Below are 102249 nucleotides of genomic sequence, written 5' to 3'. Positions count from 1 at the left end.
GCTGTCCTCAGTCCAAGAACACCAGAGTTATGTACAGCTCATACATGCAAGTGAGTGTTTGGAAGACTGGTGCGATGAATTTGCCAGCTGCTTCTGGGTTTGCAGGCGATGTTCTTGACACTAACTGGAATTTTGCCACAATGAAATCAGGAAAAATATATCTAGTTAACATACTGAAGTCCATTTTGCATATCCTACCTCGAAATACACTGCCTGGGCTAGCAGTAGTGTCCTTTAAAATTTCAGAGCATGTAACTGTCTACTGTAAACCCCTATTAAAATATTAACCCGTCGGGTTTGGGACAGATTTCTTAATATCAGGTTATTGCTCTGAATGATAAAATGAGATTTAAAATGCTTCTCCAGATTAGTTCTATGGGACAACAATCCTCTGCATCTACTGACTGCCACGTGGGAACCCTGTTTTGGCCACATTTCAGACTTGCAAACTGCTCAAATTACAAATAATTCTCAGGACCAGAACCCTGCCCTAACTCAGGGAAGACATCTAGAGGAGAATGAGTGTATTTATATTTTAATCAATTCATTCAAGTGGATAGAATTTTCTTCAAATAGCATTTTTAATTCTGCTAAACAGCATTAATAAAACGTTAGACCTTTGCAACATTATTATAAATTTCCCTGGTGTGGGTAAAATAAAGGAATATTATATTATTATATTATTCTTTATTTGCCTGCAAGATTCTGAATAAACCATCAATAATTCTCCATTTTTGAAGGATTGACAAGTCAACAAATGAAATGACCTAAAACATTAACTGTGCAGCTCCCTCCACAGATGCTGCCTGACCCCGCTGTTTCTCCAGCTGTCCTTTTTTTGCTGCAGATTCCTGCACCTGCAGTCTCTTGTGCCTCACATCCACATGTGGCCTTAATCTCAGTTGTACGGCAGTTATTAACAGAGTATTTGGTTAAAATGATCTGGTCAGAGGGAAGCAACCCCGATTTAAAAGATAACAACCATTCCAGAAGGTAACAGCTGTTCATTAGGGAGTCCAAAAAGGTATTCAAGCAAGGTTTCACACAAGACTCAACAAATAATACATCAAATGTGAGGTATTCTACCTAGTTGGATGAGAAATTAATTAGAAGCAATGTAAGGGAGAGATAATGGATACATGCTCACATTGGAAAATATGATTAATGACACCTTGCAGGGATTTGTAGCCAATCCTCAATTTCTCAGTATGCTTAATCCTTGGATGAAGGAAATAAAATAATGAGGCATATATCAAAGGATACTAATCACACAATTTAGATGCCCCAGTAAATAGTGCAGATAAGAGCACCACAGGTACTGGAGGAACTCTGCAGTTCAAGCAACACCAATGGGGGAAGTGAATGAATATACATTGTCGAGATCGTGGCTTGAGTCGAACTGGGAGGGTTAGAAAATGAGTGGGACAGGATGGCCTTCAAGTAGGACCTTCCCATTTCAGTGTCAATATCCCTTTGGTGCAGAGGCTGATGGAGGACATCTGCTTCCACTGATACACAGCCAGAGGTGGCAAAGATTTTATACCTTATTATTGAAACAGGTGTTCACTCCAGCAAGTGAACTGCTTGCTGCTATCCAGGAGCAGGCTGCAGCCACCTGCCAACAGAAGTTGCATCCAGAAGCAAAAGGAGGTTACCGGGGCAGAAACAGTTGCCATCGAGGTCCCTCGTTGATGCAGTTCTAGAAGCAAAGGTAAAATTGTTATCTGACTTACATCAAGTTACATGGCCAGATACAGCTGCTGTGACAGTGTCAATATCATGGAGTGATAGTCAATGTCATCTGCTGGCACAATTATTGGGAATAATTTTCCTTCGGCATGGTAACGGCCACATTGAAATGCTACGTGGTCGTATTAGACATAGCAAGCCAATTTGGACAACAAAGTTCAGGTCAAAACGGGTTCTGTTTTAACAACTTCCCCATTTTGATTTAGTCCACAGCTCAAACCCCCCCCCCCCCCCCCCCACTATATATGGTAGCCATACTTCCACAGCATTGTGAAGAATGGCATCAAAAGCACACACAAGATGGGGAAGGAACAATTATTAAAAATGGAGGGGGGAAATTAGTTCTGCAGTTCGTAGGATTCAGTACACTGAATTTAATATTGTGGAAACTCATTCATCTGTAGGGGTGCCCATCAGCCAATGATAGTTTCCAGGGTTGTTGCTATTGATTCCCTTTCACATTAGTAGTCCAGATTTTACATTTATTAAAATGTTTATTGCTAATGGACTGTTCTGTCTTCATAAGTGATACATTTAGCTGGTGTGAAGGTGCTGAAAGGACAGAATGCTTGGAAACCTCTAAAATCAAATCTATGTACCCACTTCACTTGATGGGTCCTGCTCAAAGGAAACAAAATAATTGGATCCTCAATTATCTCCTCTCAAAATTATATTGCATTGATCGTCACCATAACACAAATCCCAGATGCAAATCATTTAATAAATCATTATGCATCCTAAATGCTAGCAAGACACTCGCACGTTTCATGAAAGCTACAGAAAACTGCATTTCAAAATGCAAATGAATTATCAAGTTTTATCTTTGTGGCACGTAATTAATGTGAATTAATTTGTCGGCCTGAAGTATATGTGATCCTTCTCCCAAGTCTATACACCCTGCTCTCTAATGATTAAATTCAAATTAAAACTGAAGGAAATATCCTCAACAATCATAATTTTTGGCACTTTAAATATTTCCCCGAAGTTTATGCACAAGCAGACTGCTTTGGCCCTAGTTCGAGACACAAACAATGCACATCTGAATGCAAGGAGATTTCCTTTTCGCTTAATCACCAAATAAACTGGTTCCTTGTCAAAGACTAAATCAAACATCCATTTTTATGTTAATTTTAAAATACAACATATTGATCATGAATAAACCAAAGATGGAATTTTGATTTAGGGTGAGTTTCTCAATGCCCTCCAGAGTAGGGTTTTTTGAGAAAATGGTAACATTGTTAATTCATTTCAATCTTGTTGATCGACAGATTCAGCATCCTCGACAAGCCAGTGTTCCTTTACCATTGCACTGAAGTGTCAGAGTATCCATGGTAAACATTCTCCCCAAAACAAAGCAAACGTGAGCACATGAAATCTAGAGACCCAGGGTGGGAATTCCAATTCGAGGGCACAACTTTGAGGCAAGAGGGACAAAGTTTAAAGATGTGCGCCAGTGAAGTTTATTTTCACACAATGCCTGGAGTGAACTGTGGTGGTGGTGGATGCAGACAAGATAGGAGTATTTAAGAGGCTTTTAGATAGGAACATGGATCTGCTGGGTATGGATCATGGATTATGCAGGTGCAGTTAATTAATTTTGGCATTATGTTCAACACAGACATTGTTGGTGAAAGGGCCTGTTTCCACGATGTACTTTTCTATGTTCTATTTGACGTCAAAGTGTACAAGAGGAAGGTAAAGGGATGCTTTGAGACAGAGATAAATACAAATGTCTAAGAATAAAGAATGTGCTTGCCAATTTAAAATAGCTTAGGGAAACAATCAGTAAGGAGAAAGATACTGCCAAAGACAAGACTCTTAAATGACTTTCTTCACAAAAAAGACAGATGTGCTGATACTGTAGTTTAGAACAGTGTGAAATACTGGATGGGATAACCATAGCAATAGAGGAAATAGAGTTTAGCATCTTTTAATGCATATAAATCACCAAACTTGGATCAGAATTCAGAATCAGAATTACCTTTCTGAAAATATACCAGGCTGTTAAAAGCTGCAAGGGAGAAAACTTAAGAAACCCACCAATTTTTTCAGTTTTCCTTGGCCGCAGAAAAAATGTCAGAGCATTAACAGAATGTTATTCTGTATCATTGTCATAAACGTGGTGGAAACAAAATTACAGGTCAGTATAGGGCCTGTCCCACTTAGGCGATTTTTTAGGCGACTGTCAAAGTCGTAGCAGATCGCCAAAATTTTCTTTTACCCGACGACAATGCCGAGTCAAGTCGAGATTACACCGTCTTCGGAAACATCGCGAAATTCTCATGCTGTCAACGCTTCTGCGGCGTCCTAATTTTCACTGATATCACTGACAAATCGGTAAGTACTTGAGTTTTGAAATATAACATCTTGCCCGGGTTACTTGAAAACCAAGCTTGACGGCAACAAGGCATAAACTGGATTGATTTCCAGTTTGCTAATAGCAGTATTAAGAAATTTAATTTAAAAAGTGGTTAAATGGATTTTTGTGACGAGTGTGATTCTTTGAAAATATACGGGAGATGCATATCTGGTTTCTGGGTTGCATATCTAGGTTGGGAGCCTACTTTAAATATAATGGCTGATGGAAATAAACATCGCGAAAATTCCCACGCTTACCTGACCGTCAAATGTCCTGATGGTAAATAAATTGGTTAAACACAAGTATTTTATGGTATCTTCAAATGACTTTACTTAATTTAATATTACATGCTTCTAAATGCATTTAAGACAACCTAGCAAACCTGGGGACAGCATGCGGCAGCGCCCACAATATGCAACGATACCTGGTGACAAGCCAGCTGTCGGCGAGAAATTTTACTCCGGTTGATTTCTCAGCGACGCGCTGAGATCCACGACGATTCTTGGAAGACTCCTCATGATCATGCCCACGACACCCCGGCGAACTGTTGGCGACAGCCTAGTCGCCTTAAAATTGCCTAAGTGGGACAGGCCCTTTAGTTTAAACTTTGGCAGAGATCAGCTTTTTGGAATTCATTCCAGGGTACAATATAAATCTTCAATGAGGAATAAAAAATATTCAAGCATGGATTACTGAAGGGAATGTCATGTCTATGTAACTGAATAGCTTTTTAGACAAAGAGGGTCTTATGTTAAATAGCTTGTAGAATTCTCACACCTTTGATAAGCCCAAAATTGCAAACTGGCAAAGAGTCCCTGGGATCAAAGATAGAGTATCAAATTGAATCTGAAAATTGCCTCAGGAACAGGAAGAGCAAGATTGCTACCATTTAGATCAATGTGACTATGCTTAACCCCCCCCACCCCGTTTTTCCTCATATTTATACTTTAGAAGGACGTAGGGAAGAATGTATATTTCACAGATCACAGAAATGGCAATGTGGTGAATAATGAAGAAAAAAAGCAGGAAGATAGAGATAGTCTGTTCAGATGGGCAAAATATGCAGCAAATTGAATTCAATATAGAAATGCAAGGTCAAGACTATTAAGACTTGAGGAAAGCAGAAGGCGGCAAGGTGACTATGAATAAGAGAGCTAAAAAGAATGTGAAAGCACAAGTACTTACAACGTAGAACAGACAAATCAGGTGGTTCAAATAACAAAAAGAATGCTTTCTTTTATAGCCATGTCCTAGAATTAAAATGAGGTTACCTTGTAGCTGTATACTATTCACATTGAATCATCCATCGTATAGATTGAAATTCTAGTCACCCAAAATAAGAGATGCAATTGCACTTTGAGGCATTGAAGATTTATATTGACATTGTTGAGTCTGTAAAATTACAGCTCGGAGGCATGATGGAGTTTTTGGCAGTTAAAAAAAAAGTTTATGCTAGACTGGAGGTGTCAAAGATTATGGGGCTGTGACAGTAAATAGGAAGAACCCAATTACCACAGTATGGTGAGCAGATCCAGAGGGCTTACCATAGGGCCTACCAGAGGTAGGAAACAAGGTTATTTTTACCCCTCCCTGCGGATTCTGAAACACTGCCTGTAAGTGTGGCAGAGGCTAAAACCATATTTTTTTTAAAAGCACTTGATGTGGTACATGAAGAACAGTCGGCTGTACAGATGCATATCAAATGTTGGAAGGAGAGGGCTGGGTTATTTATCCCTGGCACACACATGGGTCAAATGGCCTCCATGCATATTGTTTTTTTCATTTAAGAATTGAACTGTGGCTGAAGGTTTACAGCAACACCAAAAGCGTGATTATTCTTGTGCACTAGTTCCATTCATCGATCTGGAGATCTGGCCATCTGTTTGCAAAGATCACTAAAATATACTTACATGGCCTCCAAATGAGAAAATCTATGAAAAAATATCACCAGCTGTTATTTCAGACATAAGAAAACATCAGTTTTCATTAAACAAATTGCTGCTCAAGAACAATCTACAATGTTTGAGGGTGCAAACAAGATAACTACTCATTTCAGTGCTAAAATTTATATATTGGATACTGATTTCTTAAAAATCCGCCACGGCCTAAAATAGGAAATCAGCTTTCATTAACACAGCAAAATGAATGAACATTGCAGAGACCTGCAAAAGGGGGAAAAAAAGTCCCATGTTTATACTGGAAGGGTATGGCACAATTTAAAGTTTTCTGAAAGAATGGATGCAAAATTAGAGGATTTGTAGAGCTGACAGATAAGCCAAAGTAGAAACAGAAAGTGTTGCAAAATGCAGCAGGCAAGGCAGAATTAGTGGAGTGAGAAATGTTAATTTTTCATTAGAATGGCAAAAAAGGTAGAGATGAATAACTTTGTAGAATACCCAAGGATGAAGGGCAAGAGAGAACAGATGAATAGGACTGCCAGACGGTGGAAATCAGGAGAGATTAGATGGCAAGGCTCAAAATGATAAGAGGACAGTAATGAGACAAGAGGGCAGAAGCACACAGCAGTCCAAAGACAAACAAGGGCAAAAAGGGACAACAGAATGGGCAGGTGGAGATCATTGTTGAATTTGTAATAGGAAATTCAATTTATCATGTGGGATCAGATGAGGCAAAGAGATTGGAGATAAAATAAATTATATTCATATTGTACCTTTGGCAATGATGCACCAATACATGACAATATTGTATTAGCAAAAAGAAACCCACAATAAGTCACCCACGGCACCATGACCAAAGTAAGATCAGGTAAGATTATTGCACTGGTACTAATCACATTGAGTAGAACAGTTCTGTCGATCAAAAGCCTGATTGAAGATATCCAAATAGTATTTCTGAGAAAAAAGAGGAATAAGTTTAGACGGCTATAACAGAATTAAAATGATAGGGAAGCTGAAGATGAGGCAGTGGTTTTCAAGGGAGAATGTTAATAATGGCAGATGTGATGCACCGAACAATACTTGATTGAGGAAGCTTAAGCAATCAGTGAAATTTAGGAACAGGGAGCAAAGTGGGAACAAGGTTTGTGAGCAGATTGATGGCACAGTGGTTGATGGTGATGGTTAACACCATCAGTGAATCCTGACTTTGGGCGTTTGCTGTATTCGGATAATTTTCCAGTAACCATGTGGATTGTTGCCTCTTGCTCCAACTTCCTCCCACATCCCAGAAACTTGTTGTTATGTTGTTTGGTTACCATAACTCTGCTAACTGACAATAACGAATCAAAAGGAAGCTGACAGGCACGTGTGAATTATGTTCGGTTACAGGAAAATGCGGCGGTAAATGAAACAAATGCTTCAGCATGCGAGTCAGCAAGGATTCAATGGACTGATTGGCCTCCCATTTCAAAGTAAGTGCGGCTTTGAAAAGCCAAATTGCAGAGAATTTGCAATATTGAAAGGAGAGCAGTATGAGAGTTAAAGGCTCAGACTGGAATAACCTTGGGTATCTGACTTGAAGGGATGGGGATAGACAAGAATGGGTAAATGACAGGGAAGTGGTCTTAGCAGATGAGACTTTGTGGCCTAGCTACTGTACAGATGAAGACCGCAACCATTATGTGCTGCATATTTTGAAGGGTGCCACCCCAGGATTCTTGGGATGGAAAAAGTAAAAGATCAAATGATTGTGTGGGACAGAATCAAGCCAGTAATGATTTGGCCAAAACTGTGCTCTGTAAGGTTTCAAGAAAACACCAGAGGCAGTGGTAATAATCTTGAAAAGGCAAATATTAGGCATGTGTCCAGATTCAGCTCAAGAGTTAGTTCTGGAACTAGGAATCATTCTAATATCTACAAATTCATATCACTGAAAGGTAAAAACTGAGGAACAATGGTAACTCTGCTCACACTCATTTATAGGCAAATGTATTTGTACAATAGATCAAATACAATTGTTTCAGTAAGTTTATTAAAAATAATCAAAGAATAGAAAACTATACATAAAAAATATGTTGAATTTTCACTTGCCGTAACAAGTTGCCCCAGTAGAGTCCTAAACACGATTCTTTTTTGTACGCAAGAACGTACAGCCCCACAGTGGTAATCAGGCCAATTCATTGTTCACCATGACAGAACTTGAACATGATACAGATGGTTATCTAGCACCACAAAATACACAGCACTTTCAGATATTAATTGCATAAACCAAATATCTACAAAGTAATGTGTTTCTGCCATTGCTGAAGCTTATAAAGCTAGATGTTATGACCAATAGAAAATCATTTCAGCACAATTTCACCCTTTATCATTTGAGCTTTGGTTTGAGCTGTACTGTTTGGTGGGATCACCAGTATGATTAAACTGATACCTTGTACAGTAATTTCATAAAAATAATTTCTCAACTTTTTGTAATTGGCAGAGTTTAATTACTACAAAAGCTAATGATGACAAATTTAGCCCTCTGCTTAGGACCTGTGGAATTACAAAACCATTGTAGAAAACTTAAAATGTTCTGACTACAATGATGAACCGTTGATGAAACAATTAAAAATAAACAGTCTGAAAATAAATTGGCAACTTAGAACTTAGTGTTATATGAGATGCTCTAAGGTCAGCAAAAATATCACTCGTCAAGAAACACAATTCAGCTAAGTTTAAGAATTTAAGAGTCGCAATATACTGGATCAAATGTTGTTACTATTTTTTATGAAAGTTTCATTTACTAGGGTTGAAGTGTCAGGAAATGGAATAATCTATGGGCAATGCACAATATGTAAGGAAATATCAGAACTCAAATTATAGCTTTAAGATTTTGTGGGTGCTTTTTGTGAATTCAAAGTATCATTTGGTTCCGATACCCTAACAATGCTTGTTATGTTTTTGTGCAAGATGCATCACCCTGACAGTATTACATTGCATTTTAAACTGGAAAGCTTTGCAAGTATTATTTACCTTGTGTAGAAATAAGTCACAATTACACTGATGTCAGGTTGGGAGCGATGGATAAGAATCCAGTTTCTGAAAGCCATCTTGAGAATCCAAACTATTCCCATTATAAAGTTAAGTTGATGTTAACCGTAAGGACAAAATGCCAAATGCTCATATCCAAATGATCAGTGTGGAATGATATACAGCACCTAGAATACATTACACCCAGGTACAGATATTGCCCCAGAATCTGATTGTATTGCAATATCTAGCAATGCAACTTCTATTTTGACTTTACATTAAAACCCTATAAATTTACAGAGCAAGCATGAACAGAAATTGATACACAACCTATGATTGAAAAAATCTGGCACTGCAGTGTTACAATGCCTGTGCACTAGTTATGAATTTGTAACTCTTTAGGTTCATTATTATGCTAATTATACTGCAAGAGGCATGAAAATCTGTATTTGAAGATTTCTACTGAATTGAAATGTTCACTTTCATGACGGCAGTTTGGCCAATTTTAAAGCAAAATGCTGCAAACACCCACAGGTCAGGCAACATCTCAGGAAAGAGGAACAGTATTAACATTTCATGTTGAATATCCTTGTAGAATGGTTTTAATTTCCACAGATGCTGCTCGAGTTGCTGAGCACTTCCACCATTGTTTTTATTTCAGATCCCCAGCATTTTTTCTTTTTGAATTTCAATCAGCAAACTTAAATGTAACAGCAATAAAATTCCTACAAATTCGACTCTTCTGCAAAACATTTTAGATTATTTTCATGAAATTACAGTACAAAGACAAAGTGTGGACTTTACTGGAATGTTCTAGAAAATAAAGCACACCAGCTAAACAAGTCAACAGCATGCAACAGAAAAATCATGGCAGTGAGCTCTCAATATCACACAATGATATAGAGGTAACATTATGAAATGTTCTTGTATACTGTTGCTGAGAAACGACTAAACTTGAAAAATTTCCGAGTGTTTTCCTACAAATTCCTGAATGTCATGGCAACGTTATCTCCAAACAAAACCACTCCCACAAATGGATTTGATCCACCTATTAGTGTTTAGTTGAGTCGGCACCTCTTCGTGAGATTTTGTCACGTTTAAATTTCAACCTAATTCAGGCAATACAGAAGGCATGTCAAATCCCTCAGGGCAACTGTGGTACATTCTTTAAAATATAGGGCTAGACAGGCTGTAGTTTTTCTCTCTTCCAAAAAGGTAACAAAACAGTGGTTGTCATGAAAAAAATCTTGCATAGTCTAACTGTATGCATGAGTAATATTCATTGAGTGCCAGCATTACAGAAGAGTTAAAAATTTTGTTGTCCATTGCAATACTGCATCAAAACACTTCCTACAAATGCATACAGTAGAAGTACTTTTTTTGTTGCTCCTAATAGAACATATGCGTACTGGTATAGATTCTTCAATAGAATCAACATAATTCCTTCCACCACATTCTGTCAGCTGGGAACATTCATTAATGCCATTTGGACCCCACATTAACAGGTTATGTTTTTATGACAAGCATGAACATAAACACTGAACAAAGTTCTCCTAGTTCAGACAAAATTTGAGTATGCTTCTTCTGTGTTGTTAAGACTTGCGTTTCTGGCTCTTAATCAAATCAGAAGTTATCGATTCGAAGTGACAATAAACAGACCCTGAGAAAACGCAGCCTAAAACACAAATAATGACAATGCAGAAGAAAAAATGATTCCAGTTGCTTAACTTCCCTTAAAACTTCTGGTTAGTGCTGAGCATTATATAATGAATTAAGGAGCCAGAACTACTCAACAAAATCCCTTACAGTGTTAGAACACTCAGCTTAAATATCAAACCTGCCAAACTAAGAATCCTTTACAAACTTAGATAATGCAACCTGGGAAAGGATTTGTAAACTTCAAAAATGTTTCCCTCCTCCACTTAAATATAACTTAAACATGTGATAACATCATATGAAAATTAAATAAAAACTTCTGAAAACAGTTATTGCACGAATGATACAATTTGTTCAATATGTACAGAGTAAAAAGTTCTGATATATGTATGAAACCATGACTAAGAAGCGGCAAAACTAAATTGCCATGAAAATGTCCATCTAGATCAACTACGAGAATGACCCTCGGGTTACAGTATTCCTTAAGTTTGCCTCTGCCGTGAAGAATTGCAGGAAGTGCTCATCAACTGCAGAGTTTTGTGGTGAAAGCTTCAAGCTCTTGCATGTCTATCACCGGAGCCGTTCCAGCAGCGACTTGACAACTATGGAAAGCAAAATCTCCATATCCAATAAGGCTTCACAAATACTTAGCACAAGATGATATGTTCTGTAAGATGGAGTTCACCCATCATAATCGGACACATGCAAACAGCCAGTTGCAGATATTAACCAATACCCACTAACTGCAAGTAAATGCTGGTCTTTAATTCCAGTCTGATGTCGAAATCAGTTTTAATGTGAAGACGGAGGATGAGTTCCAATGTCACATCCCTATCGACTTAAACTAACAGTTATGGTATCCCTCGTCTGTCTTCTCCTTTTTGAGATGTTGCGATTATATTGGTTATGCCCTCTGTGAATGACTGGCTGCTTCATGCTACCCATTGAATTATGATTGGAGCCTTGATTGTGGAGTCCCTTCACCGAATACTTTGGCCCATTGTGCGGCTGTTCAGACAGTTACAAAAGACAAAAGAGGGAAATAATAAGTCAGGCAACAAGAACCCCGATGTCCAAGAAACTAATTAAAACCATTAAAATCTCAGTAAACCGGAACATTAGTTTTAAATACTATATACACATCTTCATGCAATGTAAAATGTTATTGCAAACCATAGTTCTTCAGACTTCACCCATGTGCGCTGTGACCATTCAATGAAAAAATAATTACTACCCTTCTGTAATTAGAGAAACCCGAATAATAGGTAGCGTGCGTTCATCAATGTAATTTTAAAATTCGTGAGAAATTACCAAATAACAGAATATCCTGAAGTTACTAACCTCTGTCATAAGAGGTGTGCAGCACTGAAATGCTCTATGGCAAACTGAGCTACACCATGAAGCCCAACTATGCTTATCACATTTAGCTGTATCAGGCCCATAACATTTTTTTCTCCTTTCTTACCAGACCAAACGTTCTTCGAATGTTGTTCTGTAATTCCCACTGGCAGTATACCCTCTGTTGGGGCGGGGGGGGGGGGGGGGGGGAGGGGGGAAATAGTCCTCAGGTCTCTTTAATTTCTCCCATCACACCTTAAACATATACCCATTAGTTTTAGATTCCTGCATCCTGGGGGAAAAACTGACCATCTACCCTACCCATGTCTCTCAATTTTATCAACCGTCAAGATCACCCACAGCCTCCAGTAAGAATAAACACAGCCTATCCCATCTCTCCTGAGAAGTAAATCCTTCCATTCCAGACATTATCCTGGTGAATCTCCTCCGCACTCCGAATGCTGCCACGTTCTTTGTGTAGTGTGGCAATAAGAACTGCACACAAAACTTCAAGTTCATCTGACCAATGTTTGTACATCTGAAACACGACATCTGAACATTTATGCTCAATCCCTCAATCTATGTTCACTACCATTTCCAAAGAGTTATCAATGCACCCCAAACTCCCTAAGAACATCAACTCTCCTGAGGAGTTTTTACTGCATGAGGCAATACTAATTGATGTTCGAAGATGTACTCCCTTCATACTTAGTGCCCTCCATAATGTAAAATATCATTTATTTATTTGCCTCTGTACTCCAAATTTGAGATTTGTAATAGAAAAAACACGTGGTTAAATTGCACATTCTCAGATTTTATTAAAAGGTTATTTTTAAACATTTGTTTCACCATGTAGAAATTACAGCTGTGTTTATACATAGTCCCTCTGATTTCAGGGCACCATCATGTTTGGGACACATGGCTTCACAGGTGTTTGTAATTGCTCAGGTGTGTTTAAATGCTTCCTTAATGCAGGTATAAGAGAGCTCTCAGCACCTAGTAATTCCTCTAGTCCTTCAATCACCTTTGGAAACTTTTATTGCTGTTTATCAACATGAGGACCAAAGTTGTGTCAATGAAAGTCAAAGAAGCCATTATGAGACTGAGAAACAAGAATAATACTGTTTCTTGACATCAGCCAAACCTTAGGCTTACCAAAATCAATTGTTTGGAACATCACCAAGAAGAAAGAGAACACTGGTGAGCTTACTAATCGCAAAGATCTCCACAGCTGATGACAGAATTTTCTCTACAATAAAGAAAAATCCCCAAACACCTGTCCGACAGATCAGAAACACTCTTCAGGAGTCAGATGTGGATTTGTCAATGACCACTACCCGCAGAAGACTTCATGAACAGAAATACAGAGGCTACACTGCAAGATGCAAACCACTGGTTAGCTGCAAAAATAGGATGGCCAGGTTACAGTTTGCTAAGAAGTACTAAGAGAAGCCACAGTTCCGGAAAAAGGTCTTGTGGACAGACGAGATGAAGATTAACTTTTATCAGCGTGATGGCAAGAGCAAAGTATGGAGGAGAGAAGGAACTGCCCAAGATCCAAAGCATACCACCTCATCTGTGAAACACGGTGGTAGGGATGTTATGGCCTGGGCACGTATAGCTGCTGAAGGTACTGGCTCACTTATCTTCATTGATAATACAACTGCTGATGGTAGTAGCATAATGAATTCGGAAGTATATAGACACATCCTATCTGCTGAGGTTCAAACAAATGCCTCAAAACTCATTGGCCGGCGGTTCATTCTACGGCAAGACAATGATCCCAAACATACTGCTAAAGCAACAAAGGAGTTTGTGAAAGCTAAAAAATGGTCAATTCTTGAGTGGTCATGTCAATCACCCGATCTGAACCCAAATGAGCATACCTTTTATATGCTGAAGAGAAAACTGAAGGGGACTAGCCCCCAAAACAAGCATAAGCTAAAGATGGCTCAATGCAGGCCTGGCAGAGCATCACCAGAGAAGACACCCAGCAACTGGTGATGACCATGAATCGCAGACTTCAAGCAGTCATTGCATACAAAGGATATGCACCTATATACTAAACATGGCTACTTTCATTTACATGACATTGCTGTGTCCCAAACATTATGGTGCCCTAAAATGGGGAGACTATGTATAAACACTGCTGTAATTTCTACATGGTGAAACCAAAATGTATATAAATGGACTTCAATAAAATCTGACAATGTGCACTTCAACCACATGTGATTTTTTCTATTACAAATCTCAAATTGTGGAGTTCAGAGGCAAATAAATAAATGATGGGTCTTTGTCCCAAACATTATGATGGGCACTGTATCTGGATAAATTCATTTGCCACCACTCCATTTGACTTGTTCAAAAAATCAATATTGCATTGCTAATAGACGGTACTTGAAAATTAATGGACTCTGAAATATTTAATATGGTCCAACAAGGTAATATACAAATATACAGCCCAAAAGTAAACAAGAGTCCCCTCCTGCCCATCTGCCTCACCCTCTTTTGATGGTGTACCAATTACTTTTGCTTTTGGGTATCCCTGTTTATGGAATCATTTTTCAGCAATGGGGAAATTAAATATTATGTTCAGTGATTTTCCATTGGAGGTACAATGCAATGACAATTGTTGAATGACTCAGTAATGCTTTTATGTTTTAAAGAAAATTATCTAATTACACTGCAAAATAAATTACTACCCTGCACCAAAATTATCCTGCGTGTATCATTATTTAGGAGATTTGCGAATTGTGCATTCTAAAAAATACAATTAGTTCAGTTTGGCACTAGTACTGTCGGCTCTATTTTTATTTTATTTTACTGGTTCCTACCTTGTGATGTATATATAGACTTGACAGAAGACTAGGGGATGCAGTAGGAGGGATAGGGAATACAGCAGTGACAGGATTCAATGGTGCTCCTTCAATACAAACCTGCCTGGAAGGAAGTGCAGGGTGTGTGGAAACACAAATACTGGCTGGTGAGACACCAATCCTAGCCTGTATAAGGTAGAAAAATACACTGGATAAGTAACTTTTCTTTTCAAACTGTAGTACTATTCTGAGAGTTAGATGAAGAAGGATGGTGTGAAAGTAAAATGGAATGTAAATGCTGGTATTGACTGGTCAAGCCAAATGGGGTTTTTTCTATGTCGAATATTCCATTTAAGGTAGTTGTACAAAGCCAAGCAAAAATACTACTTGAGCAAACTACAAAGGTTCCTTGAAATGACAATTAAATGAATTAGCAAAAAAAATGGTGGAAAAGAGTGAAGCTGGTTCTGTAAACTGTTACTTTTCGAATCACAATAGGAAGTTTTTGTTGCACATTTCTCAAAACATGAAATTGCACATTAACACGACAAACTTTGGCCTGTATTTTGCACAACTTTGGCAACAGTGCACTGATATCCAAGTGACGAGAATTGTTTGTGATAATTGGGATTATTTAACTTTCCAACTACAGATGTTAAACTCACCGGCCTATAGTTCCTTACATCTTCTCTGCAGTCCTTCTTGAATTAAGGAACAACATTTGCCACCCTCCAGTCTTCCAGCACCTCTCTTGTATTCAAGGACGATTCGTAAATTTCAACCAGGGCTCCCGCAATTTCCTTTCTAGTTTCCCCACAATGTCCCCAGATATATCTGATCAGGCCCTGGAGATTTATCTACCTTCATAGTCCTTCGACGGTAACACTGACTTACTCTCAAGACACTTCCTTTGACTGCCCCAAGTTCCTCCGTCCTCCTGTCTTTCTCCTCGGTAACTACAGAGGAGAAATACCTTGCCCATCTCCTGTGGCTCCACAGAGGTGACTGCTTCGATTCCTGATAGGTCCCACTCTCTCTCTAGTTACCCTTCTCCCCTTATGTATTTATAAAATCTTTTGGGATCGGCCTTAATGCTACGCACCAGAGCTACCTCCTGGCCCCTTTTTGCCTTTCTGATTTCCTTTTTCAGTTTACTCCTTAGTTCCCGAAACTCCTCCAGGGATGCACGATCCCAGCTGCCCATACCTGTCCCATGCATCCGTCTTGTTTTTGAGCAATGCCTCATTTTCCCTCATCAGCCAAGCTTCCTTACGTCTGACTGGTTTGCCCTTCACTCTAACAGGGACGTACATATCCTGAGCTTTTGTCAGCACACTTTGAAAAACATCCCACTTGGCTGATGTTCCTTTCCCCTCAAATAACCTGCTCCAGTCAACTTGAGTGAGACCTTCTTTCATACCCTCAAAGATGGCCTTGCCCCAGCTGAGCATATTAGCATGTCCCTATCCATAAATATTTAAAACCTAATCAAACTGTGGGTCACTGGTCCCAAAAGACTCCTCCACACGCACTTCATTAACTTGCACGTCCCAATACTAGATCCAGTGTTGCCCTCTCACATGTGGGGGTCTCCACATACTGCTTGAGAAAACTCTCCCGAACACTTTTGAGGAATTGCACCCCATTTAAACCCTTCAACACTATGGTTTTCCCAGTCAATATTGGGAAAGTTAAAATCTCCTACTGCACTATTTTGACCTGCAGCTGTCTGTAATCTCCTGACATATTTGTTCTTCTAATTACCATTGAATATTCGGGGGTCTGTAGTACAGCCCCAACAAGGTGATCATCCCTTTCTTAATCCTCAGCTCCACCCATATAGCCTCATTAGATGAACTGTCCTTAATGTCACCCCTGACCAGTGCCATGACATCCTCCTTAAGCAACAATGCAAACACCCCCCCCTCCTCTTTTTCCCTCACCCCTGCCACTCCTGAAGCTCCTGTACCCCAGAACATTGAGCTACCAGTCTTGCCCCTCTCTTAACCAGGTTTCTGTAATGGCTACAACGTCCCAGTTGCTCGTACCTATCCATGCCTTACCTGTCAACCCCCTTGCATTAAAATACATGCAGTTCAAACAAACCCTCCTTCCTACCTCACCTTTCACTTGCTTATTCTGTCCACTAACCTTTCTCTCAACACCCTCCATACTCACATCAAGAGAGGCATACAACGAGTGAATGGAACTGATTGTGCACTGGACAACTGGAGCACGGTTAAGCAAACAAACAATGTAGAAAGTCTGGATGTGAAAGAATCAAAATCTGAGGGCTTAGAAATATTTACTGAGGAAAAGAATGGATGGTTCTTTCCAAAACTGTTTTGTTTTTGGTTTTAAGTCTTGATAATAGAGGTGGGGAAATTCAAACTCAAATCATTATTCAATCCTTGAAGTATAGCACTCTGTAGTGTAGAATCCAAGTCATTAACTAACTTCCTTTGTTAAATTTCCGTTAAGTTGGCAAGGAGCCCTTTCGTGGAATTGGGAAATAATTAACAAAATTCATGAAACAGGTTGTGATCAGAATGGATTTTCTTGGAATAAAGAGATATGTGGTATCAAGAGTGGAGCATATAACTGCTTTATAAGCTATTGGCAAATCTTAATGTGCAAGGGGCAAAACCTTATTTTGCTGGCTTCCACACTGAAAGATTGGCTTACATGTTTGCGTATGTCATAGCAAGATCATCTGACTTTGAAAGTTGAAAAAGGAGATTCAATTATTCAAAGGACACCAGCTTTCTCACCTGAGTTTTTGAAGTCACTATCAATGCACCTGTTATATTTGGCTGTGGGTTCCCACTTGGGATGGGCAGTGTAGGTGCTAAAGTTGCCATCAAAGGAGCTAATACAGGGATGCCAAAGTGGTGAAGGTTTGGAGTTGTGCATGGTGTAGAATCAGAATCCTGTCAAAAGCACCATTAAAACACTTTCACAGTGCTATTATAACCGATTTTACCAATATATTAGAATTTACTGTAAACTCTTCACTAGATCTAATTCAAAATTACGAGAAATTAATGACCCGTTATTCCAAATAATCAATAGAGTGAACAATCTATATTTTCAATTTCAATTTGCAATTTCAACTACATTGATGGGCACAAACTACTAATGCTATTTAGTTTTTTTTAATGACCATACTTACTATATCACTTCCAGACAGTGAAGCAGCTGATGAAGAGGAGGCTGATGAGAGCTGAAGTGGGCTGGACAAAGACATAGGTGATGCTTCACTGTAGGGAGATTCAGAATCTCTGCCTTGTTGGTGATCTCTGTTGACATTACCAGTCGTTTTATCCACTGGTTCAATCTTAACACCATTATCTGATTTGGGAAGAACAAAAAAGGTGACATGTAAAAATACAGAGAATCAACAGTTTAAAAATTGTTTTAAGCATATGTTTTTACATTAATCACATTTTTTTCACATGGGTACAAAACATCGGCTTTGCCCCACTGGGCTTCTTTCTCACCAATCTGGTTCTGTTGCTGGTTTCCAGCATCAACAATGTTAGGGTCTCAACATTGTTGCAATTTTTAGTTCTTAAACCTATACATGAAGTATTGCAGCAACCTACAATACAGGTTTACACAAAAAAGACCAGGTTAGGTGCTGAGTGTAAAACTGTACGAACAAGGAAGTATATCGTTATTATCCTTCCACTGTGCAATTTGTTTATTTATCTGCCTCTGCTGTGGAGAACTGGACATTTCTGGCAGAATATTAAATAATGAAAATTGACATAAGGTATAGCACTGTCAGCTGCAGAGTAAATGCTTCTGTAATGAAGTTATTGTTCGGGAAAGACATATCCATAACATCCAATTCTATAGCTAAACAATGAAGCACAAACAACCCATGGCACTGAGAGTCAGATTCACAGCATGGAAGCAAGCCATTTGACCTAACGTGCCCATGCTAACCAATTTGGCATCCTTAGCCAATCAAATTTGCCGGCATGGGGCCCATATCCCTCCAAATCTTTCCTATCCATGTATCTATCCAAATGTCTTTTGAATTTCACTGAAACGTTATCCCAAAAAATTCAGCGTGTCACTAGGGACAGCCAATTACAAAAAGTTTTGGTCGATGGGGCAGATCTCAAGGAGTATTTTAAAAAGAAAAATGTTGGAGTGGTGCAGATTAGCAGTGGTGAGAAGACTCAATGGTCTAAAGTACAGAGGCTTTTCTGTGGCCTTGAGCAAGACTTCAGTATGGTGTGTTGCTTCCTAGGTGTTGAGGTCAAGAATGTCTTAAGAGTGGGTACAGAGCATTCTGGAAGGGGAGAATGAGGAGCCACAAGTAGTAGTCCAGATTTGTAATAATGACCCAAGAAAGGAGAGAAACATGGTTCTGCAGAGAATTCCAGGAGTAAGGGAGAAAACTGAAAAGGACTACCAGGGTTGTAATCTCAGGCATACTCCATGCCACATGCTAATGAGCACCGAAACAGGAAGATAGCATTGATGAAATGAGGGGCTAAAGAGCAGGAAGGCACACTTCAAATTTTTGGGACATTTGGATCTCTTCTGTGATAGGGATGGGTTGAGCCAGAACTGGTGGAGAACCAATATTCTTGAAAGAAATTTGCCAGCACTACGTAGGAGGACTTAAACTTGTGAGGCCAGGGTTTGAGACACCAAATGAGAGCGCAACAGGTGGGAAGTTTGACTCGCATGTAGAAAATAGAATAAAGTCCAGAGGTAAGACAGATAGAGATAGGGATGAATGGGGGGGGGGGCAGGTAGGAGCACACAGGTAATTTGGTGAGCCGAGAGTGTGGATAAGCACGAGAAATTATGATGTTGTTGCAATCAAAGAAAGATGGTCAAGGGAAAGGTAGGACTGGCAGCTTAATGTTCTAGAGGGGCATGTAAAGAAGGGTTTTGCACTGTTGATCAGGGAGAGCATTACAGCAGAACTCGGGAAGATATCCTGGAGGGATGAGACAATGAGGCTGTATGGCTAAAATTAAGTTTGTTGGGGTTATACTAGAGACTGAATACTGAAGCATAAAAAAGTAGGCATAATGTAGAAAGGTGTAAGAGCAGTAGGTTGTAGTAGTGTGGCATTATTATTTTCTCAATATTGACAGGGATTGCCTTAGTGCCAGAGCTATGATGGGGTGGAATTCATAAAATATATCCAAGGTGCTTTTTTTTTTAAAGCAAAATGTAGAGTCCTGCCAAGGAGGGGAAGTGAGTGGGGATGGAAAGGTTACAGAAGTGTCTGTGAACAAACTAGGAACTGGATCCATAGTTTAGTAAGCTTTAAATTAATCATGGAAAAAATAAGGTTGGTCTTTGAGTTTGGGCCTTAAACTGGTAGGAAAACAGTATTGCCATAGTCCCAAGTAGATTGGGTATGTAACAAGGAACTGCAGATGTTGGTTTAAACCGAAGATAGACACAAAAAGCTGGAGTAACTCAGCGGGACAAGCAGCATATCTGGAGAGAAGGAATGGGTGACGTTTCGGGGTTGAGACCCTTCTTCAGACTGGGAGCAGGGACTGGGACGTAGATTGGGAGCAGCTGCAAGAAGAGAAAACAATGCGAAATAAATGGAAGTTCAAAAAATGGAAGATAAAAAGCTGGATGTTAAAAGCTCAGAATTTACATGTCCCTTTAAAAAACAAGAAGCTTTTGAGCATAGGGAACCTTGGTTAACAAAGCATATTGAACATTTGATCAGGGGAAAGGAGGAATTGTATGTCAGTTGTAGGGAATTGGTACAAAATTCATAATTTGAGGTTAATAGGGGATATGGGAGGAGTCAAATTGGGAGAGGAAAATGGAGCCAAGAAAAATATGATTCGAGAGAATCCTATAAATATATTAGAAGCAAGAAGGTATTTGTGGAAAAAGGTCTCCTCAGGGTGTAAAGGGCAAGTTGTGTGTAGAGCTAGGGCTTTTCAGAGTTTCTGAAGGAATACTTCAGTCAGGAGTACGTGGTTTGAGAATTAATTGCCGGTATGCCAATATTCTGGAGCACATCTATACCATAATGTAGGAAGTGATGGAAATATTGCTGCACTTAGGCGAGTAAATCCATAGGTCCTGATGAGATGTATCCAACAATGCTAAAGGAAGTGAGAGGGAAACTGCTGGGGTTCTGATAGATTTCTGCATCTTAGTTAGCCATGCATGAAGTACCAGAAAACTAGGTACCAGCTTCTCCTCCAAATGTACCATAAAAAGCATCTTATACGTTGCATCGCATCCTGAATATAGGCAACTGCTCTATCCATGACCACAAAAAATTGCAGATTGTGTACACAGTTCAGAGCACATAAACCAGACTTTCCAACCAAACCCCATCAATTCCATCTAAACTTTGTGCCACCTTGAAAAAACCATTAATCAACATTAACACCCTGGTTATTCTCTCTTCTTTCCTCTCCTGTCAGGCAGAAGACACAAAAGCTTGAAAGCCTGTACAAGATTCAAGAATAGTTATTTCTTTGTTATCAGACAATAAGATCTTTGACACGGTAGCGCAGCGGTAGAGTTGCTGCTTTACAGCGAATGCAGCGCCGGAGACTCAGGTTCGATCCTGACTACGGGTGCTGCACTGTAAGGAGTTTGTACGTTCTCCCCGTGACCTGCGTGGGTTTTCTCCGAGATCTTCGGTTTCCTCCCACACTCCAAAGACGTACAGGTGTGTAGGTTAATTGGCTGGGTAAATGTAAAAATTGTCCCTAGTGGGTGTAGGATAGTGTTAATGTACGGGGATCGCTGGGCGGCACGGACTTGGAGGGCCGAAAAGGCCTGTTTCCGGCTGTATATATATGATATGATATGATATGATATGATGACTCGACTCTTGACTCTGGAAAGAGCTGGTTCTTACCCTTAACAACTTCTTCTTTGACTCCTCCCACTTCCTCCAAACCAGAGGCGCAGCTATGGGCACTCGCATGGGCCCTAGCTATGCCTGCCTCTTTGTCGGGTGTGTCGAACAATCCCTGTTCCAGACATACACTGGCCCCATCCCCGAACTCTACCTCCACTACATCGACGACTGCATTGGTGCTACCTCTTGTACCCATGCAGAACTCACTGACTTCATACACTTCACTTCCAATTTCCATCCTGCCCTTAAATATACTTGGACTATCTCCGACATCTCCCTCCTGTTTCTGGACCTCACCATCTCCATCACAGGAGACAGACTAGTGACTGACATCTACTATAAACCCACTGACTCGCACAGCTATCTGGACTACACTTCTTCCCACCCTGTCTCCAGCAAAAAGTCTATCCCCTACTCCCAATTCCTCCGTCTACGCCGCATCTGCACCCGGGATGAGGTGTTTCACACTAGGGCATCAGAGATGTCCTCATTCTTCAGGAAACGGGGCTCCACCTCTTCCATTATAGATGAGGCTCTCACTAGGGTCTCTTCTACATCCCGCAGCTCCGCTCTTGCTCCCCCTCCCCCCATTCGTAACAAGGACAGAATCCCCCTCGTTCTTACCTTCCACCCCACCAGCCAGCGAATCCAACAAATCATCCGCCAACATTTCCGTCACCTACAACGGGACCCCACCACTGGCCACATCTTCCCATCCTCTCCCCTTTCTGCATTCCGCAGAGACCATTCCCTCCGCAACTCCCTGGTCCACTCATCCCTTCCTACCCAAACCACCCCATCCCATCCCCGGGCACTATCGCCTGCAACCGCAGGAGATGCAACACCTGTCCCTTTACCTCCCCCCTCAACTCCATCCAAGGACCCAGTCTTTCCAGGTGAGACAGAGGTTCACCTGCACCTTCTCCAACCTCATTTATTGCATCCGCTGCTCTAGATGTCAACTTCTTTACATCGGCTAAACCAAACGCAGGATCGGCGATCGTTTCGCTCAACACCTTCGCTCAGTCCGCCTTAACCAACCTGATCTCCCGGTGGCTGAGCACTTCAACTCCCCCTCCCACTCTGACCTTTCTGTCATGGGCCTCCAGTGCCATAGTGAGGCCCACCGGAAATTGGAGGAACAGCACCTCATATTTCGCTTGCGCAGCTTGCAGCCCAGCAGTATGAACATTGACTTCTCCAACTTTAGATAGGTCCTCTGTCCCCCCTCTTCCCCTCCCCAGTTCTCCCTCTATCTTCCTGTCTCCACCTATATCCTTCCTTTGTCCCGTCCCCCTGACATCAGTCTGAAGAAGGGTCTCGACCCGAAACGTCACCCATTCCTTCTCTCCTGAGATGCTGCCTGACCTGCTGAGTTACTCCAGCATTTTGTGAATACCTTTGATGCCACTGATGAATTGCAAATCTTCCAATCTACCTAGTTGTGGCCCTTTCCTTTTAAAAATCTGCATCCTCTCGGCACTGTTTATTTCCTTCTTTGCATTACCTGATGTATTCATGCATGGAATGATTTGTTTACTTAGTGCACAAAGTTTTCCACTGTATTTCAGTATGTATAACAATAAACCAATTCAAATAGCTGCATCCTTGTAGTTATTGATCTCAAAATCAGGGTATTCCGTTGCATTCCTCTCTTGTGTCTTGTTAATGATGGAAGGTACTTGGGGAAGTCAGTAGACAAGTCATCTACTTCAGAATATCTAGCTTTTGTCTTCCCACAAAGCTTCAGCATTTACTTGACTAGTTTCGAAATGTTTCTGAATAATTTAGTCTCAAAAACCAAGTATAAATAGAATTATTGAATGTTGAGGGTAGAGCTTATCCTCCATGGTGACCATCACCTGATACTTATGTGGCAAACTTTGTTTTTTTACTTGTCAGAATGAATGAATGCTGCAAACAGGAACTGAACATTATGAATTTCTTAGAATTTTGTGTTGAAGATAGATGGCCTGAGAGTACTTCCCCACAGAACACCTACTTCCTGGACACAAACAGATTGAGGGCAATGAACCATGATTGATGATAGAGTGTAGAACTATGGGTAGTAATGAACCAAAACTGATTTATTTGCTTTCTGTGACCTGGAAATCACAAATCCCTTCTTTCTTCCTATTCCTCCCAGTGCACAATGATATCTTGCACACTGTAATGGCTGTTACGGGGAGAACAGAAGCTGATTCATTCCATCGTTTAGCAATGCCACATTGCCATTTATCAATATCACCACATGATGTTTCACCATTTTAATAAGATCCTTGACAGAAAGTCACAAAAAAATCCTCACGATTGATCTTTTATGGGGAATACAAATACAATACACCTTCTCTCGGAAATTGCAGTAGTAGACCACAAATTAGAGTGCGATTCCATTAATCTTGCCAAAGATCAAAATAGCCAAGTTCTTCAGAAGGAAAGCCTCAACAATTAAAATTAATTTGGCTGATTAAGTCTATTGTAGACAAATGCAAATGTTTAACTTCAACTAGAGGCATCTTTGGCTCTATCTTAAATGAGCAATCACTTATTCTGAAACCATGTTCTCCGAAACCACGTTTTCCATACATCGAAACTAGGTGCAGGAGGAGGCCATTTGGCCCTTTGAGCCAGCACTGCCATTCATTGTGATCATGGCTGATCATCCACAATCAGTAACCTGTGCCTGCCTTCTCCCCATATCCCTTGATTTCACTAGCCGCTAGAGCTCTATCTAACTCTCTTTTAAATTCATCCAGTGAATTGGCCTTATCTGCCTTCTGTGGCAGAGAATTCCACAAATTCAAATTCTTTGGGTGAAAAAGTTTCTTCTCACCTCAGTTTTAAATGGCCTTCCCTTTATTCTTAGATCGTGGCCCCTGGTTCTGGACTTCCCCAACATTGGGAACATTTTTCCTGCATGGAGCTTGTCCAGTCCTTTTATAATTTTATACGTCTCTATAAGATCCCCTCTCATCCTTCTAAACTCCAGTGAATACAAGCCCTCATCTTTCCTCACATGACAGTTCCTCCATCCCTGGGATTAACCTCGTGAACCTACGCTACACTATACCTCAATAGCAAGGACGTCCTTCCTCAAAATAGGAGACCAAAACAGCACACAATACTCCAGATGTGGTCTCACCTGGGCCCTATACAACTGCAGAAAGACCTCTTTGCTCCTATCCTCTCGTTATGAAGGCTAACATGCCATTAGCTTTCTTCACTGCCTGCTGTACCTGTACCCTTAGGGGAAACATATAATCTACGCAGGCAAACATGGCCAGAATCTTATTGCGATTGTTCATCCCTGTTGCAATAAAGTGCAATATTGCATTTGCACAATTATTTCCTACACCCAATTGCTAACTGTTTCACCCCAGAAGTCATCCAAATCTCTCTGCATGGAAATAATTCAGAGATTGTCTCCTTTTAAACTATACTGTTTTTCCATTCTTCTTACCAAATAGGATCACAGTACATTTGTCCATCTGACAAATTTTAGTCCACTCACTTTTCCTTTACATGTATTATGATACTCTCAATCGGCTTCTTTATCCCCAGATTTTCAGAAAACGTGGTACTTACAGAAAAAGTACCACGTTTTCTGAAAATCTGGATACGCTTTCATTACTACAGATTCAACTTGCAGATTAACTTCTTGGGAATCCTGCACCAGCACTCCCAAGTCCCTTTGCACCTCCAATTTCTGGATTCTCTCCCCATTTAGAAAATAATCTATGCCTTTATACCTACTACCAAATGCATAACTCCACACTTTGCTACACTATATTCCATCTGCCACTTCTTTGCCCACTCTCCCAACCTATCCAAGTCCTTCTGCAGAGTCCCTGCTTTCTCTACACTACCTGCCCCTCTCCTATTTTCATGTTATCTGCAAACTTGGCCACAAAGCCTTCAATCCCCTCATCCAAATCATTAATACACAAGGTGAGGAGCAGCGGCCCCAGCACCAAGCCCAGTGGAACTCTGCTAGTCACTGGCAGCCAACCAGAAAAAAAAAACCTTTATTGCCCCTCTTTGCCTTCTGCCATCCAGCCAACTTGATATCCATGCTGATTTCTGCCCTTTGATACTATGGGCTCTCACCTTCCTTAGAAGCCTCCCGTGTGGCACCTTATCAAAAGCTTTCTGAAAATCTAGGTAAACAACATCTACTGACTCTCCTTTGTCCGTCCTGCTATTTACTTCTTCAAAGAATTCCAGCAAATTTGTCGAGCAAGACCTCCCTGTCACAAAACCATGCTGACTTTGGCCTATTTTATCGTGAACTTCGAAGTACTCTGTGACCTCATCCATTATATAATCTATATACTAAAACTCTTGTTTGTTTGTTCCTGAGCTACAGCCAAATCGGTACATGATAGCGCAACAATTTTAGGCCCACCATATTCACTATTGTTCCTTTGGTGCTAATGGAAGTTTCATTGAAATCGGTGTTATATTTTTTAAGTTATTCAAATGTTATAGTTTAAATCTATCTCCTAGGGGGAGGGGGGGGGGAAGAGAGAAGGTGCTGTAGGAGAGGTTTGGGCCCAACGGGTCCACTTGGTCTAGTGGACTCTAAAATCTTACCAACCACCAAAGTCAGACTAACCAGCTTATAGTTCCCACTATAGACACAAAATGTTGGAATAACTCGACCATCAGTCTGAAAAAAGGGTCTCGACCCAAAACGTCACCCATTCCTTCTCTCCAGAGATAATGCCTGTCCCGCCGAGATACTCCAGCATTGTGTGTCTATCTTCAGTTTAAATGAGCATCTGCAGTTTCTTCGGGCACTATCGTTCCCACTATTCTGCTTTGGTCCCTTTTTGTGCAGCGAGGTAATATTGGCAATTTTCCAATCATCTGGAACCACTCCGGACTCTAGTGATTCTTGAAATATCACTATCAATGCCTCCACAATCTCTAAAGACACCTCTTTCAGAACCCTAAGGTGCAGTCCATCAGGTCCATGTGTCTTATCCAACTTCAGCCCTTTCAGCTTCCCAAGCACCTTCTCCCTAGTAATAGTTCTAACAGATAATTCTCAAAATAACAGAAAAAACAAAGCTATAATATTAAGAGCCAGGCTTGCATATGGAATATATTAGGTGGATCGATTCTTTAAAATAAAAATTACCCCAATTAAATATAGTAAAAAGCAATTCATTTTCCACTGAAGGAAATTAAAGAGCTTTGGCAAACTACATCTAACTGAGGAGAAAGTGGTCAGAAGCGTCTTGTCAGAAAGAACCCAAATTGGTTTACCTCACGAGGTTAGCAAATATTAAAATGTACACTTTAATCTGCTTCAATTCAATAGAAAAGCATTACTAACCAGAATCAGATGAGCCAGGGATCTTCACCGCACCCCATTTCTTCTTGATCCACTCCCTGTAATCTATTACCTCTTGAGTCACTTTAATAATTCTTCCAAGAGTGCTGAAAAAAAAATATATATATATAAGGCTGTAGTGGGTCTAGACGCAGCAGGAATCAGGCAAGACGCCAGGTAAGGATTAACAGTAATTTTTAATGTAGCACTCTCTTCAGTTACCCGCACGAGTTCACTAGCCCCTTCAGGCAAACCCCGTAGCTCCAGACCCCTCCCCAGCCCTGTCCACTCCGTGCAGAGGGGGATGACCCAGGGAGTGGCCTAATCCCCGGGCACCGCCACAAGGCAATGAAAATCCTTCATTATCAAATTCATTGTTGCAATGTCCTACCTTTCAGAATCTCTGTTTGGATAAGATCTTGCCAACGGTGATACAGCATGACTTAGGACAATGTATGCATAATCAAAGACCTGCTTGACTTGCATGGCTCCATATGAACTCCTCCCGACATCATTTCCTACCAGAAAGGAGAATTCAACATTCTTTGTCAGTTCTTAACATGAAGTACAAAATATAAACAAGGAAAATTGACAACAGCACAGTTGCATTCATCCATGTTCTCACATCTGAAAAACTTATTGCAGCATTCACTGGTCATTGTTTTGCAAACACTGATATTTGCCCTACAACTATCCGTTACGAGGACAGCCACAGGATATTGTCAGGACTCAAGGGCAGGTAAGGACTTTATTCCTTGAAGCCAGAGAATGAGGTGTGATCTTAGAGGTGTACATGAGGGGGAAAGATAGGATAAATGCACTAATCTTTTAACCAGAGGGGAATGAAGAACTAGGGGACATAGGTTTAAAGTGAAAGGGGAAAGATTTAAAAGAAACCCGAGGGGTAACTTTTTCCACAGAGGATGGTGGGAACATGGAATGAGGTGTCAGAGGAGGTAGTAGAGGTGAGTACTATAACTATTTAAAAGACATTTGGACACGGATAGGAAAAGTTTAGAGGGATAATGGGCTAAAAGCAGGCCTATGGGACTCGTGTAGATGGGAGATCTTAGTTGGCATGGGCAAGTTGGGCCAAAGGGCTGTACGAGTAAGACTATGACTGTCCAAATTCATTTTAAAATCTTTGCCGGTTGTGAAATCATTGCTGAATATTGTATAACATAGTCAGTTTATTGTTTCACTACAAATTAACCCAATTGGTTGAAAAGAAAGCAAACTCTCAAAATATGTAAAGCAAAGGACTGAGTGAATGTTAACTGACCCAATGTTAAAATTTCATTAGTAATGCTAAAGAGTATTTTCAACAAAATGCAGTTTTCATAGCTTTTGGGGGGGGGGGGGGGGGGGATCTTACAAACAAGATCACTCAATGGGAACAAAATCCAAAAATGGCTTGATTTTTAAAAATGTCCGGAGATGTTTAATTTAGTATATTTAAATGCTTCATTCTGAACCATTCCATTTTTTCAATAGGCAAGGCAATGCCAAGACTCGAAAAGGAAAAATAAGAAATTGGAATGGTGAATAAACTGATAAGATACACCCAATTAGCTACTTTACTGTAGAACATTATGTTCAAATTAATTGGGCAGTGTTTACAGCTAACTAGCGTCTGTCACCAGTTTTAGTGCCACAATCTGAAAATAAACTGTACAGTACATGTAAAAGTCCTACCGATTGCTTCCAAAGAAAACTGGCTAACCAGCTGATTTGATTTGAAAAGGAAAGACTCCAATGGCTTCATCATTCCTTAATTATTAACATTAACAAAGGGAATCTGTGCTTACTTCTGGCCCTCAGATAGATATTTCTATGAAACTTTGAGGACCAAGCTCAGAGTTGAAAATTCTGTAAACACTCCACAGGTCAACCAGCATTTGGCCCACTTAAAGGGAGACCTTTCAATATGATTATATCGCAAATCACTAATCTTTACAGACCTCAGAGGTCTCTTCCCACATGTAGATAATGAAATGCTAAGTTCATAGTGGTTGTATGTCTGACACCCAAATCCCAAAGCACAAACTTCATTCACAGCCTTGTCACAGGAAAAGACGAGACCCAATAGGTAGAGGAAACGTTTGAAAGTCCTTTGGAAAATTTCTAAAAAATTCAGTCTCAAGAATATCTGACTTAAGATTACTGAGTAGGGAGAAAGAGCATTCAGGATATGGATAATCTCGCCCATGCATCAACAGCATACAGAAACTGTTATTGGCAAGAGAAGTACACCAACTCACAATCAACCTACCCCCTCCTGCGCAATCAGGCACCTCATGCACACTGTGGAACCATCTCCATTTCCACGGCCTCTGAACCCACAAATAAAGATAACACATTTACACCATCCTGAAGGACAGTATAATGATTTAATAAAAACAGAAAATGTTGGAAATGCTCGGGTTGGGAAACATCTGTGGCAAGAGAAACAAACAACATTTCATGTTGAAGACCCTTTGTCAGTATGAAGGATCTCTGACTTGTAACAAGGGTTACTTATCTTACCACAGATGCTACCTGATGATCTGAACACTTCCAGAATTATCTGTTTTTACTTCAGATTTTATTTTATTTTAAGTATGATGATAAAACTATCTTGTAGCATGGACAAGTACATGGATAGGACAGGTTTGGAGGGTTATGGACGAAGCGCAGGCAAGTGGGATTAGAGTAGCTGGAACATTGGTGGCCAGTGTGTGCGAGTTGGGCCGAAGGGCCTGTTTCCACACTGTATCACTATGACTAAGAATAAGGGGTAGGCCATTTAGAACGGAGGTGAGGAAAAACCTTTTTCAGTCAGAGTTGTAAATCTGTGGGATTCTCTGCCTCAGAAGGCAGTGGAGGCCAATTCTCTGGATGCTTTCAAGAGAGCTAGATGGAGCTCTTAAAGATAGCGGAGTTAGGGGATATGGGGAGAAGGCTGGCACGGGGTACTGATTGTGAATGATCAGCCATGAATGGCTGTGCTGGCTCGAAGGGCCAAATGGCCTACTCCCGCACCTATGGCCTATTGACTCGATGACTATGTTGCTTCAAGCCCTTCTCCTGGTTATGAAATACAAGACAATAAGACAAAATGCATTTTTAATTTGTTTGAATTACCTGGAACCAGAGGATCTTCAATACATAACATAGATGGTCTATACCCATTGGTCATGTTCTTCATAATTTCATCTTTGGCAATGTACGCACCTCCACTTCTTATTCTAATACCAGTTTTCAAGTAATTAAAATGTCTCCCATACAGTTCGAAGAATTCCACCAGAAGAACTCCAAGATTTACACTAGGCCTTCTGGCATCAATTCGTGGATGCAACTGCAACAATCAAGAGTGTCAAAATGTTTAGCTAAAAAATATCTAGATTATCTGTAGTTTTCATAATCTGAGTATTTTTTTACATATTTTGGACATTACAGCAGAAGCAAATCTTGCAATCCCAGAATGACTATCTGGACATACCCATGCCTGCATCAACCTTGTTGGCCCAAATCTTCCTAATGCTAATGACCAGTTTAGATGGAAGCATGGCCTCCTGCAGTGGGGCAAGACGACCTTTTCCCCTTGAAACGGACTTGATATACCCTTTAAACCTTTCAGCCTTTTGAGATCCTGTTCTTAATTTTCTGACTGACAAAAATGCAAATTAACAGCTTTCAAATGCAAAAGAAAAAAGTGATTTAAACACTTAAATTAAAAAGGTTGATTTAAAACATAAGCAAATGATTACAAATTAAGGCATAGTAAGTTTCCCTCTTAATTATAATAAAATCCTTTATGTACTAAATATGTCGCCCTGCATCAGGATTAACCTAAAAGTGCGTTTGAGAATCGATTCCTTAATCCCATCAGTATATTCAGAACTTGCAAATTTGACAGCACGAGTCTCAAATATACTGCCATTTAAATATTTAAACCTTTATGGTTTCATAACGACTGACATTATCCAACAAAGTAATGCCCCCACCTGAAAGTAAATTCAACTTTTTACCTGTAAGAAACTAATAGCCATCAAAATAAGGCTGTAAGAACTAATTCCTCCAGTAAAGACTTCATTCAAATCCCTCTGAAGAAGAAATTGTTTTAAGACCAGTATTAAGTAAGGTAACACTGGGTAACCCTGTAAAGAAAAAAACATGTGCGTTAACACTCAAGACAAAAATAGCCACGGATTAAAAGCCAAAACACAAAAGGATTTGGAAGCAGAAAATTGGCAATTTATGGAGCCATAAGTCTTTTCAATATAATGACATTTGACATGGTATGCAAAATTTAAACTGCTAACACTCAGTAATAGAACATTTGTTACCTGTGATGGCAGGGTCCAATTCGGTAGGTCAAATATTCAAATAGGGAACAGACAAGTCAACAAACAGCTACATGAAATAATTAGATTTTCAATGTCTTAATAATCAACTGATTTTCTGCATCGTTGAGATGAACAAAGATTATGTCACAGTATTTTAGCAAAAAAATAATATTGGGCGGAAAGCAGCTTAAAATCACAATTTAAAAGAAAAAACCCAAATTACTTAATACTTTAAAACATGTTTTATTTTCAGAGGAGCAGTTACAGGTCCACCACCGATTTTCCTGCAACTGGTGGACAGGCACCTCCTTTAATCAGGACAAAATGACGAGAGGGCACTTGAAATTGGGATACAGACCAGGATATTTTCATGATCAGATTCTCTTTTGCCATACGTAACCAAGGATTGGTCATAAAGAACAAATGACTTCAGCACAAGGTAGACAGGGAACCTTTGACAATTTATATTTGCCTAGGCCCTTCGTTGCCAGAGTGAGGCATTACACAAACTGGAGGAACAACACCTCATATTGTCATCTTTTCATCTCTGGCCTTTGTCCACCATCTAACAATCAATCTTCCCTCACCTGCATCCACCTAACACTTACTTTGTCCTGCTCCCATCTCTGTTCCAGCTTTCTCACTCCCAAGTATAATCAGACTGAAGAAAGGGTCTTGACACAAAATGTCACCTATCCCTGTCCTGCAGAGATGTTGCCTGATCAAGGAGTCCCATTACTCCAACATTTTCTTTTTTGTTGACGACTGCAGTATGTTTATTTCCATGTTCAGATTTGCTAATGGGGCACACGATTTTAACTAATTCCATAGGGGAGGCGCCAGATGCCAGCAAGCTCATTCTCAACAGCAAGGTTCACTGAGAAAATAGCATTCATCTTGCAGTTTCCCAGCTCGACCGGTGGCACTAACATCCGTGGTTGGTTGGTTGGTTATGGCGCATATCAACACCTATCTCAACAAGAACTTCAATCCATTACAATTTGCCTACCGTCACGACAGGGCAACTGAGGATGCAATCTCACTGGCTCTCCACTCTGCACTGGACCACTTGGACAATAAAAACACATACATCAGGCTGCTGTTTATAGACTACAGCTCGGCGTTCAATACCATCATCCCCTCCAAGCTAGTTACCAAGCTCACGGAACAGGGTCTCTGTGCATCCCTCCGCAACTGGTCCTCAACTTACTCATCAACAGTCCACAGTCTGTTCAAATTGGCAAAAACACTTCTTCCTCAAAACCATCAGAACAGAAGCACCTCAAGGCTGTGTGTTCTTTTCACTCTTTCCTCACGACGGTATAGCCAGACACAGTGTGAACTCCATCTTCAACTTTGCCGATGACACCACCGTTGTTGGACAAATTACATATGATGATGAGTCAGAGCATAGAAGATCGACTAACGAAATGGTGCCAGCACAACAAACTGGCTCTCAATGCCAGGAAGACCAAGGAACTGATTGGTGACTGTAAGAGGAAGGATGAGGACCCACAAACGTGACTATGTCGACAGGAGTGAGACAAAGGTTCAAATTCCTGGGCATGCATATTTCTGAAGATATTTCCTGGACCCAGCACACTGATGCAATTATAATGAAATCCCATTAACGCCTCTACTTCCCGAGAAGATTGCGGAGATTCGGTATGTCAGAGAGGATTCTCTTGAACTTCTACAGGTGTACAGTGGAGAGCATATTGACTGGCTGCATCACAGCCCAGTTCAACAACTTGAATGCCCAGGAACGAAGACGACTGCAAAAAGTTGTGAACACTGCCCAGTCCATCACAGGTTCTGACCTCACCACCATCAAAGAGATTTATAGGAGTCACTTCCTCAAAAAGGCAGCCAGCATCAGAGACTCACACCACCCTGGCCACACACAACCTGGCCACACACTCATTTCACCTCTGCCATTGGGAAGGAGCCTGAAAACTGTAATGTCCAGATTCAGGAACAACTGCTTTCCTACAGCCATCAGGCTATTAAACAGCACAACCTCCTTTAAGCTGTGAACTACAAAGACTATTATTGTTATGATTGCACTATTATTGCTGTTTGTTCTTTATGTGTATGTGTATGCGTGTGTATATATATGTCTGCCTGTCTACATACGTGTGTGTGTGTGTATATATATATATGTCTGCCTGTCTACATGTGTTTGTGTGTGGGTATATACACACAAACACAATACTTTTCTTCTCGTTTATTATATTGTTTACAGTGTACTATGTTTGCAGATGCTGTTGTGCTGCTGCGAGTAAGAATTTCATTGTTCTGTCTGAAAATCTTGGATTGACAATGATGGACCAAAACAATGAAAAACAAAACTGATGTTGCACGGATATCAATCTTCATACATAAGATACCGTCCAGCAGGTACAAACTTGTTCTTGTGCGTGTCATTATTTGCAATGATGTGGACACACATAAACATTACATGCAACAATTGTCATATTTACCTTAATAAAGTCTTTGATAAATTGAGCTGCCTTCACACCAGTTTCTACATTGAAACTGATATCAACTTTGACTTCTGTCTCCTGGTCAGTCAGTTTTATAATTGGCACCTGTAAAGTTGAGAATATGTTTCTTTCAAATCATGAAACACGGAGTAAATAATTTAAAAAATAAATGAAACAGAAATTTTCCTAAGTAACCTACTGTAGCTTTGTCAAGTACTTTAATAGAATATGGTTCAGCAATATTCCGTCTTCGTAATGCTTGTTCCAATAGTTGGAGAGGTGGGTTCTTCCATTTCCCAAAAACTACCAGGTCTATATCACTGTAAAGTAAAATACATTTTGAACAATTTAGTCATAGTAAATTGTAGTTATGAATTAACCTGTCACGGCAAGCCAACTATCATCCATGAGATGAGATCACTCACTTTCTCATTATTTATGTTTAAAAGTCAACTGAATCACCCATGCCTTCCAAATCCAATTATCATTTTTATTTAAAATTAGTTTTATTTAAAACTATCAGAAAATGGATAAATATGCATGCCTTTGCCTTGTTGATCCCTCCCAAGATCAAATGGGTCTTTTGCAACTGTCAGATTGAAGTGAGAGCGGCAAGTGACAGCTTTAAAGAATAGTTTTAGGAATGAACTGATGTTTGCCATCCAGAGCAGGAATCCCATTTGATTTGAGAATTCTTTTTAGTATTTCCACTCTATTTTAAAAACATTTTTACTTTAATTGATCATAATTCCAATAAGCACCATTACAGCTACCATTTCTCCTTAGATTGAAAACTCACTTCCCTTCAGAATGTTTTCCTCTCCAACTCAAACTTGTGGGGGAATAAGAGGATCTGTGTCCTTAAATGAACATGCACATTTCTCTGCCTTGACGGCTGTACTAACAATCAGTCCACATTGCTTCCCGAGGCTTTACAGCATGGATACAATCTGCACACAAATGCAGCTCTGCCTGAGAAAATGATTGCAAAATACAAACTTACAAATTAGGAGTCAAACTTGCTTCACTATTCAGTAAGATTACAGCTGACCTGATCGCAATCTCAAATCCACATTCCGCTGATTTCTTTCCTCCCCTTGCTTGTCAAGATGTATCTATGTCTGCCGTAAAAATATTCACGTCTAGACTTCCACCTGCCTTTTCAGCAAGAGTACCAAAAACATGACCTTCAGAAGATAAACCTCATTTGTGCCTTAAATGGGTAATCCCCAGTTCCATACTCTCTCACAAGAGTTAAAATTCTCTCACCATCCAATCTGTCAAGATCTCTCCATCCATTTTCAGTGTTCCAAACTCCATTAGATACAATCATGCCTAACCTTCCTCAGAAGCCAACCCACCCAATTCAGGCAGCAGTTCTGCAAATCTTCTCCGAACTACTTCCAAAGCATTTACATTGTTCCTTAAAAGACACAAATGTTTCACACAACCCTCCAGATGTGATATCACCGACACTCTTTATGGTTGATTCTAACCTCCCTATTTTGTATTCAGATGATTTCGCACAAAATAACAGTAGGCTTTACTAATTACTTGCAGTACCTAAAAGTACTTTTATGAATCATATATATTATCCGCATTAAAGTAATCATCAGCTTTTTGAACAAATATCAATTTCATAGCCAATTGAACAGGTGATTAGCATATGATCTAATATTGGGCCTATTTGCATGCCTTTTATAAGCAGCCACAGGCCTAAACTGAGGCTTCAACCTAATTCTACGAGTCGTACTGGAAAACAAACTCAAATGAAGCAGGTTTTGATACTGAATAAGTGATTTTAATTAATTTATTTCATCTTATCTTTCTTGCTGAAAGCCAACAAATCCTAATCAAAGTTTCAACTTATCAATAATCAGATGCATCGTTGCATCATAACTGCACGGAAAAAGGAAACACACTTCTTTAGTATAGGCTAATTGTGCAAGTATAAAGACCAAGAAACAACTTTAATGGCTTTAATGCCATATTAAACTATGTCCATGCAATTATTTAAATTTGTACCTTGCATGCATAATAGACAATTGTATGTTTACAATTAAATTTTTAAATAAGCACTTACAGCAGAGTAAAAATTCCAGCATAAAGTACATCTAATCATATGTCACTGTCTATAATATCTACGTTCATGCTTGTATGTACAACCCCGTTAGTTGCCAATTGTGGTTCAGCAAGAAGCTGCAAATTCTTTGTATTTTACATAGTAATACTCCATGTTGGCTGAAAGTTAAATGGTACTTTGCACTGTCAGAGATGTTGATCTTCAGATAACTTAAAGTGACACTCTTCACACTACCATCCTGTATAGTGAAAAGGACAAGGGAAGCAGCAGGATTTCTTGTCTTTACCCATGTCAATAAACGAGTTCGGTATCTTGACTGAGCATGCGCTGGTCATAGGTCGCAGGGGCTAAATATTCTCGCCGGGGCTAAATATTCTCGCCGGCTGATCTGCTGCGTGTATACAGACCTGCGTTTCAACCGTATTTTCTAGTTTTGCATCGTAGAGGTAAGAAAATACTGCTTTAAAAAGTATTAATTCAGTGTATTTATGGTTAATTTGTACTCTGGTAGGCACAAAATGCTGGAGTAACTTACCAGGACAGGCAGCATCTCTGGAGAGAAGGAATGGCTGACGTTTCAGGTCGAGACCCTAGAGGAAGGGACATTTCAGGTTGAGGCCCGACAGGTATATGCCGCCTCCCAGAGTAGATACGGCTCAATCCACACAGCCAGTGCTGCCATGAGAGTGGTCCCCGGGGCAGACGGACATATACCTGTCGGGTGCCGTTCCGTCAGGTTACAGGTGTTGCAATCGGAAATGCGCGGCGGGGGTGTGATCGAGGGAGCAAGACCCACACAACCAGCTACAGGGAACCAGCACTGGCGAACACTGCCTCTGCTGGCACCACCATCCCCGGGAGCGGCGTAGGGGAGGAGGAGCGAGGTTTGTGTGGAATGAGGGCGGGTTTGTGCATCGCCCCTGTCTACTCTGGGAGGTGACACAAATGTCATTGCCTGGGGTGGGAAGAAGCGCTGTAACCCACAATGAAGCACCAAGCGTGGGGATTTTTTAACGTGCAAGAAGGAGCTGTAGACTAGTTTACACCGAAGACACAAAGTGCTGGAGAAACTCAGCGGGACAGGTAGCATCTCTGGAGAGACGTAATGGCTGACGTTTCAGGTCGAGACCCTTCCTGTAGGGTCTCGAGCAGAAACATCAGCCATTCCTTCTCTCCAGAAATGCTGCCTGGCCCGGTAAGTTACTCCAGCATTTTGTGTCTACCGGAGTACAAATTAACCATAAATGCACCTAATTAATATTTCTTAAAGCTGTATTTTCTTACCAATCTCCGAAGCAAAACTGGAAAATACAGATGAAACGCAGGTCTGTATACACGCAGCAGATCAGCCGGCGAGAATGCTTAGGCCCTGCTCAGTCAAGATACCGAACTCGCTTATAAAAAGCTGCATGGCCTTGCCTGGGTCAGATTTTCTACATTATAACAGACAGCATGTTTTCAAATAACATAACTGTCAGTTTTAAAGGCACTTTGGGATATCTTGAGATTGTCATGGTTACAAATGGTTTACAACTACAAAGTCCTATTTATCCCTTTAAAAATCGTTTAATAAATGAGACATTAAAAAATTCTATTCAAAATAACTTCCAAAAACAAATTCTTTAATTGGTATGATGGGAGATAATTTTGACCTACCTGGTTGGGAGATAGAGACCCGTGCTGAAACTTCCAAAAATCTGAACCTGTAGATAAAACATATATTCATTAGTTTAAAAGATCACTTTTCATCCCCTGTACGGCAGAAAGACAAGGTTTAGCTTATCATTTTGTCTCGTATCATTTTATTGCACATGAAAGGCTAATTTGTTTGAATTTTTTGCTGAGATGCAAGTTTTTTTTAAGGGGAAGAATCAATCACCTCTCTCCAAATTAGTTAAAGGTAGCAAACAAATAAATAGGTTCAATTTGGGATACGTTGTTATACTGAAAAGAAACAACTATATTTAGCTTCCAATTAATTTCTTAAAGCATCATTACTCTCCAAATCTAACTTGCAGTAAGGCATCTAATCCTGCAGAGGGAAGGGACCGTCACTGATAAAGCAAGGGCTAATTGTGTCGATGGAACAATAAGGTTTGAATTCTTGTCAAGAATGTTTTATTGTAATATGTCCCAGATATAACAATAAAATTCTTACTTGCTGCAGCACAACAGAATATGTCAATACAATCTGCTGAGAATACTACTAACAATTAAGGATCCATGATATAACATTATGTCCACCATCTATCTATCTATATATATATATATATATATATATATATATTATATAACTAAAATTCTCATCTTGTTTATTACCCACTTCCTGTATGTTTGTTCCCTGTTTGTTTGTGCCGTATGTTTCCTCGTGCGGTTTTCATCCGGAAAAAAACGGTACATGACAGCGTAACAATTTCAGTCCCACCTTACTCGCCATTCCCCCGCGGTCTGAATAAATCTCCACTCCACCCCCCCCTCAACCTCTCCTCCCCCCCCACCCACCATTCCTCCTCAACCCCCTTTATATGCCCCCCCCCACCCTCCCTCAGCCGCGCCTGCAGGACCACGCTCAGCAGAGATTTGCACCCAACGGGTACACACCCGTCTAGTGGAGTATAAAAAGGATTAAGACACTTCAGGAAGGAGTTAGAAATTGGAAGTCAACTTCATCGTTGACTTCAGAAAGGAGAAGTTAGCGGCTGTTTTCTTTGGTAGGTTGTTGGTGGAGAGTGTTCGCTTCAAATTCCTGAGCATTAACTTCTTGGATGACCTGAACAAGCACATGGATCTAATTACAAAGCTGGCAGGCCAACCTCTCTATTTTCTTCGAAGTTTAGAGAGATTCGGCATGTCACCAAATAGTGTCACAAAGCTCTGCAGACGCAATGTAAAAAAAATATTGATTTGTTACATTGTGGCCTGATACACTCATTCCAATGACCAGAAACGCAACAGCCTGCAAAGAATGATGGACTCAGCCCAATCCATCATAGGTACTGGTCTCCTCACAATCAAAGGCATCTATACAAGACACGGTGTCAAGAAAACAGCATTTATCAAGGATCTTCACCATCCAGGCCATGTCTTCTTCTCGCTGCTCCCACTGGGCAAGAGGCATGGGAGCCTAAAGTCCCACACCATCATGTACAGGAGCAGTTACATTCCCTCAGAAATCAGATTCTTAAACCAACCATGCAACAGTAATCTGACCTCGACAAAGGAACACTATAAACCACCTCTTACACTATCAATGTTCAAATTGTGTATAATCCACTGCTCATGTTGTTTGGGTTGTGCCTGCGAAGTGGCTGCAGACGAGATTTCCATTGTGCCTGCACCTCAATGTCCTTATGCATTTGACAGTAAATAATTAATTTCAAAATTAAGAAAACCTGGCAACAAAACAATTGTGAACTCACTGCAATTTTAATAGAGTAATTAATTCGCATGTTTTTGAAATTATTACAAGATGGTTTCATTATCCACAGATTTTCCAATAAATTCGCGCAAGTTGGGTGGTTCTGCCACCCTATCCCTGACAATGTAATGCTGAGGCATTGAAAAGAAAGCAAGTGTGGGCAGCAATGATTCAGTGTGAGCAGTCTGCTTGCCATCAGCCCAAAAATCTGGACTAAAATCTGTTTTGCTAACATGTGCAATGCATGCATTTTTCAAAAATTGTTATTATTTTGGTGTTAACCAAAGACATCTGCTATAACTGAGTGCCGAAAAATGACAACCTAAGCCTTGACACGTTAATTTACTAACAAAAAGTTTTCCAATTTCACATTACTATATTTTTAAAAGCCTGGAAAATAATCTTGTTTAAATAAATAATCTTCTTTGAAAATTTCACCAAGTGTATTCATCGCATCAGTTTATTTGGTTAATGCTGGATAATTACATTTAGCTTAAATAAATCCAAACATTTCTTCCAATGTAATATTTGCAGTAATCTTTCATTACAATAATATGGAATCCCTATTTATTTCCTAAATGTACACTTAATTCCACATTTTTAGTTAGTTTAGAGATACAGCGTGGAAGCAGGCCCTTCAGTCCACAGAGTCCATGCCGACCAACGATCCCCTCACACTCACACTATCCTACACACATTCTAGGGACAATTTACAGAAACCAATTAACCTCCAAACCTGTACTTCTGGAGTGTGGGAGGAAACTGACGATCCCGGAGAAAACCCACGCTTTAACGGGGAGAACGTACAAACTCCGTAAGGACAAGCACCCAGTCAGGATCGAACCAAGGCAGCAACTCTACTGCTGAGCCATCATGACGTCTCTGAATATTTATGCGTATATGCATATAGAAATATATACATGTGCATAGAGAAATGCACAGAAAATGCCTTGCAATTCTGTAATTATGATCTGATATGATTTTTTTTTCTATTCAAGTCCAAATTTCTGTTTGGCAACGGGGCCAATTTAAAGAATTAAATCCCATTTACAAATTCTGTACTCCTCTCAGTGTAACAAATTAAAAAAGGAAATGAATTAGGTGGATATGTAGTTCTATATTGTAATACTCACATCAGCTGTGGGCCAAAGCTCCTTGATAACAGATTCTATTCGCTTTACTACCTCTTTACGCATTGTTTCCTCTTCGGGACGTGGTGACATGAAATTGTAGAAGTCCAAGACTTCTTCATGAAGTCTAAAAATGTAGTAAATTTAAATTAGCATTCTGCAATGAAATTACACTCACAACCTTTTATTTAAACTTTTATAAAAGTTTCTGAAATTTGAACAAAATAGTGGAAAACATTTAATAACTGCTATCATCACTTTATTACTTTATATATGCATGCATGTTTGGTAATCGCATATATTCCTTAAAATAGCTCAGTGTCATGTATGTAGAGCTAAGACACAACTACGAAAACCATGCCAAATAGCTATCTAGATTTTGTGAAGATCCCTGCAGAGGTTTGCCCACTACATCTAAAAAAGCCACTGTGCCTCTCGTGTCTCTATTTTAATTGGCACAGAGCCAGTTGGATACATTTCAGGGTCACAACGAGTTGACAACACCACAGTTAATTCTAGAGTATACATTCAGCACAACATCAACGATTAACAATCTGCTGAAGGAACTTAACAGGTCAAGCATCATCTGCAGACAGAAATAAATGGTTGACATTTTGGGTTGAAACATTGCATCTAGACTGAGAGGAGAAAACCAATATAAAGAGGGCAGACAGTGAGATGGAAGTGAGAGGTGATTGGTAGAACAAGGAACTGAAGGACATTGGGCAAATAGTAGGGAAGGAGGAGGAATGTATTTGTGATGTAGTGGTAGGTGGGTGGATGGAGGCAGACATAAAAAAGCAAAAAGGAAAAAAGGTGGCAGATGGAGGCAGGAGACGGGAGGGTGAAGGTCGAAAAACTGCTGGCTGCTTTGACGTGGAGGGTAAAATAAGGAGAAGTCTTTTCTTTTTTCAAGATCTTGTGATAGCACAGTGCAAAAGGCAGTTAGGGTATTGGCATGCTCCTCCTGCAGGATATAGGAATTCGGGGAGACCAGTCCATACATCTGTGGGACATGCCAAATCTGTGATGACCACCAAAAAAGGAAGTAGGCGGAGAGTGGAGGAATCCCATGACAATTTCTCTCCAAAACAGGTAGATTCTTTTGGAGGGTATGAAAACGAGACATCAAAGGGGACGCAGCTCAAAGAAAATGTAGAATAGATCATTGTTTGCTTGGGGAAGATGACAACGAAGCACACAGAGATAAAAATTTAATCAGGAGGACAGTCAAACTGGTCGGAGAACTAGGACGGGGAGGGATGGAGAGGGAGTGAAAGCAAGGGTTATTTGAAGTTAGTCAATATTCATACCGCAGGAGTGCAAGGTGCCCAAGAAAAATATGAGATGCTGCTCCTCCATTATGCGCTGGACCCCACTCTGATAGTGGAGAAGGCCCAGGACAGAAAGGTCAGTATGAGAATGGGAAGGTGTGTTAAAGGTTTTAGCAACTGAGAGATCATGTAGGTTTAGGAGGTGTTCAGCGAAGCAATCTCTGAACCTGCACGGAGCGAGACCATACTGGCCTTTCTATCCTTCCTTGACCCGTATCCCCTTTGATGTCTTGTTTTCACATCCATACCTCTGTATCTCCCTCTCCCCTGACTCAGTCTGAAGTAGGGTCTCGACCCAAACTGTCACCATTCCTTCTCTCCAGAGATGCTGCCTGTCCCGCCGAGTTACTCCTGCATTTCGCCTATCTTCAGTGTAAACCAATATCTGCAGTTCCTTCCTAAACGCACTCTTCTGAATACTGTTGGAGGGGCTAGGGGGAGATCATTCAGCGATGAGCCACAGCAATAGTCCTGTCAGTGGCATGACTCTGAGGTGCAGCAGGGAAGGGTGGGCAGACAGAGCAATTATGATAGGAAACACGTTCGTTAGGGGGACAGACAGGAGTTTCTATGGCTGCAAATAGGACTCCAGTATGGCATATTGTCTCTCTGGTGTCAGATGTCTCAGAGCAGATGCAAAACATTTTCAAAGTGGACGAAGAGGAGCCAGAACACGTTGGCACAAATGACATGGGTAGGAAGAGAGAAGAGGTTATGTAGAGCAAGAATAGGGAGTTAGCCAAAAGTTTAAAAAGCGGGTATTAAGCATCAGATTACTCTCAGTGCCACATGATGAGGAGGAGAGGAAGGGGAGGACAGGGCATATGAATGTGTGAATGAGGAGTTGGTGCAGAGGTGATTTTTGAACCACTGGGATCTCTTCAGGGGCAGAGGTGACCTGTACAAGAGGGTTGGGTTGCACCTGAACCTCAGGGGATCAAAACCTTGCAAGGAAGTTTGCTGGAGCAACTCAGGATGGGTTAAACTAGAGTGGCAGGGGGTGGGAAACAGAGCAGTTGGTCATCAAATGAATGAAAAAGTAAAGGATATGACCAGTAGATCTCAAAGGAAGGCTAGGCAGGGACAGGATAAGGAATATTGTAAAAATGATTGGCTGAAGTGTGTTCATTTCAATAAATGCAGGGAGCATTGCGAATAAAACAGATGACCTTAAAGCCTGGATCAGATTGACGTTGTGGCCAATATGGAGAACTTGGTTGCCAAAGGTCAGAACAGACAGCTCAATGTTCAAGATTTAATGTTTCAGTGAGGGAGATAAGTTGAGAAGTTAATTTACTAATCAGGGAGGACGTCTGAGGCACTCAGCTCGGGGCACATACTGGAGCGTACGTTCACTGAGGCAATTTGGGTAGAGCTCAAAAATAGAGTTGCAATCATTCGAATGGGATTATACAATTAACCTCCCAATAACCAGCAGGAGGGGGGAAATACATGTCGACAGATTATTATATATTTGCAAAAGCAACAGGGTTTCCGTGGTGGGCGACTTCAACTTCTCTAATTTTGACTGGGACTTACTCTGTGCAAAAGGCTTAGGCATGACAGAATTTGTTATGTGTGTTCAAGAGTGTTTCCTGAAACAGCGTGTGGATAACCCAATTCAAGGAAGGACCATACTGGACCTCAGAGGGAAATTACTTCAACGTTCATGCCATTGGGTTGTAGACTACACAGGTGGAATACACGGTGTTGTTCCTCGAATTTGCATTTCGACTCACCCTGGCAGTGAGAAGAACCCGAGGATGGACACATCTGTGCGGGAATGGGAAGGAGGATTGAAATGGTATGTAACTAGGAGCCTGGGATTGCCATTGCAGACAGAGAGCAGGTGCCTTACAAATCAGTTGCCTAGTCTGAACTTGGTGTCGCCAATCAAGAGAAGGCCACATGAGGGCACCAAATGCAGTAGGAGATATGTGAATTTTTGCCTCTGCTGAGATACATGGGGAGTAGTGAGGAAGGTGGTGCAAGAATAAGAGTCTGAAGTAGGGTTCCATTCCTTTTCTCCAGAAATGCCATCTGACCCACTCAGTTACTCCAGCTTTTTGTGTCTATCTTAGGGTCCAGACATGATCCAAGTGAATTTGAGAGCCAGGAGAAAGTTAGTAATGAAGTTGCTTAAATTGATGAATTCCATGGGAAGCAGGAACCAGTATAAATGCAGTCAATGTAACACAGAGAGAGCAGGGAGTATTGGAGAAGGGTTGGAACACTTTGTTTCATGTAGCCAATGTAAAGAAATGCGTAGTTGGGGTCCATGTGGGTGGCCATGGCTACACATTTGATTTGTAGGAAATTAAAGGATGGGAAAAGAGAAGTTAGAGTAGGCAGGAAGCAGAGGGGTGATCTAATGAAGAGGATGAGGAGTAATGAAGGTTGAGTACAGTCTTTTGCATGTGTACGGGAATCAAACACAAGAGTACACATGTTCAGGATGAGAGGGGAAACATTCAATACAAATATGAGAGATAACTGTTTTCATTCAGGTGGTGGTGGGCATATGGAACCAGCTATCTGGAGGTGGTAGTTGAGTCAGATAGTTTAACGGGTTTTAAAATGATACTTGGACAGGTACATGGATAGGAAAGGTTTAGAGGGATTTAGATGAGGCATCTTTGTCAGCATTGACAAATTGGGCCATGGGAGCTGTTTCTGTGCTATAAAACTCTAACCAAGTTTAGCCACGTGGATGAAATTGTTGGTCTAGGGAAATTATTTTCTCTTCTTTTAAGGTAGTAGGGGTATTGTAAATTATATAGAAATTTTAATAGAAATTTTAACACAGATGTTGCTGTGATTGGCAATGCACTGGATTAAAAGGAAAAAGCAATTTAAGAGCAACTTTCAACTGTGACCAAACCAAAGACATGGAGTGGGGAAAAAAATACCAGACTAAATTTGAGCACTCCAATCAATTATTCCTTACTCTCGGATTATGTAAAACACTGGCACTTCATTTGAAGAGATTGGCTGAGATCAACATGCATGATAAAATACAAAAACCGTTAAAAATTGACCACGGTAACATGGCATAATTGAAAACCCTTGATTGTTTGGATAACTCTCTTGAGAAGGAATGAGAGCAACATTTCAGTCACTGCAGCTGCATTTCTAACTATGGGGGGTCAGTGTGTGGGGTCATCTATACTGTATACGAAAACACAAAATTCTATTGTAGCACTAATATATGATTTCCACAATTTCAAAGCATGCAGTCCCTGATGAATTAAATATCCAAGTATAACTGAAATGCTAACATATTGTGAAAATTAGCATTTCTACTTACTACCAAATAGCTAGAAAGATCCTAAGACTTGTGAACATCTTACAGGTCAAATCTGGTCTACAAGTGCACAGGTCTACCACAGATTTTCTGGCAATTGGTGGTCCGGCACCTCCTTCAATCCGTGAAGGTTATGCCAGTTTGATTTCCCAAAATGCAACATCTCTCATTTAAATTAAACATCATTAGACATTACTCAGCCCCCCCCCGCTCAGCTGATGAAGATATAATTGTTCTGAAGAACAATCCATCAGTCTGAAGAAGGGTCTCAACCCGAAACGTCGCCCATTCCTTCTCTCCCAAGATGCTCCCTGACCTGCTGAGTTACTCCAGCATTTTGTGAAGATATAATTGTTGATAACTGCCATCACTGTGTACAAACCACCTAATTTATTGTCATCTGCAAACTTTCTAATCGTGCCTTTACATTCTCTTAAGTAGTTGATAAAGATGACAAACAGAAATGGGCTCAACACCAATTGTCACAGGTCTCTGATCCAAAAATAAAATCAATCTTCCACTACGACCCTCTGCTTCCTAATGTGAAGCCAAATCTGTATTCATTTACCAAGTTCCCCCTGGATATCATGCAATCTAACCTTCTGGAGCAACCTGCCATGTGAAACCTTAAAGGCCACACTGAAGTCCATATAGATTATGTCAACAGCCTTGCCTACATTATCGTCTTGCATTGTGTAAAACCTGTTCAATCACTGTGTGAGAAATACTGCCTCACACGTTTCTAAATTTTCCCCCTCTCTTTAAACCTATGCCCTCCAGTATTTGACCTTTCCACTCAAAGTAAAAGACAGATTATTTACCCTATCTATGCCTCAATTTTATATGCATTAGATCATCCCCTCAGCCTCCCATGATTCACTCCAACACTTTTGAAATGAGTCTCTTCAGAGAGATCCACTTTAAATAAAAGCTAGTTGCAATCAAAAAGCCCACATTTTCCAGCTGTACAATTGAAAGGCGAGAGCTTCAAGCTCCTCGGTATATATATTATCAACAGTCTGTCTTGGGCCAACCCCATTGGCCCACTGAAACTACGGCCATAAAAATCACACCAACGTCTTTATTTCAAGAGACTAAGGAGGTTTGGCACGTCTCCAACAAATCTTACCAACTTTTACAAATGCACCAGAGAAACCATACTATCAGATTGTAGTTGTAAGAAGGAACTGCAGACACTGGTTTAAACCAAAGATAGACACAAAATGCTGGAGTAACTCAGTGGGGACAGGCGTCTGGAGAGAATGGTAGACGTTTCGGGATGAGACCCTTCATCACAGCTTGGTTTGGAACAGATCTGACCAAGGCTGTTAAGATGTTGCAGAGAATTGTGGATGTAGTCCAGTCCATCACACAGACCCGACTCCCCACCATTGATTCCATCTACACTTCACGCTGCTTCAGAATGCAGCCAACATTATCAGCAACATTTCTCACCCCAATCATTCCCTCTTCTCTCTATTTCCGTTGGGCAGAAAAAACAAAAGCTTGAAAGTACTTATCAAACTCAGGAACAGCATCTTCCTTTGTTATCAGACTTCAGAACAATTCTCCCATAACTTAGGGTGTAGTCCTGATCTTCCCGTCTCATTACAGTTCCAGAGGAAAACAGTCAAATTTCCGTAAAGCTATAATGCTTTAGCATTATATTCTGCACGATGGTATTTTTCTCTTTGCTCTACCTGTTGTACGTGTAGAGCTTGATTGTACTTATGTGTAGCCTTATGTCAATTGGTTGGCATGCAAACGAATGCACTTCACTGTATCTCAGTACACATAATAAACCTCAATACTGCACTTCCATTTACTCTTGTAACCTTTCACTCCTTGCTTATAAAATATTAAACTTTACATTAAAATTTATCAAATGTTCTCTTTCCACTGCCCTTCGAGGAAGAGCTCCAGACTCACGACTCTCCAAAATAAAAAAATACTTATCTCAAATGGACAGCCCCTTATTTTTATAGGATTACCTTAGATTAAGATTCCTCTACAGTAACAACTTTTCCATATTAATACTATCTCAGGATATTACACACACCAATTAAGTACTTCGTCACTCTAAACTACAACAGGTAGCCTGCCCAACCTTTTCTGCCATTCGAGCAATCAGTGCAGTAAACTTCTGAACGACTTCCAATTTCTATAAATCCTGTTGAGACTAGAATTGAACACACTATTTTAGATGTTAATATTCCAATGCCCTGTAGTCGCCAAAATAAAGTCTACGCAAACCTTCTATTTTCCTTGCAACAAACAATATCATTCTGTTGCTTTCCTAGCTTTACTGTTCTTTAAACTGTACTGTGGGGTCCTTCATTGTCCCCCAGCTCTGCAAGGTTCAACGAAATACATCACACAGGCTTTTCAACATTCAAGCTGATCTCAGCCCTGCAAAGTCAAACTGGCATCTGAGAATGGCATTTGGTGGGGTACGCTGTCCAAAGGATTTCAAGGAACAGTTAAACTCAAACATATTAGTGACCACCGAAGATACCTCAATCACATCTGCACTTCCTCAAGTAGATTTCCCATGAGAATGTACTCAAACACAGACATTCAGTATCCTTAATTGCTCTGTTTTTTCTATACTAGTCAAGTATAAATGGGGGTGGCTGACTCGATTTTCATGATGTATTGAGAAAACCGAAGTAACTTCATTGACTACTTCCGAAACAGTTGAAAAATCACAAACACTCCTGAAACTATGGGTTTGCCTACTAAATAATCCTCAAGAAATGCTGCTTTCTCCAGACATGATATTATTTATTCTCCGAGTTTAACATATTATCTGGAACAAATCAAACACAGATCCTGAATTTTGGTGAACCAACAGATTCCTCATGCATTCATACTGATTCCCCACCAGATGTTACAAAATACTGGTAGTATTTTACGTAGATAATCCCCACAAACCCACTTAAGTCCAGTTGTTCCAATGCCAATAATATCCATGAGACACAAAAGTGCAGCAAACCCCAAGAGCAAAATGCAAACCTCAGTTAAGAAATGAGGAATTTGCTGAATGAAACATTGTTATCACAAATCACCTACTTACTGATGAATTAGGAAAAGCCACTTTACTTCTGATCTATCAATCTTATTTTTTAAATTGATCTATTTTATCCTAGAAATTCCTTTCCTTTTCAACTACTGCTATAACAATGTTGCAGATCACCATAATTTTTATTTAAAAGCCCTATGATTACAATCTTCCAACTAGAGTGTTTTGAAATGGTATTTGAAAGACATTTTCATGTGTGATTCTGTGCAAGTTTGAGCAAGCTTTTTTGCTGATATGTTAGATCAGCAGCTGCAGATACTTGGGCCTGTAGCTATTATTTCAGAAGCCAGTCCTTAATGAGAAACAAGCACAAATTAGAGAAATAATATAAGGAGCACCCTTCTACCCATACAAGAATGTTCATGCTCAATAAATTATGCTCTAATGATGAGAGAGGAGGTGGAATGATTGGATCTGAGCAGGCCGAAGAAAACATTATCCACAGGAGAAATATTCTCTAGCTAGAGAAACTATTTTGACCTTCTAGGGCAATAGATAAACTTTTCTCCACACAGATTAATCCTACACAAGAGCAATCTGTGACTGAGCACTCAAAGATCCTTACAACGTGTAAAAATTAGCACGCTTGCCATATGTTCCTGAAGGCTTAAAAAAAAAAGACAAAAAATTCTCCCAATCATAAACTTAGATAACTTCCCAAGCACCACAAATTTAAATCAGCTCATCTCTGAACTTCTGAACCTTGGCCTTGGAGCCTTCATCTGCAACTGGACGTTGGACTTCCTGGCTGTGCTGGTTGTAATTGGTCACAACCTTCACCCAACATTCCTACACCCTGCCCCTCCTCCCTGGTGATCCTCAGGGTTGTGCACTCTGCCCTTTGCTCTGTTCCATGTATGGTCGTGACCAGTGGTGGGTCGATTGGGTCAATTGGCAGTGTGCATCAAGTTTCCTGATAATACCACTGTTGTTAGCTGGATCAACAATGAGACAAAGATATGCTATAAAGCAAATTTCCATAACATGAAATGGGCATAATGCGAGTGATGAATTATTCATAGCTGCACACAGCATGGAAACGGATCATTGGGCCCGCCTTGTCCACACCAACTGAGTTGGTATACTGGGCTACATCCACTTGGCTGCATATGACCCATTGCCCTCTAAGCCCTATCTATCCATATCTCTCTATCCAAAAGTCTTTTAAGAGTAATTCTATAACTACCGTTGGCAGCTCATTCCAATTGCAGACCACCCTTTGAGTGAAAAGGTTGTCCCGGAGGTCCCTCTTAAATCTCTCCCTTATCATCATCTTAAGCTATGCTCTTTAGTTTTAGAATTCTCCAATCTGGGAAAAATATTGAGCGTTCACTTTATCCCTGGCCCTCGATATCTTATACACTTCAAGATTCCCCCTCGCCCCTCAGCCTCTTATAAAAGTTCCAGCCTATTCAACCTCAAACCCACAAGCCGAGTGACATCCTAATAAGGCTCTTCTGCACCCTTTCCACATAATGACTTTTTTTTCTAAGGTTGGGTGACCAGTACTGCACACAGTATTTCAGATGTGATCTCATCAAAGACTTAAGCAGCTGCATTATGATGTCCCAACTACTGTAAAGACCATTCCCAAAGAAGGCAAGTGGGCCAATTGCCTTCTTTACCACGTTGTCCACCTGACACTTCAGTTTTGGGGAACTGTCAATCTGTACTCTTTCCTGCAGCATTCTCCAGGGCTCTGCCATTTACTATGTCCTGCTCTGATTTGACATACCAAAGTGCAACACACCTCACTTATCAGTTAAATTATATTCGCCATTCCTTGGCCTATCTTTCCAACTGACTTAGATCTTGTTGAAAACTTAGATAACCTTCCTCACCGACTACTATACCACCAATGTTGGTGTCATATGCAAATTCACTAACATTCTTAACTACGTTGTCGTCCAAACTGTTAATTTATATGGACCCAACAAAAAAACCCTGCATGTACATCATTGGTCAGAAGACTCCAATCAGAAAAAAAACAGCCCTTCACAACTACCTTTCAACTCCTTCCTCAAAGCCAATTTTGAATTCAATTGACTCGTTCACTTTAGATTCTGTGCAATCAAATCTTCCAGATCAGCCTATCATGCGGGAGCCTGTCAAAGGCCTTTGCGAAAATCCATAGAAACTATCCTCGGTGACCTTTTCACAAAACTCCATCAGATTTGACAGACATGATTTTCCATGCACAAAGCCATGCCAACTAATCAGTGTGTGCCAATTTATATCCTGTCTTTAAGAAACCCCTCCAACAACTTTCTCACAACTGACATCAGGCTTATCAGCCTGTAGATCCCTGGCTTGTACTTGTTGCCTTCTTAAATAACAATATAACATTAGCCAGGAAATTCATCCGCAGCAAAAGAAATATTCCTCAGTAAAAAATGGTCCAAAAGTATTCATTTCATATTACCCCATCCTTTGTGACGCTACATAAATATGGCCATGCTGGTCTTTAAGCGGACTTATTCTTTCCGTAGCCACGCTTTAACTCTTAGGATTTTTCTTTAACTTGCCTGCCATCTCCATTTCACAAGGAATGCTATTTGTATTACAGAGACCAAATAACACAATTTTAATTGGAAATAGAGAGCCACTTACAAATTAATTTGGAAATTGACAAGCAGAAAACAATTTTTGGATTTCAACAATAGAGGGAAAACCCCGTTTCCTCAGTAATAAGACACCACCGTCTCTTAAGAACATATCTACTACTTTCACCACTGGAGGCCAGTGAAATTAACAAGCATTCACTTCTATTGACACTTGTGCAACAATGCTATTAAACAATGTAACTTATAGCCTTTAATATGATAGTAACAACAATAAACTAATGTCTACTGAAAAGACAATTACATTTGGGAGGAAGAACAACAGTGCCTGTCAGAGTTGCCCTACTGTATTTCCTCTGCCCTATCCATCCTTCCCATCAAATTCGCAAAAAAGCAAACCTTTTTTTCTCTTTTATAGTTCTAATGGTGTCCTACCTAAAATATTAACCGTTTCCATTTTTCACAGATGGAAGACAGCGCCAATCCCTTGATTTCAGATTCAGCATTCTCAGGTTTAGGTTTAGGAGAATTTAAAAAACTTTTGCAGGTTATTCTAACAGATCAGATATATTATTCATAAATACAATGAAGTCAAACTCAAATACAAAAGATAAAGCAAAAGGGAAGATACAGAATGCAGAACAGTTCTCAGCATGTGTAGGAAGGAACTGCAGATGCTGATTTAAACCGAAGATAGACCCAAAAAGCTGGAGTAACTCAGCGGGTCACACAGTTTCTCCAGAGATGCTGTCGGACCCGCTGAGTTACTTCAGCTTTTTGTGTCTATCGATAATTCTCAGCATTATAGATCAATTCCATAGACAAAGTCCAAAGTCCACAATGAGGTAGAAGTAAATTGGACAGGACCGTTGATTATGGAAGGACTGCTCAGAAGCTTGTTACCTGTTGCTGAATCTGGTGGTTTCTGTACCTCCTACTGGAAAGGAACAGGGAGGAGGAACAAGTCTTTGATTAAGACGGCTGCTGAAAAAACACAAAAAGTAGATGGGGCCAATGGTAACAAGTCTGGTCTACGTGATGGACTGGGCTACATCTAGAACTCTCTGCAACTTGCATTCTTAGGCAGAGATGGTCCCAAACCAAGCTGTGATTCTACCCGACAGTATGCTTTCTATGGCGCATCTGTAGAGGTTTTGTAAAGGTCACCGGAGACAAGCCGAATCTCCGCAGTCTCCTCGGGAATTAGATGCTGATGTACCTTCTTGGCTGTCGCACCAATGAGACTGCTCCATGGCTAATCATTGGTAATATTAATGCCAAGGAACTTGAAACTTCCAGCCATTGCCACCACTGCTATTAATGTTGATCAGGGGTGCTTCCTGAAGTTGATAACTAGCTCCTTTGCCTTGCTGATGTTTGGACACCATGTTATCTATCTCCTTCCTATACTCTAACCTGCATTTCAGTTTTACATCTGTTGTTTTCTCTCGAGCTGGCCTCAAATCTATTAATCAGACCATCCTATAAATATAACAATCATCTTAGCAATCTGGCCTCTCACTGTCAGAGAGATTTGCTGTATTGTCCCGTTCCTCCCCCTCTTCTCTTCAAGTTTGAACTAATTTCTTGTCTCTTTCCCAACTCTACCATTTCAACCCAAAACATAAGCTCAGATTTTCTTTCCGCTGATATTATCTAACATTTTACTTTTTAAAAAGTCCTTTTTACTAAGTGACAAAACTAAGAGAATTGGCTCAGACAGCAAATCGTATGGATTACACAATAGACAATAGGTGCAGGAGTAGGCCATTCAGCCCTTCGAGCCAGCACCGCCATTCAATGCGATCATGGCTGATCACTCTCAATCAGTACCCCGTTCCTGCCTTTTCCCCATACCCCCTCACTCCGCTATCCTTAAGAGCTCTATCCAGCTCTCTCTTGAAAGCATCCAACGAACTGGCCTCCACTGCCTTCTGAGGCAGAGAATTCCACACCTTCACTACTCTCTGACTGGTATGCACTGAGTAACCCACTAAGTACCGGTTTGATTAAAACTCAACTGGATGGTGGGAAAGAGTAAAGACAGCAAAAGAAGGCAATCCAAAATTTAAGAGATTAAATCTTATTGCCCAATGGCCAATTTGATGATTACTTGCTTAAGAGTCAGAAGACAGATTACAGATTTTGATTCCTGGATGAAATTGGGAGCAAAATATTGCAAAAGGTTTACATTCCTATTATATTGGATCCTTTCATACAACATCCCAAAGAACATTGTTCACTTATCAAAATGCAAAAAGCTACAAGATAATTGAATTACCGGATTTGGTCAGAGCAGACTGAGGGAATAACAGCAGAGAACATTTGGGAAAATGCGTTTCTGAGCATCACATAAAGAATCTAATGTGCCTAATCAGGCTGTTGATGCAGAAGAGAACATCTGACATTCCTCTTGCTGATGAAAATCAGCCTCTCGGATTTCATGCCTGGAAGGCCCAGTATTAACTCAGACCCTAATTGTTTACAAGGAGATTCCCAAATTACAGATGAGGAAGTTACGTTCTTCCCTTTGTTTTTTTAAAATCTCTTATTGCTTTAATAAATTAATTGTCATTGCATCGTTGAAGCATCAAAATAGTTCTGATTTAAAACAACTTAAAAAAGAGTGAATATAAAAGATGCAAAAAGCATCCCACCATTAAGTCAGAAAAGAACTACTTCGGAATTGCGCACTGTCAAAGGCAGTAAGGACGTTCCAGGTATGAAGCCTCAGCAGTACACAAGTTTCCTAGCTGTTGCAGGTTTGCTGTACCTGACTGCACAATTCCCAAGTGCAATGTTTTGATCTGGTTAACCTCATGCAAGTATGGATGAGTTAAATCCAGCCTAATTTGGCCCAGTCCCCTTCTGATTGTCAAAGTCATAGCTTAAACATTTCATCTGATAACACCTTCCTGTCCAAGTTGCTTCGGAATACATTTACAATTAAATTGTGGAGTTCTTTACTGACCCAGGACAGAATGCCATGAGTTGAGCCAAGTACTCCAAAGACATACTGGTATGTAGGTTAATTGGCTGGGTAAATGTAAAAATTGTCCCTAGTGGGTGTAGGATAGTGTACGGGGATCACTGGGCGGCACGGACTTGGAGGGCCGAAAAGGCCTGTTTCCGGCTGTATATATATGATATGATGATATAATGATAATCAAAATATATCACATTCCTGTGGTAAACTCAAAAATCCAAAGGAACATTGTGGAAAATTTGGGTGCTGCTGCTCATCCAATAATTATGGACATTACTGATACAGGGGCTCTCCTCAAACTCTTGGCTAACATTCCAACATGACGAACCTGAATAACAAGCCGGTTAGTGATCACTCAGTACCACAATATGTTGAACTATTTACAAAAATGAATAGCCTCTTACCAATATATTTATAAACGTTCCTGGGCTTGGACAATGCATTTATGCACACAATCATATCAAGGCAATAATCTATTTCAAGCAGAATTTTCTGCAATGTAGCACATTCTTAGCATCAGAAATCCCGTAAATCTAAATATACAAAATATAATTGATTCTTGATTTTAAAATTGTCCATTTATGATTCAACATTTACCAATGATGATCGTCTTTGTCAGTATGGATCCACTCAATTATGAATTTAGACCATAGACCTGATTACTTTGGTTTTCAAAGTTTCCCTTTCACTGGGTGTTGATTTGTACATGGCTTGGCTGTCTATTATCACTGCAAGGATAGTAGAACACAAAGATGGGCCATGGAATTTCTTGTTTGGAAAAATTTGTGATCAGACAAATTATGGAGTGTAAGAAAATAACTGCAGATTCCGTCATGGGCCTCCTCCAGTGCCATAGTGAGTGCCACAGTGCCACTCCAAAATTTGTGATCAGACAAATTATGGAGTGTAAGAAAATAACTGCAGATTCCGTCATGGGCCTCCTCCAGTGCCATAGTGAGGCCCACCGGAAATTGGAGGAACAGCACCTCATATTTCGCCTGGGCAGCTTGCAACCCAGTGGTATGAACATTGACTTCTCCAACTTTAGATAGTTCCTCTGTCCCTCTCTTCTCCTCCCCCTTCCCAGATCTCCCACTGCCTTTCTGTCTCCACCTACATCCTTCCTTTGTCCCCCCCCCCTGACATCAGTCTGAAGAAGGGTCTCGACCCGAAACGTCACCCATTCCTTCTCTCCTGAGATGCTGCCTGACCTGCTGAGTTACTCCAGCATTTTGTGGACAAATTATGGAAATCATTTTATACCCAAGTATTGAGAGATGAGTATTTTGTTAAATACTGTTGTGAGAACATTTTGAGAATCAGAAATTAAATATGCAAACATATGCACAAAGAAAAGGACCATTTAGAGGAGGTGGACCATTTTAGATGCTTTCAACAATTAGGCTATTTTTTTACATTGTAACAATGGTAATTTTTTTGCCATTGTCAACCCATAAAATTAACATCAATATTGAGGTGACTCCGCACACAGACCAACATGGAAAGCTGGGCACTGTCACTTTGTACGAATGCTGGATTCCAGCGTTCAGCAATGTAGCAGGGATGTAAATAAACAAAAAACTGCAGATGCTGATTTCCAAAGTGTTGGAATAACTTAGCAGGTCAGGTAGCATCTCTGGAGAACATGGATAGATTACTTTTTGCGTCAAGGCCCTTCTTCAGACTTGTCAGTCAAGATTTAGCCTATGTGTTCCAATGGAGTAGGGATGCTGGCGAATTATCCAATACTTACGATATAAAACCAACAAAAAATCCTATGGCAGTTATTCTCATTGCTATTAATGGCATGGATCCAATTCTACCATTTTTTATTTTATAGGTAGGTCCATTTTGGAACCTATATGACACCCTTCTTTTACACTGAAATGACCATTCCATGCAAAGCTTCAGATAAACTTCACAGCATTTCTACACTTCCACCAAAGTTCGACTCTTTCCCTTTACCTGTCAATGTTAACACTATCAGTGCCACATGGATTCTGAGACAAACACATGCAATAAAGACACCAGTTGTCCCACCATCCACCATCACCTCCTCTACTCTGGACTTGGTACCAAGCTAAAACCACAGCACCATGTCAATTGCAAACTCAAAAGTGATTTGGCTACTCATTTTATTTGCTGCAGTGGACTGGAATTCTTGGCAAGAGAGGTGAAGAGAGCATCGTTGAGAAAGATACGTTATTACACAAAGTCATACTGTGATCAGAAGTACAAAATTGAGTTTTGTTAGATTCTTGACACAAGCAGGTCAGTGGTGCATTCACTAAACATTAATGCACACTACTTTTATTTACTCCGAAGCTCACGCCGTAAAATATTAAAAAGGCAAATATCTGTACAAGACGTTGATGAGGCTGCACTTGGAGCATGTGCATAGTTTTGGTCATCCAGCTAAAGGAAATATGCCATTAAGCCGCAAAGAATGCAGAGACAATTTACAAGGTCTGAGCTATGGTGTAAAATTATTCATTGGAATGGATGAAGCAGAGAGGTGATCTTGTACAAAACCATGAAGGGAATAGATACAGTGAATGCATAGTCTTTTTCGCTTGGGTAGGGATTCAAGAACTAGCAGGCATAGGTTTAAGGTGAGAGGGAGAGATTTAATAGGAACCCGAGCAGCGATGTTTTCCAGTGTGTTGGGTATATAGAATGAGCTGCCCGAGGAAGTAGTTGAGGCAGGTACAATAACAACATTTAATAGACAGGTACATGGATAGGAAAAGTTGAGAGATTAGGGCCAAACACAGGCAAATGGGACTAGCTTAGATGGAGCATCTTGGTTGGCATGGACAAGTTGGGTCCAAGGAGCCGATTTCATGCTGTGTAACTCTAAATACGATCGAGACCTGAAATAGCACAGATTTAAAATAAAATATTTCTGCACGATGTTAAATTGACATGTATCGATTCACTCCTACTTACTGAAAACCTGGTACCTATTGACATTAACAACTCTATGGAATAACCAATTCATCCAAAACACAGTTACCTGCATCTATGGCAGAGCAAGTATGCAGCTCAAGTATGGGACTATGCACAGATCAAGCACACCACAACCTCATTAAGCAAAGGAACAAAATGCTGGAGTAACTCAGCAGGTCAGCAAGCATCTCTGGAGAAGATGAATTGATGTTAGAGATTGAAGGTATTTATTCACGAAATGCTGGAGTAACTCAGCAGGTCAGGCAGCATCTCAGAACAGAAGGATGGGTGACGTTTCGGGTCGAGACCCTTCTTCAGGCTGAAGAAGGGTCTCGACCCGAAACGTCACCCATTCCTTCTCTCCTGAGTTCAGTCTGAAGAAGGGTCTTGACCCAAAACGTCACCCATTCCTTCTCTCCTGGGATGCTGCCTGACCTGTTGAGTTACTGCAGCATTTTGTGAATAAATACCTTCGATTTGTACCAGCATCTGCAGTTATTTTCTTACACTGATGTTACAGATTGGCACCCTTCTTCAGACTGATTGTTGGTAGTGGGAATTACGAGAGTTTCCCCCCACCCTTCTATCTGTCTGAAGAAGGGCCCTGAAGCATCACCTATCCATGTGGAGGAAAAAAACTGTAGTTGCTGGTTTAAATCGAAGGTAGACACAAAATGTTGGAGTAACTGCGGGACAGACAGCATCTCTGGAGAGAAGGAATGGGTGACGTTTCGGGTCGAGACCATTCTCCAACTGATGCATGTCCCGCTGAGTTAGTCCAGCATTTTGCATCACTTAGCCATGGTCTCCAGAGATGCTGCTGAACCGCTGCATTACTCCAACACTTTATCTCCCTGTTTCTGAACCTCATTAACCAGGCCAGCAACCTACTTTGCTACTGGGCAACAAAAACCAAACCAACTTACAAGTCAGCTGTACACACCTGCACAATTCTGACGCAAATTAAATGCTAAAGATATACACAAGCGAAGCAGTGCTCATCTTATTAATATATAAATTCACATGATCTTAGTGGAAGCTTAGATCTTGCATTCCTTTATAAGAGTGACACAGACAATGAGAAGATAGTAGCCAAAGCAACAACTGAAAGGTAGCAAATTCAAAGTGTGGACACATCAATGCACAATTCAAGCACCACACTCAGCCTACGTTATTCATGTGTTGAGAATGCTCATCTTGAATGGGAATACTCTGTGCCGAAAAGAAAAGCAAAGAAATCGCGTTGAATGGCTGCTGCAGAGATTTTAATATTTGCTGCCTTTAGGCAGCCTATAACAGTTTGCACATCCTTACTCGAATAACATCCTAAAACATCCAATACTGTGCCGAATGAGAAATAAATAAAATAGCAAAGTTGCTGAATACACTCAACATGGTCATACCACCTTAGAAAATCGTCTAAAATCACAGAAGTGTCATCATACCACAGGTTTCAACACTGCTATTGCAACCATCCTCAAATTGCAACTTGCAAACCTTGACAGTGAGGTTTGCATGGGTACTCAAATGACTCTGCTGCCTCCTGTAGAAACAGTTCACCTGAAATAACTAATTGCCTGTTCTCAAGTTATCTAATCAAAAACCAATATGGTGAAATGGCAATGGGCTACAAAAACTGAAGGCTATTATTCGAGTGACAGCAGACCAGAGTACCATTTATTTAATCTACTGCTTGAAGGCAGTGCATGAATGATTCAAGATCATGCAATGCTAAGTCAAACTTTAGATGGTAAATATCAATGGAAATGTATAACTTCGGTGAACAGATACAATCAGATGATAATTGTGGGTATGGCAACAGAAGAGTGCCTTTGTTACTGGTTAAGCATCCAGAGGGCTGACCATCGGGGCCCAGGACAATAATTTGAATCATGCCTGGCAGTATGTGAACCTAAATATAAATAAAACTTAAAATTAAATAACAACATAAGTAACAATGACCATGAAACTACCAGATTGTTAGGAAGTAACATTTGGTCCCAATTAAAGGCAGTTTGGGAAGCAAAGAGATCCCAGACTCTTAATACATAACTTCAACTGAACCAATAAAACTAAAGATTAAGCCAGTAGCCTTCAACCTCTGCCACATCACTTCACTGCCCCACCAACCACACCCATCCTAAATTACTTTAGGGGATCACACCAGCCACCCTGAATGGTGCCCAGAATTTATCATTAAATCTAAATATGGCTTGAGTGCAATTTTGTACAATGATCCTTTGGTGGCGAGTTTTACAATAGAGTACTGGAGATATACATAACAGCATTATTTCTCCACCACTGCCTTTGAAATAGCTTCTCTATTGAGCTGTGCACTTTCGGGGCCTTATGCAGGATATTTTTTAACTTGACAACTCTGCAAAATCAAAACCGCACACAGAAAGGCCTAATCCTTATATGCTACATTTGCCAATGTCAAACAACATTTCCAAGAAACATACCCATCGTCTCTCATCCAGATTCAATGGCATATTTATTGCTTTCAAGGGTTTTGACACGGGCATAAATTAATTAAGATGTGTGGTACGCACAGTATCTTCAAATTATTTAAAGACTGAAGAAGGGTCTCGACCCGAAACGTCACCCATTCCTTCTCTCCCGAGTTACTCCAGCATTTTGTGAATAAATCGATTTGTACCAGCATCTGCAGTTATTTTCTTATACTATTTAAAGACTACTCCTACCACCCTTGGGGGAAAACCATTTCAAAGTCAATCTTCTGGGACTTGCCTGTCTTAATTGGGCCAGTAACTTATTTTCAAAAAGGTGATTTCCAGTTCTAAATATATCCTCGAGAAAACATCCATTCAGTCAGGTCCTACATATTTCAAGAATCCACACTGCAACCTCTAAAAACAATGTAACCTTTTCCAAATTTCTGCCAAAAAAAATCTGTATGCAAGACAATACTACAGACAATATTTCAGATAAGATGCACATCAATGACTTGCATAAGCAATATCTTCCAACATTCATATTACATTCACCTCCCAATAAATATTATAGTAACTCTCCCAGCTACTTATCTTCCCTGCATACCAGCCATTTGCAAATCATGCATTGGTACACCAAGATTCCATTGCAATCTCTCAATATCTAGACAATATGTTTTTATATTTCTGGAGGGAAATAGACAGCGCTACTCTGGACCCAACGGGTCTTGACCCACAACATCAACCGTCCATTTCCATTCAGATGCTGCCTGACCCTCCAAATTCCTCTAGGGGATTTGTTTTTGCTCAAAATTCTGTCTATTTTGTCTCATGTGTTTCTATTTGCTTGCCAAATTGGACAATTTTCATGCATCACACTCCATTTCCCAGATCATTGCCCACTCACTTAACCTATGTTTCTATAAAAACCGCATCTCTTCCTCTCAACCTCCTATCTTTGTCATTGGGAAATTAAGGAACTATATCTTCCATGCTTCATCCAAGTCATTATATGTATTAGTTCCCTAGAACTCAACCCTGTGACATACTAAAAGACCCAGCCCAGTCCCTGGCACCCTATAGCCAGGTAGTTTTCAACCATGCCAATGGAGTCAGTGTCACAGCACAGAAATAGATCATTCTACCCACCATTAAGTATTATCTATATTAATTCAATGTTCAAACATTTAACCTGCAGCTTTCTAGCTTTCCTCCACTCAGGCAGGTAAGCGGAGAGCATGAATCACATTCCTGCAGATGGAGGACAGGCTTTGGAGAGTTAATCGTTACAGGACTACCTAGTCTCTGACCTCCTCTTGTAGCCACAATGCATACATGACCACTCCAGGTCATTTTCTCTTCCGTGGTAACAAAGAAAATAAGAGTAGGCCATTCGGCCCTTCGAGCCAGCACCACCATTCAATATGATCATTGCTGATTATCCAAAATCAGTACCCCGTTCCAGCTCTTTCCCCATATCACTTGATTCCCTTAGCCCCACGAGCTAAATCTCTCTCTTGAAAACCTCCAGAGATATAGATTTTTGATTGGTACAGGTGTCAGAGGTTATGGGGAGAAGGCAGGAGAACGGGGTTTGGAGAGAGAGAGAGCTAGATCAGAATGACAGAGTAGATGTGATGGACCAAATTCTACTCCTATCACTTCTGACCTTGTGACCCATTATATTAATTGGGAGGATTCAATAATAGTAGTGCCACTGAAAGTCTTCTGAGTTTCCTCTACATATCATACCTACTCTTCAAAAATGCTTAGTAGACAAAGACCATTCTCCTCACAAACATAAAAACCTGCAAAATTACATCCAAATTGCTGATCTATAAAATAAGGATTCTAGCATTGATACACCATTGATCCCAGACTTCCAATCACAAAAAAATAACCTCACCTAGAGTCATCTGCCTAACACTGAATCAAACACTAAATTTCAGAACCAATTTGTCAATTTGCTCTAGATCACATGGGTTCTTACTTTTTAGACCACTCTTCTATGTGCTAGCCTGACATCAGTGGTGGGGAAGATGCTGGAGTCAATTATTAAAGAGGCAATAACGGCACATTTGGATAGCAGTAAAAGGATTGGTCCAAGTCAGCATGGATTTATGAAGGAGAAATCCTGCTTGACTAATCTTCTGGAATTGTTTGAGGATGTGACAAGTAAAATGGATGAAGGAGAGCCAGTGGATGTAGTGTATCTAGACTTCCACTTTGCAAAATTAGAGCACGGTATTGGGGGTAGAGTATTGACATGGATAGAGAATTGGTTGGCAGACAGGAAGCAAAGAGTAGGAATAAACAGGTCTTTTTCAGAATGGCAGGCAGTGGCAAGTGGAATGCCACAAGGCTCGGTGCTGGGGCCGCAACAATTTACAATATATATTAATGATTTGTATGATGGAATTAGAAGTAACACTAGCAAGTTTGCAGATGACACAAAGCTGGATGGCAATGTGAACTGCAAAAATGTTAGGAGGTTGCAGGGTGACTTGGACAGGTTGAGTGAGTGGGCAGGTGCAATAAAATGTAGATAAATGTGAGGTTATCCACTTTGGCTGCAAAAACAATGAGGCAGATTATTATCTCAATGGTGTCACATTAGGTAAAGGGGAAGTGCAAAAAGGTCTTGGTGTCCTTGTACACCAATCACTGAAAGTAAATGTGCAGGTACAGCAGGCAGTGAAGAAAGCTAATGGCATGTTGGCCTTCACAACGAGAGGATTTGAGTACAGGAGCAAGGAGGTCCTTCTGCAGTTGTATAGGGCCCTGGTGAGACCACATCTGGAGTACTGTGTGCAGTATTGGTCTCCTAATTTGAGTAAGGACGTCCTTGATATTGAGGCAGTGCAGCCTAGGTTCACAAGGTTAATTCCTGGGATGGGGGGACTGTCATATGAGGAATGATTGGAAAGACTGGCCTTGTATTCATTGGAGTTTAGAAGGATGAGAGGGGATCTTTTAGAGACGTATAAAATTATAAAAAGCCTCCACAAGCTAGATGCAGGAAAAATGTTCCCAATGTTGGGGGAGTCCAGAACCAGGGCCACAGTCTAAGAATAAAGGGGATGCCATTTAAAACTATGGTGAGAAGAAACTTTTTCACCCAGAGTTGTGAATTTGTGGAATTCTCTGCCACAGAAGACAGTGGAGGTCAATTCACTAGATGAATTTAAAAGAGAGTGAGATAGAGCTCTCGGGGCTAGTGGAATCAAAGGATATGGGGAGAAGGCAGGCACAGGTTAATGATTGTGGATGATCAGCCATAATCAGAATGAATGGCGGTGCTGGCTCGAAGGGCCAAATGGCCTCCTCCTGCACCTATTCTCTATGTTTCTATGGTTTGTTTAGGCATTACCAAGTCCAGGTAAACGACATCAAAAATGCCTGGGTTTTGCCTTGTGGACAAGCGTTGGAGAGTTCGGCTGCCCTCAACAACAGTTACCTCTGAAGGGATGAAGGAGATTAGTCACAGGATAGTCCTCAAAAACCAAACTGGGATTTAACATAGACATCAGTGATTCATCCACCTTTAAACCCATTCAAACATTCAGATCATCCTCCTTTTTAAATGGTAATTTGTTCTAGAATTCCACCTTCTCTTCCATGAACCGTCCATCAGCCACATCTTCATATAACATTTGAAAACTGCCCTTTTGATGAAACGACCCAAGCCGGACACATTAACTGTTCTCCTTTCACTACACTGTTTGACCTGATGAGTATTTCCACATTTTATGTCTTTATTTAAGAACACATTATATTTTTTTCCCTACATGGACATTATTTGTGCAATAACCTTAACCTTTGACAAGGCACCTTATTAAATGCCTTTTGGAAAACTGCATAATTCCCCTTTATGCAGAGCATGTGTTATTTCCTCAAAAGAATGCTAATAACGTGGTTAAGCACAACCTCTTATAAAAATATGTTGGCTTTGCCCAATTGCTTTGAATTTTTCCAAATGTTCTGCTACAACATATTAACTTCTAACAATTACCCCATGACTGATTTGAATAAAGACCAGTTAAACAAGTACTTTGGTTCTGTCTTCTCTAAGGAAGACACAAATAAACTCTTGGAAATGCTTGGGGACTGAGGATCTAGTGGGAGGGAGGAACTGAAGGGAATCCACATTAGTCAGGAAATGGTGTTGGTAAACTGTTGGGACTGAAGATAGATAAACCCCAGGGCCTGATGGTCTGCATCCCAGAGTACTCAAGGAGGTGGCCATGGAAATCTTGGATGCATTGGTGATCATTTTCCAATGTTGTATAGACTCTGGATCAGTTCCTGTGGACTGGAGGGTAGCTAATATAACCCTACTTTTTAAGAAAAGAGGGAGAGAGAAAACAGGGAATTATAGACCAGTTGGCCTGATATCGGTAGTGGGGAAGATGCTCGAGTCAATTATTAAAGATACAACAGCACATTTGGAAAGCAGTGACAGGACCGGTCAAATTCAGCACAGATTTGTGAAGGGGAAATTATGCTTTGACTAATCTTCTGGAATTTTTTGAGGAGGTAATAAGTAGAATGGATAAGGGAGAGCTAGTGAACGTGGTGTATCTGGACTTTCAAAAACCTTTGACAAGATCCCACACAAGAGATTGGTGTGCAAAATTAGAGCACATGGTATTGGGGGTAGGGTATTGAAACGGATAGAGAACTGGTTGGTAGACAGGAAGCAAAGAGTAGGAATTAACGGGTCCTTTTCAAAATGGAAGGCAGTGACTAGTGGGGTGTAACAAAGCTCAGTGCTGGGACCCATTATTTACAAAATATATTAACGATTTAGACGAGGAAATTAAATGTAACATTTCCAAGTTTACGGATGATTCAAAGGTGGGTGACAAGTGTGATATGCGAGGAGGATGCTATAAGGCTGCAGTGTGACTTGGATAGGTTGGGTGAGTGGGCAGTGCAGTATAAGGTGGATAAATGTGAGGTTACTCGTCACTTTAATTTCATGTTTCATGTATTTTGTGTTTTTTATGACTGTTGGCAAATTAATTTCCCTCTTGGGATATATAAAATTCTACAGTATCGTATTTGGTGGCAAGAACAAGGCGGCAATTATCTGAATGGTGTCAGATTAGGAAAAGGGGATGTGTAACGAGACCTGGGTCTCCTTGTACATCAGTCACTGAAAGTAAGCATGAAGGTACAGCAGGCAGTGAAGAAAGCAAATGGCATGTTGGCCTTCATAGCGAGAGGATTCGCATAGAGGAGCAAGGAGGTCCTACTGCAGTTGTACAGGGCCCAGGTGGAACCACACCTGGAGTATTGTGTGCAGTTTTGGTCTCCTAATTTGAGGAAGGACATTCTTGCTATTGAGGGAGTTCAGCATAGGCTCACCAAGTTAATTCCCAGGATGGCGGGACTGACATATGATGAAAGAATGGGTCGACTGGACTCTTATTCACTGGAATTGAGAAGGATGAGTAGGGATCTTATAGAAACATAAAATTCCTATGGGATTAGACAGGTTAGATGCAGGACAAATGTTCCCGATGCTGGGGGAGTGCAGAAACAGGGGTCACAGTTCAAAAATAAGGGGTAGGCCATTTTGGACTGAGATGAGGAAAAACTTTTTCACCCAGAGTTGTGAATCTGTGGCATTCTCTGCCAGAAAAGGCAGTGAAGGCCAATTCAATTCAACGGAATCAAGGGATACGATGAAAAAGCAGGAACGGGGTACTGATTTTGAACAGGAAAATAACTGCAGATGCTGGTACAAATCGAAGGTATCACAAAATGCTGGAGTAACTCAGCAGGTCAGGCAGCATCTTGGAGAAAAGAAATGGGTGACGTTTCAGGTCAAGACCCTTCTTCAGACTGATGTCAGAGGGGGTGGGACAAAGAATGGATATAGGTGGAGACAGGAAGACAGTGGGAGAACTGGGATGGGGAGGGGAAGAGAGGGACAGAGGAACTATCTAAAGTTAGAGAAGTCAATGTTCATACCGCTGGGCTGTAAGCTGCCCAAGCGAAATATGAGGTGCTGTTCCTCCAATTTACAGTGGGCCTCACTATGACACTGGAGGAGGCCCATGACAGAAAGGTGAGAGTGGGAGTGAGAGGGGGAATTGAAGTGATCAGCAGACCTCCCAACATTTGATTTTACAAATTCAGAATTTTGATGTCCAAAATTCAGAATTTTACATAAAAATTCATAATATGGCGCGTAATGCAACTCTTCAGCAAAAAAAGTATACACGCCAAATGCGCATACGTGTTACGCTAAATTCATGCGTGAAAAACGACTATTATTTCCAACAGTCTGTAGTTCTTGGACTACATGTACAATGTCAGACCTATCATATTCTACTATTATAGAAAGGTTATTGAACAGAAATACTTTTTACAACACAAAGAAAAAATTGTTTGTTTTCTCTATTTTGCTTTTTTCTTACACAAAATGTATGATTAAGTTATGAAGAAAGAGTTTCATTTAAAACTGCATACCTAATTTCATTGAAGTCACACTTGCTCCAGTGGTCTTCAACAGCACATCACAACAGTCCATGTCCCCCCACTCCTCCCCACCACCCTCCCCCCACTCCCACTCTAACCCCACTCCCCCCCACCTTTTCCCCCCCACCTCCACTCCCCCTCCCTTCCTCCACCCCCCCCCGACCCCCACTCCGCCCCCTCCCTTCTTCCACCCCCCGACCCCCACTCCCCCCTTCCCTGCCCCCCTCCCCCGTACCCCATCCCCTCTCAACATCAACGCGGCTACGTGGCGAGTCGGGGCCAGCGGGGAGGCGAGTCGAGGGGCGAGCGCATGTGTTTTGCGGAAAAATGGGAGGTGAAATCGGAATGGCGGAAATGAAATAAGCGGAAACATTCCGCCAAATTCGGAAGGGTTGGGAGGTCTGGATCAGGTTGGTTAAGGCGGACTGAGCGAAGGTGCTGAGCAAAACGATTGCCGAGCCTGGGTTTGGTCTCGCCGATGTAGAGAAGTTGACATCTGGAACAGCGAATGCAATAGATGAGGTTGGAGGAGGTGCAGGTGAACCTCTGTCTCACCTGGAAAGACTGTTTGGATCCTTGGATGGAGTCAAGGGGGGAGGTAAAGGGACAGGTGTTGCATCTCCTGCGGTCAGTCCGCCTTAACCAACCTGATGTCCCGGTGGCAGAGCACTTCAATTCCCCCTCCCAGTCCCACCTTTCTGTCATGGGCCTCCTCCAGTGTCATAGTGAGCCCCACTGGAAATTGGAGGAACAGCATCTCATATTTCTCTTGGGCAGCTTACAGCCCAGCGGTATGAACATAGAAAGCTCCTCTGTCCCTCTCTTTCCCTCCCCCTCCCAGTTCTCCCACTGTCTTCCTGTCTCCACCTATATCCTTTCTTTGTCCCGCCCCTCCTGACATCAGTCAGAAGGGTCTCAACCCGTTCTTCTCTCCAAGATGCTGCCTGGCCTGCTGAGGTACTCCAGCATTTTGTGATACCTACTGATTTTGGATGATCAGCCATGATCATTTTGAATGGCGGGTGCTGGCTCCAAGGTCTGAATGGCCTACTCCTGCACCTATTTTCTGTTTCGATGTCTATGTAAAGAAGTTACATTTACTATTTTCCAACCGAATTCAACTTTCCCAAATCCAAACAATTTAAAATGTAAACCTAATGCATCAACTATCTCATTTTCCTAGCCAGTTTTTTAAAGATATTAGGTTAAAGTATATCAGGGCTCTGACTTCTCAGCCTGCCACATCAACCATTTGCACTGTACTGGTAATTCTCTAGAATTCCTTCCTCCCTCATTTACATTCACAGATTTCTCTCGGATGTCATTTGTATCCTCATGGAGACTAATGCATGAAATACCAGTTTAATCCAAAAGTCAATTCTTTATGTTCCATTATTAAATACCCAGATATGTATTGTAACGTATTTCTTAAATATCGATAATACCCAATTTTTGCATCACAGCATAGTTTGGCAACTGCTCCATCTAAGACCGCAAGAAATTGCAGCGAATTGTTGACACAGCCCAGCCCATAACACAAACCAACCTCCCTTCAATTGACTCAATTTATACCTCACACTGCCTAAGCAAGGCCAGCAGCATAATCAAAGACGAGTCGCACCTTGGCCACCCTCTTCTCCCCTCTCACATCAGGCAAAAGGTATGAAAACGCACACCTCCAGATTCAGGGACAGTTTCTTCCCAGCTATTATCAGGCAACCGAATCATGCTGCCGCATAAAGAGAGCAGTCCTGAACGATTATCTACCTTATTGGTGACCATCGGACAATCTTTGATCGGACTTTACTGGCTTTACCTTGCACTAAACGTTTTCCCCTATGTATCTATACACTGTAAATGGCTCAATTGTAATCAAGTGTTGTATTTACACTGACTGGTTAACACTCAACATAAGTTTTTCACCGTACTCGGTACATGTGACAATAAACTAAACTGAACAGAAACTGAAATTTCTAGCTAGTTCCATTTCAAATTTGAATTTTCCTTTTTAAACTTTGAACTATTCACATTTTTACACTGTTCAATCAATCAGCTTCTGCACAATTATGTGCTTTTTTCCTTAGTTTGATACTATCTTTTGTTTTAGTTAATCAGACACTGGGTATTCCCTCTTGGAATTCTTTGTTTCTCATTGGAATGTATCGATTCAATGTATAATGAAAGACCCCCTCAGAAATCTGTCGTTACATCTTAATCGACCTATTTCTTATCCTGTTGTCGGGTTTTTTTTTACGTGACTGTTTCATCACATAATTGCAATTGAACTTAAAATGTCTTGTACATATTCTTCTCTCCCACAAACTGAATGCAAAATTCAATCACTTAATGTTCACTGTTACCTAGGGAAGCCCAAGAGATCACTATTTAATCTTATCTTGTTGCACAATGCCAGGCATAGTATAGCCTGCCCTTTGATTGGTACCAGAACATGCAGTTCTAAATAGAAAACATAATGAACTCTGCATCTACGCTAGTTCTGACCATTTGATTTTTCCAGTGCATATGCAAATTGAAATCTCCATAATTATCACCACACCTTTCAGACAAGTTTCCCATTCTTTATTTCTCTGTACCGTTCTGTTATGCAATTACTAGTAGGAGGCCTCTACACCAATCTTGCAAGTGACCTCTTGCCTTTCTTATTTCTTCATCTCCACCCAAATGATTTCCACATCCTGGTATTTGGAACTTGGGTGCATTGACCAAGAGTGCCACAAGACCATTGGAACAAACATATTCCACCACTTAAATGTCATGTACACTTTAATATCACAGCCCCAAATCCTGTTGCAGCTACCTCTCTGTAATGGCTTGGGAACAATTTTATTTCCATGGTCTCAGTTTATTGGCTTCATTTTGAAAGCCCTGTGCACTCAGATAAAGCTGTTCATTTACTTTTAGACTTGTATTCTCTATCCTCCTGTCACAATCTATTTCCCCACCTCTTTCTCGAACCTCCTCTCGGTATCATCCCAGATTTGATCTCTTGCTACCACTATTTAGTTTATAATCTTCCCTACTTCCCCAATCACGATATGCTGGAAGTAATCCCAGCATAGTTCACACGTAGTAAATATCATTACAGTTCTCATCAGTTTGAAGGGTCTCAACACAAAACGTCACCCATTCCTTCTCTCCAGAGATGCTGCTGGACCGCTGAGTTACTCCAGCATTTTGTGTCTACCTTACAGTTCTCCCATTTGCTCCAGCATTGGTGCTAGTAACCCTGAATCAGAACCCAATCCTGCAATACCAGTCCTTGAGTTATGCATTCGTCTCAAATCATTTACCCTGTGCTAATCCAGAGGTTATGCTCTTAATTCTGCCTCTTAATTTGGTGTCCATTTCCTTGTATCAAATGTGCAGAATCTCCTGTCTATTCATTGATGTCCATTTACACTATGACTGGATCCTCCCCTCCCCTTGCAAAGTTTCTCTCTAGCTTTGACGAAATATTTCAAACCCTGATACCAGACATGAAAAAGATCATATTGCAGTCTACAATGAACAATGTTAATTTTTCTCACTATAAAAAATGCCATTCAACCCTTCAAGTCAGGTCCATTATTCATCATGATTATGATATTCTGTCTCAACTCTACTTCCCTGCACCTTACCCGTAATCCGTTCCCTGAACATCCAGTCTATGGATCTGTGTCACTGGCAGCCTTCACAGCCATCCAGCATACGGTTATTTTTTTCCTTATGCATTACCCTATTACAACTAATTTTATCTTCCATTTGAATAACATGCTGCACCATGACGTTATAGTCAAATAACATCCATCTTACCACCTGCCCCAACAAGTTGAGAAAATCTCAAACCCACCCAGTGCTTCTGCACTCCTGTCCCCATCTCCAACACTCACATCAGCTCTCCCATTGCTGACCAACCACTTGTCTTAATGGGTCTGTCCATCTCCTTGTACAAAATCAGGTACTTCCCTGCATCACGATGTGTTGCAGTATCTGCAGCTCAACCTTAAGCTCAATGATTCTGAGCTCAAGCTCTTTGATCCACAAACACTTCCTTATGATATTTTCTCACCAACATGCAGTTTACTAACTGCTGCTGCAGATATTTTATGCTAAAGTTTAAATTTTCCTTTAAATGTTACTTTCAACACAAGCAACAACAGCAGAAATTGCCTCTACTATGGGATCTGTTAATAGCGAACGATCCAAAAACTAAAAAGTCCATACAAAAGATGCTTGCTTGACTGCCTTAGAAAATGTAATCCATAACTATGTTTCATCTTCAATATAAAACAGTCTAAAGTTAAGCTCTAATACATCCTTAATAACACGCCCCCTGAAATTGTTAACTTTAATGAAAGAATTTGATTTAGATTACAAAGGCACTTAATCTGGTTTGACTGCATTAAAAGAATCTCAAAACTTTTAAATTCTGCTTTTAAATCAATCAATAATACCTATTTCTAGCTTTGGCCACATGATGAAACATAAATGTAATTCCATTAACCATCTCAGTTAACTGGTTAGTTCAACCATGTTAATGTTATACTGACTGACCTACCAGAAAGACTATTTATATACATTTTTAGATCTGCAGTTTTAAGGACTCAAATTAAAATGGCATAAGTAGTTCTGTGGAAACAGATTAATTGAGGCCTAAATATTTCTCAAGTCCTATAATATTTCTCTGTTGCAGGGTCTCAACTAATTGCACTATTTCATACTTAAGATATCAGTCAGATGTTAGAGAAAGACGATTTTAAAATTGTTACACATTTAAAAGTAGCATAACCAACACTGTCATTTCTTGTTCCTGGAATCTGATAAAATATTGCCTGTAAAGGTAGTTTCTTAAATTTCAGATTCGGATTTTGAACAAGATTTAATCAAAATCTCGACATTTATCCAATGTTTCACTAAATGGATGCGTAAAGACCCTTTTCAACCAAATCCACTGTGGCAAGCAAAATAAGTTAGTTCTATTGTGAAAATAAATGCCTTAAAAATATTTTTGGTTTGGCTATGGTATATAAAATAATATGTTTGAGAAAAAAACAATATACAGTTGGCACAAGGTTATCTAAATATACGTAAGTCGATAATTCTAGAAAATACTATTGCTTTTACTGACCATGCTTCATCATGAACCCACCTACCTCATTCAACGCCATTTTTATTTAGTTTAAACATCTCCGTTGGGAGCTTCGACTCCCTGTTAGCCATCCCTAACAAAATGTTGACACTAAGGTTGGTTATTCTATATTTTACTTTCAAATTAAAGTTTATGAGGAAACCAAAAAGGATTCAATGACCCATTCTCGTGTCATTGTTAGATTGCTAAAATAAACCCCTTCTCATTACACATTACTTAAAAGACGGTGTAATTACATGCAGCAAATTACACACATCCCATCTCAGTTTGTGCCGATGTGCTCCCACATCGCATGTAGTCCCTCAAATTCTATTCATTATTCAGTTTCGTTTCTCCAACCTTTGCTTAACGTGACATTTAAAGACACTTTTTAAAAAAAGCAGGCTTGCGCAAGTGCATATTTTAGATGAATTTAAATTTCCATACATCGTGTACCACACCCCCTGCTCGCTACACGAACGTAGCTGTCGACTTCCGAAGATAAACCTGGAAATTACACACAAGGTACACACAACGTGGTCACCGTCTCTTACCCAGTCACCCCTACGTTATATTTCATGGTTTTCCAGGGGGTCCCGCTGTAGTAGTTCCCATTGCTGGAGCTCAGCATATAATTTATGCCGTAAGTGCTGGCCTTATTCTCCCTCTTCCTTCTCCCTCCCACTACCAAGCTCTTCAAATTGTTATTGTGGTAGTTGTTGTTCTTCACTAAGTTGTTGCCAATTCCACCACCATTCATTTCTGTTAAATTGTGATGATTAATGTAAGCGCCGGTGCCGGCTTTAGTCCTTCCCGATGAGGAGGTGGAACAACACGAAGACGAGGAGCTGCCAGTACCCGATTCGGGAGAAGGAGACGATGAGGAAGACGATGAAGCCGAAGAAGATTTCTGCAGCGCCCGGCAACCCTCCCCGTTGCCCGGTCCAGGCCCTGTGCCCATGTCGGGGCAGGAACCTGTCCGGTGTCCGCGGCCGTTTGCGGGGGCCGAGCCCGGACTGCCGGAGGCGGCGAGGCCCCCGCCGCTGACTGGCGCGCCGGTGTCGAGCGCCGGCGAGTTCAGGTACAACGGGTGGTGGTGAGTGGAGTTGCTGCGCATTCCCTGAGACGTCTCCCAGATCTGCATCCACAAGGCATTGGCGGGTCCCTTCTGCTCCGGCTGAATCCAAGCCACTCTCGGATCCATCAAACAGTGTTCGTACTCAGCCCAGAAAACCTATCTAAAACAAAGCGCCGATCACCTTACGAACCACCACCGGCACCCGCTCTCGATATCACAGCGGAGAACCTCCCGCGTACTCGGCTTTGCCTTCGTCTTCGCGCTCGCTGTCTTCCGTTCACCTTTCTGTTAAATGGCTTACAAACTTTTCTTTTTTAAAAAAAGGGCTGCCCAGACCGGGTTGCGGCTGCACAAACTAGCGCTGCATTTTGACAATATGGCGTCCTTCCCTGAACCCGGCCTGTCGCGCATGCGCACGCATTTTTGAATGCTTCGCCCGTCTCCAACCGCCACAGGCGCGCATGCGCCGTCCCCGCCGGGCAGCTCCCTCGGCACCTGCGCACTCGCAGAGGCGGGCGGAGTCAGAGTGTGGCGGCATGGCGTCGATGTCTGCAGTCCTCCGCCCTCGCCGCGGCTTGCAGCGTGTTTCAAATGTCATCTCCCTTTTAATTTACAGATCTGTGTTCTGCGATACACTCACCAATTTTTGAATGTCTTCAGGATTCGGCGAGCCCTGAAATAAAATATTGAACTTGCAATCTTTCTTGTCTCTCTTGTATTCCTCTTCATATCTGATACATGTTGACGACGACATATGAAACAATGGGGGAGCTAAACTTTTCTCCCCCGCACTTTGGCTTATTTCCATTAGTGCAGCCTGACATGCTATTCGCAACACCCAAATAAGTGTAATCACTATCTGCATGCATTCACCCATTTGACCTGGCTTCGCCTTTTGGAATGTCCATCACACCCACTCCCACAATTTTTCCGAAACTGAAAACTAACTTGTTTTTTCTCTCAGTTCGTCCTGGAACATTAACTGTTAATCTTTCCACAGATGCTGACTGATCTGCTGAGTGTTTATAACTTATTGTTTCAGGTTTGATGTATTGCATAATAGTAAGATAAGTTTGAATTTTAGCAAAAGCAATTTTTTTTTAACAATACTGACAAATCTTACCACTGTGGTCACTAACTAGAAATATCTAGCTAAAGATATAGCAAATGTTGGGCTGTAGGTTGATGGTAAAGGGTATGCTGGGTGATTAGATTACGTACAGACTTGCAGATGGGCAGGAGCATTCTTAGTAATGGTTTCAGATGAGGTGGAGAAGGGGATAAAAAAAAGGCTGAGATGACAAATATGTGCGGGGGAATTCTGTGCTTGAGAGATTGCCAAATGACGATTTGTTGGTTGTACTAAGGAAAACAAAGGGGTAATCACACAACTGGGATTGTGCTAATGTTCTCCAAACATTCTTGAGGAGATGGAAAAGGAAATTATTGAGCAAACATCTGACGTGTAATGAAAATTGGCAGTATTAGTTGGGCTTATCAATTACCCTAAAATTAGCTAGATTTAGCTAGTATAAAAGATATAGATGGCAAAGAATTTCCAAATTGAATTCAGGAGAACATTATTAACTGATATATAATATGAATGAATGATACTTTATTTATAATAAGCCCAGAGACCGGGATAATTCTAGATTTAGTTGTGGGGACCTGAATCTGGGTAGATGAAATGTATGTCAGTGAGACATATCACCTGCGCATAACATCATTCTTGTAGTAATCATAATTCTGTAAGGTCAGGAATAGTTTTGGATAAAGTCAAAGATACAAATGGAGTTTCTAAAATAGAGTACAAACATTTTACAAGCTGAAATATATATGATTTGAAAAGTGGATTTAAAAACAGTTATTTGAAGATAACAGTATCATAACAACATTCAAAGAGACTTAGATGGTTCAAACTAAGCATGTCCGTGTGAAGAAAATAAAAGCAGGATAACCAATCTCAAATTCCCGGATATCAAAATGCTTAAATGATCAGACACGAAGAGCTTGATACTCAAAGCCTAAAAGAATATAGAATGTGTAGCTATGAAATTAAAAGGAAAATTAGGGAAAATATGAACAAATTCTGGCAAATCAAAGAAAATCCAATTGAAAAAGGGGCCTACTAGAGATCTAAAAGTTAGCCCACATGTTAAGATAGAGGAAATTGGTACAGTTTGAAGAAGGGTCTCGACCCGAAACGTCACCCATTCCTTCTCTCCCGAGATGCTGCCTGACCTGCTGAGTTACTCCAGCATTTTGTGAATAAATCGATTTGTACCAGCATTTGCAGTTATTTTCTTATACTTATGGAAATTGGTACAGTTCCATTTTATGGCAATCTTCGCATGATGCCATGATTGTAATTAAGAAGGAAGTGTGTGAAATACTGGACAGAATAAAGAGACTAAAGGTAGTTGGAATCGTGTATAACATTTTTTAAGGTATCCAAACGACAAGGGCTAGATGAAATATCTCCCAACCTGTTGAAGCAAGTGAAAAAATCATGACAGTCTCACTATCATTTTCTGATCCTCCATGCTGCAGAAGCAGTACTATACAATTAGTGAGCTACTAACATTGTATGGTTATTTACGTTATTTGAGAAGGGAGTAAGAGATAACTCGTAATTACAAGCCAGTTAATTTAATTTAGTTTTGGTTCTGGGCCAATTGATCAAATCCTTTACAGAATAAACCTTTAGTTAGGAAAGCATAGAATAATTACAAACAGTCCATTGGTATTTGTTAAGAAAAGATGATGTCTGACCACATGATTGCATTTCTGACCAGTGAATAGGAGGTATTGATGAGTTCAGTGCATCCGGTGTCGTCTACATGGATATTTTTTAATGAGATCTCATGCAGTACGCTAGACAAAAAAAAGCACAAAGAATTAACAAAAGTACAGCACATTGGATCCACACTTGGCTCTTTTCTGTATAGTAGACAGATGTTTTTGCAAACGGTTGGTTGTATTCAGTGGGATATTGCAGGGCTCACTAAGTTTGAACCTATCCCTGTTTGTAATGCATATTAATGATTTGGGGTTAAATGTAAAAGATGTGATAAGGAAATGTTCAGATGGTAATTGACCATTGACTATGTGGTTTGAAGTGTGGAGAAAAGTCTTTGACTGTGGGCAGATTCCAATGGACAAGTGAGTTAAGCAGAAAATTGGCAAATGGAATTCAATCCAGAGAAATGTGAGGTTCAACAAGGCTGAGAATGCATAATAAAGGGAAGGATGTGGAGAAATTTGATGGAGCAGAGGGACCTTGGACTATATGTTGGCAACTTATTAAAAGTAGCATTACAATCTGCTGATTAAAATGCTAATAAGATGCTTTCCTTTATTAGATGAAGCAGAATAAAAGAATAAGAGTGTATACTATCAAGAGATACTAAATATTTTGGGTCCATATTCCTTGGTGTTTAGAAGAACAAGGGGTGACCTTGTTTAAACATATGATCCTAAGCGGCTTGATGGGTCAGATGTTGGGATTATTCACGTGAGAAGTTCACGAACAAGGAGACATAACTAACCACGAGAATTAAAAATTAGTTATTTCAAAATTTATTCCCCCAGAGGGTGGTGAATCTGTGGAATTCTCTGCCCTGATAGGTGGTGGAAACTGGATCATTCAGAAGAATTTAAAGTGATGGCCTTCTTCAGTTTTTTATACGAGTCTTCTTTGGAGGCTCTACATTCAGCATAAAAATTAAGGAGAGGAAGTATAACATAGCAAAGAAGAGTGGGAAGACAGAGGATTGGGACTCTTTTAAAGAGCAACAAAAGTTAACTAAAAAGGCAATATGGGGAGAAAAGATGAGGTACGAGGGTAAACTAGCCAATAATATAAAGGAGGATAGCAAAAGTGTTTTTAGGTACGTGAAGAGGAAAAAAATAGTCAAGGCAAATGTGGGTCCCTTGAAGACAGAAGCAGGGGAATTTATTATGGGGAACAAAGAAATGGCAGACGAGTTAAACCGTTACTTTGGATCTGTCTTCACTGAGGAAGATACACACAATCTCCCAAATGTTCTAGGGGCCGGAGAACCTAGGGTGATGGAGGAACTGAAGGAAATCCACATTAGGCAGGAAATGGTTTTGGGTAGACTGATGGGACTGAACGCTGATAAATCCCCAGGGCCTGATGGTCTGCATCCCAGGGTACTTAAGGAGGTGGCTCTAGAAATAGTGGAAGCATTGGAGATCATTTTTCAATGTTCTATAGATTCAGGATCAGTTCCTGTGGATTGGAGGATAGCAAATGTTATCCCACTTTTTAAGAAAGGAGGGAGAGAGAAAACGGGTAATTATAGAACAGTTAGTCTGACATCAGTGGTGGGGAAGATGCTGGAGTCAATTATAAAAGACGAAATTGCTGAGCATTTGGATAGCAGTAACAGGATCATTCCGAGTCAGCATGGATTTACGAAGGGGAAATCATGCTTGACAAATCTACTGGAATTTTTTGAGGATGTAACTAGGAAAATTGACAGGGGAGAGTCAGTGGATGTGGTGTACCTCGACTTTCAGAAAGCCTTCGACAAGATCCCACATAGGAGATTAGTGGGCATAATTAGAGCACATGGTATTGGGGGTAGGGTACTGACATGGATAAAAAAATGGTTGACAGACAGAAAGCAAAGAGTGGGGATAAATGGGTCCCTTTCGGAATGGCAGGCAGTGACCAGTGGGGTACCGCAAGGTTCGGTGCTGGGACCCCAGCTATTTACGATATACATTAATGACTTAGATGAAGGGATTAAGTACCATTAGCAAATTTGCAGATGATACTAAGCTGGGGGGTAGTGTGAATTGTGAGGAAGATGCAATAAGGCTGCAGGGTGACTTGGACAGGTTGTGTGAATGGGCGGATACATGGCAGATGCAGTTTAATGTAGATAAGTGTGAGGTTATTCACTTTGGAAGTAAGAATAGAAAGGCAGATTATTCTCTGAATGGTGTCAAGTTAGGAAGAGGGGATGTTCAACGAGATCTGGGTGTCCTAGTGCATCAGTCACTGAAAGGAAGCATGCAGGTACAGCAGGCAGTGAAGAAAGCCAATAGAATGTTGGCCTTCATAACAAGAGGAGTTGAGTATAGGAGCAAAGAGGTCCTTCTACAGTTGTACCGGGCCCTGGTGAGACCGCACCTGGAATACTGTGTGCAGTTTTGGTCTCCAAATTTGAGGAAGGATATTCTTGCTATTGAGGGCGTGCAGCGTAGGTTCACTAGGTTAATTCCCGGAATGGCGGGACTGTCGTATGTTGAAAGGCTGGAGCAATTAGGCTTGTATACACTGGAATTTAGAAGGATGAGGGGGGATCTTATTGAAACATAAGATAATTAGGGGATTGGACACATTAGAGGCAGGAAACATGTTCCCAATGTTGGGGGAGTCCAGACCAAGGGGCCACAGTTTAAGAATAAGGGGTAGGCCATTTAGAACGGAGATGAGGAAGAACTTTTTCAGTCAGAGAGTGGTGAAGGTGTGGAATTCTCTGCCTCAGAAGGCAGTGGAGGCCAGTTCGTTGGATGCTTTCAAGAGAGAGCTGGATAGAGCTCTTAAGGATAGCGGAGTGAGGGGGTATGGGGAGAAGGCAGGAACGGGGTACTGATTGAGAGTGATCAGCCATGATCGCATTGAATGGCGGTGCTGGCTCGAAGGGCTGAATGGCCTACTCCTGCACCTATTGTCTATTGTCTATTCAGCTGACTTGGTCCTGTGGTCTCGAATGCCTTAAACGTCTCTGTTGTTGTGCATCTCTATCATCTGTTAAGACAATCAGTCAAAAATTACCCTTCTATCCTAATGCTTCATTACATGGCAAAACTGACTATGTAGTAGAGATAATGGTGAACAGAATATTTTGCAAATGGAGGGTTGTATCCAGAGGAATCTATAGGGCTCAACAACTTGTGACTTATTTGTGGAGGTAGTTTTAATTGTTAACTTCCTGAGAAATGGTTTGAAACATTTTACCTCCTTACAAATGCTGTACAATACAAACTGTTATGCAAGGCATGATTACTTGAGTAAAATTAGGATCATGCTTGGTCTTGCACGAGAGCTGGACTGGAATTTTGGTTGATAGATTAAAATTTTGTTATTTGAAAAGGCAAAACATACTGCATGGATTTGAAAGACTGACCATGTCCCCAAATCTTTTTCCTAAAATGTTTTTTTTATGCTACCCCTCACTGGCCTCTTGCTACCAATACTTCCTCAAAATGATCTTCATACTCACACACACACACACTACTTTAAGAGATCAAAGATGTCTGATAGATTGGGGATGAAGTGAATAACATTTATTAATTAATTTCATATTAATCACTTTGACACGGTCAACAAAAAACAAACACATTTGCCACAGTCATCAACCCACATAGCCTAATGAATAAAATAGATGGCAGAGTTCTTTTCAATTCAATTTATAATTGTTCTCAGAACATGTTGTTCCTTCAAAACTTCACAACATTGCAGTAACGCCTTTTAAACAATGTTAAATCAGTCAATCATTTTGTTCATTCAGATTCCACAAAAGAGATCTTTGTCCTCAAACCTGCCACTGTCTGTCACCACTAGTAAAAGGTCAAGGAATTAAGTTTGTCAATAGTGCTACTTCAGTGGTGATGGTCCTTTAAGGGCAGGAACTCAGCAGAAGCAATGTAAACATTTATCCACGTAGAGTCTAGGAGCATTAATAATATAACCCAATAATCTTGGCTGTGAAATTCAATGCCACATACGGTTATGGAGGCCAAGTCAATGGACATTTTTAAGGTGGAGATTGATAGATTCTTGATTAGTAAGGGTATCAGGGGTTATGGGGCAAAGGCAGGAGAATGGGGTTGAAAGGAAAAGATAAATCAGCCATGATTGAATGGTGGAGTAGACATGATGGATCAAATGGCTTAATTCTGCTCTGAGAACTTATGAAGATGAGGAATGGAATAGCTGGTTGTCACTGTTAATATTACAGTGAGGAACTATAGCCAGTAAAAAGCAGTACCACGAAATGGAAATAAATAAGGACAAGTCAGGTAGTGAGGCAATCATGAGCAGCAGAAACCCAAGTAATATTTTTGACCAACATCCATCAAATTGGTCAAACAGCAACTATGGAGGAAATGGACCGTTGATGTTTTGGGTAGAGACCCTGCATCGGAATTAAGTGTGTAGAGGGGAGGAAGGCAATGTGGAGAGGTAAGGTGGAGGGGTGGAGCTTCAGCCGGCAGGCTCTAGGTGGATCCAAGCTGGGAGGAATTCAGTGGCAGATGAGTGAACGGGGAATATTCTGTCATGGACTGTGAGGAAGGCTAACAGTGGGATGTAGATCAGCTATTGAAATGGGCATGGAATGGCAGATGAAGTTTAATCTGAGTAAGTGTGAGGTATTGCACTTTGGGAGGTCAAATGTAAGGGGAAAATATACAATTAATTGCATAACCCTTAGCAGCATTGATGTACAGAGGGATCTTGGGATCCAAGTCCATACCTCCCTGAAGGTGTCAACACAAGTAGATATAGTCGTAAAGAAGGCGTCTGGTCTGCTGGCTTTCATAGGTCTGGGCATTCAGTATAAGAGTCAGGAAGTCACGATGCAGCTTGAAAGCACTTTGGTTAAGCCGCATTTGGAGTATTACATGCAATTTTGGTCTTCCCAATACAGGAAGGATGTGGAGGCTTTGGAAATAGCCAGAGGTTTACCAGAATGATAACGATAGACACGAAATGCTGAAGTAACTCAGCGGGTTACCAGAATGCTGCCTGGATCAAATATGGTTGCCGAGATGGTTTATCGGAATGATGCCTGGATTGGATGGTATGGGCTGTGCGTGGAGGTTGGACAGACCTGGATTGTTTTCACTGGAATGCCGGAGGTTGTGTGAAAACCTGAGTGAGCAGAAGTGAGTGCAGTGGCTATTACTAAGGGGAAGAAGCTTGGCAAGCTGAAAAGTCTGAAGGTGGATATGTCACCTGGGCGAGATGGCTGGGGAGACCAAGTTATTGGGTATTTTTTAAATGGAGATTGATAGGTTCTTAATTAGTAAGGTCATCAAAGGTTACAGGAGAAAGCAGAAGTTTGGGGCTGAGTGGGGAAAAATTGATCAGCCAGTAGTAAATGACAAAGCAGACTCGATGGGCAAACGACCTAAGTCTGCCCCATGTCGTATGGCGTTATCCGTCCCTTATATACTTCCTTATCAGATTCCATAATTTGAAGCCCTTTGTGGTATCCACCTATCGCCTCCCAGCCTCTATCATTGGCTCACCTGATCCACCTACTGCACGCCAGCTCTTGGCCCACCCCTTCTCCTCTACTGCCCACACTGGCAATCCTCTATGCTTCCAATGCTCATGTAGGGCCTATCAGTCCAAAATGTTGACTGTCCATTTCCCTCCACAGATGCTGCCTGATCTGCTGAGTTCCCCCAGCAGTTTGTCTTTTGCTCCCGATTCTTGCATCTGCTGTCTCTAATGTCTCAATCAAACTGGAGGATCCGGTGGATGAAAAATCACTGTATTACCTCTTTTTCAGGGTTTGAGATTTAAGGAAATTCAAACCTTTTCCTCAATTCTATATCTGGCTGCTGTAATCCATTTCTCTACCTCATAATGTTGGTTAGCGTGATGCAGGGGATATTTTCAAGGAGCATTCTTGTTAGAGCTTAGTTTATTTCTGGTGAGTAACATGAAGAAAATATAAAATTAATTATTTTATAGAAATAAATACTTTGCTTCATGAAGTGTATGAACAAAACATACAATTAAAGAATGTAAAAGCCGTAGAAGCTATTATTTCTGTGTATTTATCAAGCAAGTTGTTTATCCACATAAATTAAGAAGGCAAACCGACCCATTCGCCTTTAATCGGTTGGCTGGAGTGCAACTCGCCACCAGATATCAGCACAGAAATCAACACTCAGCTTCAACAGTCAAATTATTGCAAAAGCAATGCCCTTGCAGAGGAATTCACTAGTGCTGAGTGTGTGGGTTTAAACCAACTTAGGAGGGGGATGGGGCTCGGTTATTGCATTGGAAAAAAATATATAATGTCAACAAAGGCTTTGAATTGACAGAGCACCAGAGAAAGAAACATTTTCATCTCTTCTGATAATGTATTGAGGCAATATAAGATGCAAGAGCCTGTATGTAAATGGGCAAAGCTTGATAAATAAGGTTCATGACCTGCAGGTACTAATAGCCACATGTAGCAAAATAGAACAAGATTGGCAACTAAATATTTCTGGAAACAATGAGTTTAGGAAGGAAAGAAAGAACTGGATGTGTTAGTATTAATGTGAATTTGGCAATGCTTCAGAGGAAGTATTTCTTTGAGGAGTCAGGTATACAATTCATTTAGATAGTTAAATAATAACAAAAGATAGACACAAAATGCTGGAGTAACTCAGCGGGACAGGCAGCATCTCTCGAGAAAAGGAATGGGTAATGTTTCGGGTCGAGACCCTTCTTCAGACAGTGTTGTTATTCTTATTGGTGTTTTCTACAGGCCACTAACCAGTAGGGCAGAGAAGGTGGATCAATTTTCACGGATATTACAGAGAGGTGCAAGAATAATATAGTGATAAAAGATCATTCAACGTTCATAATATACATTGGGGTGGTGATATTGATGAGCAAAAGAAAGAATTTTTTAAGTGCATACAGAAACACTTCTTCCACCCAAATAAGAAAAAAGCCTCGTGTAGGAAAGAACTGCAGATACTGATTTAAATCGAAGGAGGACATAAACTGCTGGAGTAACTCAGTGGGCCAGGCAGCATTTCTGGAGAGAAGGAATGGGTGATGTTTCGGGTCGAGACCCTTCTCCAGTCTGCAGAAGGATCTCGACCCGAGACATCACCCATTCCTTCTCTCCAGAGATGCTGCCTGTCCTGCTAAGTTACTCCAGCACTTTGTTGGAAATGGTTCTGGGAAATGTATTGGATCGAGCTGATCAAATATTAGCAGGAGAGCAATTATCACTGTATGAGGTTTACATAAAAAATAAAGGTAAAGATGAAGGGTCCTGATGAAGAGTCTTTCATCTGAAATATTAACTCTGTTTCTCTTTTCACAAATATTGCTTCATCTGCTCTGGCTTTTTCTAATTTTATTTAAGGTTTTTAATATCTGCTACTTTTTGATATTCATAAGATTTAAAGCAGCTGCAGAAAAGGCCAAAGAGAACCTAGACTGAGAGTGCCTCAAAGATTGTCAAGCAAATCTGTAATTGAACAGTAGTCAGCCATGAGATAAGAGATATTTTGGGTACAGTCTCAGTACATTCCCCCCTGGGGAAAAGGTTGAGCAGAGCTCCCGGCTGAGCAAAAGAGATCATAGATCATAGAGTCATACAACACGGGAACAGGCTCTTCGGCCCAATTGTCCATGAGAATAAGGAGACGAGAAAGAGGGATGACGACAAATGTCAGGTAAAGATACGTGCAAATTAAAATAAACACAGAAAAAAATGAAGTCTTAAAATAAGCCCAAAAAAGAACAAGAAAGTAAACCACAACTAACATATCAATTCCATGTCTACTGTAATTCTACAAGTAATAAATAGTTAATATGAGGAGGGATGATGTCTGTTGAGATCCATAATTAGTCCTTTATAACAAGGCACAGAACATTGCAGAGCTAATGCTATGCATCTGTTCTTCAAAGATTCTGTTAGAGTCAAAAAGAGACTGTTAAATAAATGGATAGGCTAAAAATTGATATTCAAAAAATAAAATACTAGAAAGGTTGACTGGTCCCAAGTTATATTGGTCACCAAGACCAGGTGGGTTGCAACCTGAATTGCTGAGGAATTAGCAGTCACAAATTTGGAGGAACAGGCTATTATCTTCCAATCTCCCTGGATATGATCTTGAACAAACCTGAAATAACTTTCCTTCATTCATCCATACTTGTCCAAATGTTTATTAATTTTGTCCATCATTATCCTCTCTAGTATATTCCTCAGTTTAAACTGATTAGACTGTGGTTTATATTTACACCATTTTTGAATAATACTGCTTCTGTCTGTGAAATACTTCTGAAACATTCTGAGAGTGCTTGCATCTGCCACCTCTTCAAGCAATAAGTTTCAGGTTACATCTGTCTTCTGGCTATAAAATCTTCCTCAAGTCTTCTCTGAATCTCCTCCCCTTATCTTAAATTCTTTGCTCATTGATTACAGAGATTGTGTTAAAGGGAAACAACTTGCACTATCTACCTTAACTGTGCTCCTCACAACTGTGTAAAACTCAATTAGGTCCCGCTCTGAGCTTTCTCGGATCCAAAGAAAGCAAAACTTGCCTTTCCAATTTCTCACTGTGGCTGACATTCACCAAGCTAGGGAATCCCCTGGTGAATCTCCTCCTCAGCCTCGACGGTGCAATCATATCCTTTCTAATGAATGGTGACTCATGGAGTACTCCAGTTGTGGCCTAACTAATCCTTTATACAGTTGTACCACAACATCACTCATCTTATATTCTGTGCTACAGCTAATGAAGGCAAGTATCCTGCATGCCTTCTTAACTACATTATCTTCATGACCCTGCCTTTCTTGATCCTTGGACATATACTTGGGCATATACACCAAGATTCCTCTGCTCCTCAGTATTACCTTGAGTCCTTCCAGTCACTGTTATTAGTTCTGCCAAAATCACCTCAAATTTTTCAGGATTATATCCCATCTGCCATGCTTTGCCCATCTTATTAATTACCAATTACTACCATCACCGAATACTTCCTGCCTCACTATTAACAACACCATCAATCTTCATACCATATGTGAACTTACTAATCATACATCCTGCACTCTCATTCAGATCATTAGTGAATATATTGAAGAGCAATAGAATCATCAGCGATCCCTGCAGTACCAAATTGCTCTCAGGCTTATAATTTCAATAACAATTATTGACCTCCTATTGTCAAGCCCATTTTGCATCCAATTTGTCAAAATGGCCCTCTGCTCATACCTTTTGGATCAATCTCCCATGTGGGACCTTGTTAACGGCCTTAGCAAAGTCCACAAAAATTATTTTGACCATGCTATCTCGTGACACAGTTAACTCCAAGGAAAATTCAGTCATATGGGGACTACACTTTACAAATCCATGCTGATCAGGTTTAGGCCTGTCTCTCGGAAATTTGTTGCAATAATATCTTTGCATTAATATTAACTGCACCAACTGACAATACAATACATCTTTATTGTCATTGTACAGGGGTACAACGAGATTGGGAATTACTTGGCTTATCCCTGCTGCCCTTCTTGGATAAAGGTACCACGTTTGTTATCCTTCCATCTTCTGTCATCTTTTCTGTGGTTAGAGAAGATTTGAAATGTTCCATTAAAGCTGCAGCATTCTCCTTCTTTGCCTCCAAAAGCAGCCTGTGATACACCTCAAAAGGCCCAGGGGATTTATCCATCTTTAGGCACTGACATCTAACACCTCCTTTTGATGGTAATTTGTGGTAGAATTGTACATTCCTTCTCCCTGAATTCACTAACTACAGAGCACTTGGATGGAAGTACCTGGAAGATCACGGAGCAGCAGCAGCCAGACCAGCGAGTGAGTGGATTGGCTGAAGGAAGGCTTTCCCCAAGGTGAGTAAAGTTCGGGAAGTTTAAAAAGAGCGCCAAGAGTCAGCCCGGGGCAATTACCTGGACGATGGTAGAGCAGCAGCAGCCATACCAGCGAGTGAGTGGATTGGCTGAGACATCCTAATTAGTTGAGTGGATAGTTGACTTGATTAGATAAAATTAAGTTTAGGTCTAAGCGAGCGGCCTTGATGAGGTAAAGTGCAAGTCTTTGGAGAGGAGGTTGAGGCAAGGAGGCTATACTTGCATCGGTTGTATGTTTAATTTATTTTAAATATTTAAACTTGTGATGGCAGGAATTTTATTGCAGTGCATTTGTTGCAGGATGTGGGAATTCAGGGGCACTGCTAGTGTCACTGACCACTACGCCTGTGGCAACTATCCAGATGCAGCTCCTCAAGGACCAAATTAGGGAACTGGAGCAGCAGCTGGATAACCTGCGGTCCACCCGGGATGACAAAAGCTTCCTGGACAGGGCCTATAGTCAGGCCGTCACTCCAAGAGTGCAGGAAATGCGACGGTTAGAGACGGAAAGAAAGGGGATGAAGCAAGTGCAGGAGACCTCGGTGGAAGTACCCCTTGAAAACAGGCACACCCTCTTGGGAGCTGTCGGGTCAGACAACACTTCCAGTGTGAGCGGCAGACAGGTCTGTGACTCGAATCCTAGCGCTGAGACTCGACCGGCGATACCGACTTCAGGCAGAGCCATAGTGGGGGGTGACTCCATTGTCAGAGGACAGGAGATTCTGTGGTGACAGGTGAGACTCGAGGAAGGTGTGTTGCCTCCCTGTTCCCCAGATAGGGGATCTGAATGTGTGGCTGAGAAGATGGTGCAGGGGGAAGGGATTTAGATTTCTAGATCACTGAAATCTCTTCTGGGGCAGGGGTGACCTGTACAAAAGGGATGGGTTGCACCTTAATTAGAAGGGGACCGACATTCTAGCAGTGAGTGGATGTCACTGAGAACAGCCCTGACAGAAACAGCCCTGTTGGAGTCAACAACATGGACGCATATCCGTGCAGCTAACGGAAAAGAGAGTGCAGGAAAGGTCACGTTTAAACTAACACGGTAGGGGGATGGGAACCAATGTAAGGAGACAGAGGGCCATAAAAGAACAGAAGCAAAAGGTAGAAGGGAGATAAGAAAAATAAACCTGAAAGCTTTGTGCCTTAATGTGAGGAGCATTGGTAATAAGGTGGATGAATTGAATATGCAGTTAGTAGTTAATTGCCAACTGGGCACATTTTCTGTACAAACAATTTCCATTCTATGTCCTGCTCCTATTTTCCTGTTTCTTAAACATCAGTATTTTTTAATGTAATATTGTAAGTCTATTGCATATTACCCCTGGCTGAGTGGCATATTAAATGTAGAGAAAGTCTCACCCCCCCCCTACCCCCCCTCCAAAGTTAACCCGTTTGAATAAATGTGAATTAGGGGAAGGTCCTGGGGAGCAGGCTTCCACAATAAATGTTACAAAAACAGAATTAATGTTTTTTTTAAATAAAAACAGAATATATATATATATATGTGTGTGTGTGTGATCCAACCTTCCAACTCTCCCCCACAACTCCCCCCAAAAGCTGGCAAATTTAAACACCTGTGTACACGCCAAAAGATAATTGGAAAATCCTGTAACGCAAGTAAGAAAGAAAATTAAAAAAATGTTTTTGAAACTGTCTGGATGGGAGGCCAAATCATACCTAACCAAGTTGGCTTAGATATAACTGGTAAATAATAAAACTGTAAGAGTTGGAAATCTGAAATAAAGACAGAACATGCCAGAAATATTCAACATATCAGGTTGAATCTGCAGATAAAGAAACAGGATGGGATGAAAGATCGTCAAACCTGACAGGTTAACTCTGTTTCTGATGTGTTGAATGTTTCCAGACTTTTCCACTTTTATTGGCTAGAATTCATCTTGTTGCTCAAATACTCCATTCCCATACCAAATGCAAGTTACTAATCTAATGTCTTCAATACTGGGGGCACCCTGTTGTGAGCGTGAACAGAATTAAAGCCTGCAAAGTTATGTAGGGAAGGCAGATCAAGATGCCAAGCAATATGTGATGATATCTCACCCACATTACTGCAACTTTGGAGCTCAATGCTCCAACTAGTACCATTCCTTATGCTGATAACCCATCTTCAATATGTCAATTTTCCCACTCCAACATCCACCTTTCCATCGCACTAACACTCTCACCAGTTATATTTGAAGGACTATTTGCAGATGAGAGACTGCAAGATTTCCCCTGGCTGTTATAACAATTCTGCAAGGGTTTTCTGCTTTCTATGGCTCTACAGCTTTCTCTTGCTCTCTGAGTTGCAAATGATAACAAGAAATTATATATTTTTCTCATTTGAAGTGGTGCTAAGAATCATAGAGTGCATGTAGCACAGAAACAGCCCTGTTGGCCCAATAGTCCATGCTGACCATCCAGTACGTATCTATACTAATGTCATTTACCAATACTTGGTCCATAGTCTTCTATGCCTTGGTGATTCATGTGCTAATCTAGATATTTCTGAAATGTTGTGAGAGTCTCTGCCCCCATCACCCATCCAGGCAGTGCATTCCAGATTCCAATCACAAAAGCCCTTCTTCAGATCGCCTCTATATCTCTTCCCCTTATCCTGAACCAATGCTCTCTAAATCTAAATATGAAGGAATGTTTCCAACCATCTACTCTACCTGTATTCATAATTTTGTATATCTGTATTTGGTTTCTCTCCCCCCCCCCCCCCCCACCTCCCTTTGCTTCCTCCGCTCTATGGAAATCTTACCCAATTTAGACTTTATACTTTCGAGATGCAGCACAGAAACATGCCTTTCAGTCCACCGAGTCCATGCCAACCAGTGATCACCCCATACACTAGCACTATCCTGCACACGAGGGACAATTTACAATTTTACCGAAGTCAATTAATCTACAAACCTGTACGTCTTTGGAGTGTGGGATGAAACCGGAGCACCTGGAGAAAACCCACCCAGTCACTGGGAAAACATACAAACTCTGTAGACAGCACCCGTAGTCAGAATCGAACCCGGGTCTCTGGCGCTTTAAGGCTACTGCTATGCCACGGTGCGCCCTGTGAATTTATTCGGGGCCCCTTCATAACTGAATGCTCCATCCCAGGCAACATCCTGGTGAATCTCCTCTGCACACTTTCCAGTGCAATGATGTCCCTCCTATTATGTATCAACTAGATAACATGGCTATTGACTTCATGACCCAAGAACATATGGAAACAGATATACTGAAAGCTGCCATGCAGAACATGTTTACAGCCAATCATTTGTCTGTGGAAAAACAATTTTGCGGGCAGGTAACAACAAGAATACTGGTGAATGAAAGGTGTGGAATTATAAATGAGATAATTCTAAGCTGCAGCTATCACCTTCCATTGCAAACTCTCTGCTCAAAAGACCTCCGGTATTTGAGTGTTATTGCTCCTAATTTCTACATCAAGTCTCCCAACACAGTTTTCTGAAAGCATGGAGCCTGCTCTGTCTCATACTTTGTCATTATTATATCTTTTTCCACGAGTACTTCTTTCTGTACGTTATCGATCCACGAGGATGTGGTCTGGCTTTAAATAGTCCAGGTTTGTTTCATGATATTTGGCTCCTTGCTGAATTATCTATCCTACAAAATGGTAGGTATTCAATGCATGCAGAAATCTTGTAAATGAGCAGAAAGCATGAAGTGGCATGCTGCCTGCATTGTAAGCAATGGGCATGCTTTATTCTGATTTGGCAACTTCCAGTCCACCTTTTGAGGACTATCCAATTTAGAATCATAGAAATATAGAAAATAGGTGCAGGAGGCCATTTGGCCCTTCGAGCCAGCACTGCCTTTCATTGTGATCATGGCCGATCATCCACAATCAGTAACCTGTGCTTGCCTTCTCCCCATAATCCCTTGATTCCATTAGCCCCTAGAGCTCGATCTAACTCTCTTTTAAATTGATCCAGTGAATTGGCCTCCACTGCCTTCTGTGACAGAGAATTCCACAAATTCACAACTCTCTGGGTGAAAAAGCTTTTTGTCACCTCAGTTTTAAATGGCCTCCCCTTTATTCTTAGACTGCGGCCCCTGGTTCTGGACTCCCCCAACATTGGGAATATTTTTCCTGCATCTAGCTTGTCCAGTCCTTTCATAATTTTATATAAGATTCCCTCTCATCCTTCTAAACTCCAGTGAATACAAGCCCAGTTTTTCCCAATCTTTCCTCATATGACAGTCCCGCCATCCCGGGGATTAACCTTATGAACCTATGCTGCACTGCCTCAATAGCAAGGACGTCCTTCCTCAAATTAGGAGACCACAACTGCACACAATACTCCAGATGTAGTCTCACCAGGGACCGATACAACTGCAGAAGGACCTCTTTATTCCTATACTCAAATCCTCTCGTTATGAAGGCCAACATGCCATTAGCTTTCTTCACTGCCTGCTGTACCTGCACACTTACGTTCAGTGACTGGTGTACAAGAACACCCAGGTTTTGTTGCACTTCCCCTTTACCTAATGTGACACCATTGAAATAATAATCTGCCTCTTTGTTTTTGCCACCAAAGTGGATAACCTAAAATCCTGTGTCGTCCTGTGCAAATGTTGAAGCCGTGCGTTCTCATGAATTTGTTGGCAGGTTTCTAATTACAAAGTTAAACAAGAATTCTACTATTTTATTAAAAGAATAATTTTACCCCATGCATCTGTTTGATCTGTAACAGAACGTACTGTTCAGTTGTTATCGTGAGGTGAAACATAGCTGTGGATGAATGAGAGTGGAAAAAAGTCAGAATGATTCCAATTGAACATCACATGTTAAGTCAATCAATCTGAACACAATATGTACTTGCCAACAAGTCTGGAACAATATTCCAGAAATTAGATCATACCTTCAGGAATTTCTTTAAATGAAGTCACAGTGTGTACATAGTTGAATATGCATGCCGTTCTGGCACAATGTTTGGATTCATACTGGCTATGTTGGCAAAGCTGTCTGAAACCACAGAGATACGAAAGCGGCCCTCAGTTGCCTACTAATTAATTTTCTTTTGCTGATTTCTGGGGTCTTTACACTGCAGCAAAAATTGCCGTATAGTGCAGTGTAGGTTAAAGTCTAATGAGAAATTATACATCTTTAAAAACATTTATTAAGGAAACTAGTATAGTGTTACTAATTCAAAATGCTAGATGCCTTGATTTATACAAATTCAACTACCTCCTGCCTGTTCTCATAAATACGATTGCCTTCCAATGAAGAAGATGCACTGCAGTGTGGCATGAATGTCTGAGTTGTGCAATCAGCAGCAACATTCCCTGCCAGCAGCCTGAACTTGTGAAGTTACCCCAAAAGGCATACCAGTCAGGTCTGCTCAGTAGTCTTTAATATAAGTGGAAAAAATAACTCCATGTGTCTGACTTTGAAGACGAAGAGTAATTGAAAGATACCCAGGCAGCCTGTAAAGAATGTACTATGATTTTATGTTTTGCCATTCTCTATTGGCTGGCCACCAGTTTGCATCAGGCTTTTGTATCATGGAAATAAATCACTCCCAAGACTTCAAGAATTACCCTGCACGAGGGCAGTCCCTTTGATGGTATCATAAACCTGGATGGAGGGGTTCGAGACACTGAAATACATCATCTTCATTCCTAATGCACGTCATGGCATCTTCCTGATGTACAAGAAGTTTCTGCCAAACATCATAAGCACATTTACATAGTTTACAATCAATGAATGTCCAATCTTCCAAATTACATGTTGAGAATTGGCTTCATCTTCATTACATGCGTATGTAATGAATAAGTAGCTTTGTTTTTTTCCCCCTTTAAGTTAAAAAAACTGTACTGGAGCTTTGACAACCAAAGTTATTGAACCTGAAATTTAATTGTGTAGATTTTCCAGTAGGAATCTCTTTACATTTATATTATTTGAAATGAGGGGCCATATCAGAAGCTGATTTATGTGGAATTCCATCTTGTAGTTCCTGAGATTTTTCTCCAGTGGTGTGAATGAGTTATGGTAGTAATAGATGTCAAAGTCACGGTCAATATGACCCTGATTGTTTTTACCTTAGGTTCTGTCACGGAATCTCACAAGGGATATCAATTATAGAAATCTGCAACCAGCAAACAGATGCTAACAGCACCATGATGTTTGCAAGATGCGATTACTGAGATGCTTACATGAACAGTTTATCTTATCTTTATTTGGGTAAACAACAGAAGTGAGAACGTTAAACTGTGATTCTGGATCACAGATCCCTTTCAAGAAATAAATCATTTGTTTGGTCTCAATAAGCAGCACCCATCTATCTGGCATCTTTAGAATACCATGCCTTCCTTAAACATGCAAGAAATGATTGTGTGTAACTATCAGCATAGAGTAATAAAGGTATCAACTTGGTTTTCCTACTGATGTTATTTAAAAATATATTTTTTCAGTCAAAGCTTGTGAGTCTGACAGTAGAAATTTAAAATCTTGTAAAATTGGATTAAAAATTAGAATGCCATGACATGCATATTTACCATACTATCCTGATGCAGCACTTCAGTTGCCAGGATAGATGAGAGAAACAGTTTCAATATAAAATTCATTCTCAATTTGTGTTGCATGTAGTATTTGCCCAGAACCTTGCCATATAAGGCCAAGATTGCACAGATGTCAGGAAATGTTATTTGCCCAGGAGATTAGAAGATCTGGAATAATTTGAATGCCCTTGGGAAAGCCAGAGAAGAATTTCTTCACCTTACTTTGTCTGTAATTCTTTTGCATTTTTCTCTCTGGAGATCCCACAGGCATGACATGAGTGGGACATCCTGGATGGACCAATGTATCTTTTTTCTGTTGTCATTATATTTATGTTCCAAACACAAGTTGAAAGCATGATAAACATTTTACAAAATGTAATAGGTCACGAGGAGGTGAAATACATTGTGCAATTTGCATTATTTGGACAGCACATTATCTTAATTTAAGAATAAACGGGAGGCCATTTAAAACTGCGGTGAGAAGAAACAGAGAGTTGTGAATTTGTGGAATTCTCTGCCACAGAAGGTAGTGGAGGCCAATTCACTGGATAAATTTAAAAGAGAGTTAGATAGAGCTCTAGGGCCTAGTGGAATCAAGGGAAATGGGGAGAAGGAAGGCACAGGTTACTAATTGTAGATGATCAGCCATGATCACAATGAATGGCGGTGCTGGCTCGAAGGACCAAATGGCCTCCTCCAGAACCTATTTCAATAATTTACTGGCTTGTTGACATATTTTAATCACTATTTGGTTTGAAGTCAAATGGTGCTAAGCACTTCATGCTACTCTTCAAGATTTAAAAAAGATCCACTTTCTATTTCCAATAATATTTCTGTCATACCATGGAAACACTACCTCTCTTTATCATTTAAAGGGATCTGTGAACACCAACTTTGCTCATTTTTAACCAGTATGATGGTAGATTAACCCTTGAAACAATCTGAGCCCAAATGAAATTCAGACTAACATTTAATAGAAAATGTAGAAGTGTTCAAAGGGCCTCCCATTGAAAATGCCATAAGTAAATGTATCTCAGAATCATTAACTCCAATGTTGAATGACAAACATGTAATTTTATACACAGAAAATCTATGACCCAGTTCTATATTTTGATTGTACCCATGGTTACAGGAAAAGTTAATCACTGAATTTGACCTTTAATTTTGTTGGCTTTATCAAAAATAAATATTCTTTACCTTTTTATATTTAGATTATTTTATGCTCCATTTCGATATTGGTTTCTTTCTGGGCTGCAGAGCGGATGAGCTATTATCACAATCATATTTAATATGTTTTGATATGAACACATTTTATTTGCAATGTTCTTGACTAAGAACCCAACTAAAAGCTACAGTTGTTTCACTTTGGAAAGAATTCTAAATTGCTTTCTTTAAACAAAACATTAGCAAGTAATCTCAAAAAGAAAATGCCCTCAAATAATCCATGAAAACCTTAAATAGTCGCAACATGGTTATTACAAATATTCAAGTAAACCAATCTTAAACTCCACATTCATCCGAGGCACAGATAGATGTGAATATTTCATAAACTGAGATACAGTGTGATCACACCCAGGCATTTTGTAATTTTTTTGAATCTGAAAAGAAGTCAATGAATTATTTTCGCTAATGTTTTTGCCTTTTGAATTTCAATCTGAAAATACATTGGATTGTACTCCAGTAAGTTGATCTGGAAGCAGACATAATTTAAGTTTGTGGCTGTTAGCCAGCCTCTGTATGTACTTGAGTTGTCTGAAGAAATGTGACCATATTAAACTTTTTCTATTTGCAGAACTGGTTTGAATTTCTGAGCTGCCATTGGATGGAAGCCCAGATACTTTAGAAACTAAGAATTATCTCCAATCATAGCTTTTTTTCCTGTTGAATAAATCTTTTTTTAAGGTGTCAGATGTGAACAATTTATCAAGCTAAGTAAGCAACGCCAGTTTCATAAAATTCTTTAAATAATCAAATTACTTGATTAAATCTTGAGGTGGAGAAACATTTTCTCTGCAAAAACTCTATTATTGACACAAATTAATGCCATTCTCTGATTTACTACAAAGGCCCAGCTATACTTGTCGCTGGTGAGAATGTGACGTTATCAAAACATTCTGTTGTTCATCAAAATGAAGGCAACAACTTAAACCAGGTGAGTTCAAAATAGCTTATCATGTAATTGAGAAATACAACAGAAGAACAGGCACCAACCACCCCATCGAGTCCTTGTCAAACATCAACATTGATCTAAATTTTATTCTCCCCACATTATCATCTTGCTGAAGATACTACCACTCATCTACAAATTAGGGGCAATTTATAACGGCTTAGTAGCATGCTTTGGATTGAGAGAGGAAATCATAACACCCTTCGGAAACTCATGTGATCATTATGTCACTCATGTGAAAACTCTACACAAATAACACGAGATCAGAATTGAACCAAGACCTTATTGAAACATATAAGATCTTATCGAAACATATAAGATTATTTAGGGGTTGGACACGTTAGAGGCAGGAAACATGTTCCCAGTGTTGGGGGAGTCCAGAACCAGGGGCCACAGTTTAAGAATAAGGGGTAGGACATTTAGAACGATGAGGAAAAACCTTTTCAGTCAGAGAGTTGTAAATCTGTGGAATACTCTGCCTCAGAAGGCAGTGGAGGCCAATTCTCTGAATGCATTCAAGAGAGAGCTGGATAGAGCTCTTAAAGATAGCGGAGTCAGGGGTGGAATTCTCTGCCTCAGAAGGCAGTGGAGGCCATTTCGTTGGATGCTTTCAAGAGAGAGCTGGATAGAGCTCTTAAGGACAGCGGAGTGAGGGGGTATGGGGAGAAGGCAGGAATGGGGTACTGATTGAGAGTGATCAGCCATGATCGCATTGAATGGCGGTGCTGGCTCGAAGGGCTGAATGGCCTACTCCTGCACCTATTGTCTGTTGTCTATTGATGTTCAATTTCACAGGTGACCTACTTATAATTGCTGTCAATGAAAGCTGGGAGATCTGAAGATGGCAATATGCTTATATCTGATTCGACCATTCAGATCAGATTTGTGTAAGGTGCACATATTTGCCTGGAAGAATCAAAGTTCTGCAAATGTTTACAACTTCTGTTACAAGGGAACAAGTTCAAGGATCTGACCAGTAGAACAGAAAAAGGCTCACTTGTCTGTTTAGTTACAGATCAGTTTTATTGGCAAGAGAGAACAAAAACAATACTTCTCTTGGTATGCGCGGGGTCCGGTTTACAGCAGTACACCTCTCTCTCTCTCTCTCTCTCTCTGCTTTCTATGCTGAAATGCATTTGGATGGCTTGCTAGAAGAACATACAGAGCTCACCTTACATCCTGGACCTCGGTGATATGTGACATGAATATCTGATCAGATATGTTATAGTCATCTTAATTTGTGTCAGCTCTGTCCTCTCAATCTTCGTTCCATCCTGATCTCAAGTGTTATCTGTGTTGAGTTTGCACATTGTCCCTGTGACTGTGTGGGTTTTCAAAGAGTGTAATGGCTTCCTCTAACAATCCAAAGACACGTGGCTTGGTTGGCTGATTAGCCATTATAAATGTAATGTAACCCAGACCTCCAGGGCAGTCAATTATTGTACTCAGATTTCTTGTGTGCCTTTTTCTAACATGGAAGAGAGATGCATTTAAGTGTGTCCTGTAATCTGCTTTTGTGACATGGATATCATAGTTATATTGCTGGCAGTTTATTAAAGCTGTGAGACGCAAGTACGAAGTTGGTGTTGTGCTAAAGGATGTGAAGGGCATATACATTTTAAGTTGGGGCACTGATTATTGTTGATAGGTGAGTGTTAAAAAACTATTGCATCAAGCAGAATGTGACAATGTGGTGTACTGGTTGGGATTTGATGACTTATGCACTGACTTTGATCTTCTGTGCAAGATCATAAATCTTCTTGTGGTACTGCATCCATCTTCAAAGAATTTCACTCTTGACTTTAACCTCAAATTCAACCTCATATTTTTACCACTTTATTTTAGGCCTAGTAGACATCCTAGCTTCTTGTAATTGAAGGACCTCTCATTTCTCTCCATTGATCAAAAGGCCCAAAAGATCAGGGTGCTTGTTTCTGTCTGTGCCCCAAACTGATTTTCATTAAGCATTCAAATTCTTTGCAGCAACCTCCATGAACATCTCCACTTTAAGAGGAGCAGATGTTGCTGCAATCATTTCCAGCTCGCTTCAACTCATGCCAATCATAAGCCTCCTTCATGTTTATGTGCTAAATCAATAAATAGTTTGGTTAATGTTGCCCGATTATTAAAAGTGCAAGTTTAGTTTGTATTTGTACCAATTCGAGCAAATGCAGGTTAATTTAAGACTTTTGCCCCTTCCTTTCCAATGCTTTAAGGGCCTGTCCCAGTTACGCAATTTGTTAAGGCGACTGCCGGCGACTGTCAAAGTCTTAGCAGATCACCGAAATTTTCTTTTACCCTATGGCATGACCATGACAATGCCAAGTCAGGTCGATACAAGTTACTTTTTTTGTGAAACTAGCACCTGGCTAAGAGATTACACCGTCTTCGGAAACATCGCAAAATTCCCACGCTTACCTGACCGTCAAACTGTCGCCTCCAATCTACCTATCAAATGTCCTGCCGGTAAATAAATTGGTTAAACAAAACTATCTTCTGGTATCTTCAAATGCCTTTTCTTAATTTAATATTACGTGTTTCTAAATGCATCTGCGACAACCTAGCAAACCTGGGGACAGCATGCGACAGCGCCCGCAATAAGCTACGATACCTGGCGACAAGCCAGCTGTCGCCGAGAAATTTCTATCTGGAATTTTTTTCTGCGACGCGCCGAGATTCGCTACGATTCATTGAAGACTCCTCACGATCGTGCCCGTGACACCCCGGCGAACGTTCGACGACAGCCTAGTCGCCGGCAGTCGCCTTAAAATCGCCTAAGTGGGACAGGCCCTTTACAGTACCTCCCCACAGTAAATCATTGGAAAAACAAATAGTGAAACTGAAACTGAGTGAAAATGGGTTGTAGGAAAATTGGTTATTTGGCTATTGTGGTGCAACATATTAGCTTCTAATGGCGAGGAATTACAGCAAATTATTTACTAGCTTTCACTAAAATTGATAATCATTCTTTGGTTTACCTGTATTCCCAAGCAGCATTATCCCCAAAGCAACCCAATTGATCTAGTAATCTAATTATCACAACAAAATCCATATGGAGCAGATACTCTGCCAAAAAACATATGCTACTCCTTTATTGAATTAACCCGACTTCCTGGATGATTTGCTACTTGCTGTTTTCATTTCTTAACAAAGAACTGTTGCAGCTCACTAAAATGGTGAATTATTTATATTATTCAATCATTTTTTTCAGCAGTAAACTAGTAATAATATAGAAAAGGAATAATATCAATTTAATCTCTTCATTTAATTTAGTCATTTTCAATGGTATTTTCTTTGGTTTAGCTCATTAGCCAATATACAGTGGTTTAGTGTGTAAAATATTTGGACCACATGGAATAAGCTGTAGAATATAGTTTCCTGCAAACCCCAGGGCAGTCTGACATGGCTAGCTTACAGGAAACTAGCCTTGGTATTGTTTGAAAAGTTGGTGATTTTTATATTACTTTATTATTTGTTCATCAGATTTAGACCCTGCTGAGAATCCCTGTCATTATTGTCTAATTCTCAATGCCCTTGAATTAAAAAACTAGATTTTTTTTTAAAAACGACAAACTGGTAGTTTCATGGGAACTATCACTAATACTAGGTTTTCAATTCCAGATTTGTTTGAATTTTATTTAAATTCCCCAGCTGCCACGATGGGATTTAAACTCTCCAGATAAATTGTCAGTTTTTGGATGCATTCCTGTAACTTGACAATTATGCCAACATACACTCCACTGTGGTACTATTTCTGGGCTAAGAGTGAGGGAGCATTCACATTACCAGTTATACAGGCTGATTAAAGCTCACCTGTTCCAAAGCACTCGCATCAATCCTTTGGTACCTCCACTGATCTGAGCAGTTTGCAGCAGTTCATTTATGTCTTGAAATTCCCTGTTCATGTGGTTCACCATTTTATCCATCTGGTATACTACTACCACTTCCTAGCTGGAGTTTGTTGTACAGATACTCGGCAGTGTGGGAAGAATTGTTTCCAGCTGCAGTGTCATCAGTGATGAGTTTGATTCCAAGAAAGATTAGGAGGCTTATGACATGATACTCGCATTTTTCTAGTACCACATACAATTACTAGTATTCTAGCATTTCCCTTTTCATGACTGAGGGACTGGAACAACAGATCTTCTTTTCATTCAGCAGAGTTAGAAACTGGCATTAGAAAACATTGTTTCTTGCATTGCCCCTGCTACCACTACCCACCTATCACTCGTACCACATCTTTCATTATGTACAAGATCCGCAAGCTTCTGATTTATTCCACCCAATGTGTTAACTCTGCTACAATGCTTAGCTGTGCCATATGGTGCTTTTTCTGAAGGCTGACTTTTGGCTTGTCGTCTTCTGGAATTTCCTGAGCAGTTCCTTTTGGACCGGAAGAAAGGGAATGAAAAGTATTAGGGTGGGTGTGAGAAAAGCAGTATCATATGAAAAGTTTCACTACATTACTGAGGACTTGATGTTGATTGAAGGTGTAATACCTCACTGTTTGTGAAAGATTATATGAAAGATGCAGTGACAGTGATTAGACAAGTGTGCACTCTTGGCATCTTCAATGCTGCCAGCTTGTGATATCCCATTTATTTCCAGTTCTTCAAAATCGCCCTGGACCAGGAGTTCCTTCCTTATGTTTATTTATTTGGGGAGTTCAGAACCAGGGGACACAGTCTCAGAATAAAGGAGAGGCCATTTAAAACTGAGGTGCGAAGAATTTTTTTCACCCAGAGAGTTGTGAATTTGTGGAATTCTCTGCCACAGAAGGCAGTGGAGGCCAATTCACTAGATGAATTTAAAAGAGAGTTAGATAGAGCTCTAGGGGCTAGTGGAATCAAGGGATATGGGGAGAAGGCAGGCACAGGTTACTGATTGTGGACAATTTCTGAGCACAATACAGAAGATGCAGGATCATTTCATTCCAAAGAGGAAGAAAAATTCTAAGAGGAGTAAGAGGCAACCGTGGCTGACAACGGAAGTTAGGGAAGGAATAAAACTAAAAGAAAAGGTGTATAACATCACAAAGAGTAGCGAGAAGCCAGAGGATTGGGAAACTTTCAAAGGACAACAGAAGGTAACAAAAAAGGCAATACGGGCTGAAAAGATGCAGTACGAGGGTAAGCTGGCCAAGAATATAAAGGAGGATAGTAAAAGCTTCTTTAGGTATGTTAAGAGAAAAAGATTAGTAAAGACAAATGTGGGTCCCTTGAAGGCAGAAGCGAGTGAAATTATTATGGGTAACAAGGAAATGGCAGAAGAGTTGAACACGTACTTCGGATCTGTCTTCACTAAGGAAGACACAAACAATCTCCCAAATGTACTAGAGGACAGAGGATCTAGGGAGAGAGAGGAACTGAAAGAAATTTGCATTAGGTGAGAAGTAGTATTGGGTAGACTGATGGGACTGAAGGCTGATAAATCCCCAGGGCCTGATGGTCTGCATCCCAGGGTACTCAAGGAGGTGGCTCTAGAAATCGTGGACGCATTGTTGATCACTTTCCAATGTTCTATAGATTCAGGATCAGTTCCTGTGGATTGGAGGGTAGCTAATGTTATCCCACATAAAAGAAGCGAGAGAGAAAATGGGGAATTATAGACCAGTTAGCCTGATATTGGTGGTGGGGAAGATGCTGGAGTTAATTATTAAAGAACTAATAATGCCGCATTTAGATAGCGGTAAAAGGATTGGTCCAAGTCAGCATGGATTTATGAAGGGGAAATCCTGCTTGACTAATCTTTTGGAATTTTTTAAGGATGTGACAAGTAAAATGGATGAAGGAGAGCCAGTGGATGTAGTGTATCTAGACTTTCAGAAAGCCTTTGATAAGGTCCCACATTGGAGATTTGTGAACAAAATTAGAGCACATGGTATTAGGGGTAAGGTATTGACATGGATAGAGAATTGGTTGGCAGACAGGAAGCAAAGAGTAGGAATAAACAGGTCCTTTTCAGAATGACAGGCAGTGGCGAGTGGAGTGCCGCAAGGCTCGGTGCTGGAGCCGCAACTATTTACAATATATATTAATGATTTGGATGATGGAATTAGAAGTAACACTAGCAAGATTGTAGATGACACAAAGCTGGGTGGAAGTGTGAACTGCGACGAGGATGTTAGGAGGTTGCAAGGTGACTTGGACAGGTTGAGTGAGTGGGCAGATGCAATATAATGTAGATAAATGTGAGGTTATCCACTTTGGCGACAAAAACAAGGAGGTAGATTATTATCTCAATGGTGTCAGATTAGGTAAAGGGGAAGTGCAACGAGACCTGGGGGTCCTTGTACATCAGTCACTGAAAGTGTGCAGGTACAGCAGGCAGTGAAGAAAGCTAATGGCATGTTGGCCTTCATAACGAGAGGATTGGATTATAGGAGAAAAGAGGTCCTTCTGCAGTTGTACAGGGCCTTGGTGAGACCACATCTGGAGTACTGTGTGCAGTTTTGGTCTCCTAATTTGAGGAAGGACGTCCTTGCTATTGAGGCAGTGCAGCGTAGGTTCGCAAGGTTAATCCCCGGGATGGCGGGACTGTCATATGAGGGAAGATTGGAAAGACTGGGCTTGTATTCACTGGAGTTTAGAAGGATGAGAGGGGATCTTATAGAAACATTAAAAATTATAAAAGGACTGGACAAGCTAGATGCAGAAAAAATGTTCCCAATGTTGGGGGAGTCCAGAACCAGGGGCCACGGTCTAAGAATAAAGGGACGGCCATTTAAAACTGAGGTGAAAAGAAACTTTTTCACCCAGATAGTTGTGAATTTGTGGAATTCTCTGCCACAGAAGGCATTGGAGGCCAATTCACTGGATGAATTTAAAAGAGAGTTATATAGCCCTCTAGGAGCTTGTTGAATCAAGGGATATGGAGAGAATGCAGGCACAGGTTACTGATTGTGGATGATCAGCCATGATCACAATATATGGCGGTGCTGGCTCGAAGGGCCAAATGGCCTCCTCCTGTACCTATTTTCTATGTTTCTATGATTTAGAAACATGGATGGAGTGAAATATTTCCTTTTGCCAACTGCTCAAAACTTTATGGGAGGAGGATGCCAAGGTTCTTCGAGGTGATTTAAACAAGTTGAGTCCGTGGACATATATATGGGAGATGCAGTATGATATAGATAAATGGGAAGTTATCAACTTCAGTAAGAAAAACAGAAAGACAAAATATTACTTGCATAATGGCAGACTGTGACATGTAGATATACAAAAGGATTTAGGTGCCCATGTACACCTGTCAACAAAAACAAATGAGTAGAGGTGGGATGCAGTTAAAGCGGCAAATGGTATTTTATGCTCTTGGTGGAAGAGCAAGGGTGTCATGGTACAATTACACAGGAGCTTTTTTATACCATTTTTTAAATATTGTGTAGTTGTTTGCTCTCCTTAGCCAAGAATAGGTATACTTGCCAGAGTGGGAGGGCAAAGGTTCAATAGACTGATTGCTGGATGCCGAGACTGACAGATGAGAAAACTGAATAATTCGACAAATATTACCAGTTTTGAAGAACGGTAGGAAATTCCACTGAAATATACAGGATCCTGATTGTGCAGGCTAGATCAGGGTGCATGTTTCCTCTGGTTTATGAGGATTATAAGACAGCCTTAGGATGGGGAATTTGGACAGAGGAGAGATTTTTTTATTCAAAGACTGGTGAACCTGCGGAATTGTTTGTCACAGAAGACAATGAAGACCAAGTCAATTGATATATATTGATGGAGGAGTCTAATAGACATTTAGATATGAAAGGGGCATTGGGAGAGAGCAAGAATATGATATAGTGATAAAAAAATCAGCCACAATCACACTGAATAGTGCAGCAGGCTTGTAGAGTTGAAGGGCAGTTTCATTTTCCTATACTTATGTGTATCTTTCCACTTTGTGTGAGAGGTAAATCCCCCCTGACTGACTTCTGTCAACATCACATCCCAGAAGGCTTCTGATAACCTAGGGACAACCTTTCCTCTGACTCTAGTCACCTACAACACCCAACAAAATCAAAATCACAACAAAAGAATAGGGTTTTGGTAGGCCCTTCATGAGGTACAATCTTCCCTTTAATAAACTGCATCATGACTCCCATCAGAAATTGTACAAAAGATGGATGAATGACCTGCAATTGGTTGTCAGCTTACCAAGCATATCATTATGAGGCCCATCTGCCAAAATTGTTTAGGCGTAGCTCCAAGGACTTCAATGTCTCTGCTCTTCCAGCTTTCAATGCTCTTTTCCAGCTACTACTCCCTCTGCTATTTTTTACATTTGTGGACCTGGGTTACCTTTTATCCTTCATTTTAATTGGCAACACCCAAATATTTCAGCAAATAACTTTTCTCGCTCTTTTGGAAGCATCTCTTTGAGTCTAAAGTTTAAAAAAAATCTTCTTTGCTCTGAGCAAATAAATCAACTATCCACACAATCAACAGCAAACAGCTGTTTGCTTATAAACACATATTTTCAATTCCCCAATGAAGTCAGTTGATGCTTTTAGCCTGTGATTTGGATTATAACAAGCCCATTGAGAGTATTTTGCAGAATGACAGCTTCATTTTCTTTACAATAACTCAGACGATTAAATGTTAACCACAAAAATTATTTAATCAATTGAATGTAAACTGAAGTCAAATTGAAACAAACACCTACGACTATCCATCCACTGCCACCATTCTCCCTGTTCCTTCTCCAAATTGAAACCTCTCCAAATACATTCCATTCATCAGGTGAATAAATGTTATTACAGTCATTCCTCATTGCAAACTAATGTGTGCAGATGGCAGTGGGACATACTTGAAGGTAAGCTTTTGGTAACCAACTTACAGGTGTATCTGGCGCAGGCAGCATTTAATGTTCAGTCATTATTTTCCTTTGGCACCTTCTTGAACTGCTGCAGTGCATATGGAGAAGGTACTTCCTCAGTCCTTTACATACCCAAGAATGTAAAATAAGTTCTGCTGTTTTATTTTTGGGTTAGAACAAAAGTGAAATAATTAAGGTCAAAGCATAAGTAATTTAGCACATAAAATGCCCCGCCCATACCCTG

At 40.6% G+C, this 102249-nt stretch overlaps 1 protein-coding gene across 4 annotated transcripts; it reads right to left on the bottom strand.

Annotated features, from left to right (window-relative positions):
- Positions 1-8028: 8028 nt before the first annotated feature.
- On the bottom strand, positions 8029-72239 carry tent4a (terminal nucleotidyltransferase 4A). Of its 4 annotated transcripts, none has more exons than XM_078420208.1 (12): positions 71332-72239; positions 40495-40618; positions 37600-37646; positions 34060-34180; positions 33858-33965; positions 31057-31185; positions 30170-30383; positions 27438-27564; positions 27050-27153; positions 18001-18179; positions 14847-15014; positions 8029-11682 (listed from the first exon to the last, which is right to left on the bottom strand). In XM_078420208.1, exons 1-12 carry the CDS (start codon positions 71979-71981, stop codon positions 11506-11508), a joined length of 2148 nt encoding a protein of 715 aa, XP_078276334.1. In that variant the 5' UTR covers positions 71982-72239; the 3' UTR covers positions 8029-11505. The 4 variants fall into 4 exon arrangements, with proteins under 4 accessions (XP_078276334.1, XP_078276346.1, XP_078276342.1 ...); XM_078420220.1 differs by having other exon boundaries at positions 14949-15014; XM_078420216.1 differs by having other exon boundaries at positions 31057-31131.
- Between the last annotated feature and the right edge of the window lie 30010 nt (positions 72240-102249).

This window comes from Rhinoraja longicauda, chromosome 2 (genome assembly GCF_053455715.1).
Source record: "Rhinoraja longicauda isolate Sanriku21f chromosome 2, sRhiLon1.1, whole genome shotgun sequence".
NCBI lineage: Eukaryota > Metazoa > Chordata > Chondrichthyes > Rajiformes > Arhynchobatidae > Rhinoraja > Rhinoraja longicauda.
The sequence above is the reverse complement of the archived record's forward strand: the minus strand, read 5'-3'. Positions and strand labels throughout refer to the sequence as shown.

What these genes read in the sequence shown, in the direction of transcription:
- tent4a (XM_078420208.1), bottom strand. Translation starts at nt 71,981, where the DNA reads ATGGATCCGAGAGTGGCTTGGATTCAGCCGGAGCAGAAGGGACCCGCC. An exon ending in TTATCAAAGACTTTATTAAG is followed by an intron (nt 31,186 to 33,857) that starts GTAAATATGACA and finishes TTTTCTTTACAG; the next exon opens with GGTTACCCAGTGTTACCTTA. An exon ending in TGGCTATTAGTTTCTTACAG is followed by an intron (nt 30,384 to 31,056) that starts GTAAAAAGTTGA and finishes TGATTGTTGCAG; the next exon opens with TTGCATCCACGAATTGATGC.